Source organism: Mesoplodon mirus (assembly GCF_964341445.2).
Source record: "Mesoplodon mirus genome assembly, chromosome: 6".
Classification (NCBI taxonomy): domain Eukaryota; kingdom Metazoa; phylum Chordata; class Mammalia; order Artiodactyla; family Ziphiidae; genus Mesoplodon; species Mesoplodon mirus.
This window is the reverse complement of record NC_138982.1, coordinates 91,086,414-91,230,592: the sequence shown is the minus strand read 5'-3', so window position 1 is coordinate 91,230,592 and position 144,179 is coordinate 91,086,414. Positions and strand designations below refer to the sequence as shown.

General features: G+C 39.8%; 2 protein-coding genes, 1 long non-coding RNA gene and 1 pseudogene across 4 annotated transcripts; 1 reads left to right on the top strand and 3 right to left on the bottom strand.

Annotated features, from left to right (window-relative positions):
• Window positions 1–28,700: 28,700 nt before the first annotated feature.
• Window positions 28,701–87,132, bottom strand: LOC309806492. The gene is made up of 3 exons (XR_014294399.1): window positions 87,057–87,132; window positions 58,058–58,168; window positions 28,701–28,761 (listed from the first exon to the last, which is right to left on the bottom strand). It is a non-coding gene; the product is annotated as an uncharacterized lncRNA (long non-coding RNA).
• LOC309806489 (small nuclear ribonucleoprotein G-like) lies at window positions 84,785–85,045 on the top strand (annotated as a pseudogene). The gene has a single exon. The product of its transcript is annotated as a small nuclear ribonucleoprotein G-like (transcript).
• A 4,755-nt stretch (window positions 87,133–91,887) lies between the features above and the next one.
• DPPA2 (developmental pluripotency associated 2) lies at window positions 91,888–103,273 on the bottom strand (the record flags this gene model as incomplete). Its single annotated transcript, XM_082625094.1, has 7 exons — window positions 91,888–91,981; window positions 94,265–94,460; window positions 98,599–98,857; window positions 99,295–99,348; window positions 99,769–99,929; window positions 101,342–101,489; window positions 103,250–103,273. 7 exons carry the CDS (start codon window positions 103,271–103,273, stop codon window positions 91,888–91,890), a joined length of 936 nt encoding a protein of 311 aa, XP_082481220.1.
• Window positions 103,274–120,139: 16,866 nt separating this feature from the next.
• Window positions 120,140–126,857, bottom strand: DPPA4 (developmental pluripotency associated 4; the record flags this gene model as incomplete). The annotated part of the gene is made up of 7 exons (XM_082624362.1): window positions 120,140–120,170; window positions 121,463–121,658; window positions 123,135–123,414; window positions 123,754–123,804; window positions 123,892–124,055; window positions 124,955–125,114; window positions 126,834–126,857. 7 exons carry the CDS (start codon window positions 126,855–126,857, stop codon window positions 120,140–120,142), a joined length of 906 nt encoding a protein of 301 aa, XP_082480488.1.
• Window positions 126,858–144,179: the final 17,322 nt, after the last annotated feature.

Below are 144,179 nucleotides of genomic sequence, written 5' to 3'. Positions count from 1 at the left end.
GAGATAGGCAGCAAATATTTTAGGCTTTCTGTGTCACATGGATCTGTGTAGCAGATTCTCCTTTGTGTTTTGAGCTTAAAACCTTTTAAAAGTATTAAAATCATTCTTAGCTTACTGCTCAAACAAAATCAGGCCATGGGTTGACCCTTGCACTAGGACACTGGGCACTTGTGGAGCGTGTCGTGATAGTCTGGGGCTTGGTGAGCCTCCTTTCTACCTTACCTCCTCCCTTTTCCACAATTATGACTCTTGCTTGGTCAAATAGTCCAGGTGCCTTTCCCCAATCTTGGAGAATCGTATCTGAGACATTGAGTTGTGATTGAGACTAAATCAAGAGATAATTCTGCTTTACTGGAGACTTAGGAAGAAATGCCTGTCCTCTGAGGTCCAGAACACGGTGACGAGGTGCAGGGGATTCTATTTCAGGTAAATATGGAAATATGGACACCACACAGTGGCTCTTAACAATGAGCTGACCGGCATACAAGAAACCTGCAGAAGAAAGGAGGAGACACCTGAGGCTCTGCAGGTGTGCCAAGCATACAGATGTCCACCTGGCAAGCCCTGACTATGGATCTCATGCTAGAAATTAAAATAGAAAGGGAATGAAATGACAGGTGTCACGTGGGAGCTAGCAGAACTGTGTTTGTAATCACATGTAAGACACCACCTGGCGACATCTAGAAAAAAAGGCAGCAGGAACTTTTACAGGAGGGTGGGGTCAGAGCCAAAGAAACACCCTTTCCTATTGTTAGTGTTAGCCAATTTTATATTTTAATTGCCTGGAGAAACACAAGTTTGTCAGATTGGTTCTGGTGTAGTTTCCTCTCACAGAAATGGAAGCAATCGTTTTCAAATAAGAGACTAGTGTTGTGAGATCAGGAAACCAATGTGCTGGTCTAGTCATGCTACTCAATAGCTGCATAACTTTGGAAAAGTCCCTTGATTTCTCTTGGCCTTAGGTTTGTTCCTCCATATAGTAAGGGGTTAAAACAAAAATGTCTAAGGAATCTTCTCATTTTAAATGTGCTATGTAATAGCTTAATATTAAGCCATTAATTAACAGTTGTTTACTAAATCACCCATCATGTTCCAAACATGGTGCTAAGTAATGAGGCTACTGAGAGAGAGTCTTTCCCCTTAAGAATCTCTCTAAAAGTAAACTAATAATTACAACACAGGTTATTAAAAGTTAGGATAGAGATACACCCTCGTTGCCACCCTGGTTGTTAGAGGACAGAACCTTCCACAGAAATCAGAACCTAGGCCAGAGCTCCTGTGTTAGCATTTTGTTGAGGAGAAAGAAGGAGAGAAGAAGGGAAAACAAAGGTTTTAAGAAACACATCTAAAATTTTGGTCACACTAAACTTCTCCAGAAAGCTGTATGGACACCTCTGTGCTTTAGAATAGTCTGAATGGGTTTAGGGCACAGGGAGGAAGAGATAGGAATAAGCCTGTCTCTCATTGGTTGAAGTTCATACTGTAAAAGGAATCCCCTGCCTTGCATTTCTGGATTATATGACCTCACCCCAGGGCCGGAGCGTCAGAACCCAGGCCCCGCTGCAAGGTGCTTCATTTGACTCTGAAGTGGTTGGGGTAGCTGAAACTCAGGGGGCGCAGTGGGTCAGGCTCTGGAACCAGGGTCCTTGCAGTGCCATCACGGTGGGTGTGATGGAGCCATGCCAGAGCCAGTCCTCACCTGGGAAAGGCTGAGAAAGATGGCACGTTAGGAGTTGTGGTGATGGTAGAGGAGGGTTCTCCTCTAAGCAAGTGACCGAGGCCTGCAAGTAGGCCCAGTGAATCTGGAGAGGTGCAAAACTTGGGGCCAAAACAGACTAAGGCAGAGTTGAAAAGGCTGCCCAGAGGAGGTAGGTGATGCTTGAATTGCTGCTGGAAAGAAATAAGGAATTTCCTGGTAGACAAGCTAGAGGTGAGTGAGAGGTCGTGGGGGTCAAGGGGATTGGTAACAAGCAGTTTTCAGTGAGAGAATCGTATTTGCAAAGGCATGGGGTGTAAAAGGATATCAACAGTCTAATGAGCTGCAAGCATCACCTGGGTGGGAATGGTGGCGCATGAACAACCAGAAGCCTCTTCATTCTGAACAGCCATTCTACCATCACCAATTACCAACCAGAAACTGAACCTACATGGGGCAGGCAAAATAGGACAGATTTTATTACACACAAATGTCACGTTGGAAAAATGACTGCTTGTCATCATTTATTTATTCAAACAATTCACTGAACAAATATTTGTTTTATGCCTACTGTGTATAAACCATTTTATTGTACTCAAGATTTAGACCACAGAACGGAAGTCTGCATTCTACATAAGCTGCTTTCTTTAGATATTCTGACCCGAGGATATTTCCAGTGACTGCTCTTCAATCTTTTTAATTTCCTCTGTCCACAGTTTTAATGATCATGTGAGATACATATAGGTTTAATTCCCATGTTTTCCTGACAGGGATTCATTATTTCTTTATTCTATAGCTAACACTCTCATATCGTGCCATCTGTGAAATGAGAATGGCAATTTGTTAATTAAATATTGACTCTTGGAGTATTTTTAAACACTGACACATTCAGTCATGAACAGACTACTGCTCTTTTCTTGCCTCTGAGCAATGATAACACACATTCAATTGTTGTTCCCTCTAAGAAAATGTGTAAAGGGATTTTTATTGACAACTTCAAATATCATCATTTGAATTCACATGAAGAATATTTCAGTGAGCCTTGGGGTTTTGTGATTGTTTCTTTTTTGAGCTGTGTTGGGTCTTCGTTGCTGTGCACAGGCTTCCTCTAGTTGCAGCGAGTGGGGGCTACTCTTTGTTGCAGTGCACAGGCTTCTCATTGCAGTGGCTTCTCTTGTTGCGGAGCACGGTCTCTAGGCTCATGAGCTTCAGTAGTTGAGGCACGCGGGTTCAGTAGTTGTGGCTCGCAGGCTTAGCTGCTCTGTGACATGTGGGATCTTCCCAGATCAGGGCTGGAAACCGTTTCCCCTGCACTGGCAGGCAGATTCTTAACCACTGCGCCACCAGGGAAGCCCAAGCCTTGAGTTTTTACTAGGCCATTTGTGCTGCTGGATTTAGATGTCTAGGGATGAAGCAGAGTTGGTATGCCCACCATGACGCACTGTCCTTCCTCTGCTCAGGTCCTTCCTTCTTTACTGGGCTTAAAGGTCATGGCTCATTATTGCAACACTTTTTTGTATACACCCACAACCCCTTACATGTTTTCCCAGTCTATTCTTCTGAAAAAACATCTCCAATTCTGATTAATCCAACTTTGCTTACTCCACACCTGTACTTGTGCTGTTGGTGGGAATAAACACACACACAACTGTGCTGACATATCTCACTTTAAATTTCATGACCAGTAATCTCTAACATGGGCCTTTGGCACTGCCTAGAAGGTCAACTATACTTCCCTTATCCTTTCCTTCTCTCACTCTTCTAGACAGGTATTTAATACTCTCCCCTCTTACAAAGCTCAAGTATCTCCTCCTCCATCCTAACTCTTGGCTTTGGTTTCTATTTCTCTAAGACAGTAGAATCAGTAAGAAGGAAACTATACACTCCCAACTACATCTACCAGCCTACTTGCACCTGTGCTCCTATACATTCACACTCCTCCTGTTAAACAAGGTATAAATTGTCTGGACTCCTATATAAGGACAATCCTCTACTTGTCACTGAACCCCATCCTCTTCATCTGCATTCAAGGATATCATTACAACCATTCTCTTTCCTCTCCCCTGCATTATCAATTTTCACTCTCTCCATAGTTCCTTCCCATCAGCCTATAAATCTGCCTTATTTCTCCCACTTTAAAAGAAAAGATAAAACCTCTCTTGACCATATTCTCCTTCCTCTCCCTCTCGCATTTCTGTTCCTATTAACACCATTCCTCTCCTCCCACTCACCCATAAAACCACATGTGGGTTTTTGCTCCCCAAGACAGTCAAAATAATTCTTGTCATGATTACCAATTTGTAAGTCTGATGGCCAATTCTCAATTCTTATTTTACTGAACCCATCAGCAGGATTTAACTGAATTGATCACTTCTGCTTCATAAGGCATGTTCTTTACTCGCTTTTTCTGACATCTAATTCTCTCCCTACCTCACCAACTCCTCTTTTTCAGCCTCTTTGGCTGATTTTTCATATCTCTTTGACCTCTAAATGTTGGAGTACTCCTGCGTAAGTCTTTCTCTTTTCTATTTACATTCTCTTTCTAGGGGACTCCATCCTGTCTTGTGGCTTTAAATACCTTCTACATTCTGACAATGTCCAATTTCTACCTCCAAATTGAAATTTCCCCTGTAATTTCAGGTTCATATATCCAACCACATACTAAATATTTATATGTTGTTGTCTAAAGGGCATCTCAAACTTAATATATCTACAACTTCTGTTCTCTTCCTCCACTCCACAACTCCCTTGACTCCCTTGACCCCATCCTTCCTATGTTGGTAATTGCCAATGCAATCTTCCAGTTGCTCAAGACAAAGACAGTTCAGTAATCATTATTTTTTAATTGAGATATAACTCACCACCATAAAATTCACTCTTTTAAAGTATACAATTCAAAGGTTGTTAGTATATTCACAAGGTTGTGCAACCACCATCACTATCTAATTCCATTTCAATCATTCTTTTTTTGTTTTGTTTTGCTGTTGTTGTTGTAAGGGTATTTTTAGAGAAATGCAAATTAAAATCACAGTGATGTACCACTACCCACTTATCAGAAAGGCTAACATAAAAAATAGTGACAACACCCAATGTTGGCAAGGATGCAGAGAAACTGAATCGCTCATACGTTGCTGACACACATGCAAAATGATATAGTCACTTTGGAAAACAGTTCAGTAGTTTTTTGTTTGTTTGCTGTTTCAGTCATTCTTGACTCCAAGTTTTTACACACTATACATTCAATCATCAGCAATTTCGGTTAACTTTACACTCAAAATATATCCAGAATCTAAACATTTCTCATCATTTACAGTTATAAAATTGTGATATGTCATGAATATTATAGAAATAGTGTCCTACTAGGCTCCTTGCTTCTCACCCTTGTTCTCCTCTCAACAAAGCAGCCACAGGGAGCCTATTAAAAATCTAAGTCATTTTAACATATTAAATCTTCCTAACCATGAATATGGGATATCTTTCTGGTTTTGATATCTTTTTAACTTTCTTTCATCAATGTTTTGTAGTTTTCAGTGTATATCTCTTTTACCTCTTAACTGTATTCTTAAGAACTATTTTATTCTATTTGGTGCTATTATAAATGGGATTATTTTCTCAATTTTTTTTCAGATAGTTTGTTATTGGTGTATAGAAACAGCTGATTTTTGTATGTTGATTTTGTATGCTCTAACTTTACTGAATCTGTTTATTACTTCTGTTTTTTTGTGGAGTATTTAGGATTTTCTATATATAAGATCATGCTTCTGCAAACAGGGATAATTTTACTTACTTCTTTCTGATTTAGATGCCTTTTATTTCTTTGTCTTGCCTAATTATTAGCTAGGAATTCAAGTACTGTGATGAATAGAAGTTGTGAGAGTGAGCATGCTTACATTATTCCTGATCTTAGTGAAAAAGCTTTCAGTTTTTCACTGTTGAATATGATGTTAGCTTTGGGCTGTTCATAATGGCCTTTATTATACTTTCCTTCTGTTCCTAGTTTGTTGAGAATTATTTTTTAATTGAGGTATATTTGATTTACAATGTTGTAATGCTGTGTTAGTTTCAGGTGGACAGCAAAGTGATTCAGATATATATATATATATATATATATATATATATATATATATATATATATATTCCTTTTCAGATTTATTTCCATTATAGGTTATTACAAGATATTGAATATAGTTCCCTGTGCTATACAGTAGGTCCTTGTTGTTTATCTATTTTATATGTAGTAGGGTGTATCTGTTAATCCCAAACTTCTAATTTATCCCTCTCCCCCCACTTTCCCCTTTGGTAACCATAAGTTTGTTTTCTATGACTGTGAGTCTATTTCTCTTTTGTATAAGTTCATTAGTATCATTTTTTTAGATTCCACATATAAGTTATATCATATATTTATCTTTCTTTGTTTGCCTTACTTCGCTTAGTATGATAATCTCTAGGTCCATCCATGTTGCTGCAAATGACATTACTTCATTCTTTTTATGGCTGAGTAATATTCCATCATATATATATATACCACATCTTCTTTATCCATTCCTCTGTCAGTGGACACTTAGGTTGCTTTCATGTCTTTGCTATTGTAAATAGTGCTGTCATGTACATTGGGGTGCATCTATCTTTTTGACTTAAAATTTTAGAAAAAAATAGACAATTTTTTTAATCATGGAAAGGTGCTGAATTTTGTCAAATGCTTTTTCTTCATCTATTGAAACAATTTTGTAATTTTCATCCTTTATTCTGTTAACGTGGTGTACTACATTAATTGATTTGCATATGTTGAACCATCCTTGCATCCCAGGGGTAAATCCCAGTTGGTCATGGTGCATGATCCTTTTAATGTGATCTGGAATTTTTCAATGTGATGTTGGATTGGATGGGTTTGATAGTATTTTCTTGAGGATTTTTTGGTCTATATTCATCAGGGATATTGGCCTGTAGTTTTCTTTTCTCATGTATCTTTTTCTGGCTTTGGTATCAAGGTAATGCTGACTTCATAAAATGAGTTTCAGTGTTCTCTCCTCTTCAACTTTTTGGAAGAATTTGAGAAGGTTTGGCACTAATTGTTATTTAAATATTGGGCAGAATTCACCAGTGAAGCCACCTGGTCCTGGGCTTTCTTTGTTGGGATATTTCCAATTACTGACTTAATCTCCTTACTCATTACTGATCAGTTCAGATTTGCTATTACATCATAATTCAGTCTTAGTAAGTTGTATGTTTCTAGGAACTTATCTTGTTTCTGAAATCAATCTTGAGAAAGAACAAAGCTAAAGACATCATACTTCCCAATTAAAAAAAATATTACAAAGTTGCAGTAATTAAAACAGTATGGTACTGGTGTAAAGAAAGACATATTGACTAGACAGCCCAAAATCAACCCATGCATATATGGTTAATTTATCTTCTACAAGGTTTCCAATAATACACAGTGGAGAAAGGATAGTCTCTTCAACAACTGGTGTGGAGGGAAATTCCCTGGCAGTCCAGTGGTTAGCACGCCATACTTTCATTGCTGAAGGCCCAGGTTCAATTCCTGGTTGGGGAACTAAGATCCTGCAAGCTGTGTGGTATGGCCAAAAAAAGTTAATAAAAATTAAAAATTAAAAAATAAAAGCTAGGCTTCCCTCGTGGCGCAGTGGTTAATAATCTGCCTGCCAATGCAGGGGACATGGGTTCGAGCCCTGGTCTGGGAAGATCCCATATGCCGCAGAGCAACTAGGCCCGTGAGCCACAACTACTGAGCCTGCGCGTCTGGAGCCTGCGCTCCGCAACAAGAGAGGCTGTGACAGTGAGAGGTCTGTGCACTGCAATGAAGAGTGGCCCCCGCTCGCCGCAACTAGAGAAAGCCCTTGCACAGAAATGAAAACCCAACACAGCCATAAATAAATAAATAAATAAATATTTAAAAAAAAATAAATAAATAAATAAAAGGCAACTGTGCCAAAAAAACAAAAAAACAAAAAAACAAGAAAAACCTTGTGTGGAAAAATTGGATATCCACATGCAAAAAAATTAAAATGGACCTTTATCTTACACCGTACAAAAAAATCAACACAAAGTAGATTAAAGACTTAAATGTAATACCTGAAGTTGTAAAATTCAAGAAGAAAATATAGGGACAAATCTTCATGACATTGGTCTTGGCAATGATTTCATGACACCAAACACACGGATAATGAAAACAAAAATGGATACATCAAACTACAAAGCTTTGAAAATTATAGGGAATAATCAACAAAGTGAAAAGCAACCTACAGAATGGGAGAAAATATTTGCAAACCATATATCAGATATGGGGTTAGTTTCCAAAATATATAAGGAATTTCTAAAACAATAGCAAAAAATTAATAACAGAATTTTTAAATGGACTAAAGACTTCAAGAGACATTCATCAGAAGAAAACATACAAATAATTTATAGATATATGAAAAGATGCTCAACATCACTAGTCATCAGGGAAATGAAAATCAAAACTGGAATGAGATATCACCTCATACCTGTTAGGATGGCTATTATCAAAAAAAAACAAAAGACAACAAGTGTTAGTGAGAATGTGGAGAAATTGGTACCCTCATACACTGTTGGTGGGGATGTAAAATAGTGCAGTCACTATAGAAAACAGTATAGAGATTCCTCAAGAAAGTAAAAATAGAACTACTGTATGATTCAGCAATCCCTCTCTGGGTATTTATCCAAAAGAACTGAAATCAGGATCTTGAAGAGACATTAGCATTCCAATGTTCATTGCAGCACTATTCATCAAAGCCAAGATGTGGTAACAACCTAAATGTCCATTGATGGATGAATAGATAAGAGAATGTGGTATATACATTCAATAGCATATAATTCATACTTAAAAAAATAAGGAAATTGGGCAATATGTGACAACATGGACGAATTGGAGGATATTATGCTAAATAAATTAAGTCAGTCACAGAAGGACTAATACTGCATGATTCTACTTACATGAGGTATCTAAAATAGTGAAACTCATAGAATCAGAAGGTAGAATGGTGTTCACCAGGGGCTGGGAAGAAGGAGGAAATGGAGAGTTGCTGATCAGTGGGCATAAAATCTCAGTTATGCAAGATGAAGAAGTTCTAGAGATATGCTGTACGACATTGTCCCTATAGTAACTCTATTGTATGCATTTAAAAACTTAAGAGAGGACTTCCCTGGTGGCACAGTGGTTGAGAGTCCGCCTGCCGATGCAGGGGACACGGGTTCGTGCCCTGGTCTGGGAAGATCCCACTCCACATGCCGCTGAGCGGCTGGGCCCGTGAGCCATGGCCGCTGAGCCTGCGCCTCCGGAGCCTGTGCTCCACAACAGTGAGAGGCCCGTGTACCGCAAAAAAAAAAAAAAGAGAGAGAGAGTAGATCTCGTGTCAGGTGCTCTTACCACAAATTTTTTTAAAAAGTGAATGTAGGCTTGTAGAAGTGAGATCTCACACACAGAGCATAAAGTGATTACAATTTCTTCAGATTGAAAACAGACCAATAAGTAACCAAAGCTCCAAAAATTTTTCTTTTGAAGAGTTTTAGCATAGCATGATCTTTTTTAGAAAAATCTAAAGTCATAGGAATCTTTTAGAAATACACTATATATGAAAAGAATATATATTTTATAAATTACCTTTAATTTCATATTGGCACTTTATTAGTCTGCTCAACAAACATATCTTGAATACATAATATGTGCCAGGCTCTGTGCAAAGAAGTGAACAAAATAGACAAGGTTCCTGCCTTCATGAGACTTACAGTCTAGACTGGTGTTGATTAATAAATATGGTAGCTACTACACAAATGTGACTACTGAGCACCTACAATGTGGCTAATACAAATTGAAACATGATGTACCCAGGAGGCTCCTCAGGAGACTGGAATGGAAGACCCATCTGTCTCCTTCTCCAAATCCAAGAAAAAGAAATCTTTTTCCAAGGAGGAGCTGGTTAGTAGTGATCTTGAAGAGACAGCTGGCAGTGGAACTCTTCCCAAGAGGAAGAAATCTTTCCCCAAAGAAGGACCAGTTAGTGACCCTGAAGAGTCAGGAAACAAGAGTGTCTCCAAGAAAAAGAGGAAATTCTCTTTCAAGGTGGAGCCACTCAGCAGTGAACCTGAAGAGGTTGTTGCCAGCAAGAGCAGCTGCTCTAAGAAAAAGAAAAAGCTCTGAAAGCTATCCCAGGAAAATTAGAATGGACATTTCCCTAATGAGGCATAACTTGCAGAGATATTTCCCAACTCATCCCCTATAGCCCAATAAAAATAAAAACAAAACAAAGAAACAAAAAAAAATGCTATAAGTGTAAAATGCATTCTGAATTTCAAACACTTAATACCAAAAAAAGTTAAATATCTTATTAAATTTTTATATTGATTACCTGTTGAAATAATAATATTTTGGATATAATAGGTGAAGTAAAAATATTATTTTTCAAAGTCATTTGTGTTTACTCTTTTGTCATCTACCTGTCTTTGTCCTCTACCCATTTTTCTACTAGTTTCTGGTCACTGTTTTCTTACTTATTTGTAGATGCTCTTTAGGCAATGAAGCAAAGAATATTGGGGAAAAAATTAAGTCCAATTATCTCAATACTCTTCAAAATCTGCCTTTGGCTTTCCTTCCCCTCAGAGTAAATCTAAACTTTACAGTTTCTTCCAGATCCTGTGTGATCTGCTCCTCCGGTTCTCTGACCTCCTCTCCCACCACCCTCCTGCTGCCAATATGTCCCAGCCACATTAATCTCCTTGCTATTCTTCAAATATACTAGCTATCCTCCTAACTCAGCCTGCCTGAATCTCAGTTCCATCAGATAGCCATATGGCTGCCTCCCTCAGTTCCTCCAGGACTCTGCTCAAATGTCACCTTATGCATGAGTCCTTCCCAGACACTTTACATTAAATAACATTTACCAGAACTCCCAATACTCCTAGACTGCTTTATTTTTTTCCATAGTACTTCTTTCCGTTTGGCATAACACCTATGATCTTATTTATGTACTTATTGTCTAACTCTTCACACCTAGTAAGTAAACTCCATGATGGTAGGGACTTTGTCCTAAAATAGTGCATGGCACGTAATAAGCACACAATATTTATTTGTTGAATAAAAGAAAAAAGGAAGAGAAATATGAACCAGCGTGGGGGCGTGGGGGGGGGAAGATAGACTAAGCAAAGACACAGACACTACCTCTATACTAGGAGAACTGAATCTGGGGATGTTTGTGAGGAATTGTGATGGGACTGATGGAAAAAAAATAAGTTTAAGTAGTATAAGGAAATGAATATAACTGATTGCATACTGTGGTAAATAAATGCCAGAGAGAGAGAGAGAACTCATACCTGAAAATGTTTAGTGAATACCATAATTGGCATAATAATGGCTCTTCATCCAAGCCTATTCAGTCTTTATCCCACATGTCCTAGATGGCCAAGAGAAAGGTAACAGAGGCTGGATGAAGGAGGAACATATTCTGACTTTTGGATACTTATTTAATTGTGAGACAGCAGTTTTTTGATTGTGCTATCTATCCTGCCTCCAAATATACAATTCGGCACTCAGGGTTGTCTCTGGAAAGCCATCTCCTGAGTTGTTGGGTACTCAAGTGTAAAAAAGATAAACTAGCATTGAGAAAGGAGAAATTTCCTCTAGAGGTTCATGTCTTAATAAACGAGGGCTATAACACCAGGAAAAACCTATTTCAAAAGTTAAAATCAGAAGAAAGAAGAATTTTATGCTAAGAAGGAGGGGGGTCAGAAGGGAGACTGGCCAGCAACAAGATAAACTACAGAAAAACAATCACGATTGTGTGAATCATTTCCAGAAGCATGTGAGTCAAAAGTGATGTGCACGTCTGAAGAGCTAGGCACCTGCAGAGGAATCCTTCTAGAGCAAGGAAAAAACAATATTAATAAAAGTTTATATTTATTGAACATTTGCTATGTGCCAGGTCCCTCCATAAGCCTTTTATCCATGTTAATTCATTTAATTTTTACCATAGCCTTATCAAATAAATATCATTATCTCTGAGAGACAGGGAGATTAAGTAACCTGTCCAAGGTTACATAATTACGAAGTAGAACATCAAAAGAAGAAAAACACAAAGTTTCTGAATTGTAAGAGGCAATAGTAACCCAAAAATATTTCTTTAGATACAGTTGTGACATCAGACCTGCTGCATGAAATACTCTGTGCCAGGTGCCAGAGGGGCAATGATTAAGAAAGAATACGCAGGAGACTGGTCAAGATGCCAGAGTAGGAAGACCCCAAGCTCATTTCCCCTCATGAGCACACCAAAATCAAAACTATCTGCAGAAGACTATTAATGAACATGACAAGAATCAAACATAAAAGATCTTCCAAAACTAAAGACATAAAGAAGGAACCACAACAAGATGGGTAGGAGGGGCAAACCCTCGATATAATCAAGTCCCACATCCCCAGGGGGGGCAACTCACAAACTGGAGAAAAATTGTTTTGTAAAGGTTTTCCCACAGGAGTGAGAGTTCTCAGCCCCACATCAGGCCTCCCAGCCCAGGGGTCATGCACTGGGAAGACGAGCCACTGAAGCATTTGGCTTTGAAGGACAGCAAGCCTTAAATTTGGAAGTCCCAAAGGACTGGGGTAAATACAAATTTTACTCTTAAAAGATGCACATAAAATCTCACACATACTGGGACCCAGGGCAAAAGCAGTAATTTGATAGGAGCCTGGGCCAGATCTCCACGCTGCTCTTGGAAAGTTTCCTGGAGAGGCAAGAGTGGCTGTGGGTCATCTTGGGGACATAGACATGGGCGGTAGCCATATTTAGGAAGGTTATACCATGGGAATACTGATGTGGGTGGGTGCCATCAGGGTATCCTCCCTCTAGCTCATTAGTGATAAGGCCTGGCCCCACCCAATAGCCTGTAGGTGCCAGTGCTGGGATGCCTCAAGCCAAACAACTAACTGGGCAGGGACACAGCCCTACCCATAAGCAGACAGACCACCTAAGACTTCCTGAGCCCACAGCCACCTCTAGACATGCCTCTAGACTTGGCCCTGCCCACCAGAGGACTAACACCCAGCTCCACTCACCAGGGGGCAGGCACCAGCACTGCTCTCCAGGAAGTCTGCACTAGCCTCCAGACCAGCCTCACCCACCAGGGGGCAGACATCAGATGCAAGAAAACCACAATCCCACCACCTGCAGACACAGCCTGCCGCCAGCAGGCCAGACCCTACAGTGGGACCAGCTGGGCTCCTAGTTTGCCTACTAGGAAGCCAACACAAGTTTCTGGAAACCCCAGATCCCATACCCAACTGTGTCAGGAACAAGCCCCCCACCCTACCAGTGATCTGACACCAGTCCTGGGATCCATGGGCCCTGCAGCCAGATTCCAGGACCTGGCTCTGCCTTCAAGTCATCCAGCACTAACTCCAGAACCTGGTTTCAACCACTGGTGGGTGGAAAACAGCCCTGGAGTCATCTGGACCCTGGTTCCACCCACCAGTGAGCCAGCACTAGCTCTGGAGCTGCCTGGGAGTCTGCAGTCAGCCACCTTGTGACCTGGCCCCACCAACCAGCAGCCAACAGCATGTGCACAAGGCAGGGCCTGGCAACCAAAAGGGCTAGAGGACAACAAAGCCTACCAGACCACCCACACAGACAACTCACCACAACAGAAGGACCCACACAGCCCTCTTATGAGGAACTCACAGAGCATGTAGCTTGGGTGATGAGAGGGGAATGCGATGCTGGGATGCAAGAGACATCTACAGAAAGTCATTTCTCAAAGGTCAAGAAATGTAACTAACCTACAACATACATAAAGATACAAATAGCAAATCAGACAGCAGAGGAACATGTTTCAGATGAAGGAACAAGATAAAACACCAGAAAAGCTAAGTGAAGTGGAGAGAGGCAATCTATCCAAGAAAGAGTTCAGAGTAACGATCATGAAGATGATCAAAGAACTTGGGAGAAGAATGGATATACAGAGTGAGAAGTTAGAAAATTTTAAACAAAGAGTTAGGAAATATAAAGAACAACCAAACAGAGATGAAGATACAATAACTGAAGTGAAAAATACACTAAAAGGAATCAATAGTAGACTAAATGTTACAGAGGAATGGATCAGTGAGCTGGAAGACAGAGTAGTGGAAATCACTGCTGCTGAACAGAAAAAGAAAAAAGAATGAAAAGAAATGAGGACAGTTTAAGAGAGCTCTGGGACAACAATAAGCACACTAATAGTCTCATTATATAGGTTCCAGAAGGAAAAGAGAGAGAGAAAGGGGCTGAGAACATATTTGAAAACAGAATAGCTGAAAACTTCAGTAATCTGGGAAAGGAAACAGTCACCCAAGTTCAGAAAGCACAGAGAGTTCCATACAGGACTAACCCAAAGAAGAACACACCAAGACACATAGTAATTAAAATGACAAAAATTAAAGATAAAGAGAGAATATTAAAAGCAGCAAGGGAAAAGCAACAAATAACATACAAGGGAATTCCCATAAGGCTATCAGCTGATTTTTCAGCAGAAACTCCGCAGGCCAGATGGGAGTAGCACAATATGTTTAAAATTATGAAAAGGAAAAACCAACAACCAAGAATACTCTACCTAGCAAAGCTCTTGCTCAGATTACATGGAGAGATAAAACACTCTTCAGACAAGCAAAAGCTGAAAGAGTTTAGCACCACCAAACCAGCTTTACAACAAATGTTACAGGAGCTTCTATAGGCAAAAAAGAAAAGGCCACAACTAGAAACAAGAAAATTACAAAATGAAAAAGCTCACCAATAAAGGCAAACATACATTAAAGGCAGGAAGTCATCCACACACAAAGCTAGTATGGAGGATAAAAGACAAAAGTAGTAAAATCATCTATAGTCACGATAAGCAGCTAAGGGATACACAGAACAATTAGATGTAAAATACGGCATCAAAAACAGTACTCTTGAGGGAAGGAGAGTACAAATGCAGGATATCTAAAATGCATTTGAAATTAAAACACCTGGAAACTGCAAACCAAAAATCTATTAATAGATATACACACAAAAAAGAAAAAGGAATCCAAACATAACACTAAAGATAGTCATCAAGTCACAAGAGAAGAGAATAAAAGAAGAAGAAAGGGGAAAAAAATCTATAAAAACAAATCCAAAACAATTAAGAAAATGGCAATAAGAATATACACATTGATAATTACCTTACATGTAAATGGACTAAATGGTCCAACCAAAAGACATACAGTGGTTGAATGGATACAAAAACAAGACCCATATATATGCTGCCTACCAGAAACTCACTTCAGATCTAGAGACACATATAGATTAAAAGTGAGGGAATGGGCTTCCCTGGTGGCGCAGTGGTTGAGAGTCCGCCTGCCAATGCAGGGGACGCGGGTTCGTGCCCCGGTCCGGGAGGATCCCACATGCCGCGGAGCGGCTGGGCCCGTGAGCCATGGCCGCTGAGCCTGCACGTCCGGAGCCTGTGCTCTGCAACGGGAGAGGCCGCAACGGTGAGAGGCCCGCGTACCGCAAAAAAAAAAAAAGTGAGGGGATGAAAAAAGGTATTCCATGCAAATGGAACTCAAAAGAAAGCCAGAGTAGCAATATTCATATCAAACAAAATAGACTTTAAAATAAAGACTGTTACAAGAGACAAAGAAAGATACTACATAATGATCAAGGGATCAATCCAAGAAGAAGATATAACAAATGTAAATATTTATGCACCCACCATAGGAGCACCTCAATACATAAGGCAAATATTAATGAACATAAAAGGAGAAATTGACAATAGCATAATAATAAGGGATTTTAGCACCCCTCTTAAATCAATGGACAGATCATCTAGACAGAAAATCAATAAGGAAACACTGACCTTAATTACTTAATGACATTAGGTCAGATGTACTTACTTGAGTATTCCATCCAAAAGCAGCAGAATACACACATTCTTTTTAAGTGTACAGGAAACATTCTCCAGGATAAATCACATACTGGGCCAAAATCAACCCTCAGTGAATTTAAGAAAATTGAAATATCAAGCATCTTTTCCTACCACAATGCTACGAGACTAGAAATCAACTACAAAAAAAAAAACCTGCAAAAAACCCCATAAACACATGGAGGCTAAACAGTATGCTCCTAAACAACCAGTGGATCACTGAAAAAATTAGAGGACATAAAAACTAGCTAGAGGGCTTCCCTGGTGGCACAGTGGTTAAGAGTCCACCTGCCAATGCAGGGGACACGGGTTTGTGCCCCGGTCTGGGAAGATCCCACGTGCCGTGGAGTGGCTGGGCCTGTGAGCCATGGCCACTGAGCCTGCACGTCCGGAGCCTGTGCTCCGCAACGGGAGAGGCCACGGCGTTGGGAGGCCCGCATACCGCAAAAAAAAAAAAAAAAATAGCTAGAGACAAATGAAAACGAAAGTACAATGATACAAAACCTTTGGGATGCAGAGAAAGCAGTTCTAAGAGGGAAGTTTATAGCAATATAAGCTTACCTCAGGAAACAAGAAAAATCTCAAATAAGCAACCTACCTTACACATAAAGGAGCTAAAGACAAAAGAACAAACAAGCCCCAAAGTTTAGAAGGAAAGAAATCATAAAGATCAGAGCAGAAATAATTGAAATAAAGACTAAAAGAACAAAAGAAACGATCAGTGAAACTAAGAGCTGGTTATTTGAAAAGAAACAAAATTGATAAATCTTTAGCCAGCCTGATGAAGAAAAAAGGGAAGAGGGCCTAAATCATTAAAATCAGAAATGAAAAAGAAGTTACAACCAACACCACAGAAATACAGAGGATCATGAGACTACTGTGAACAACTATATGCCAATAAAATGGACAACCTAGAAGAAATGGAAAAAAATTCATATAAAGGTACAATCTCCCAAGGAACCAGGAAGAAATAGAAAATATGAACTGACCAATTACTAGCAATGAAATTGAATCAGTAATTTTAAAACTCCCAACAAACAAAAGTCCAGAACCAGAAGGCTTCACCGGTGATTTCTACCAAACATTTAGAGAAGAGTTAACACCTATCCTTCTGAAACTATTCCAAAAAATTACAGAGGAAGGAACACTTCCAAACTCATTCTATGAGACCAACATCACCCTGATACTGAAACAAGACAAAGATCTCACACAAAAAAAGAAAATTACAGGCCAATATCTCTGATGAACATAAATGAAAAAATCCTCAACATTCTCAAGGAAATATTGGCAAACTGAATCCCACAACACATAAAAAGGATCATACACCATGATCAGGTTGGATTCATCCATGGGTCACAAGGATGGTTCAACATACACAAATCAATCAATGTGATACACCACATCAACAAAAGAAAAGACAAAAACCACATGATCATCTCAATAAATACAGAAAAAGTTTTTGATAAAATTCAACATCCATTCATGATAAAAACTCTCACCAAGGAGGTATAGAGGGAACATATCTCAGCATAATGAAAGCTATTTATGACAAGCCCACAGCCAACAAAATACTCAATGGTAAAAAAGCTGAAAGCCTTCCCACTAAAATCTGAAACAAGACAAAGATATTCATTCTCACCACTTCTATTCAATAGTATTGAAAGTCCTAGGTACAGCATCAGATAAGAAAAAGAAATAAAAAGGGGTATCCAAATTGGAAGGGAATAAGTAAAACTGTCAGTATACACCAAGGACATGATACTATATATAGAAAACCCTAACAAGACTCACAACAGTGAGAGGCCTGCATACCGCCAAAAAAAACACCCCAAAAAACTACCATGAGATATCACCTCACACCTGTCAGAATGGCTATCATCTAAAAGAACACAAATAACCAATGTTGGTGAGGATGTGGAGAAAAGGGAACCCTTGTATACTATTGGTGGGAATGTAAATTGGTACAGCCACTGTGGAAATCAGAATGGAGGTTTCTCAAAAAGCTAAAAATAGAACTGCCACACTACTCAGCAATTCCACTCTGGGTATATATTTGAAAGAAATAAAAACATTAATTCAAAAAGGTACATGCACCTCAATGTTCACAGCAGCTTTATTTACAATTGCCAAGATATGGAAGCAACCTAAGTGTCCATCAACAGATGAGTGAATAAAGAAGATGTGATATATATCACACACACATATACATACAATGGAATACTACTCAGCCATAAAAATAGAATGAAATTTTGCCATTTGCAGCAACTTGGATGGACTTGGAGGGCATTATGATAAGTGAAATAAGTCAGACAGAGAAAGATAAATACTGTATGATATCACTTACATGTGGAATCTAAAAAAATAAAACAAACTAGAAAATACAACAAAAAAGAAGCAAACTCACAGATATAGAGGACAAACTAGTGGTTACCAGTGGGGAGAGGGAAGAGGGGAGGGGTAATATAGGGATAGGGAATTAAGAGGTACAAGCTATTATGTATAAAACAGGCTATAAGAATATATTATATGACATGGGGAATATAGACAGTATTTTACAATAACTGTAAGTGGAGTATAACTTTTAAAAATTGTGAATCACTATATTGTACACCTGCAACTTATATAATAATAGTACATCAAGTATAGTTCAATTTAAAAAAAGAACATGGATTCCTAAACAAGTTAAATGTTGAGTTACCCTATGACCCAGACATTCCATTTCTAGGCATAAACCCCCACAAAATGAAAATACATGTCCTCACAAAAACTTGTGCCTAAATGTTCACAGCAGTGTTACAATAGCCGAAAAGTACAAGTAACTCAATTGTTCTTCAACTGATACAATAAGGAGCCACACAGGTGTGAGGACTCCAAAGAAAAGGTAGAGCTAGGAGAGCAGAAGGTGCTGGAGATGAGAACAGAGGGACCAGATCACACAGAGCCTTACAGGCCAAGTTAAGATATTTATTTTTTAATATTATATAAAAGAGGAGGCAAAAGAATTGAAAACAGGGACTCAGTTATATGTGAATGGTCACTGCAACATTATTCACAGTAGTCAAAATGTGGAAACGAATAAAGCATTCTTCAAGAGATGAATGAATCAATAATTTGTGGTATATTCTTAAAATGGAATATTATTCAGTCATGAAAAGGAATGAAATTCTGATATATACCACATGGATAAATCTTGGAAATATTATGAAAAAAGCCAGATACAAAGGGACAAAAATTATATGATTCCATTTGTATGAAACATCTAGAATAGATAAATTTATAGAGAAAGAAGGTAGATTATATGTTAGTAGACACTGTGGTGAGGGGAAGTGAGAAGTTATTGCTTAATGGTTATAGAGTTTCTGTTTGTGAAGATGAAAAAGTTTTAGAAGCAGATAGTGGTGATGGCTGCACAGTATGAATGTACTTAATTTCACAGAATTGTACACTTAAAATGGTTAAAATGGCAAATTTTATGTTATATCTATTTTTGCCATAATAACACATTAAAAAAAGAAAAAAAGGGAAGCTATTGGACTTCCCTGGCAGTCCAGTGGTTAAGACTCTGTGCTTCCAATGCAGGGGGCATGGGTTCAATCCCTGGTCAGGGAACTAAGATCCCACGTGCCATGTGGTGCCGCTAGAAAAAAAAAAAAAAAAAAGGAAATCCATTAACAAGTTTACAATAGGCTGTGTAGGAGTGTGGGGCGTGACATGATCAAATTTAGGTTTTGCAAAGATCACTTTGGTTTTAGGGTTTTAGTATAGAGGAAGGATTGAATGAGTTCCAGGATATATGTGAGGAGACCAGTTAGATTTGCAGTGGGGGTGGACAGAAGTGGACAGATTTGAGATGTACAAATTTTATTTTTTATTTATATGAAGTTTGGCTTGGTGATTGGGTGAGAAGTAGGGAGGTAATAAAGATGTCAGGCTAGGGAATGCTGGAATAAGTCCAACTTTGAGTATGATGCATTGTGTGATGTCCATGGAGTGATATCAAGTAGAGAGTTTGCCATATGAGTCTGGAGCCCAATGGAAATGTATAGACTAGAGATATAAAACAAAGACTTGAATCTCTCTTCTAAAAAGTGTGATATTGTTGAGGCCACAAGACGAGACAATATGGACAAGTTAGGAAAAAATACAAAATTATAGTTGATTAAATACCAAAATGTTTGGTATCCAATAATAATTTTTTAAAACTATGGAAATATAGAAAAGGAAAAGACAAATGTAGTCCAGAATTAGTAGAATATATTACTAGAGGGATGGAATTAGCGGTCCCTGGGAAGATAGGCAAGATTTGGTTTATCTGAGAGAAGGCACAAATTTCAACAGGGCCAGTGGTGGAAAAGCTGTACTAATTAGTGAGAGACTTAAAAGGCTCAGCAAATATAGAACTAAAGAAACAACTGGGGCTATGATAGATGGCAAAACACAGTTATACATCACCACCCACTGGGCACTTCAGACCATGGACTTAAGTCCAGAGAAGGCCAGGTGTGCTGGCCTCTCACCCCAGTGCCTCTGAAGCAGCCTGGCTTCCTAGCAGGACTCCAGCTCTCCTGCTGAACCTCTGTTCTGAGAGCCAACCCTCACGCCCAACTTGGCGCTAAGAGCCTCACCACTCTGCAGAGCACTCTTGCTGCTCCCTGTAGGTGAGGCCACCTGGCCTTGGGAAAGAGCCACTAAAGACCCAGGGCTATCAATGACTGCCACAGAATCAGCTAATGGAGGTGAGCCAATGGGAAAGCAATGTTCAAAGAGGAGCATCACTCTGGGGCTCGGAGCACAGCGGATCCCTTTCAAGCACAGTGATTCATAATACATCCCTACTTCTGAATCAGTGTGCAGGTTATAATCCTAGATCCATTGCATGGAACTTGGCATAACGAAGGTCTGATGCAGTGTAAAAGGTTTAGTGCCTCTATCCATACCTACCTATTAAGACTTATGGTTTTGAGATGGGAAAATGCACCAAATCAGATGAAATTTCAAAAAGGAAGAAAATATCCATTGTTGAAGAAACTGTGAAACAAGCACCATATATATATATATATATTTTTTTTAAGCAATTTGGCAGTATAGTAAATTTTTCTTAAAATTGGCACATTCTATCTCAAGGAAATGATCCTTAAGAAATAATCTAAAACACAAAAATAAGTTTTATGCACAAAGATGTTCATTATAGAATTATTTAAAATAGTAAGAAGTTGGGAAAATCTTAATGTTCAGCAATTAGGGAGTGGTTAAGTGAATTAAGACATTACCATGCATTATAATACTAGTCACCAAAAATATTTTCATAAAGATTTATTATTTTTATTTGTTAAAAATGTTTATATTTAGCATTAAGGCACAAAACCAAAGCAGGAAAACTGTATATAGAATGTGAGTTTAAATATGTTAAGAAGAAAAAAAGACAATGGTTAAACAACAAAATAAATAGTAAGTTATCTCTGTGGTTCATGGAATTACAAGTGACTTTTTAAATCTCCAGCAGGACTTTACAGATTTTCTGCAATGAGCAGATATTTATTTTGTCATTGTAAATAAATAAACATCTAATTAGAAAAAGCAGAAAACAAAAATGGGAGGGTAAATTAGAAACTATGATTGAATTATCTTACTTATATGGGATTCAGAATTATGCTACAATTTGTCCTGTCTGTTGACCACAAACACTGCCTTTCTTCTACGCAAAGTCATCCCCTTTCATCCCATATCAAGTCAGTGGAATACCACTGTCAGAGAAAGTCCCAGGGCAGGCAATCGTTTTATGCTTGTCCTCAGGGAAGCTGGCTGGCCTGGGTTTGGGAGGAAGCCTTCCCGCCTCATGAGTGTCAAACTGATTTCAGCATGGTCCCTGTGCTATCACACCTAGTGTTGCAAGGTGCAAGGTCAGCGGGGGCAGCCTAGACTGACAGCTGGTGCGTTGGGCTTTACCAACCTTGCTGAGTGGCTAGCCAGCTTGAAAAGGCAACAGGAAGCAGATGGCCAGCAGTCCCTTCTTTTGCTGGCCTGTGAGAACCATCTGGAGAAAAGGAAATTGATCCGCCCCCTGGAGAGGAAGGTGCCAGTAATAAATAAGTCTGATCCTCACATTTTACAATGTACAGTGTCCAGGGAGGAACTCAGGAATACCTGCTTCAGGAGCTGATGGGAAAACAATCCCAAGCATCACAACTCATAGGATATATATGGCAACCTTACTGGAGGGAGCAGCTCTCTGTGGGCCAGGAGCCCACAAGCCTCCACAACCTCACTAAAACAATCAGTGACTCACGGTGGCATCGTGAATGCCAGTGAAGCAGACGCAGAGGATGCAGATAGTTCTTTCTTCTCCCAGGACCGCAGGCTGGACCATGACCACGCTATGTGGGATTCTCCATCCCCCTGCATTTGCCTCTCAGTCTCCAAGTTCTCCAGCTGCCCTCCATGCTGCTGACTTAAAGTAGGTTCAGCAAGGAACCATTTGCAGCCTCAGAACAGTCACTCCAAGTGGCTTCAGATGCTTTCCCTTTGATTTAAATTTCTGGCTCTCCACATGGAGGCTATAATCCCCAGTCCTTTAGTGGTGGGAGTACCTGTGTGCTGGAAGTTGAAATGTAAATAAAGGGGTGCTCAAGTGACGGCCAGAGGAACAGAGAGAAAGAGGTGAAATGAGATACTCAGTCTCCTGTTTCTGAGGGTCAATGTGATGTTCCTTCCTTGTGCTTTCCTGCAACTCTGTAGCCCACAGATGGCCAGGTAGACACCGCTCCCTGGTTAAGGGCCTCCCAAGCCTCTTAGCCACCACCATGCACAGCCCAGTGTAAGCCCATATAGTAACTCTGGGCAAACAGAAAAAATACTCCCTCCAGGCTGATGCAGCCCCTCTCCAGGGCACATGATATGGGGGGGAGGAAACAAGGCCTGAATTTCAGACCTCAGTCATCCCTCTGGTTGTGTTAACACAGTGACCAACCAGCACAACCATATGCAGAGACCCTGCCTGTGAGGTTTAGCCAGACTGTCTTCATCACCAACACAAAAATAGGGCCCAAATTTTATCATTGGCATAAACTGCTATTCACTCAAGGACCTCAAAAACCATGGTTTAATAATGCATGCATGCATGCATTCACTTATTCAAAAAATAATTATCAAGGACTTACTCTGTGCTAGATGTCAAGATAAAATGTTGAGTGAGCCATGATCTCTACCTATAAAGTCTTCCATATGGTAAGGGAAATAGAAGTAAAAAAAAAAAATTAAAATACACATGTATATGTATATATCATACATATATATATATATGTATCTCACATATTTGAGATACATAACAAGTGTTTGATAAGCATGGGAGGAAAAACTTCTGCAAGTTAGGGGAAAAGTAAAGGCATTTTAGTTGATTTTTAAAGCTATGGGTTAGACTTTGCCTTTCTATCAGAAACCTTACATTTATGGGGGGTTGGAAACAAACCCAGCTCAAAATCTACATTTTGCAGCTTCTCAAGTAACTCTGCATGGCCATGTGACAAAGTTCTATACAATGAGATGTAAGAATATGATGTGAGACTTCCAAGAAGTTTCCTTAAAGGGAAAGGAAGGAATATTTCTTCTTCTTGATGTCAGTTTGGAACTCAAATGTGATCATTAGAGCTCTGGAAGCCACCTTGGGTTCTGAGCATATTTAAGAAGTATGGAAGCAATTGCTGACAATGGTAAGACAGAAAGAGAGGAGTCTGGGGCTGAGATAATTGTGGGGCTGCCACACCATCCTCGGACTGCCTATCTCTCAACTTCTTTTATGTGAAAGGAATTCAAATTTATTTCTTGTGTGAGCCACTTATAACTTTTTTTTCCTGTCCCATAAGTCCAAATTTAATTCTAACGACATAGAGACTTAAAAGGGCATGTTGTGTTTTTTAAAATGACATAATGTTCATAATGGTTAGCAAGAGTGGATAAGGAGTATAGTAAAAAAAAATATAGATAGGTATTCTAGAAGTAGTTCAATTAGATTTGGGATGTCACTTGAAGGAATTTGGATGTCTTTGCATACAAAAGGGACATAAGCATAATTGTTTCTTTGGAAACTGTATAAAATGAAGGTGGATTAGAGAGGGGAGAAATCTGTGGCAAGGAAATCATTTAGAAAACTGTTGCTAGAGTTCAGGTGACAGATAAAAAAGGGTACGGGAAGGTAGAAGCAATAAGGATGGAAAGGATGTGACCAGTTCAGAAGATAGTTCTGAGGTAGAATTAAAACACTTGCCCTCCCGACGGATAAGGAGGATGGAGTTCATGATTCCATCTTGGCGGATGGTCATAGCATTAGCTAGAACAGGGACGCAGTAGGAGAAATAGATCAGGAGGCAGGTTCTAGTCAAGCTCCCCTATTAACTATTTGTCCTATGATGTTAGGCAAGTCACTTAACTACACTACCTCCAAGAGTTAAAGTCAAAGAAGTAACAAAATGGGCACTGTGATGAGGTAAAGACAGGAAGTGAAGCCTAAGGGTTTCCCTGGGCTTCTTAAGGTGACTGGTAAAGTGTCTTTTCTGATGGCTTGCTAGGTTACAAAAGCAGAGGATGAGGTATCATGGAAAGCTGCACAGACATCAGGGAGCTAAATTTTCTTTTGTGTTAAAGAAACATCCACTTTCTACCAGATCTTTTTGTTTCTACCCTGATTTGAAATTCAGCTTATGAGAACAGAACAAAAGAGAACTGACTTGAGGGATTGCTAGGAATTCAGTTCTGTTGAATGGTCTTCCTAAGAAAGATGTACTATTTTTCATTTTTATTTAGAATAAACCCAATACCCTTGTCCATAGATGAATTATGACCTCTAACAGTCACTTAGAGTGTGGTGCTGCAAGAGAAATACCCGTCTAGTGTTTCCCCAATTGGTTTCCGCCTTTTTTTTTTTTTTTTTTTTTTTAGTAAGCCCATTCCATCATCCCATTCAGCCTAATTCCTATTGCTGGCTGTGTTCTGCAATCAGTTCTCAACTCACAATGAAATTTTCATCAGCTGAGCCATTGCAGTTGAATGGAGGTAGTTGTGTCTCCAGGAAGTGGACAAGATGACCTAATCGGACTTTTTCATTTCTATTTCCAGGGATGCCATGAATACAACGCAGCCTGCAGCATGCTCAGCATTGTGAAAGAACTGAACTTTTATATCTTTAAAATAATCAGGACTCATTAGAAGCAGAATAGTGTAAATTAGTGACACTATCACTGGAAGTTAGAACATGAACGTTTTATTCCTAGCTTTATTACTGATTTACCACGAGACCTTGATTGACATGCTGCATTTTCCTCGGCCTTATTTTCTGTACCTGGAGAATCTGAGCCTACTTTCATTCTGTACCTTCTGATTATTGGCACTATCAGAGATGAATGGGAGTACAGATAATCAGAAGTCATTTTCGGGACTTCCCTGGTGGCGTAGTGGTTGAGAATCCACCTGCCAATGCAGAGGACACAGGTTTGAGCCCTCGCCCGGGAAGATCCCACATGCCCCGGGGCAACTAAGCCCATGCGCCACAACTACTGAGCCTGCGTGCCACAACTGCTGAAGCCCGCGTGCCTAGAGCTCGTGCTCTGCAACAAGAGAAGCCACCGCAATGAGAAGCCCCTGCACCGCAACGAAGAGTAGGCCCCACTCACCGCAACTAGAGAAAGCCCACGTGCAGCAACAAAGACCCAAAGCAGCCAAAAATAAATAATTAATAAATAAATAAATTTATTTTAAAAAATGTCATTTTCATTTGGCTTAAGAATTATTAATTTATGTCTGTGAAACTGACTTTTGGGGAAGTCACACTTCTTGAAATCAGAAAATAAAGCCACACTGTAAAAACCGATTTAGGAAAAATTAGAATATATATATATAGAGAGATATAGATATATCTCCATATATCTATATCTATCTATCTAGCTTTTGTATCTCATCTACCTCCCTCCCTCCCTCCCTTCCTCCCTTCCTTCCTTCCTTCCTTCCTTCCCTACCTGAAGTAAATTTGTCCTTCCTCTTTCTTTCCAAACAAGCATTCTAGATCTCACCTTGTCTAGAGGCTGGAAAAGAAATGAGTTAGCTTTTAAGAATGGAAGTTGAAACCTCCTGTACTTTAAACACTCATGTTTATAATATCTGTTGCCAAGTAAGATAGCCTGTAAAACAAACTGGATCAGATTACAAGCACCAAGTCCAGGGTCAGAAAAATCCATGCACACTGATTTCAGAGGCTTCCTGCTTTGAATAGTCTCCAGGTAAGTAGCCAGAATGGGTTTCCATGACTGACTGGTCACAGGCTTTCAACCAGTAATCCCCGAAAAGTTGGAGAAGAAACATGGCCATATAGCCACATGCTGTGGCCTTCCTTGAGGGGGTAATCTGTCAAACTGTTAATGGTTTAGCAATTAGGGAATACTCTTCAGTGTCCTCTAGTCATCACTAACCTCAAAGAAAGTTTTTAATTTGATGTTATTGGGACTATCAGATATATTTTTCAGGAACTGTGAACTTTATGCTGTGTCTTTACTTGCCCATCATAATTAATAAACGTTTGTCAGCATTAATACTTATCAGGGAACATCCAAAGCCTTGCCCTTCCTAACTTTAAGAAGTCTTTGCTCTAGTTTTTCCAGAATCCTGTAAAAAATGATTATGTCATCTAAATATATAAATGCCTCTAGGTAGTTTACCCCCCCAATTACCTTCTCCATTAAACTCTGAAAACTGGCAGAGGCCCTGGAAACACTTTTGGGCACCCTTTCAAATTGATACCCCACCCCATTTCATACACAGGTCAGATGAAGTAGATTTTTCTCTTGATCCTCCTTAGCCCTGGGTATTTGATCATTCTTACTCTTCAAGTCCAGCTATGACCTCCAATGTCTCCCTGGCAGACAGTACAAGGTGGCTCAAACTCCAGGGACAGAATACTAGTTTATTTTAGTGCATGATTACTTAGAATGCCATAGTCCATGGAATTATACTTGGTCAGGTTCCTTTCATACCACCATGCTAGACCATACCTAAAGCTCTGGGATTTGGATATAATGCTGTTGATGAATAACTCTTTAGTATGCTCACATATGTCTTCAACTTCAGAACTTGCAATCGATCTAGAATGCCTCTGGAAAGTGAGTGGATCATTTTTATCCTATTATTTGTTGTCTCTCTGAACATAACATATTTCTCATTCCTAGAAGAACAACTGCTGGTGTCTTAAAATTTTTTCTTCCTGGTCTCTTGTTCCCTTCATCAGGTACTGAGATGTCTGAAAAATCCAAACATTTTAACTTTCATTTGGGAAGCACTATGGATGCAACTCTAGTTAGAAAAGCAAGGGTTTTACGGTGTACATCTCTGTTTGGCCAATATGCCCACTCTCTCTTTTCTGAGGCAGCAGCAAATAAATATGAGGAGAAAAGCACATCTAAATATGAAGGTCAGCCTGTGCTGACACTGCTGGACCTGCCCGTAGAGAAAACTGGAATTTGTTCTCATAAGTAATGACACACTCCACAGGCCTCCCAGATTGGTGCATATAATGCTAGATTATCTACCTGCTAAATGACCCCATAGCCACTGAGAGAAATTCTAGTCTAAAATTAAAAATAAACAAAAGCTAAGAATAATTCTCCAAACTTAAGACAGGCAGGCTCAAAACCAACTACCTCTGCATTGTGGGATGGCATCAATATTCCCCCTTAGGGCTGGATTCAGGTTTTTAGTGGCTTCAAACTGATGCAATTTAGGATCTCTCTTTAAGAGAAAAAATACAAAATTACATATGCAATATTTCATACAAGGATGTTGGCCGGGGAGAACAAAGATGAATATTTTAAGATATTTTCTCCCTACTCTTAAGCATCAAACAGGAAATCCCTCATCTTCTCTCAAGAACTGTGCTCCTTAGTTATCCCTTCTCTCTTCTACAATCAACCAACCTTTCCTCCCTGCTGAATCATTCCTCTTATGCAAAGATGTGCTATTATCATTCATCCTTAAAAGCATCACCATAAGAGCCTATTAACAATTCTCAGGAAATAAAAATAGAATCTGGGTAATAAAATGAACTCTAACCTTTTTCTTTGTCTTAGTCTAGTTTCACTTGTTCATAGGGTACCACACGCAGAGGTCCTGCACCCGGCACCTCAGACCAGAGTTCCTGGTGCGAAATGGCTGCAACTGACGCTTCAGCTCTTCAGGCCGTTTGCAGAGATGCTGCATCTGGCACCTCAGTCTGGAGCACTGTGAGCAACAAAACTGCACCCCATCTATAAGAACTCTGCCTCCCTCCCTCCCCTCCCTGCAGACAAGAACTCTATAAAGCAGCCATGCTCCTCATGCCCTTTCAGGGAGAGCATGTACTCTAGAGTACGAGCTCACACCACTCGATTCTTTGATCAAAGAATGAAGGCTTCCTTTGCTTCTAAACTGAACTTGGTCTTGTTTTATTGGCTCAAATGACACCAGGCAGAAGTAGTCTTGTTGGGCACCTGTAGGAGGGTTGGTAACAAACTTTTGGCAACCACAAAGGGATAGATCATGGCCTTTTTGCCTACACCTATTCACTGGGCTCGCCAGCCTCCAGGGTTCAACAGTCGCATTCTCCATAGTCACTTTTGGTTTGGTAAAGCTAAGTGGCCAGACCTGTGAGCCAAGAGGCAAGACCAGGAAAAGGCCAGTTATTAAAGATCGCTAGGCAAAATGGAATAAGGATGCTCAATCTGAGTTCAAGGAAAGGCACTGAAGATGCCTGAGTGTAACAGGGTCCCAAGGTAGGTATGTGACAGTGGCTTGACCTCTTTCAGTCAGTGCCAGTTTTTCTGAAGTGGGCTGGGGAGCTCTGTGAGCCACTCACAAGACCAGGAACCCCATTATTAAGAAGCTGTGAGCTGCTGGCAAGAACAGGAAATAGCCACTGTGCAACCTCTCCTTCCCTTTCTGCTTGTGAGGTGAATCTTGGGTGATTCTTTATCAACTGAAGTTCCAAGGGCTCTCCTCCCAGTACCAGCAGAGAATTCCAGCTGCCCAGCAATATGGTGAGTATCCTGTTGGGAATCCCACGTGCTTTTAGCTCTCACCAAGCAGGAAGTCTGCAAACTCCTCCTTTTCTGCAGAAAGGACAAAAGAGAAGACCACCATCTCAGACAGCTGTGCCACTCCCTAATGCACCAAGTTGGTCAGGAACTAATGTGGCTAACCTGTTCTGGCCCAGAGGCAGTCCCATCTAAACTCTTGTGGGATATTCTGACTGAGGAAAGACTAAATACAAATTCAAGGGGGAGGAGTCTGACATAGCCTATTGCAGGGAGCTCCGTGACCTGGCGGTACCGAACCGCCCCCCTCGAACATGATCTAACTGATGTTTAAATTGATAGGCTCCTGGATCAGAACTGACCTTTAAATGGTAGCAATAAAAAAAGCTTTGTGAGGAGTTGACCCACACCCAATCCTAACTTGCAAAGGAAGGAAAGCTGAAATTGAAGGTCTGAGGCCATCAATCTTGTGGCATATCTTAGACAGAAAAAATCAGCACATTAGCCAAGAAAAGGATTACTGACCAAAAGTGAAGGAAAAGGGCTAACGGGACTTATGTGAGATTGATTCATTTCAAGGAATTGGCTGACTGGCTCATGCAACTACAGAGGCTAACAAATCCCAAGATCTGTAAGGAGAATGAAGACGATTAAGAAATGGTTTATAATCCACCTTCCATGGAGGAAAGACAATCTGGATACAGTTGTGGAGAGCAGGCATCTTCTTGGACACACTCAGATTGGTTCAAGGTGGCAGAGTAGAAGGATGTGCGCTCACTCCCTCTTGCGAGAGCACCAGAATCACAACTAACGGCTGAACAATCATGGACAGGAAGACACTGGAACTCACCAAAAAAGATACTCCACATCCAAAGACAAAGGAGAAGCCTCAATGAGATGGTAGGAGGGGCACAATCACAATAAAATCAAATCCCATAAACGCTGGGTGGGTGACTCACAAACTGGAGAACAATTATACCACAGAGGTCCACCCACTGGAGGGAAGGTTCTGAGCCCCACGTCAGGCTTCCCAACCTGGGGGTCTGGCAACGAGAGGAGAAATTCCCAGAGATTCAGTCTTTGAAGGCTAGTGGGATTTGATTGCAGGACTTTGACAGGACTGGGGAAAAAAGAGACTCCACTCTTGGAGGGCAAACACAAAGTAATGTGCACATCAGGACCTAGGGGGAAGGAGTAGTGACCCCACAGGAGACTGAACCAGACCTAAATGCTAGTGTTGGAGGGTCTCCTGCAGAGACGGGGGGTGGCTGTGGCTCACCACGGGGACAAGGACACTGGCAGCAGAAGTTCTGGGAAGTACTCCTTGGCATGAGCCCTCCCAGAGTCTGCCAAAGAGGCTGTAGGCTCCAGTGCTGGGTCACTTCAGGCCAAACAACCAACAAGGAGGGAACTCACTCCCAACCATCAGCAGAGAAGGAAATTAAAGTTTGACTGAGCTGTGCCCACCAGAGCAACACCAAGCTCTACCCACCACCAGTCCCTCCCATCAGGAAGCTTGCACAGACTCTTAGAGGGCCTCATCCACCAGAGAGAAGACAGCAGAAGCAAGAAGAACTACAATCCTACAGCCTGTGGAATGAAAACCACATTCATAGAAAGATGGACAAAATGAACAGGGAGAGGACTATGTACCAGATGAAGGAACAAGATAAAACCCCAGAAAAAAAACTAAATGAAGTGGAGATAGGCAACCTTCCAGAAAAAGAATGCAGAATAATTATAGTGAAGATGATCCAGGACCTTGGAAAAAGAATGGAGGCAAAGATCAAGAAGATGCAAGAAATGTTTAATAAAGACCTAGAAGATTTAAATAACAAACATCTAGAATAATTAAAGAACAAATAAACAGAGATGAACAATACAATAACTGAAATGAAAAATACACTAGAAGGAATCAATAGTAGAATAACTTAGGCAGAAGAACAGATAAGGGACCTGGAAGACAGAATGGTGGAATTCACTGCAGCAGAACAGAATAAAGAAAAAAGAATGAAAAGAAATGAAGACAGCCTAAGAGACTTCTGGGACAACATTAAACACAACAACATTTGCACTCTAGGGGTCCCAGAAGGAGAAGAGAGAGAGAAAGGAACCAAGAAATATTTGAAGAGTTTATAGTCAAAAACTTCCCTAACGAGGGAAAGGTAATAGCCACCCAAGTCCAGGAAGCGCAGAGAGTCCCAGGCAGGATAAACCCAAGGAGAAACATGCCAAGAAACAGAGTACGCAAACTGACAAAAATTAAAGACAAAGAAAAATTATTAAAAGCAACATGGGAAAATAACAAATAACATACAAGGGAACTCGCATAAGGTTAACAGCTGATTTCTCAGCAGGAATTCTACATGCCAGAAAGGAGTGACACAATATATTTAAAGTGATGAAAGGGAAGCAATTACAAACAAGATTACTTGACCCAGCAAGGATCTCATTCAGATTTGATGGAGAAATCAAAAGCTTTACAGACAAGTAAAAGCTAAGGGAATTCATCACCACCAAACCAGCTCTACAACAAATGATAAAGGAACTTTCTAAGTGGGAAACACAAGAGAAGAAAAGGACCTACAAAAACAAATCCAAAACAATTAAGAAAATGGTCATAGGAACATACATATCAATAATTACTTTAAATGTGAATGGATTAATGCTCCAAGCAAAAGACACAGGCTCTCTGAATGGATACAGAAACAAGTCCCATATATACATTGTCTACAAGAGACCCACTTCAGACCTAGGGACACATACAGACTGAAGGTAAGGGGATGGAAAAAGATATTCTATGCAAATGGAGATCCAAAGAAAGCTGGAGTAGCAATACTCATATCAGATAAAATAGACTTTAAAATAAAGAATGTTATAAGAGACAAGGAAGGACACTACATAATGATCAAGGGGTCAGTCTAAGAAGAAGATATAACAATTATAAATACATATGCACCCAACATAACAGCACTTCATACATAAGGCGAATGCTAACAGCTATAAAAGAGGAAATTGATAGTAACACAATAATAGTGGGGGACTTTAACACCTCACTTACACCAATGGACAGATCATCCTAACAGAAAATAAATGAGGAAACACAAGCTTTAAATGACACAATAGACCAGACAGACATAATTGATATTTATAGGACATTCCATCCAAAAGCAGCAGATTACACTTTCTACTCAAGTGCATAAGGAACATTTTCCAGGATAGATCACATCTTGGGTCACAAATCAAGTCTTGGTAAATTTAAGAAAACTGAAATCGTATCAAGCATCTATTCTGACCACACTGCTATGAGATTAGAAATCAATTACAGGGAAAAAAAACCGTAAAAAACACAAACACTTGGAGACTAACCAACACAGTACTAAATAACCAAGAGATCTCTGAAGAAATCAAAGACGAAATCAAAAAATACATAAGAGACAAATGAAAACAAAAACACGATTATCCAAAGCCTATGGGATGAAGCAAAAGCAGTTCTAAGAGGTAAGTTTATAGCAATACAATCCTACCTCAATAAACAAGGAACATCTCAAGTAAACAACCTAACCTTACACCTAAAGGAACTAGAGAAAGAACAAACAAAACCCAAAGTTTGTATAAGGAAAGAAATCATAAAGATCAGAGCAGAAATAAAAGAAATAGAAACAAAGAAAACAATAGCAGAGATCAACAAAACTAAAAGCTAGTTCTTTGAGAAGAGAAACAAAATTGATGAACCTTTAGCCAGACTCATCAAGAAGAAGAGGGAGAGGATTCAAATCAATAAAATTAGAATTGAAAAAGGGGAAGTTACAATGGATACCACAGAAATACAAAGCATCATAAGAGACTACTAGAAGCAACTCTATGCCAATAAAATGGACAACCCCAAAGAAACGGACCAATTCTTAGAAAGGTATAACCTTCCAAGACTGAACAAGGAAGAAACAGAAAATATGAACAGACCAATCACAAGCACTGAAATTGAAACTATGATTAAAAATCTTCCAACAAACAAAAGTCCAGGACCAGATGGCTTCACAGGTGAATTCTGTCAAACATTTAGAGAAGAGCTAACACCCATCCTTCACAAACTCTTCCAAAAAATTGCAGAGGAAGGAACACTCACAAACTCATTCTACGAAGCCACCATCAACCTGATACCAAAACCAGACAAAGACACCACAAAAAAAGAAAACTACAGACCAATATCACTGTGAATCTAGATGCAAAAATCCTCAACAAAATCCTAGCAAAGAGAATCCAACAACACATTAAAAGGAGCACACACCATGATCAAGTGGGATTTATCCCAGGGATGCAAGGATTCTTCAATACATGCAAATCAATCAATGTGATACACAATATTAACAAACTGAAGAATAAAAACCATAGGATCATCTCAGTAGATGCAGAAGAAGCTTTTGACAAAATTCAACACCAATTTATGAGAAAAACTCTCCAAAAGTGGGCATAGAGGGAAGCTAGTTCAACATAATAAAGGCCATACATGACAAACCCACAGCAAATATCATTCTCAATGGTGAAAAACTGAAATCATTTCCTCTAAGATCAGGAAAAAGACAAGGATGTCCACTCTCACCACTATTATTCAACATAGTTTTGGAAGTCCTGGTCACGGAAATCAGAGAAGAAAAAGAAATAAAACGAATACAAATTAGAAAAGAAAAAGTAAAACTGTCACTCTCTGTAGATGACATGATACTATACATAGAGAATCCTAAACATGCCACCAGAAAACTACTAGAGCTAATCAACGAATTTGGAATGAAGTTGCAGGATACAAAAATAATGCATTGAAATCTCTTGCATTCCTATACACTAACAATGAAAGATCAGAAAGATAAATTAAGGAAACAATCCCATTCACCACTGCAACTAAAAAAATAAAATACCTAGGAATAAACCTACCTAAGGAGGTAAAAACCTGTACTCAGAAAACTATAAGACACTGATGAAAGAAATCAAAGATGACACAAACAGATGGAGAGATATACCATGTTCTTAGATTGGAAGAATCAACATTGTGAAAATGACTATACTACCCAAAGCAATCTACAGATTCAAAGCAATCCCTATCAAACTACCAACGGCATTTTTCACAGAACTAGAACAAAAAATCTTAAAATTTTTATGGAGACACAAAAGACCCTGAATAGCCAAAGCAATCTTGAGGGAAAAAAAGGAGCTGGAGGAATCAGACTCCCTGACTTCAGACTATACTACAAAGCTATAGTAATCAAGACAATATGGTACTGGCACAAAAACAGAAATATAGATCAATGGAACAGGATAGAAAACCCAGAGAGAAACCCACACACCTATGGTCAACTAATCTATGACAAAGGAGGCAAGGATAGGCAATGCAGAAAAGACAGTCTCTTCAGTAAGTGGTGCTGGGAAAACTGGACAGCCACATGTAAAAGAATGAAAATAGAACATTCCCTAACACCATACACAAAAATAAACTCAAAATCGATTAAAGACCTAAATGTAAGACCAGACACAATAAAACTCTTAAAGGAAAACATAGGAAGAACACTCTTTGACATAAATCACAGCAAGATCTTTTTTGACCCACCTCCTAGAGGAGTGAAAATAAAAACAAAAATAAACAAATGGGACCTAATGAAACTTAAAGGCTTTTGCACTGCAAAGGAAACTATAAACAAGACGAAAAGACAACCCTCAGAATGGGAGAAAATATTTGCAAATGAATCAATGGACAAAGGATTAACCTCCAAAATACATAAACAGCTCATGCAGGTCAATATTAAAAAAACAAACAACCCAGTCAAAAAATGGGCAGAAGGGCTTCCCTGGTGGTGCAGTGGTTGAGAGTCCGCCTGCCGATGCAGGGGACACGGGTTCGTGCCCCAGTCCAGGAGGATCCCACATGCCGCGGAGCGGCTGGGCCCGTGAGCCATGGTCGCTGAGGTTGTGCGTCCGGAGCCTGTGCTCCACAATGGGAGACGCCACAACAGTGAGAGGCCCGCGTACCGCAAAAAAAAAAAAAAAAAAAAAAAAAAAAAAAAAAAAGGGCAGCGGACCTAAATAGACATTCTCCAAAGAAGATGTACAGATGGCCAAAAGGCACATGAAAAGCTGCTCAGCATCACTAATTATTAGAGAAATGCAAGTCAATATTACAATGAGGTATCATCTCACATCAGTTAGAATGGCCATCATCAGAAAATCCACGAACAACAAATGCTGGAGAGGATGTGGAGAAAAGGAAACCCTTTTGCACTGCTGGTGGGAATGTAAATTGATACAACCACTATGGAGAACAGTATGAAGGTTCCTTAAAAAACTAAAAATACAATTACCATGTGACCCAGCAATCCCACTACTGGGCATATACCCAGAGAAAACCATAATTCAAAAAGACACATGCACCCCAATGTTCATTGTAGCACTATTTACAATAGCCAGGTCATGGAAGCAACCTAAATGCCCATCAACAGACGAATGAATAAAGAAGATATGGTACATATATACAATGGAATATTACTCAGCCATAAAAAGGAATGACATTGGGTCATTTGTAGAGACGTGAATGGACCTAGAGACTGTCATACAGATGTGGAATCTAGACAAATGGTGCAGACGAACCAGTTTGCAAGGCAGAAATTCATACACAAATATAGAGAACAAACGTATGTACACCAAGGGGGGAAAGGGGGCAGGGGTGGTGGTGGTGGTGGGATGAATTGGGAGACTGAGATTGACATATATACACTAATATGTATAACATAGATAACTAATAAGAACCTGTTGTATAAAAAAATAAAATTCAAGGGCTTCCCTGGTGGCGCAGTGGTTGAGAGTCCGCCTGCCGATGCAGGGGACACAGGTTTGTGCCCCGGTCCAGGAAGATCCCACATGCCATGGAGCAGCTGGGCCCATGAGCCATGGCCACTGAGCCTGCACGTCTGGAGCCTGTGCTCCACAACGGGAGAGGCCACAACAGTGAGAGGCCCGCGTACCACAAAAAAAAAAAAAAAAATGGACCTTGCACTCAGCCCGGAGACCCTATTCACTGGGGAAAAGTAGAGAGGTCCAATAAGACCTTGAAAAGGGCCTTAGCCAAACTATGTCAGGAAACTCAAGAAAATCAGATTAAGTTACTTCTGATTGCCCTGCTCCACATGCAGTTAGCTCCAAGGAGTAAGTTGAAGTTAAGTGCATTTGAGCTCATGTATGGTAGACCCATTCCCAAACCCAAGAGAAGGGACACTTTAGCCCCCTTGAAATGGAACAACTCAAGTATGCCCTCCAGGTAGGAGAAACCATGATAGCCCCTATGGAATATGGTAACCAGGTGCTGCCTGCACCCACTGACCTGGCCCTGCACCCCTTCCAGCCAGGAGACTGGGTGAACCTAAAAACCTGGAAAACTGGCAGTCAACAAAACCAACTCACTCCTAAGTGGAATGACCTCACTTGGTGATCCTAACCACCCATTCTGCCCTGAAGTTGCAGGGATCATTCTGTGGGTATATCACACTCAAGTGAAGAGGGCTCCTGAGCCCCAACCTCTGAGAGACAACCTGGGGCGATGGAACCCCTTGACTACTTGTGTGAACCACTCTCTGTCCTGAAGCTTCTCTTCTGAAAAACAACAAAAGTGTGACCAGGGATATTTAGGCCAAGGCAGTGAGCCTCAACATCAGGGCACACTTCTGCCTATAAGCAAAAGACCTAGATACCTGCATTTTTAGGAAAAAATCTGTCATGTGACCATTATTCTCTTGTTAATATTTGAGCCATGTATCTTAAATTGTCTGGTGTCCTTTGCCTCCAAAAGGTTAGACAAATGGTGGGTGCTCAGGGGTATGAACAGCTGGTGTTAAGGCCTGGTGACAATCAAACGTATCTATAGGCAGCTGGGGAGAAGTTCTGCTCCGCTAACCAGGGTTATGGTGACTGACACCCAAAATCAGCAGGAAGAAGTTACAGAACATGGACCTTCGCCCCTCAGCGCCTCTCAAGAGTGAGGAGCAGGTCAAAAGACAGAGGAGGGATCTTTAACTGGCAATGCTCATTAACAACTCCCGGGAAATAAAAATAGAATCTGGGTAGTAAAATAAAGTCTAAGTTTTGTTTTTTCCTTTGCGCTTCGTCTAGTTTCACTTGCTCATAGGGGGCCGCTTGCAGAGACCTTGCACCCAGCACTTTGGACCACAGTTCCGCAGCAGCAGGTTGCGTGTGGAGATGCTGTGCCTGGCACTGCGATCTGGAGCATGAGCAGCACAGCTGTGCCAGCCCCGGGAGAACTCCGCCCTTTCCCTCCCTGCTGAGGGGATCCCTATAAAGCAGCCCCGCCCACGGCCTGTCGGGAAAAGTGCTAGTTCGCACCTCTTCATGCTCTGATCCAAGAATAAAGCTTTCCTTTGCTTCTGAACCGAACTTGGTCTCGTTCTATGGACTCAAACGACACTGCACAGAAGGACCCTTGTTGAGGACCGACTCGGGAAGGTTGGTAACAAAAGCAAAATGAAATAAAACATCTCCTGACCTTACAATTCCCTCCAGTTACTGTACCAACTCTCTTTTCTCCTTTACAGTAAAATATTACAAAAACTCTCTACACACATCATTTCTACTTCTTCAACTTCCATTACCTTCTCAATCTACTTCAGTCTCAACAATAACCTGAAAGTTCTTCACGCTAAGATTACCAAAAACATCCACTCCTCTGACATCATCTTACTTGACCATGTAGAAGCACTGACCCCACTGTATACTGTCTCATTCTTTTTTTTAAAATAAATTTATTTATTTTATTTTTTGGCTGTGTTGGGTCTTCGTTGCTGTGCATGGGCTTTCTCTAGTTGCAGCGAACAGGGGCTACTCTCCGCTGCAGTGAGTGGGCCTCTCACTGCGGTGGCTTCTCTTGCTGTGGAGCATGGGCTCTAGGCGTGCAGGCTTCAGTAGTTGTGTCACATGTGCTCAAGAGTTGTGGCTCGTGGGCTCTAGAGCACAGGCTCAGTAGCTGTGGCGCACAGGCTTATTTGCTCCACGGCATGCGGGATCTTCCCAGACCAGGGCTCGAACCCGTGTCCCCTGCATTGGCAGGCGGATTCTTAACCACTGTGCCACCAGGGAAGTCCTACTGTCTCAGTCTTGAATTGCTCTCCTCTTAGTTTCCCTGACATCATCTTCCAGTGTGGCCACTCTATTTCAGTCTCTTTTGCCTGCTCCTCATCTAAATGTTAGAAATTCACCTGGATCAGTTTTCGCCCCACATTTTCTTCAGGTGATCTCATCTAATTATGTAGCTTTTAAAACCATCTATGCTGACAACTCCCAAATTTATGTATCTGTTTCACACTCTGAGCCCCCACGGTTGTATATCCAACTACCTATTTGACATCTCTCAGCAATTTTACATGCATCTCAATATAGCAAAATAAAACTTGAAGATGGCATATTAAGGAGTGTAGGCAAGTTGACAAAATTCAATAAGACATTTAACAGCTTCTGATGCATTCTGACCCAGCGTTTCTCAGAATTAATATTCTAGCGTCCGTGGAATTTTGTATTAGGCTTTAGTAGATCTATTTGATTTGTTAGAATTCAATCAACACTAAACGCAGCATGGCATTTAGACTGTTAATTTCAGCCCCTCTTTAAATGGTGGATATTATTCCAAATGACCTATCATACTGAACAAAAATTGTCTTCTAAGACATTTTTTAAAGCTTCTCACTAGTGTCTAGTGAATTAGTGGTCAAATATTAAACCATAAAAACCATCCATTAGTAGCTAGGAACATACAATCCAAGATGGAATAAACTTGGTAATCTTTTTTTTTTTTTTTTTTTGCAGTATGCGGGCCTCTCACTGTTGTGGCCCCTCCCGCTGCGGAGCACAGGCTCCGGACGCGCAGGCTCAACGGCCATGGCTCACGGGCCCAGCCACTCCATGGCATGTGGGATCTTCCCGGACCGGGGCATGAACCCGTGTCCCCTGCATCAACAGGCGGACTCCCAACCACTGTGCCACCAGGGAAGCCCTTGGTAATCATTTTGACAAGGGCAAAACTGAAGTGAGAGACCTTACCTCATCCACAGAGCAAAGTGTGAGGAAGTGCGATAAAGACACTGCCCTTCAGCACTGTGCTCCACCAGACACTCGTGTCTGGGGTTGAAGAAGCGGAGCCACCAGAAGCAGCCTCACTCCATGTGGGTATCTGCAGTCGGCTGAGTTTTGAACAAGCTGGCACCCAGTCCCTACTTCAGCACGGGCACACAATCTAAAACCTGCTCTTCGGCACAGATGCACTGGCATAAAATCTGTCCTTAGGCCCAGAAACTGGGAATTTTGGCTATAGTTAGATAATGCGTCATTCCAACAAAGTGATTGAAACTGCATGGGGTGGGCAAATTTGATAAAATGCAGCAGGCAGAGCAGGAAGAATTCAGACATTTGTTGGCAACAGATCCAGAATTTTAAGGAGGAAAAAAATACTTTGTGTGGAAAATTTCTGGAAGAATGTATGCCAAACTGCTAAGAGTAGTTATCAGGAAAGGATTATTGGAAATTTTAAAAGTATATATTTCTATTATTTTGATTTTTAAAAAAAATAGATATAAGGAAAAAATACAAATAATTGGAAAGCAATTAAAAAATGCCACACCCATAACCTATTCACCAGCAATCAATTCCCAAATCTTTACTTTTAGATCTCTGGAAGGGAAATTTGGGATTTCTTCCTTGGGATAGTATATAATTTCCTTCACTGATGTAAAAAGATTCCTTTTTTCCTTTACAGAGCAAACTTCCCACAAAGTTTCAACGTGAGGCTGAATCATGCGTATAAAATAAAAGACTTTTCGTTCATCTTCAATAAAACAGAATATTCTTTAAACCAATTATTTTTACTAGGATGGAAAATGATTTCAGTAACTGAAATGTTTAGCCAAGATACTGGATAGTGCTTTTTACCTGCCATAGCAATTAAAATATCTCTAATAAAATATCACTGAGATAGAGTCCTTTATTCAGAGTCCATCAGAGAAGATCTAATTTATAGCATTGACTATAACATGTTAAAAAGTCTCTATTTGAAAACTAATTCCATGATAAATTTTAGTCATGTGGATAGAACTAGCTTCAAAGCTGTATTAATTATACATTTAAGCTCTACATACAAACTCATACATTACAGTACAGACAGAACATATAAAATATAGTCTGAACCAAATTAAAATATGCCAATTTCCTCAGCAGTTATTTGCTTTTGATATACTATAGTTATTTCAGCCCATTCTTTATAAACATTAAATTACTGCTGTGTTTTCTTAGCCATTTTGCTTCCTTAGAAAGAACTCCAGGCTCTGGTTAACTCCACGGCCTGATTTTCTACTTTCACAGAGTACAAAGCAGATATCCATCCAAGATAAATACCTTAATAAAAGGGGTGAAAATTGCTGGCAAGTTTCACCTCCTTATCCCAAAGTCTGTTCACCCCACCCACTGTAATTCCTAGTCTCACCCTCCTATTACTCTCTCTCTAGGTTTTCATCTCTGCCATCAAAGTCACAGGGCACGGGGCTTCCCTGGTGGCGTAGTGGTTGAGAGTCCGAAAGCCGATGCAGGGGACACGGGTTCGTGCCCTGGTCCGGGAAGATCCCACAAGCCGCGGAGCGGCTGGGCCCGTGAGCCATGGCCGCTGAGCCTGCGCGTCCAGAGCCTGTGCTCCGCAACGGGAGAGGGCACGGCAGTGAGAGGCCCGCATACCGCAAATAAAAAAACAAAAAACAAAAAACCTACTCTCCGTATGGGGACATGTGTATGCATATGGCTGATTTGCTTTGTTGTGCAACAGAAACTAACACAGTATTGTGAAGCAATTATACTCCAATAAAGATCTATTAAAAAAAAAAACTACTCTCAGAAATGATGTTAATTTGGGAATTCCCTGGCAGTCCAGTGGTTAGGACTCTGCTCTTCCACTGCAGGGAGTACGGGTTAGATCCTTGGTCGGGGAACTAGGATCCCACATGCCACATGGTGGGATCAAAAAAAGATGATGTTAATTTTTAATAAGTATTCATAGCCACCAAAAATATTTTTCATGAAGTTTAATCTTAGAACTTACGGGAAAAATCACAAAATCTACAATGTTTTTCAATAATTACACCTATGCTCTAATTGCAGTTTTGACTTTGCACTCAAAAAAATTTAAAAGAACATTTTTTAAATAAATTCATCTCTAATGGACAAACTAGCTGAAACGATCATTTTAAAATAAATACTATCCAAAAGCTACTCACTTTCCAACTCCTAAGTAACGTGCAATAGTTAAAAATATGAGAACCTAAGGCACAAATACCGTCATTATATTAAGATGGTCTTCTATGTAAACATGAATCAACACATGCCTGACAGACTATAATAGTCAATTTGGAAACATGGAAGTTCTTGTTTCAATGGATGAAATATGCACGCTTTTGAAAAATTCAAATGTGAGCTTTTTCTTTTTTTATCTAAGAGATTTCTTCTGATCTGAAAGGGTAGAAAAGATCAGGTTAAAAATCTGCATGAGGGCTTCCCTGGTGGCGCAGTGGTTGAGAGTCCGCCTGCTGATGCAGGGGACACGGGTTCATGCCCCGGTCCGGGAAGATCCCACATGCCACAGAGCAGCTGGGCCTGTGAGCCATGGCCGCTGAGCCTGCGCGTCCAGAGCCTGTGCTCCGCAACGGGAGAGGCCACAACAGTGAAAGGCCCGTGTATCGCAAAAAAAAAAAAAAAAAAAAAAAAATCTGCATGAAAACGTACACCAAATCTTTAAAAAGTAAAGATCACAGTTGATACAGGATGGTTTCTAGAGAGAAAGCATTTATTGTACAGCCTTGTAATTGTTTCCATTCACATGGAACAACTCCAGCTGCTTTCAAAAATCAACAAATGATAAGCAAGATGGGAAGAAACAACAGTACTTTTGTTATGTCCAACTGATAAACACTGGGCTGCAAATATATTATGCTAAGCATAATTAAGCATAGAATTAACATTATTTGTAATGCAGTGCAATAAGGCAGCTGAGACAAATGCAAAAAAAAAGGTCTCCAACACATTGCTTTGATGATCTATATTGACACTGCCAAGTTATGTATTTACAAAAAATATGGACAAAGGGTCAAATAAATAATTTTTTTCTAGATGTATGTGCATAGGCTATGACTAAAGGTCTGAAGCAATTTTCATCCTGTTATTCATCTAGTTTGATAGATCTTAACCTTCCATGAACCATGTCTCTCACAGTGTATCTAATTACCTAGAATGGATCCAAAAACAGTCCTAACCCTGCATTTTAGTAGTTAAAGCATCATAAACAAAAGATAAATCTTTTCCTTGATAAAACTTTGGAGATAAAAATTTACAAAAGAAGTCAAGAACAAATGATTGAATGTTTTTAATGTTTTAACTACCGGGCAAGCACTTGAAATATGTCATTAATTCACTCAACAAACATTTACTGAGTTCACACTCTTTGATGAGCAGGTACTCTATTTAAGTGTTGAAGACATAAAGGTTATAAGGATATCACAATCTAGTGGCAGTGACAAGTATATATAGATGCAATTTCGATACGATAAGAAATGCAGTGATAGCAGAAGGTCCTGGTGTAGAGTGGGAATAAGTGTAGGGGCGGGAGGAATGCCCAGAGACAAGGTATTTTACCTAATTTTGTGGGAGAAGAGAGTCAAGAATAGCTTCTCAGAAGAGATGATCACACTGGGCCACAAAAATGAATAACAGTTGATTTTCATCATAATCTCTATCAATCCCCGTAAGTAGGTAACATAATTATTCCCATTTTATAGATGAGGAAACAGATGCACTCTGACTTAGAGATAATAACTGGTATGACCAAGTCTACCTGATCCCAATATCATACCTTTTCTATTGTCTCTGAAGATCGAGGAATATACTCTGTATGTCTCTCCAAGTTACAGAAGTTTTTCACCATTACTTATTTCATTTAGCAATTCCAGCACACTGTTCCCTTCTTGCAATTCTCACCATGCTCAGCTAAAATAATATATAGTAATTGCTGGCTTGTATTTCTGCCATATACTCTTAGAAATTCTCATGAAAACCCAAGATATTACAGTTGTCACAGAGAAGAATAGATATGAAAATCTAAAACTGTCATTGGGAAGAATGGAAGCCCTATTAAGACTTTTATAATAAATGTCTGGAAACATTTCCTTTAATTGATCAAATAGTCTCAGATTTAATCAGAGGGAGAGGCAGTAGTCTAAAGATCATCTAGAAAAAGAGTTTATTTATTCCTCCTCAAGATGGGATACAGTAAGATTTTCTTGATCTTCTGCCTACCTCAACCCACTATAGTCTCCAATTGCAAGAGACTATGTCAGAGCTGTAGGAATTTAAGAGCCATTCTGAGTAGGAAAAACTCACACGGAACACTTCACTTCTGACACTTTCTGGTCACCAAATGTGTGGGAATTTTTCCCACACCAAGCAATTCTGTGACACCAGCTGGGCGTCCCACAATTTAACTCAACCCTGACACTATCAACCTGGAGATAGAGCCAGATCCATAGTTTACGGGCTCAGGCCCACAAGACTGCTCCCTACCCCAATTTCAACTAGCAAGTCCAGGTTGTCACCTGTGTTTCTGACCAATCAGCTATAAATCCCCAAAACCCTCACCTTGGGTTCAATTAATTTGCTAGAGTGGCTCACAGAATTAAGGAAAGCAGTATACTTGCTGTTTACTGGTTTATTATAAAAGGATATGCTAAAAGATACAGATGAACATCCAGATGAAAGAGATGTGTAGGGCAAGCTATGTGGGAAGGGGCACAGAGATTCCATGCTCTCTCCCAGAGCAATGCTCTCCTAGCACTTCCGAGTAGTCACCAACCCAGAAGATCTTCAAACCCATACTTTAGGGATTTTTATAGAGGCATTATCACCTAGGCATCATGGATCATTAACTTCATTTCTAGCCCCTCTCCTTTCTCTGGAGGAGGGCTGAAAATTCCAAGTTTCTAATCATGGCTTGATCTTTCTGGTGACCAGCTGCCATCCAGGAGCCCACCAAGAGTTACCTAATTAGAACAGAAGGCAGAGACCAATATATATATATATATTTTTCTTTTTTCCTGCTATCTCACACATCCTCATCACATACTGCCAGCAGTTCATGATACTTTATACTTAGCTATCTATGGAAGCACACTAAGATACGTCATCAACATCATCATCATCACTGAGCCATAAAATAGGAGATCTGGAGGGATCCACAGATGTGTCCATTTAACAGATATTTACTGATTATGTACTATGTGCAAGGCAACATGCTATCCACTAAGTAATTAAAGTTGAGCAAGCCATAGTGCCTGACATTAGGGGTTTGCCATCCATGGTGGGAGACAATCAGGCAGGAATATAAGTGCATGTGCTCCAGCCCGCTTATTTAACACATGTGGAAAAGAGGATAAGAAAATAAGTAGTTTATCAAACTCTGATTATGCATTGTTGGTGGGAGTGGAAGCTGATATAACCTTTTTTTGGAAGACAATTTGGAAATGCCTTTTAAATTTGCAAATGTTCTTATTCTTTAACATAGACATCCTAAACAGAAATTTATCCTTCAGATGTACTTGCAGAAATTCCAAAAATAAGTGTTTGAGAATATTAATGCAGTTTTGATTGTATTAGAGAAACACTGGGAACAATCTAAATGTCTATCAACTGATTGATTGAATGAACTATAGAATACTGTATAGCAATTTAAAAGATGAAATAGATTCAACATAATGTAAACACAAGAGGTTATTCAAGAGCTATTGGTATGTGAAAAAAACACATGGATGGTATAGTTCTATCTTTGTTTAAAAAGGAAAAAATCACCACAAGTAAATGTTTAGAAAAATAAATAGAGAAATGTATACTCAACTATAAACAGTGGTTAATACAATGGCTTCAGGTACTTTCTATCTTTTACGTTAATACTTTGTAATGCTGGATTTTTTTTCTAAATAAAAAGTGTGTTTGACTAAGCTGATGTGATTTATAAATGCTGTATCTTTCAAAAAATTTGACATTTCTAGGTTTTTACATTTATGAAAGTTATTTAAAAACTGTAAAGGCTTAAATAAATTATGGGATTATCTATTTATATTAATGCTAAATAATATTAGATATTATTTTGAGGTACTCTGAAAGAGAATATACTTATACAGAAAAAAGATTTTAAAACCATTAAAAATAACATTAAGAATTAGGATGACATAGTTTCCTAGTTTCTTTCAAGAATTCCTGAACTAAAGGTCTCTGGAGTCCTGGTCTAGTTCTGTTTCTATGCAGTTATCTCTTGCTTATGGGTAATCTCTTAAAACTCTTGCTCAAAGGCAAAGACTCTTCTAAGCAACACTAATTCTCATTACAGAAAATGCAAATACTGGAGTGTTTCTATGAACGGAAAAGAAAGCTGCTATTATTGCTAATAAGCACTTTTGATGATACACTGTGGAAACTGTAAACTTTGTAACACAAGAAAGTAAAGCCGAAACAACCAGTGACTTAGCCTGTCAACACGAAGGCCTCACAGTTATCTAGAACACATAGCTACCACAGCATTTGTCAGCTATTTTTGTACAAAGTAATCATAATCTTATACAAATAAAATGTTTATATTTGGCTGGAAGAAGATGTAACATGAGGGTCCCCTCTTGCCCAAACAGAAAACTATCAAACTGAGATCAGAAACTCTATGTGTAAGAATGAGAGGAATGACTGAACAATTGAAGTTCCCATGCTTCTGGGCAAACTGCAGCCAGGTTCTGAGCTCACTTACAGAAGAAAAGTTTGCTTGAATAGCAAAATCAAGTGTAAAACCATCTAACAGGGACTTTAATATATGCTGAATGTTCTCTTTGCAAATTCATAGAATTCACACCATAAATTGAAGAAGGTAAATTTTAAGGAATGTAAAATGTATCAGTCTTCAGATTTGGCTACTTCAGTGTATAGAAGTGAAAAGTGAAGATATAATTTTATTCAACTCAGGCTTTGAATTGCCCATTTGGGTGGCTGACTATATAAGGGGATGTTAAGATAAAAAATTTCTGCTGAGACTTTAAGACAAGAGACATGAGATAACAAAAACACTGTGGAACAGGCCAGCCACGGTGTGTTCTGATATTTACAACTGAAAACACTCCTAAATTATATAGGTGTCTAAATCTTATGTCTCCAGCTTTGAAGGCAAGAATCATGTGCTTGGACTCATTCAGTGTTGGACTTCGACTAAGTCATTGACATGACTCCTATTTCCCATTTTCCATGTACATTTCCCTAAATTTACCTTTAGAGAGCTGCATGGAAAACTCCATTCTAGTGAGCTCTCAGCATACCTTGAGGCAGAAATTGGCATCTTACTAGAGGGAGTATGGGAGATAGTTTTTGCTTCCCCACAATGGCTGAGACTTACAGGAGTCAAGGACATCTATAAAACAACCACATCCATTTCTCTACTTTCTGACAATAATGACCAAATTTATAAGGCTATATGACACTTTCAGTGTGCTATTTGTTCCAAGTTTTATTGTTATAACAACATAATGACATCAATACTTTTAGTTCCTCCATTTTACAATGATAAAACTGAGGCACAGAGAGGTTAAGAAACTTGCCTGAGGTCACACAGCCGATAAGTATTAGCAATGACATTCGAATCTAGGCACTTTGAAACTGGATGCTAAGTTCGGACAGTTACAGAAACACTTCTCATTTGCAGGCTCCAGTTTTTGGTAACAAGTTTAACCAATATTTCCTTTCACCCAAAAATACATATTGAACAGTATTTTATTAAGACAATCTACAGGGACTTCCCTGGTGATGCAGTGGTTAAGAATCCGCCTGCCAATGCAGGGGACACGGGTTCGATCCCTGGTCCAGGAAGATCCCACATGCCGCAGAGCAACTAAGCCCACGCGCCACAACTACTGAGCCTGTGCTCTAGAGCCCGCACACAACTACTCAGCCCATACGTCGCAACTACTGAGCCCGCGTGCCACAGCTACTGAAGCCCGTGAGCCTAGAGCCCGTGCTCCACAACAAGAGAAGTCACCGCAATGAGAAGCCCGCGCACTGCAATAAAGAGTAGCCCCCACTCGCCACAGCTAAAGAAAGCCTGTGCGCAGCAACGAAGACCCAATGCAGCCAAAAAATTTAAAAAAAGAAAAAAGAAAATCTACAGCACACATTCAAAAAAAAAGAATTAGGGAGCATTTGTACATGATATATTTGCTAAATATTGTGATCAGTGTTGTTCAAAACATAATTTGACATTACATTTTACAATTAGTTTGATGAGCTTTCATGATGTTATAGCATCATCTTAAGAAGTACATCACTTGCGAGAGAAATATAATAAAACCTGTTTTATCTTTATTCTGCCTATAACTAAATTTTTGCCTTAGGATAATTCAAAGGGTCATAAATATTGTCTAGAAACACAGAAAATACAATTATTAATGAATAATGGAATCTAAGGGCAAGTATCCACATATGTGAAGGGAAATACTAATTATCTGTGACATTTTTCAGGGTTCTATCATTATTTTCGTATTTTTTCCATAGTCTATTAAAATTGTTCAATACCACAAACAAAATCTTTACACTGAGAGTCTCAAATTTTCTGAATTTAGAAAAAGTACTAAACGTACACCAAGAAGCCAGAGAAACCAGCTTTACCCTAAACTAACCGTATCACATTTGGAAAATCAGCTGTTTTCTGATTCAATCTGGAAAGTTAGGATAATGACTCAGCTTCTTGAAAAATAGCAGAAGCCTAGTGGCTGTCAGAAAATGTCAGTGGTTACATATGATAGATGGGAGCAACTTAGTGTACATAGAATTATGTCCTTTCCTCCAGCTTTGGTCTGTATGCTGTTTTCCTGTTCAGGAGTGTGGGAGTTTAAAAGAAACCTCCTTAAAAGGAACACAAAGACTCTATTCCACTATGCATGATATTGAGAAAAAAAAAGTTCCGATAAGCCAAAGAGCTTTGGTTATGTGGAAGTGAGGCCAGTGGGTTCCAGAGTCATTGGTAAATGGCCTTCTGAACTAGGATGAGAAAGGAAAATAAATGCTGCCCCTGATTCTGGACCCTAGGAAATAAAAAAATCCTTCACTGCCTTCCATGCACATCGTAGCTGACTCTGTTCATATCGTGTTCATTTTCCACATAAAATATTCCAATAATAATTTTGAAAAGAGGGTCCCCCTCAGAATGGATATTCCTAGCCTCCCATGCAGCTAGAAGTGGCCACGTGTACAGTTTTGATCAACGATACATAGGTAGAAATCTGTTGGGTCTTTCTGGTAAAGTTTTATTTTCCTGGCATAGGCATGAGTCTTCCTTGCTGTTGTACCTTTTGCTTCTTTGTCCTGCCTAGAATGCAGGTATGAAGTTGGACTGCGACTATGAAGTAATACTGGGGTAACGCTGCTTACTAAGGAGGTTGGAATAAAAAGAGAAAGGCAGACTCGGATGTGGAGGACTCAGCCCTCAGCTGCCTATATCTAGATTCTCATTTAAGAGGGAAAAATATTCCTGTTTTATAAACCACTGTGGTTGGGCTTCTGTTACCTGCAGCTGAAGGGCATCCTTAATGATATATCCTTAAGTGGGATCAGTCTCCAGGGAAATTGTAAAAGAAGACAGTTTTCAATACTGACAATTATTTCCCTTCTCACCCTCTGTGCCTCTGTTCATGCCATTTCTTCCATCTGGGTATCTCTGTCCTCTGATCATCTCTGCTAGCATGCATTCATTTATTTATTAGTGTAGCAAGTGTGTGCCAGGATATGTGCTATTAAAAATAATCACATACTGGGCTTCCCTGGTGGCGCAGTGGTTGAGGGTCCGCCTGCCGATGCAGGGGACACGGATTCGTGCCCCGGTTAGGGAAGATCCCACATGCCGCGGAGCGGCTGGGCCCGTGAGCCATGGCCGCTGAGCCTGCGTGTCCGGAGCCTGTGCTCCGCAACGGGAGAGGCCACAACAGTGAGAGGCCCGCGTACCGCAAAAAAATAAATAAATAAAAATAAAAAATTAATCACATACATACACTCAAAGTTTGGACAAAGTCTAATGAGGGAAGTAAGATGTGCAAATAAATCCTCAAGATTAAAGGTGCTAATTGCTGAAATAGAGAAATCTCAAAGTCTCAGGTCAGAGAAGACTGGGCAGCCAGCAACAGGGGGTCAGAGACGGCTTCCCAGTGGAAATGGTGATTGACCTGGCTCTTAAAGAATCAGCTGAAAAAAAAAAAAATCTTTCACAAAGCAGCCCTGCAATGGCCTCCATCAGGAAAGATTTTTCCTATGGAACCTTATTTGTCTTTGATAACATCAATTCCTTTCTTCCCTGAAGGTTGTTTAAGATTGTGTCTTCCCTCCTGTAAAGGAGGGAAGAAGGCAGGGACTACATCTGACTCAACCTCTTAGTCTCCCATGGTGCCTGGTTCATCTTAGATCCATGGTAAATATTAGTTGAATGGCATTACTGATCTTCCCATGACTTTAGACACCCAGGGCCTTAGCTGCAGCTTCCCTGATATTAGGCTTTTTCCTCGGATGAAGCCATCTAACAGACATTTGTTAAGTTAATAAAATTTGTCAAACTAGGAGAAAAGTTTAAGAAAATACAAAGCATTTTTGTAGCACATAAATATTTAGAAAAGTGTTATCTGTTGGCTGACTATATATACTCTCTCCTGAAGAGAACTGGACAGGGGGCAGGGAGACAGCAGACCCAGCTGGGCGAGGGCTCTGCTGAAAACAGTCAGACTGGAACGGCTGTGTATCCTTTACCTGTAATCCTTTTCCTTTTCTTATGGTAATAAGAAATTCCCACAGACTGGGTGCCTTAAAACAATAGGAACTTTTTTTTTTTACAGTTCTGTAGAGCAGAAGTCTGAAATCTATGCCTCAGCAGGGTTTGTTCCTTCTGGAGGCACTTGGGAGAAACTGTCCTATGACTATCTTCTAGTTTCTGGTGGCTGCAGGCAATCCTTGGTATTTTTTGGCTTGTATGTGCATTGCTCCAGTCTCTGCCTCTATCGTCACATGACCTTCTCCCCTGTGTGTCTCCTCTCCTTCTCTTCTATTCTCTTCTAATGACACTTGTCATTGAAGTTAGGGCCCCCTAGAATCCAGGATGATCTCATCTCGAGATCCTTCACTTCGTTACAACTCCAAAGACCTTTTTTTACAAATAAGGTCACATTTACAGGCCCCAAGTGGAAATATCTTTCGGGGGGACACGATTCAACCCACTACAACTTCTGTTGCTGCCTTCCCTCCCCACAAGAAAGGATTAACAAGACTGGCTGGGAAGCAAGGTTTTTTCTTCAATAATCACGTTTTAAGGCTCTTAAGGGAAAAACTAGAAGGCTCCTAGGATGTAACAAAGAAATAGAACCATTTTGGAAATGGATGCCTAGCCCCTATTAGGTCTCATTTCTGTAGAAACTCAACCAGGCAAGATTCTTTATTCCAGAGAATAATTTTCTCTATCCAAATTTATTTCACCTCCACAACTAAGCCCCACAGACATAAATAGGCTATGGGAAAATTATCTCCTGCCCAAGTACAAACTGTCTGATGTCACTCTTTCATTTTTTAACAGAAGGAACTTTTTACACTAAAGTTCTCAGACCTGGGACTTCCCTGGTGGCGCAGTGGTTAAGAATCCTCCTGCCAATGCAGGGGACACGGGTTTGAGCCCTGGTCGGGGAAGATCCCACATGTTGTGGAGCAACTAAGCCTGTGCGCCACAACTACTGAAGCCCTCGTGCCCAGAGCCCGTGCTCTGCTACAAGAGAAGCCACTGCAATGAGAAGCCCGCGCACAACAACGAAGAGTAGCCCCCGCTCGCTGCAACTAGAGAAAGCCCGCTCGCAGCAACAAAGATCCAACGCAGCCAAAAATTTAAAAATTAATTAACTAATTAAAAAAAAATAAAGTTCTCAGACCTGAATCTGGGGGCAGTTGCTTAAATCTAAGTCTGTGGGCTTATACTCTTGGATCTGTGTTACTACCATCCTGTGACAACACTTCTATAATAGCACCAGACACAGTTTTCTAGGTATGTTATAACTTTATTTAATAGGTCACCTCTGCTGTAAGACTTTTCCTTATTAAAAATAAGTTCTGTAACATAAAAGCTATGAAATTACAGAGTTCTTCAGAGAAAGAATGATTCTCCTCAAAGGGCTTTTAGTAAAAGAGAACACATTTTCCTACAACAAGCTTGACTGTAACCCACAATATATGTTTATTATGAAGAAGATTATATTAAGAATTCAGTCTCTGGAGAATTCCCTGGTGGTCCAGTGGTTAGGACTGGGCACTTTCACTGCCGGGGCCGGGTTCAGTCCCTGGTCAGGGAACTAAGATCCCACAAACTGGGCAGGGCACTCAAAAATAAATACATAAATAAAGAATGTAGTCTCTGAGCGGTCTCTGACTTTACCACCAAGGCACAACTGCAAATAGCCCTGAAAGCTATATTATGATATTTTCCAGCTGAATTTTCTTACGGGCAGGTAACCTATTTTTCCAGTTAGGTCTGCCTATGGTCACATCATCACCCTCTGAGATTACATCAATTGACAGACACTTATTTTTATAAAGATTAAATACAAAACTCTCAAACTTTCCACCAATTCTTTTTGAAACTTTCCCACATCGAAGCAAGGGTTTTGGCATCAACACTGAGAACCCAGTGTTGAGGACTGAATTGTTTATGTTAATGTCATTGTTTAACCTCTCTTCTCCTAATTTTATTCTTTTTAACATACATTCTAATGCCAAATACTTCTATATGGCTTATTACGAAAATAAGTAATCACTTGACCCCTCCATTATCTTCCACAGAGGCTACCATTCCCAACTATTTTGGCTTTTTTCTTTTAGCATTTAACTCCTTATCTCTAAATAATATATTTATAATGCTACTTATTTTTTTTCAGTTTTAGTCATTTTTAATGAATTTCCTATGTATAATAGAACATGAGAATTTAGTTCCCTTTCATGCTTATCCCTTCCCAAAGCACAGACTTTTCCCTTTCTTTAATCCTTCCAGGAGAGTTAACCATAATTTTAATTAAATAAAACAGTATTTGCATTATTATGACTGTGTGAACACCATCTACACCTGCATCATGATGCTCTTTTTTCACTTCTTTTAATTTTACCTCTATTTAATAACTATCCCTTTTTAAATAACCTGGATTTCTGTGTACCTATCAGACTCATTTTCCTTGGTAGAAGTACATTCCACCAGATTCATCTTCTTGCAGCGCTCTGCCCTCCTGGTCCACTCTGGACTGCTCATCCCTGGGCCTGTTGCCCAGCCATCATCATAGCGTCTCCCTTATCCATCTTCCAGATGACTTCCTTTTCCTCTCACTTGTGTTGGATCTACTGGATCTCATGTTTTTCTCCTTCTTAGCTTATTTTCTCCTTCTGGAATAGAACATTCTCCCATAGCTTCCTAAGAAATGGTACACTATAGGTTAATTTTGTAGGAACACTCATTTCTGGAAATGAACACTTTATTTGTTCACTAGACAAGTCTTGACATATCTCTCAAGACAGGTCAATTTTTACCTTCTTCAGAAAACTTTTTCTAACCGTCTCAGGCAAAATTAAGCTCTTCTACCTATGCATATCCATAACACTTCATTTATTACTTTATTCATTTATCTATCCATTCACTTTTTCACTCATACATCCAGCAAATACTGATTGAGTACTGGGACAGGCACAGAGATGAAGAGAACAAACTTGATTTGAGTTTGTTCATGCAGGAGAGGCCAGGAAAAAAGACTGAGAAAGAGTGACCAGTGAGAAAGGAGGCCAATCAGGCAAGGATGATGTTACAAAGAAAGGAAGGAGTGTTTCATGAAGAAAATAATAATCAACTTCGTTAGATTATGTTGAGAGGTATAGTAAGATAAGAAGCAGAAATATCTATTGGAGATGACAACAAAGACATCACTGGTGGCTTTGGCAAAGGCAGTTTCTGTGGGAATACTGGGCAGGAAACCTGACTGGAGTGAGATGAGAGGAGAAATCAAGGAAGTAGAGATAGTAAGCATAGGCAGCTCTTTGGGGGATTTTTTGGTTTTTTTTCTGGCAAGTGAAGCAGAAAAATGGAGTGGAAATTTAGAGAGGACTGTGCAGTTTAGAGAGGGCTTTAAATCATGGAAGGAACTGTGGCATGCTGAATGCTCCTGAAACTGATCTGACAGTTTCTGAACTGACACAGCCAGAGAGGCTAACACGTAGCAAGACCAAGATGTAGCTCTTGGTCTCTGGCACTCTCTGTTTAACCTTATCTAACTTCCTTTGGTAATTTTTTCTTATTTTGTTCATTGTTCCAAATTAATGATAAGAGGAACATTTAATAGATTTCTCAGTATCTGGGAATTCCCTGGCAGTGCAGTGGTTGGGACTCTGCGCTCTCACTACGGAGGACCCAGGTTCAAACCCTGGTCAGGGAACTAAGATCTCACAAGCCTCGCTGTGCGGCCAAAAACCACCAACAACAACAATAGATTTCTACGTATCTAAATTAGGTTCATTTTTACTAATTCAACCTTCAGTTTTGTTTTGTTTTATTTTTCTTGTCTCTGTCATGGCTCATAACTGAAAAAAAAAAAAATCCCCAGGCTACTGAGAAGTTATCCTTAGGATAAAGTTCTGACACTACTTGAAAATTATTTTAATTTGGAAAAATTACACCAGTTGTTTTTGCTACAGTTTCATGAAAATCTGTTTAATAGTAATACCCAATCCACAAACTGTTTTCAGGATTAAATGAAACACTAGTGAAGCGTACAGAATAATGCCTGATACACATTAGAGACTTCGATAAACCTTAGCTGTTGTAACTATTGTTGTCACCGTCATTTTATTTTCATCATGGTGGGCATCACCATCATCATCATTTGATGCTGAGAGGGGAGGAGAAAGGATGGCTCCAGTGAAATGTAATTTTGCTTAAAACCTGGTCCCTTAGGTGGAGGTAAGGGTACACTGTCACTTTGACCTCCATGCAAACACAAGCCGACACACACATGCACATACACGCTCACACTCACAGTTATAGGATGCTCACGTGTGGCACAAACTCTGATGTCAGAATGTTAGATTTTTTTATTTATGTTGGGGTTTTTGTTTTAAAATATTAAGCCAAATATAATCTTCTATGAAAAATATGTATTAGCTATTTCTGAAGTCTCTATACAGTTTTCATATGTGGTAAAAAAATTAAATGTTGAGTTTATTACTTTCAATTATAGCTGAAGAAAATAACAAAATAGCAAAACCAGGCTAGTCTCACCTGCAGTTGTGGGTCCTTTGCTGACTTTGTGGAAAACCTACTTATTATATCTGTGCACTTTGCCTATACGGGTTTGTTTCAGGATGCCCTCTCAGGCTCCAACCCTCTTCGATGGTTCACTACAATTCTATCCCCTGCCAAAGCACTTCATTTTTTTCACAGTAAACAAAAAATATCAATCAAGAAATGCTAATTAACAGTCACAGACAAGTTAATGTTTGTAAATGTGAGAAAGGAAAAGTTTGAAACAAAACACAGGATGTGGAATATTTCAGACTGATACGACTTAAAGAAATTCAAAGAATGAAATTTTATAATGTTTCCATAAGCCAAAAACTACAACAACAACATGAGCTAAGGGATGAGCACCTGAACCCCAGTAAAACCAGTATCCTAATAGATTTGTTTCCCAAACGGTAAATGCCTCACATTAGCAGTACCAGCAAATTAAAGTTTAGTTTCCTTATTTGCAAACGGTAGTTTTAAATAATGTTTACTATCTCCATACTATTGCGGAGTGCTTAAACACCCTTTAAAGAAGTCAAGTACAAAAATGGTTGAGTTCTTCTATGCCAATGATAAAAATGACAAAGCCAGTTAGAGTATTAGAATATCAATGAAGAAACATGAAAGGAATTTTAGAAATAATCTCACTCTAATCTCTTAAATTACATAGAGGAAAATTGAGTGTCAAAAATTGTGAAGGGATTGAGATGTTGCCCTGCTTAGCCTGCTCGCAGTTTCATAGATGCTGGTAGAAGACAGGAGACATCCGGGTCAGAGACAAAGGACTTTAGTGCCCAGGGCACAGCAGGCAACATGAGCTTCATGTTCAAGTCGATACCCATTACTCCCCAAGTCCCATGGGGGTATGAGGATGTGAACTCAGGTGGATGTTGGACATGCAGATGATTTGTGTCACAGCCGAGGAATTCTGAGTTTAGAAAACCCTCAGTTTTATAAGGATGCTAGCAAACTTGCCTAATGTTTTACAAGAAGGAAAAACTATCTTTATCACCCTGGTCAGGAAACAAATCTGTCATCTGCCCTGGAGGGAGACAATAGCTATACAAACATCTGTGCAAACAGAACAAGGAAGTTAATGCCTCTTGCTCAGAAGATGTGCAGAAATGTGAGAGACATATAGAAAACTGTGTCCTAACACTGAGATTTAGTGAAAAGAAAGAGATTATTTAAGGTCACCAACTAAAGTGCTGAGTTGTTAATTAGTGCAATAAAATATGGTAGAAATATATTATTTAATATTTGATAGTTAGGTGGACACACCCTAAGGTGAGACCTAATGAGTTAATCTCCCTTCCTTAAATGCAGGAAGAACCTGTGACTTGCTTTTAACCAAAAGAATATGCCAAAGGTCATAGGATGTCATGGCCATGATTAGGTTACCCTTTCTATCTGCCTATCTATCTATCTATCTATCTATCTATCCATCTATATCTTAGGAGACTCATGGCTTATAGATTAGATAGACAGATAGATGAATATATCACCTAAGATCATATACATATGACTCTTAGCAGACCATGTCCAAGGCCTGCTGGTCCAGAAAAAGCAAACTGCCACAGTGTAACTGCTTGTGGAAAGGTTCATGTAGTAGGAAATTATGAGTGTCCTTTAGGACCAAAAGGCAGCCTCCAGGCAACATCCAATAAAAAGCTGCGGTCCTCAGTCCTATAGCCAAAGGATCAGAAATCTGCCAATAACCTAAATGAGTTTGGAAGCAGATTTTCCTCCACTCGGGCCTCCAGATGCAGCCTGGTCAACATCTTGACTGTGGCCTTTTGAACCCTAAGCAAAGAACCAAGTTGAGCTATGCCCATAGTTTCTCTTGACCCAGAGAAACTGTAAGTTAATAAATATGTGCTGTTTTAAGCTGCTACACTTTTGGTGATTTGTTATGCAGCAATAGAAAACTAATACAATAGCTTAGCACAGCCCAGAATTTAATCTGTTGAACACCTCTTCTCTTTTATCTCAATGAGATAAAAATCAGATCTTTTTGAAATTTATCTTGTATCTTTATTTGTCTACACCTGGAAGGCTTAAACTGACCCTACTTAGATCATTATAAGTCATTTCTACCAACAAATCTGGTTGTTTGGTTGTTTATTTATTTTGCTTTACAGTCATCCCACCCAGAATAGAACCAAGATTAATAAGCATACAGCTAATTCCCCATTTCCTTTGGTAAAACCTTATTAATTATTCCAATCCACAAAAAGTCTCTCTTTATTGAACCTACAGTTGTATATTACTACAAAATTTAGCATTTAATTGTTCTTAACAATTGTATTATTTCTCCAGCATGACTGTAGATCCTCTATTTGTCTTACAGATATTTTTATATTTCCCACAGTATTTGCAACAGTGTCAGGCAAAAGGAAATGCTCATTAAATTCTGTTGATTGATAAACATGACCTGATTTTTCAGAAGTTCCTGCTAACAATCAATCTTCCTGGATACTGCAGAATTTACTCAGTATGAAATTGCTCCCTCACCCCTCCCACTGTGAGTTGTTTTGACTCATCCCCAAAGTCTGGGACTGAAATAACCTCTGTTAAAAAATGAGGTCTTATGTCAAAATCACTTTCTGGGTTAATTCTATTTTCAGTCACTATGTGGCATAATTTATCCCCACGTCAGAGGACATATCCATCTGATTACTCAGGATCAGTCTTTATATATAAATTAAATTAGAATTTCAACATATTTACTCTAAAAATAACAATGGAATGGTGGGGACTTCTCTGGTGGTCCAGTGGGTAAGATTCTGCACTCCCAATGCAGGGAGCCCAGGTCCAATCCCCGGTTGCGGAATCAGACCCTGCATGCATGCTGCAACTAACAGTCCGCATGCCGCAACTAAAAGATCCCACATGCCACAACGAAGATCCCACTTGCTGCAACTAAGACCCGGCGCAGCCACAAATAAATAAATAAATAAATATTTTTAAATAATAATAATGGAATGAACAATTGGATAAATCATAAAAGTGAGGAGGAAAGAAATTTCAAAGATACTTCTAAAAATACAGACTCTGCTGTAAATAAATGAACATGTACCTATGATTATTGGATGCTGATAAATCTAGGTTATAATTTCATTGGCCAGTTACTTCTCAGCCCTAATACTTTCTGTAATGGCAAGAAGCCAACATTCTTGGGATGATGTATTATAATAATTTTGCATCATAAATCTTTGCATTTCACCTCATACTGGAATATATCTGACAAGATAAAATAACAAATAGTGCCAGGTTTAGCTTTATGCCTAAGAAAGAACTAATTAGGCCAAAAAGATTGATAGTAATTGCTATGATTCTTATATGCTTGTTCATTTTCTACAGTGACTAGGAAGGGACAAAAGCCATACATTTGAAAAAAACATTTATTAAAAACAACAATACAACTTTCTTAACCTAGAAATAAGGTACCATAGGGACATTTTTTGACCCACTTATATTTGAGAAGTCTCTCTCTCTTCTCTCTCTCTCTCTCTCTCTCTCACACACACACACACACACACACACACACACACACACACAAACACATACACATAATTTGAAATTTCTGCTTATCTCTTATTTACATAAACCTGTTTGAGAAATTTTAAAATTGTGAAAACACTGAACCAATCACCTGCCACTCTGGCCTTAAGCCAGTAGCTATTTACTGCTTCCTTTTGTAAATAGCTTTGTTAAAACAACTGTTATCTGGGAATTCCCTGGTGGTCCAGTGGTTAGGACTCCACACATTTACTGCCAAGGGCACAGGTTCAATCCCTGGTCAGGGAACTAAGATCCCACAAGCTGTGTGCCACGTTCCCTCGCCCCCCCAAAAAAACTGTTATAATTCTAAATCATAAAGTGTTAAGAAAGTGATAATGTTAATAACTTAAATAGGATTTTTTTGTTACTTACATTTCTTTGAATGAATCACCATTCTTTTCCATGAAATTACTTGAATTTCAGTTTCTTAGTGGCTTTTAGTTTTAGTTGATCCTGACTTGCTGTTGCTACCTATCTTTCAGTCTAGAATAAAAGCAAAGTATTTCAACATGGAAATTGAAAACAGTATCAAAACAAATGACTTTCCTTATGAAGAATACATTAGACAATTACTTAGTGTCTTGCTCATATTTTGTGCTCAGTATACTTTTGGAGAATTAACAATAGCAAAAAAACAAAACAAAACAAAACAAAACCTAGGAGAGCTCATTACAAGCAGAACTGTCCTACAATAAATACTGAAGAAAAGTTTTCAGACTAAAGGGCAATGACACCAGATAGAAACTTAGCTCAGTAGGAGGAAAAATGAAGAGCACTGGAAATGCTAATTTTAAAAAGACAATAGACTGTTTAATACAAATATTATAATACTGTATTCTGAGGATTATAACATATGTAGGTTTAAAATATGTGACAATAACACTACAAAGAATGAGTGGGGTAAGTAGAAATATAGGGTTACATGATTCTGACTACACATAATTTAGTATAAGTTATGTATTAATTCAAGGTAGACTGGGACAAATTATAGATGCATAATGTAAACCCTAAACAACCACTAAAATATAAAATATAAATAAGTATTTAAAAACCAATAGTGAAAACAGGATGATGTTAGCAAGACAGCAGTACAGGAATTTCTAGCACTTGTACCCTCCCAGAAACTATATTGAACAACTATATGGTAAGATACATACTAATCTTATACACTGTTCCTGAAAAATAAAGGAAGATGGAATGTGTCCCAACTCATTTTATAAGGCCAGTATAATGCTCTCACAAACATACACACAAACATCCTTAATAAAAGAAAGGTAAATTAAAATTAGCAATATATAAAAAGGATTATATATCATGACAATTGGAGTTATCCTAAGAATGCAAGGAAGGCTTAACACTTGAAAATCAAAAAAAAAAATCATCTCAATAGATATAGAAAAAACAGTTGACAAAATTCAACAAGTTATGACTAAAAAGCAAAAAAAAACTTCAAGCAAAGTGGTGATAGAAGGAAACACTCTAAATTTGGTATCAGGGTTATGTCAGCCTTAAAACAAGACAAATTTATTATCTTACAGTTCTGAAAGTCAGAAGTCCAAAATGGGTCTCACTGGGCTAAAATCATGGTGTTGACCAGACTGAGTTCCTTCCTCAAGGCACTATAGGAGAATCCATTTACTCGCCTATTCCAGATTCTAGAGGCTGCTCACCTTCCTTGGTTTATGGCTCTCTTCCATCTTCAAGTTAGCAACACCCAGTCAAGTAAGTCTTTCTCACAGTGTATCACTCTGACTCTGACTCTGACTCTCTCTTCCAAATACAAGGACCCTTGTGATTACATTGATCCCAAATGGTTAATCCAGAATAATCTTATTTTAAAGTCAACTGATTAGCAATCTTAATTCCAACTGCTACCTTAATTCCTGGGGATTAGGACACAGACATTTTGGTGAAGCCACTATTCTGCCTACCACAATCTATACCTCCACATAATATCCACTCACCCTCTGGATTATTTCAGAGAAAATCCCAGACGTCACATCATCTCATTCATAACTACTTCAGTATGGATTTTTAAAAGATAAAAATTATTTTGAAAAGAAAACAATCACACCTAAAACATAATAACAATAATTTCTTAGGATCATCAACCATCCAGTAATTATTTAAATTTCCCGGGACTTCCCTGGTGGTCCAGTGGGTAAGACTCCACACTCCCAATGCAGGGGGCCTGAGTTTGATCCCTGGTCCGGGAACTAGATCCCGTATGTATGCCGCAACTAAGAGTTTGCATGCCACAGCGAAGATGCCGCATGCTGCAGCTAAGACCACGTGCAGCCAAAATAAATAAATTAATTAATTAATTTCCCTTATTTTTTTTTTAGCTGGGGTATAGTCCCTTATGATTTTTTTTTAATTTATTTTATTTTTTTGCTTTATAACAAATTTAATCAGTTATACATATACATATGTTTCCATATCCCCTCCCTTTTGCGTCTCCCTCCCACCCTCCCTATCCCACCCCTCCAGGCGGTCACAAAGTACCGAGCTGATCTCCCTGCCTTATGATTTTTAAGATACTTTACAGTTTGTTTGTAAGAGAATTCAAATAAGATCCATACACGGCATTGAATAATATTCAATAGCATTGAATAATATGAATTATTCTTTTAATAATATTAAAAGAATAATATTGGGACTTCCCTGGTGGGCCAGTGTTTCCGTGCTTCCACTGCAGGGGGCCTGGATTCGATCCCTGGTTGGGGAAGTAAGATCCTGCATGCCGCACAGTGCAGCTGATAAATAAATAAATAGATAGATAGATAGATAATAAATAAAAGAATACTATTTCTGAGGATCCCTAACATTACTTTAAATCATTTTAATTATATTAAATTAAAATTTCAACTGTTAAATACAGTTAATACAATTAAATACATACAAACATGAAACTGGATATAAATTCCTCATGTGTATGTCTCATACATCTACAAAATAAAAAATATTCTTGAAGAAACCTGTGGGCCCAGTTTGGGAAATATTGTTCCTATATCATTGTACACAAAGTTCATTTTAAAATTAGTTGTATCATGTCCTGTGAGAGTACTTCATTGTTGCCTAAAACTGTTGCTTAATTTCATCATTTAATTACCATTCTTCAGTAACATTTTTGTCACCTACTATCTACCATTCACTTTTCCTGGGTAGGGAAACACAAAGGTGAAAAGAACTTGGTCAGTTGCTCATAGTGGATTTTTCAAAAGGTTATGTATTATCCAAACAACTAGAATGTAAGCTATGTGAAGGTGAGAACCAGGTCTTACAAATCTTCATGTCCCCCAGGGGCCTAACAAAGTGCTTTTATAAAGTTGGTACTCAATCAGTGTTCAATAATTGATTAGACTTGAAAGCCTATATTTTAATTGCTCAGTTAAATTTAGCAGGCATACCTAGAGAGAACAAACCATGCCACCATATTTCTCTTTTTTGCTTTAGGATGAAGAAGCAGTGAGTGTGCGTGTTTGTGGGTTGGCAATTATGATGAAGAGAAGGATGCTTGGTGATAGTGACGGTGCAACAGCCACTGTGGTAAGTTGGAGCTAAGCAAGTCATAAAGCTGACCTTGGCGGGTGCAGAGCCTCACCAGTCAGTGTTATAGATGGATAGCTATTATGGGTCAACAGTGATAGATGGAATTTGCTCAGAATAGTACAACACATTCAGCTCTTTGGAGACAATGAACATTTATCACTGATGATTAATCCTTTCATGAGTCCATTTCGAGGTTTAACAGCACTCTTTTCTTGCATTTTTGTTCCTTGTATATCAGTCCCATGGTCCCGCTCATTCAGGAAATGTTTACTTTCTGGGACTATGCTATGTATATAGCTCCTGAGTATTTAATCATAGAACTGCATGGCAGATTTCTCCCAGCTTCTAGGACTCTCTCACAATCTACCTTCCAGCATGTGCACAGCCCTTATAATTTCTCCTACCATCAAAATTTTGGGCTTATGTCGTCAGACAACCTGGTACAAATTTCAATCTAATATCTGAAAGGGATTAAACATTAATATACATTAACATATTTTAAAATAATGATTAATATGTTAATTCTCAAAGAGGAAAAATCTCAGGGAGGGTAATATTAAGGGAATGCAGGTGAGTTTTGAAACACATGGCACATGCTGCTAACTGTCCAAGTGGGTAGGTAAAATCTGGTGACCTTGAGGAGAATAGGACTATAAAGACACTAAAAAAGGGGAGCTATTTCACAATTACATAAATCTGGGGTATTCTATTCATGCCCATGCTCATCCCTGATGACATTATAAATCCTTTAAAGGTGGAGGCCTGATTATGCACATCTTTGCATTCCAACAGTAGAACCCAGTGTCCTTCATAGACCAACATCATTGCCATCACCTAGGAGCTTATTAGAAATACAGAACCACAGGCCTAATCCCAGACATACTGAATCAGAATCTGCACTAAAAGAAGTCTCCAGGTGATTTCAATGTACATTAAAGTTTAAGAAACACTACAGGGACTTCCTTGGTGGTGGCAGTGGTTAAGAATCCGCCTGCCAATGCAGGGGACATGGGTTTAAGCCCTGGTCAGGGAAGATCCCACATGCCGCAGAGCAACTAAGCCCATGCGCCACAACTACAGAGCCTGTGCTCTAGAGCCCAAGAGCCACAACTACTGAGCCCACGTGCCACAACTACTGAAGCCTCTGCACGTAGAGCCCATGCTCCGCAACAAGAAAAGCCACCACAGTGAGAAGCCCGGGCACCACAACAAGGGGTAGCTCCCACTCGCCGCAACTTGAGAAAGCCCACAGGCAGCAACAAAGCCCTAACGCAGCCAAAAATTAATTAATTAATTAATTAATTTTTAAAAAAAGAAACACTACGGTACTAGTATAGTGCCTTATACACCTTAAGATTGAACACGTGTTAATTACCCTCAAAACACAAAGGCTTCATAGCTTATAAAAATACCAGGTGTGAAGGTCTGAGAGACAAAACGTGGTAACAGTTTAAGAGAGAAAGATAAAAAGCAGGCACTATATTAACATGCACATACCAGGAATATTATCCTTTTCAGGGAACCTGCCATAATTATATGCCAAAAGAATAGGATATTCTGGAGGACGTGTCTTCAAAGTGAGGTGTTTGCCCCTGGATGTGTGCAAAACAATCCAATGGAGTATAAGCATAAAATATTAGAATTTTTATTTTTAAAAGGAGCTATACTAATATTTAATATTCAGGTTGACAATGTTACCTATGCTCAGTACGCCAGATAGTTCATGAGATTAGTAGCAGCGCTCTCAGTTTATTGAAATTTTCTGCACTTTATGTGTGCCTTGTTAAGTGACTGTAACTAAATGAACAAATGACTTCAAAATGTTCCTTCAAGGGATATGTAGATTGAAGATAATACATAAGGAAAGCAATGGCAAAGAAAAAAAAAAAGCAGAATAGGCATTTATATCCTTATGCAGGCTCTTTGTCAGTCACATTCAAGACAAAAGCAGTGGCAATAAAATCATGTGTGACCTGAAGTCAGCCCAAAATTCCTACATTTTTTTAAAGCTTCATTGAGGTATTATTGATAGACAAATAACTGCACATATTTAGTGTGTACAATTTGTTTGTAAGGTTTGTTTGTTTGCAAGGTTTGTTTCAAACAATTTGTTTGAAAGGTTTATCCTTTTTTTTTACTAAATATATTAAACATTTTGAAAAATTATTTAAAAGTACCATATAACCCCACTATCACTCATGATGGAGCTTGTCCTAAGAGTACATTGTCATCTCTGTTTACTATGCTTTGTGAGACAGGCTTTCCAGTAAGGACAGCTGATATGCTGAGATCTGAGGATATACTTAGTGAAAAAAAGCAAGGAGCAGAATGGTGCAGAAAGTGACAAATTTCTTTTAAAATTTAATTACACATCACTGTGAAATTGTAGAAAACTGAAGTCAAAGAGAAAGACCTACAGTATTCTAGAAAAGGGGGGGAAAGTCATATTTAAGAATAGGAATCAGAATAGCTTTAGACTTCTAAATGGCAATACTGGAAATGAGAAGACAATGAAAAAAATGCCTTCATAATTCTGAAGACAAATTACTTTTCTTTTAGAATTATATATCCAATGAAACTATTAATTAGCGTAAGGATAGAATACAGACATTTTCTGACATGCAATTTCCTTAAAAAAAAATTACTTCCCAGAAAACTCTTTCTCAGGAAGCTATAAGATATTCTTCATTAAAATAGTCATAGGCCAACAAAGAGGAAAATATGGAGTCCAGAAGAGAAGGGATCAAAACCAAAAACAAGGGAAGATGAAGGTAAAAGATGTTGACAAAAAATTAATCAGCTAATTTAAGAAAGAAATGGAAATTTTATTCTATCCAAACTGAGGATTATAACCTGGGAACAGTCTCTCACAAAGCTCTGAGAACTGCTCTGCCCATTAGAGGTCAAAGCACAGTTACATAAGTTTTTGAGACAGAGGACTGTACATTAAACACGGTTTACACAATCCAGATCTACAGGTATAAAGGGAGTAGTGGGTCGTGGGTCATTCATGGCCCCGTACAAGATTAAGAAGAAAGGTTTATCTCCTGAGGAGTTGTGACCCTTGATGAGATTAAGAAAAATGGTTAGGAAAGTTACTTCCTAAGGAGGTCTGGTTAATGTGGATGCACAATGCACACTAAAAGGGAGGGAGGAGGCCCAAATGAGCGAAGAAATTTTATGTTAAATTATTCTTGTCTTGCAATAAAATGTGAATTTTATTTCACCAATGGAAATCCTGAATAAGAGTTTGCACTGTCCGTCCTAGGTTGGGTGAACACTACTGCGTGAGGGCAGGTTGGAAGAATCTGGGAGACACTTCCCCAAAGATGAAATTGACAGACTCACTGTGGTGAGTGAACATATTAAGAGACTCAGACAAACTGACAGAGTGTTGGGGTTGAATTAGTGACTAATAATATAGGTAACATTTATGGAATGCTTCCTATGTGGGCAAACACTCTTCTAAGCACACTGCATCTAAACCTTAGGCAATGGATGTATGTATTGCCCCTATTTTACAGATAAGAAAAAGAAGGCAAAGCCAATTAACTAGCTAGCTCAAGGTCACACAGCTAGTAAGAAGGAGCACTGGGACTGAGACACAGGTAACCTGACTCCAGAGACTTTCTTGTAATCCTTATTCCACCCTAGTTTTCCAAGGGTACAGAAATGCCACCAGTTAAGAAAAAAACAAGAAGAATCAACTTCAGGAAAAACAGAAAATGGCATAAGGAAAAGCAATGATAGTTTTCTATATGGTTGTGATGTGAATGGCATTTTCACAGTCATAATAATGTGAATATTAAATACTGATATTATGATACAGTGTTATTTAAAGCACTGAGGCATTTGGAAGGTGCTTATGCACAGTGGACACAGGAAGGAAGAGGAGAGCTAGATCCTTCTCTTTCATAGTAGAGAGCCAATAAAGTCTAAAATAAAAAGTCAACAAGCAGCAGTACAAGCCTGTTAATCAGCAATATAGAGGCTAAAATCAAACAAAATCAACTTAAAGTATTAAAAGTATTTTCTTCTGGGGAAAGAAAAATGGAGTAAAAGAACTAGAGACTTCTGTTGATCTTAGCAAGTCTTTTGGAACTGATTGATTCTTAATGTCTATACGTTTAAACTATGTGTGTGCATTTAAACTACACAGATGCATAATTAAGTAAACAGTATAAAAGAGAAAAAGATGAAGTAACAAATTTTAAGATAAAGGAGGAATTGTCTACATTTTCTTCCAGTCCTGTCCTTGTCCCTGAAGGAGTTCAGGACGTGCACCCCAAAATATGTCACTTTGACATATTAATTATTCTGAGTTCAAAGCATTTGAGAAACAGTAGATGCAGGAAGGGCTCTCTGACCTACCCTTTTCTACCTAAAAACAGGCCATAAAATTTCCCATGAGGGTACAGGTGCCCTCCCAGCACCAGGAAGAGAAGAACATCCTTATCCACAGAGACTGGGAATCGATGCTGAAATGCATCTGTACAAACTTGCAAAATGTATAAACCCTAGTTTTCCACCCCAATATATCTCCTAGTCACTTCCCCACAATTTACTGGCCCTGCCCCAAACTCCTTTGTTTTGCCATTTCCTCACACATTTATCATTTCTTTGTCTAAAAGTTATAAAACCTTTCTGCTCTGGCCACTTCCTCAGGTCTTCATTCTCTAATAAAGGTCCCCATGTACATGTAAAAACAATAAAACTTGTATGCTTTTCTCCCATTAATCTTTCCTCTTATGTCAGTTTAAATCTTAGGTGCAGCCAGAGATCCTAAAAGGGTAGAAGAGAATTTTTCCTCCTCTACATCCTTTTGAATGTATGTACTGGTTCAGGTTTTTGGGAAGCAGGAACTGAGAATTAATTAGGAATGCAAATGGTTATTGGGAAGGAAAACCTGTGAAAGAGTGCAGGACACAGGATTGGTCAGAGGGTAGACTGTCATGCAGACCTGACAATGCCATGCAGAATAGCCCAGTCGGAATTCTGGAGCAAAGGTTAGAGGAGACTGACATTGGGAGGAAGTGGCCTGGCCCTTGTTCCACCACCTCACTCAGTCATTAACAGGGCACGTGAAAAAGAGAATGAGCTCAGCTTGAATACTTGGAGGCTGTCAGCTAACTTCTCTACTTATAGATGGGAAGTGAGATTTTTCTTGAAGGAATATTTGAGCTGTGCCTTTTAGTGTTGGCCATAATATATTTCTTAAAAAGCAACAATTTGCAGCCATAGTGAACATGTGCTGCTTGCTGTTTTTCTACATACCTATGTTCTATTTCTACTTTCATATTCTTTTAATGTTAATGAAGTTTTCATTACATTAAAATTAAAATTAAATACAATGCAATGTGTATGTTAATTTCAAACCAATAAAAACGGATTCAGTGAAAACTAAATCTCTAGGTCAGACTCTAGTTGCTCCAGACACCCTTTCCAGAGGAACCATGATGACCAGTTTCTTGCATATCCTTTCAGAGATAGCCTGTAGATTAAAAGACTTAATACACGTGAACAGCTTAGAACATTACCTAACTCAAACCAACTGCCATGCAAATTTTGCTACTAATAACAATAAGAGTGGAGGTGGAGGTGGTAGTACTGGTGGTAGTGGTGGTGGTAGGTAGGGTGAATATCTGTCTACCTCAATCTTTTTTAGTGGCTGCATGGTATTATAAGATAACACCACCCTGGTGGTGCAGTGGTTAAGAATCTGCCTGCCAATGCAGGGGACATGGGTTCAAGCCCTGGTCCAGGAAGATCCCACACGCTGTGGAGCAACTAAGCCCATGTGCCACAACTACTGAGCCCACACTCTAGAGCCTGTGAGCCACAACTACTGAGCCCGTGTGCCACAACTACTGAAGCCTGTGCGCCTAGAGCCCATGCACCTCAACAAGAGAAACCACCACAACTAGAGAAAGCCCATATGCAGCAACAAAGACCCAATGCAGCCAAAAATAAAAAAATTAAAAAGTAGGGGCCTCCCTGGTGGCGCAGTGGTTGAGAGTCCGCCTGCCGATGCAGGGGATACGGGTTCGTGCCCCGGTCTGGGAGGATCCCATATGCCGCGGAGCGGCTGGGCCCGTGAGCCATGGCCGCTGGGCCTGCGCATCCGGAGCCTGTGCTCCGCAACGGGAGAGGCCACAACAGTGAGAGGCCCGCATACCGCAAAAAGAAAAAAAAAAAAAAAAAATTAAAAAGTAAAAGCCTTAAGAAAAAAGATAACAGGGTAATACAATTTTTTAAACATTTTCTTTACACAAGAGACACTGAATGACAAAATTTTACTATAGTTACCATAATCACCTAAAATAATGTAATAAACAAATACAGAAATTAGATGTGTCAAAAAACAAATTATCCATATAAAACTCTGCATGCCCTAAGATCTGAATTAAAGCATTAGAGTGGGAACTGGGAAGACCTGTGCTAATGTGATGCTGAGTGTGGAAGAGAAACGGGAGTCAAAGAATTGTTCAACCTCACCTCTAGTTAAGTGTATGTACTAGAAACTGAACACCTAGCAAAAGTGCTTATTTACAGAGATTTTATAAGCAGGGCCATGAACAAAAGAGATTTTTAATTAAATCAATTCCATTAGAGGGATAACTACTTAAGGTCTCTGCTCAAAAGATAAGGTGACACCAGCAGCCTCCATGTTACCTTGGCATAATACACTCTAAACTACAGGGGTATCTTAATTTCAGTAACTTATTTCACAAACAGATATGCTCTCTTCCAGAATAGTTTTTAAGAGAAATAACTGGGTTCACAGTGCCTTGGGGTTTGAATTGTGGCTCTACCATTTATAGTTGGGTGACTTAGGGTAAATTACTTTTCTTTTCAAGATTTTTTTTTTGATGTGGACAGTTTTCAGATTCTTTATTGAATTTGTTACAATACTGCTTCTATTTTATGTTTTGGTTTTTCAGCCGTGAGGCATGTGAGATCTTAGCTCCCTGACCAGGTATCAAACCCACACCCCCTGCACTGGAAGACGAAGTCTTAACCACTGGACCACCAGGGAAGTCCCAATTACTTAATTTTTCTCAGCTTCAGTTTTTTCTCAGTAAAATGGGGAGGGGGGGTTATGTGAAGGACCATATCAGTATTTGCGGCTATTAGCAATGGTGTATGATTTAATCCAATTTTCCAATTCAATCCAGTTCTAGTCACTGAATATTTATATGCTCAGTTAGGATTAAAATAATTTCATTTAAAAGAGAACCATATCCAGATATGGGTCTTAAGTAATTTATGAAGCCATGAAACTATACCTAAAACCCAAAGTCATGATCCCACCAACAGGAAAGTTTTAGCTTTGACACATATGACAACAGAGCTGAAGGATATGGCTCTATCCTTGTAGTAGACCTGAGACACACTCAAAAGCAGTGCACAGCATTTCCCAGAGGAAATCAGACCCTGGTACTTTAAAAATGATTAATAATGTTAATGACTATTTAGCACTCTTGGAAGGATAGCTTAATTGACTACATAGTCCTAGGGAGCTAAAAGTGCAATGTAAGAATAGAAACCTGGGGCTTCCCTGGTGGCGCAGTGGTTGAGAGTCTGCCTGCCAATGCAGGGGACACAGGTTCGAGCCCTGGTCTGGGAGGATCCCACATGCCACAGAGCAACTAGGCCCGTGAGCCACAACTACTGAGCCTGCGCGTCTGGAGCTTGTGCTCCGCAACAAGAAAGGCCACGATAGTGAGAGGCCTGCACACCGCGATGAAGAGTGGTCCCCACTTGCCACGATTAGGGGAAGCCCTCGCACAGAAACGAAGACCCAACACAGCAAAAATAAATAAAAAATTAATTAATAAACTCTTACCCCCAACATCTTCTTAAAAGAAAAAAAAAAAAAAAAGAATAGAAACCTGGATTTACCTGAGTCAACTTTTAAAGCCAAGAAAATTAAACAATAGGAATCCATGTGCTTCACATATGTAATTTGAATAGTGTTCCCCTTAAAAAGTCATCAAAACACCAGAGGGCAGATAGCAGAAACAAGAAGAACTACAATTCTGCAGCCTGTGGAAAGAAAACCACATTCACAGAAACACAGACAAAATGAAAAGGCAGAGGACTATGTACCAGATGAAGGAACAAGATAGAATCCCAGAAAAACAACTAAGTGAAGTGGAGATAGGCAACCTTCCAGAAGAAGAATTCAGAATGTTACTGAAGATGATCCAGGACCTCAGGAAAAAAATGGAGGCAAAGACTGAGAAGATGCAAGACATGTTTAATAAAGACCTAAAAGATTTAAAGAACAAACATCTAGAAGAACTAAAGAACAAAGAAACAGAGATGAACAATACAATAACCGAAATGAAAAATACACTAGAAGGAATCAATAGCAGAATAAATGAGGCAGAAGAATGGATAAGTGACCTGGAAGACAGAATGGTGGACTTCACTGCTGTGGAACAGAATAAAGAAAAAAGAATGAAAAGAAATGAAGACAGCCTAAGAGACCTCTGGGACAACATTAAATGCAACAACTATCGCATTATAAGGGTCCCAGAAGGAGAAGAGAGAGAGAAAGGACCCAAGAAAATATTTGAAGAGATTATAGTCGAAAACTTCCCTAACATGGGAAAGGAAATAGCCACCAAAGTCCAGGAAGCGCAGAGAGTCCCAAGCAGGATAAACCCAAGGAGAAACACTCTGAGACACATAGTAATCAAATTGATAAAAACTAAAGACAAAGAAAAATTATTAAAAGCAACAAGGGAAAACGACAAATAACACAGAAGGGAATTCCCATAAGGTTAACAGCTGATTTCTCAGCAGAAATTCTACAAGCCAGAAGGGACAGGCAGGACATATATTAAGTGATGAAAGGGAAGAATCTACAACCAAGATTACTCTACCTGGCAAGGATCTCATTCAGATTTGACGGAGAAATCAAAAGGTTTAGAGACAAGCAAAAGCTAAGAGAATTCAGCACCACAAAACCAGCTTTACAACAAATGCTAAGGAAACTTCTCGAAGTGGGAAACACAAGGACCTACAAAAACAAACCCAAAACAATCAAGAATATGGTCATAAGAACATATATATTGATAATTATTGATAATATTGATAATTACCTTAAATGTGAATGGATTAAATGCTCCAACCAAAAGACACAGGGTCACTGAATGGATACAAAAACAAAACCCATATATATGCTGTCTACAAGAAACCCACTTCAGACCTAGGGACACATACAGTCTGAAAGTGAGGGGATAGAAAAAGATATTCCATGCAAATGGAAATTAAAAAAAAGCTGGAGTAGCTATACTCAGATAAAATAGACTTTAAAATAAAGAATGTTACAAGAGACAAGGAAGGACACTACATAATGATCAAGGGATCAATCCAAGAAGAAGATATAGCAATTATAAATACATATGCACCTAACATAGGAGCACCTCAGTACATAAGACAAATGCTAACAGCTATAAAAGAGGAAATCGACAGTAACACAATAATAGTGGGGGACTCTAACACCTCACTTACCCCAATGGACAGATCATCCAGACAGAAAATTAATAAGGAAACACAAGCTTTCAGTGACACAATAGGCCAGACAGACTTAATTGATATTTTTAGGACATTCCATCCAAAAACAGCAGATTACACTTTCTTCTCAAGTGTACACGGTACATTCTCTAGGATAGATCACATCTTGTGTCACAGATCAAGCCTTGGTAAATTTAAGAAAACTGAAATCATATCAAGCATCTATTCTGACCACAACGTTAAGAGATTAGAAATCAATTACAGGGAAAAAAACGTAAAAAACACAAACACATGGAGGCTAAACAATTTGGTACTAAATAACCAAGAGATCACTGAAGAAATCAAAGAGGAAATCAGAAAATACCTAAAGACAAATGACAATGAAAACACGATGATCCAAAACCTATGGGATGCAGCAAAAGCAGTTCTAAGAGGGAAGTTTAAAGCTATACAAGCCTACCTAAAGAAACAAGAAAAATCTCAACTAAACAATCTAAACTTACACCTAAAGGAACTAGAGAAACAAGAACAAACAAAACCCAAACTTAGCAGAAGGAAAGAAATCATAAACATCAGAGCAGAAATAAATGAAATAGAAACAAGAGCAAAGATCAATAAAACTAAAAGCTGGTTCTTTGAGAAGATAAACAAAATTGAAAAACCATTAGCCAGACTCATCAAGAAAAAGAGGGAGAGAACTCAAATCAATAAAATTAGAATTGAAAAAGGAGAAGTTACAACAGACACCACAGAAATAAAAAGCATCCCAACAGACTACTACAAGCAACTCTATGCCAATAAAATGGACAACCTGGAAGAAAGGGACAAATTCTTAGAAAGGTATAACCTTCCAAGACTGCACCAGGAAGAAATAGAAAATATGAACAGACGAATCACAAGTAATGAAATTGAAACTGTGACTAAAAATCTTCCAACAAACAAAAGTCCAGGACCAGATGGCTTCACACATGAATTCTACCAAACATTTAGAGAAGAGCTAACACCTATCCTTCTCAAACTCTTCCAAAAAATTGCAGAGGAAGAAACACTCCCAAACTCTTTCTATGAGGCCACCATCACCTTGATACCAAAACCAGACAAAGATACTACAAAAAAAGAAAATTACAGACCAATATCACTGATGAATATAAATGCAAAAATCCTCAACAAAATACTAGCAAACAGAATCCAGCAACACATTAAAAGGATCATACACCATGATCAAGTGGGGTTTATCCCAGGAATGCAAGGATTCTTCAATACACACAAATCAATGTGATACACCATATTAACAAATTGAAGGAGAAAAACCATATGATCATCTCAATAGATGCAGAAAAAGCTTTTGACAAAATTCAACACCCATTTATGATAAAAACCCTCCAGAGGGGCTTCCCCGGTGGCACAGTGGTTACGAATCCGCCTGCCAATGAAGGGGATATGGGTTCGAGCCCCAGTCCGGGAAGATCCCACATGCGCGGAGCAACTAAGCTTGTGCACCACAACTACTCAGCCTGTGCTCTAGAGCTGCATGCCACAACTACTGAGCCTGCGTGCCTCAAGTACTGAAGCCTGTGCACCTATAGCCTGTGCTCCACAACAAGAGAAGGCACTGCAATAAGAAGCCTGTGCACCGCAACGAAGAGTAGCCCCCGCTCACCACAAATAAAAGAAAGCCCGCAAGCAGCAATGAGGACCCAATGAAGCCAAAAATTAAATAAATAAATAAATAAGCAAGTAAGTAAGTAAGTAAGTAAATTTTAAAAATCTTCCAGAAAGTAGGCATAGAGGGAACTTACGTCAACATAATAAAGGCCATATATGACAAACCCACAGCAAAAAACATTCTCAATGGTGAAAAACTGAAACCATTTCCTCTAAGATCAGGAACAAGACAAGGATGTCCACTCTTGCCACTATTATTCAACACAGTTTTGGAAGTGCTAGCCATGGCAATCAGAGAAGGAAAAGAAATAAAAGGAATAAAAACTGGAAAAGAAGAAGTAAAAGTGTCACTGTTTGCAGATGACATGATACTATACATAGAGAATCCTAAAGATGCCACCAGAAAACTACTAAAGCTAATCAATTAATTTGGTAAGGTTGCAGGATACAAAAAAAAAAAGTCATCAAGAGCCTTCGGGGCATAGTGGGATTAGGAGGAAAAAAAACACTACTAATTTACACTGGGGTTGCATCATTGCTTTAAGCATCCTGTTTTTGCTTGTAGACTGAAACTTTGGTACAGAGAAATGAGGCTATCCTTAAATTAACAGATGTGCTCTAACAGCCACTTGCCCAATAGGGGGCGCTCCTGAAATAGACTGATTTACAGTAGAATACTTGGAGAAAATAGTTCTTTTAGGCAGAAATAGCTGAGGGAACCTCAGACCCATGTGGTTTTTCATTTTAAAAGTCCTAATTCCTTAGATGCATTATCAAAATTATCAGAAAAGGGGTAATTGGACCTGCAGACTTCTTTGTAGAATTCTCTAAGAAACATAAATTACAGATATTAGCATCCTGGTTGGACAATAAGAAATATAACAGAACAGTCACCACCTTGAGGAAACACTCATATTGAAAAGACAAGTGATACTCCTAATGCAAAGTTAAATTACAAAAAAAAAAGTCAGAAAACATGAAAATCAGCTCTCAACTCTTATGTGGGAGGGCATTGCTGTTCGGTCTTTTTACTGGGGATGGGGACTGGGAAAGGTGAGTGCAGATGACAGGGCAAGGTGGGAAGACAGTTGGAACTGAAGCCTAGAAGTGGACAAGGAAAAGAGCATCTCCAGTGCCAGGCAGCAGGAGTAGAGGTTTTGCCCTGGGAAATTTGAAAAAAATAAAATAACAGATTATGAACAGACATGAACCTCCTATTAAGACACTGGCAGAGGGAGATAAAGAGATTTCAAGCAGGAGAGTTAAATGAGAGTAAAAGCTTAAGATTATTTATTTGATGGTCAGGATATTTTGGAGAAAACTGCTACCGGAGGTAACAAAGTGCTATCTCAGTTCCTGCTATAAACTCTTCATAATTTTCCAAGGTTCCTGCTTAATATTGGTGTAGGCTCTCCATTTTCCACACTTTCTCTCCTGTCTGCTAAGAATAACAATAATAGCTACCATTTACTGTTACGGATCTGTTTTCTGCATGGAGTTTTACAGACATTCTCTCACAAAGCAAGAGCCAGCCTGGTAAGAAACATCACTGTCCTTTTGCTGATGAGGAAGGGTAAGGAGCACTCTACCTTCTCACAGCTGTTAAGTGGTGAAACCAGAAGTTGACCACTTCTCTGTTTAACTTCAACATCAATATTCTTTTTACTATGCCTTTAAAATTCAGGGACGCTGAAGAAGACTACGGATAAGTGCGGTCTTTCTGAAATTTAGCTACCTGTGGGAATTTTTTTAATGACTACATTTCATGGTTAAACATCTTCATGATACTCCTTCTTTTGCTGTTAGTCGTATCTAGTGGGAAAAAAGTGAAGACTGAGAAATCTAGCCCCCTTAAGTATCACTTGATTTTTTATGTATAAGCTATTCCTTCACATGTTAAAGACATAGTTATTTAATATCTACCATCTACTAGGCATGGGGGGATCATAATCCAACAGCGAAGGTGGAAAATATTCTTGAGCTGTCTCAATAACACACATTTACATGCAACAAATAGGCAACTGTGCATTTCATTACCTCATATACCACTGTCTAACTTGAAGGGCAAGTTCAATTTTTAAAATAGGAATAAACTTTATGGAACATTTACTGCTTATATTTAGAGTTTCAGAAAGTATATTTTGCTAACAGGAAAGTGTGGTCTTTTTAGAAAGCCTCCTTCTCTTTTTTTTACAATCTAAGATCACTTTAATGTTAGGTAATTTATAATTTTGATCATATATCCACTAATTTACCTTCATGCAGTAGATGATAAATAGCAGAAGGTCAGCTGTGTTTGCACTAAGTTGTTAATCTCCTTCCCTGGCTAGTGAACGCTTAGTATTATAGATTAATAACATGGCAACTCTGATGCCACACTCATTTTCAATTACTTTTTAATTCACTTGTAACATTTTTTCAAAAGACAGACCACATGGTATTTTGCCTTCTTTCCCCTGACTTCCTGAGAGCCCGACTGGGAACTAGACTAAGGTTCTAAATTATATTTGAAAGGGAATGCATATAAATGTTCCCATGCATATTCACAAGCATCTCTAGAAGACCATTTAAGTAACTCCAACATTGATTCCCTCTGGGGAGAGAACCAAGTTGATAGAGGACTGAGGATTTTCACTCTGGTATCTTAAATTTTGAACTGTGTGAATGAACTCTCTATTCAAAAAATTAAAATGAAGGTTAATGAACTACATTTGTTGTACGTAGTCTCACTTCCAGATTGGACTTCTGCTAAAATAGATTTTGACTTTGGACCACAGTGGCTCTAAGTTTAGAGAGTCTCTTTGCCTAGATTCAAAGTCTTATTTTAATTATACAAAAGAACTGTAGTTCACAAAAAATGCAGTTTCTCAAAAGAAATTTTTTTCTCAAACTTTAATCAATGGAAACAAAAAATGGGGTATTTTCAAATTTGTATTAATGCACGTGAGTTCTTTGTGGTAGGATTATAGTGATAATGGCCCTAATTAGTTCACATCTCTCTACACCCCTCCCTTGGGACGTCCCCTCCCTCTCTGATGTTGTGCTTGGCTGTGTGACTAGTTTTGGCCAGCTGTAAAATGGAAAATGTGACTTAGGCAAAGGGTTAAAAAGAGCTTGTGCATTAAGACTTGCCTCCTCTTGCTGCAGGGAACCCTCTGGCCATTGCAGGAAGGAGCTTGGGCCAGTCTGCGAGATGGTGAAACTTATGTGGTCATTGCCCAGCTGACATGGAGCCGACTTCCACATTTATGAGTGGGAGTCCCCCTAGACCAAGTAGTGTGTACTCTCCAGAGTGTAAGTGAGGTGTCCTGAACCTAAACACCCCCACCAAGAGAACTGCCCAGGGACTGTTTTCAGTGTCTATGTTTTGGGGGATGGTTTATTAAGCAGCAAACACTAACTGATAAAGTCTACAACATATTGATGCATTAAGATTCAATTTCAATTAGAAAATATAGTTAAGTAAATCTTGGAACTATTTTAGAAGTTTCTCTTTCACTTAATATGTGTCAGATAGCTTTCATAACAGTAAAACTATCTCATTCTCTTTCATAGCCCCATTATATTCCATGGTAACATGATTTAACATTCACTACTCGGTATATATTGTATAAAATTCACCTTAAATGACAACAATCCAAATTAAATTCTTTCCAGGATAATAATGGGGCACTAACAATCATTAGCTCACTGCCAATTCTCCAGCAGCATCAAGTGTGTCTAAATTTTTGGATCACATTCACCAGCAACATATTCCCTACATCTCTCAGCAAAGCCTCTTTCTCTTAAGTTTATGTATTAAGATTTGTTTCCCTACATCTCTCAGCAAAGCCTCTTTCTCTTAAGTTTATGTATTAAGATTTGTTTCCCTACATCTCTCAGCAAAGCCTCTTTCTCTTAAGTTTATGTATTAAGATTTGTTTCCTCTTAGATCTCTACATTATACTTTTCATTATACATTTCACCCCAAAGTTTCTCTCCATCTTTCCTGAAACAGACATACATTCAAGATTGAAATTCAACTTGAAAGCTCAGAATTCCATCAAATAGCCAAGTTCTAGCCAATGTGCCTTATAATAGCTATAGTACTTAAAACAGGTATTTTCCCATGAGAAATTCACACACACCAATGTTATCAATTTGTTTCTCTGTTTGTTAAGCAAGAAGGACAAGATCTGATGATTCATCTACATGTCACTATTTCTTCAGCTAAGGATATGCAGTTTATTAATTTTGATCACCTGTGTTGAACAGAAATTTTATTTTTTAAATCCCATTCTTGCTTTAGATTAAAAAGATATATATTATATTTATTTGTATGAAATTGAAATACCATGCCTTGAACAAAATTAGGTGTTTCACTCCTACACTTTATATTTAATTAAAATAAAGCCAGGGACTTCCCCAGTGGTCCAGTGGATAAGACACCACCTTCCAATGCAGGTTTGATCCCTGGTCAGGGAACTAAGGTCCTGCATGCCATGGGGTGCAGCCAAAAATTTTAAAAATAAATAAAATAAAGACAAATATTTGCAAATGCATTTTATTTTATTTTATTTAAGTTAGATTTTTTTCAAACTGGCAAGTAGCAGAGATTCTCTTCAGAGTCATACATGAAATCCATCTAAATAAAGTATAGCTGCCTGATTTTAAAAGGCCCATTTCAGGCAGCAGACCTGAATAGACATTCTTCCAAGAAGGTATACAGATGGCCAACAGACACATGAAAAAATGCTCGGGGCTTCCATGGTGGCGCAGTGGTTGAGAGTCCGCCTGCCGATGCAGGGGACATGGGTTGGTGCCCTGGTCTGGGAAGACCCCACATGCCACAGAGCAGCTAGGCCCGTGAGCCATGGCCACTGAGCCTGCGCGTCCAGAGCCTGTGCTCTGCAACGGAAGAGGCCACAACAGTGAGAGGCCCGTGTACCGCAAAAAAAAAATGCTCAACATTACTAATCATCAGAGAAATGCAAATCAAAACCACAATGACAGGGGCTTCCCTGGTGGCGCAGCGGTTAAGAATCCACCTGACAATGCAGAGAACATGGGTTTGAGCCCTGGTCCAGGAAGATCCCACATGCTGCAGAGCAACAAAGCCTGTGCGCCACAACTACTGAGCCTGTGCTCTAGAGCCTACAAGCCACAACTACTGAGCCCATGTGTCACAACTACTGAAGCTCACACACCTAGAGCCCACGCTATGCAACAAGAGAAGCCACTGCAATGAGAAGCCCGCACACCACAACGAAGAGTAGCCCCAGCTCACTGCAACTAGAGAAAGCCTGCATGCAGCAACGAAGACCCAATGCAGCCAAAGATAAATAAATACATAAATAAATAAATATTTTTTTAATTTATTAAAAAAACACAATGACATATCACCTCACACCTGTCAAAATGGCTATCACCAAAAAGTCTACAGATAACAAATGTTGGCAAGGATGTGGAGAAAAGAGAACATTTATACACCGTGGTGGGAATGTAAGTTGGTGCAGCCACTGTAGAAAACAGTACAGGGGTTCCTCAAAAAACTAAAAATAGAACTACCATATGATCTAGCAATTCCACCATTGGGTATATATCTGAAGAAAACGAAAACACTATTTTGAAAAGATACACGTACCCCAATGTTCATTTACAACTGCCAAGCTATGGAAGCAATCTAAGTGTCCTTCGACAAATAAATAAATAAATAAGATGTTATATCTATATGTTGTATATTTACATATACATACACACAAAATACTATTCAGCCATAAAAAAGAATGAAGTTCTGCCATTTGCAACAATGTAGATGGACTGAGAGTATTATGCTTAGTGAAATAAGTCAGAGAATACTCTGTTATCACTTATATGTGGAATCAAAAAATAAAACAAACAAATGTATATAACAAAACAGAAACAGACTCATAGATATAGAGAATAAAACAGTGGTTACCAGTTGGGAGAGGGAAATGGGGAGGGGCAAGGTAGGGGTATGGGATTTAGAGACACAAACTGCTATGTATAAAATAAATATGGGGCTTCCCTGGTGGCTCAGTGGTTGAGAGTCCACCTGCCAATGCAGGGGACGCAGGTTTGTGGCCCAGTCCGGGAGGATCCCATGTGCCGTGGAGCGGCTGGGCCTGTGGGCCATGGCCGCTAAGCCTGTGTGTCCGGAGCCTGTGCTCCATGCAACGGGAGAGGCCACAGCGGTGAGAGGCCCCCATACAGTAAATAAATAAATAAATAAATAAATATGCAATAAAGATATATTGCATAGTACAGGGAAATATAGCCATTATTTTATAATAACTTTAACTGGAGTGTAATCTATAAAAATATTGAATCACTATATTGTACACCTGAAACTAATAAAATATTATAAATCAACTATACCACAAGAAAAAATCAAAAAACAAAAAAAATAGAATGCCTAAGACTCTATTGAATCCTGGATTTTTCAAAGAAAACTACAAAACATATTTTGGGGACAATTAAGCATATTTGAATATGAACTAGACATTAAATGCTATTATGGAACGGCTGTATATTTCTTAGGTTTTTTTTTTTGCGGTACGCAGGGCTCTCACTGTTGTGGCCTCTTCCGTTGCGGAGCACAGGCTCCGGACACACAGGCTCAGTGGCCATGGCTCACGGGCCTAGCCACTCCACGGCATGTGGGATCTTCCCGGACTGGGGCATGAACCTGTGTCCCCTGCATTGGCAGGTGAACTCTCAACCACTGTGCCACCAGGGAAGCCCTATTTCTTAGGTTTTATAATGATATTGTGATTACATAGAAGAATGTCCTTATTCTTAGAAGATGCATGCTGAGGTATTTAGGGACCAAGAATGTGTCTGCTTACTCCTGTGTCTGCTTATCTGGCAGGGTAACCAATCAACAACAAATAGAAAAAGAGGTTTATCAAATATGGCCAAAATGTTAACAAATGGTAAATTATTTCTATTCTTTCAACTTTTCTTTGGTACAAAATTTTTCAAATAAAACATAAAATATAATCATAAAGTGAATCATAAGTTAGCAGTATAAAAAACACAAGTGTGTTTCTACATTTGAAACTGATCAGTTTTATTTTACCACACTAATTAACTAAGGGGGAAAAGTAATTTCTTTCAGCAATGTTTCATAGTTTTCTGTGTACAAGTCTTGTACCTTCTTAGTTAAGGTTATTCTTTAGTATTTTATGCTATTTTTGATGCTATTGTAAATGGAATCATTTTCTTATTTTCCTTTTCAGATCATCACTGCTAGTATAAAGAAATACAACTGAGTTTTGTGTTGATTTTTATATTCTGCAAATATAATTAGCTCTAATAGTTTTGTGGGGGGGGTGGTTTTGGGTTTTTTGGCCACACCACATGGCCTGTGGGATCTTAATTCCCCAACCAGGGATCGAACCTGTGCCCCTACCATGGAAGTGCGGAGTCTTAACCACTGGACCACCAGGGAAGTCCTATAATTAGCTCTAATAGTTTTTTGATGGATGATTTAGAGTTTTCTATATGTAACATCATGTCGTGTGTATAGACATAACTTTATTTCTGCCTTTTGAAGTAAGGTTATGTTTATTTCTTTTTTTCTTGCCTAACTTCTCTGGCTAGAACCTCTAGCACCATGTTGAAAAGAAGTGGTAAAAATGGGCATTCTTGCCTTGTTCCTGACTTTAGGGGAAAAACTCAGCTTTTCACCACTGAGAATGATGTTAGTTGTGGGCTTTGCATATATGACCTTTATCATGTTGAGGAAGTTCCCTTCTACTCCTCGATTATTCAATGTTTTCATCATGAAATGGTGTTAGATTTTCTTAAATGTTTCTTCTGAAACAGTTATGTGTTTTTTTCCTTCTTTCTATTAATGGATATATTGCACTGATTTTCATGTTGAACCACCCTTGTGTCACAGGGATAAATCCCACTTGGTAATTGTGTATAATTCTTTTAATATGTCATTGAATTCATCTTCTTTTTAGTATTTTTGTTCAGGATTTTGCTATCTATATTCACAAGGTACATTGGTCTATCATTTTCTTATAGTGTCTTTGGTTCTGGTATGAGAGTAATGCTGGCCTCCTAGAACAAGTTAGAAAGACTTTGAGAAAGACTGGTATTAATTCTTCTTTAAATGTTGGATAGAATTCAGCAGTGAAGCCATCTGGTCCTGAGCTTTTCTTTGTTGGGAGGTTTTGATTACTGATTCAGTCTCCTTGTTATTGACTTATTATGTTTTTCTTGAGTCGGTTTTGGTAGTTTATGGGTTTCTATGAATTTTTCCATTTCATCCAACTTATACGATTTCTTGGTATACAGCTATTCACAATATTTTCTTAATTATCCTTTTTATTTATGTAAAATTGACAATGCCCGCCTTTCATTTCCAATTTTAGTATTTGAGGTTTTTTTGTTTTGTTTTTTAATCTAGCTAAAGGTTTCTCAATTTTCTTGATATTTTCAAAGAACTTCTGGTTTCATTAATTCCATTGTTTTCCTATTATTGATTTCATTTATATCTGCTCTAATACTTATCATTTCCTCCATCTCCTAACTTTAGGTTTAGTTCTTTTTCTGGTTTGTTAAGGTATACAGCTAGGTTATTGATTTGAGATCTTTCTTCTTTTTAAATGTAGACACTTACTGTAAAAATTTACCCATGGGGCTTCCCTGGTGGCACAGTGGTTGAGAGTCCGCCTGCCAACGCAGGGAACACGGGTTCGTGCCCTGGTCCGGGAGGATCCCACATGCCGCGGAGCGGCTAGGCCCGTGAGCCATGGCCGCTGAGCCTGTGCGTCCAGAGCCTGTGCTCCACAACAGGAGGGGCCACAACAGTGAGAGGCCCGCATACCGCAAAAAAAAAAAAAAAAAAATTTACCCATGAGCACTGCTTTCACTACATCCATGAGTTTTGGTATGTTGCATTTTCATTCTCATTAATCTCTAAGTATTTTCTAATTTCCCTTGTGATTTATTCTTTGATCCATTGGTTATTTCATGTTATTTTTTTAAAGATTTATTTATTATTTATTTATTTTTTGGCTGCATTGGGTCTTAGTTGTGGCATGCAGGATCTTCGTTGAGGCTTGCGGGATCTTTAATTGAGGCATGTGGGCTTCTCTCTCATTGCGCGGGTGTCTCTCTAGCTCTGGTGTGCGGGTTTTCTCTCTCTAGTTGTGGAATGCAGGTTCCAGGGCATGTGGGCTCTGTAGCTGTGGCACATGGGTTCCAGAGCGTGTGGGCTCTGTAGTTTGTGCCATGCAGGCTCTCTAGTTGAGGCACATGAGCTCAGTAGTTGGGGCACGTGGGCTTAGTTTCCCTGTGGCTTGTGGGATCTTAGTTCCCTGACCAGGGATTGAACATGCATCCCCTGCATTGTAAGGCAGATGCTTTACTGCTGGACGACCAGGGAAGTCCCTCGACTGGTTATTTTAAATTGTGTTGTTTAATTTCCACATAGATGTGAGTTTTCTAGCTTTCCTTCAGTTATTTCTTCTTATATTATTGATTTCATTTATAACTGCTCTATTTCCTTCTATTATTGATTCTATTGATTTCTTCATTCTATTTTGGTCAGAAAAAATACGCTGCATGATTCCAATTTTTTAAAACTTACTGAGACTTGTTTTGTAGCCTAATATATTGTCTATCCTGGAAAATGTTTTAGGTATACTAGAGAAGAATGTGTATTCTGTTGTTTTGGGGTATTCTACAGATATCTGTTAGGTCTAGTTGGTTTATGGTATTATTTAAGTTTCCTATTTCCTTACTGAACTTCTGTTATCTATATATTATGGAAAGTGGGGTATTGAAATTTCCAAATATTGTGGAACTGTCTATTTATTCTTTCAATTCTATTTGAGTCATACATTTCTGGGCTCGTGTTTGGTACAGATATAATTGTTATATCTTCTTGATGAACTGACCCTTCCATTAATATATGATTACTTATTGTCTCTTGGAAGTTCAGATATACAGTTTTTACTTTCTATGTTTCTTTTTTGAATATAATGAGCATGTCATCATTTTATAATAGAAAAAAAAAGAGTAAGGTAAAGGGAGTAATATCTTCTCACTCAGAATGTAGGACCCATAGTGGGAAAATACCTCAACATAATAAAGGCCAAATATGACAAACCCACAGCTAACATCATACTCAACAGTGAAAACCTGAAAGCATTTCCTTTAAGATCAGGAACAAGACAAGAATGTCCACTCTCACCACTTTTATTCAACATAGTTTTGGAAGTCCTCGCCATGGCAATCAGAGAAGAAAAAGAAATAAAAGAAATTCAAACTGGAAAAGAAGAAGTAAAACTGTCACTCTTTGCAGATGACATGATGCTATACATAGAAAATCCTAAAGACACTACCAGAAAACTACTAGAGCTCATCAATGAATTCGTAAAGTTTCAGGATACAAAATTAATATACAGAAATCTATTGCATTTCTATACACTAACAATGAACTATCAGAAAGAGAAATTAAGGAAACAATCCCACTTACCATCACATCAAAAAGAATAAAAATACCTAGGAATAAACATACCTAAGGAGGTAAAAGACCTGTACCCCAAAAACTATAAGACACTGATGAAAGAAATTGAAGACAACACAAACAGATGGAAAGATATACCATGTTCTTGGATTGAAAGAATCAATATCATTAAAATGACCATACTACCCAAGGCAATCTACAGATTCAATGCATTCCCTATCAAATTACCAATGGCATTTTTCATAGAACTAGAACAAAAAATTTTGAAATTTGTATGGAAACACAAAAGAACCTGAACAGACAAAACAACCTGAGAAAGAAGAACATGGCTGGAGGAATCCCTGACTTCAGACTACAATGCTATAGTAATCAAAACAGTATGATACTGGCACAAAAGCAGACACATAGATCAATGGAACAGGACAGGAAGCCCAGAAATAAACCCACACACTTATAGTCAATTAATCTATGACAAAGGAGGCAAAAATATACAATGGAGAAAAGACAGCCTCCTCAACAAGTGGTGCTGGAAAAGCTGGACAGCTACATGTAAACAAATGAAATTAAAACATCTTCTAACACCATATAGAAAAATAAACTCAAAATGGATTAAAGATCTAAATGTGAGAACAGATACTATAAAACTCTTAGAAGAAAACATAGGTAGAACACTCTTTGACATAAATCACAGCAATATTTCATTGGACCCATCTCTTAGAGTAATGGAAACAAAAGCAAAAAAGAAAGGGGGTGAACCTAATTAAACTTAAAAGCTTTTGCACAACAAAGGAAACCATAAACAAAACTAAAGGACAAGCTACAGAATGGGAGAAAATATTTGCAAAGGATAGGAGTGGCAAGAGATTAATTTCCAAAATATACAAACAGTTCATAAACCTCAATATCAAAAAACAAACAACTCAATCAAAAAAATGAGCAGAAGACCTAAGCAGACACTTCTCCAAAGAAGACACACAGATGGCCAAAAGGCACATGAAAAGATGCTCAACATCACTAATTATTAGAGAGATACAAATTAAAACTACAGTGAGGTACCAACTTACAGTGGTCAGAATGACCATCAGCAAAAAGTATACAAATATGGAATTCCCTGGTGATCCAGTGGTTAGGACTCAGCAATTTCATTACCGGGGCCAGGGTTCAATCCCTGCTCAGGGAACTTCAGGGAACTTCAGGGAACTAAGATCCCACAAGCTGCATAGCATGGAAAAAAAAAAGTTTACAAATAATAAATGCTGGAGAGGGTATGGAGAAAAGGGAACCCTCCTACACTGTTGCTGGGAATGTAAATGTTGCTCCACTATGGAGAACAGTATGGAGGTTCCTTACAGAACTAAAAATAGAGTTGCCATATCATCCAACAAACCTACTCCCGGGCATATATCCGGAAAAGACAAAAGCTCTATTTGGAAAAGATACCCACACCCCAGTGTTCATAGCAGCACTATTTACAATAGCCAAGATGTGGAAACAACCTAAATGTCCACCGACAGATTAATAGATAAAGAAAATGTGGCATATATATAATATATATATATTATATATATATATATATAATACACACACACACACACACACACACAATGGAATATTACTCAACCATAAAAAAGAAAGAAATAATGCTATTTGCAGGAACATGGATGGACCTAGAGATTATCATACTAAATGAAGTATATTAGACAAAGACAAATATCATATCACTTATATCTAAAAAATGATACAAATGAACTTATTTACAAAACAGAAATAGACTCACAGACATAGAAAACAAACATTGCTACTGCTGGAGCATGAGGGATGACTCGAATTCTGTTTGGAGGCATCTTTGAGCCTGCTGAGTAGACATCATGAGCAAAGCTCACCCTCCCGAGTTGAAGAAATTTATGGACAAGAAGTTATCATAAAAATTAAATGGTGGCAGACACGTCCAAGGAATACTGTAGGGATTAGATCCCTTTATGAATCTTGTGATAGATGAATGTGTGGAGATGGCAACTAGTGAGCAACAGAACAATACTGGAATGGTGGTAATACGAGGAAATAGTATCATCATGTTAGAAGCCTTGGAAAAAGTATGAACAATGGCTGTGTTCACCAGAGAAATCAACTGCTTCTACGTGTCCCCTCTCCACATTTTACTATGATAAAATCTGAGTCATGTACATTTTCTTACTGAACTTTTTTGCTAAATAAACTTTTGTAATAGTCCAAAACAAACAAACAAACAAAAAGAAAACAAACTTATGGTTGCCAAAGGGGGGGAGGGATAAATTGGGAATTTGGGATTAACAATTACACACTACTATATATAAAATATATAAAATACATAAACAACAAGGACCTACTGTATAGAACAGGGAACTATATTTAATATCTTATAAAAATGTACAGTGGAAAAGAATCTGAAAAAGTATATGTATGTATATGTATACCTATAACTGAATCACTTTGCTGTATACCTGAAATACTATAAATCAACTTTACTTTAAAAAAAAAAAGGAGGGGGCTTCCCTGGTGGCACAGTGGTTAAGAATCCACCTGCCAGTGCAGGGGACATGGGTCCAAGCCCTGGTCCGGGAAGATCCCACATGCCGTGGAGCAACTAAGCCCATGCACCACAACTACTGAGCCTGCGCTCTAGAGCCCGTGAGCCACAACTACTGAGCCCGTGCACCACAATTACTGAAGCCCACGTGCCCTAGAGCCCATGCTCCGCAACAAGAGAAGCCACCACGATGAGAAGCCCTCGCACCACAACGAAGAGTAGCCCCTGCTCCCCACAAGTAGAGAAAGCCTGCGTGCACCAACAAAGATCCAATGTAGCCAAAAATAAATTAATTAAAAAAAAGTAGGACCTTCTGCAAAACAACTGGCTTAGACTCTTCAAAAAAAAAATTGTAATTGGGAATTCCCTGGTGGTCCAGTGGTTAGGTTTCCCTTCTTTCACTGCCCAGGGCACAGTTTCAATCCCTGATAGGGGAACTAAGATCCCACAAGCCACAAGGCAGGGCCAAAAAAAAAAAAAAAGTAATGAAGAAAGTAATGGGGGAATTGATCCTGAAAAAGTTTTAATAACCAAATATAATGTGTAAACATTGACTGGATTTTGTTTAGAAACATTTTGAACAAATGTGAAAATTTGAAAAACTCTGGTTTTGATCTCTACAACTTTTAAATAATTTAGTAAAAAAATTATATATGATATAATATGTCAACTTTAGAAAAATATTAACGCACTAAATTTAGGTAGAGGGAATACAGGTATTCATTGTATTGTTTTCTTCAGTTCTTCAGTGTGTTTTTTTTTTTTATAAATTTATTTATTTATTTTTGGCTGCGTTGGGTCTTTGTTGCTGCGCGGTCTTTCTCTAGTTGCGGAGAGCAGGGGCTCCTCTTCTTTGTGGTGCGCGGGCTTCTCATTGTGGTGGCTTCTCTTTGTTTCAGAGAATGGGCTCTAGAGCGAAGGCTCAGTAGTTGTGGTGCACGGGCTTAGTTGCTCCACAGCATGTGGGATCTTCCCCGACCAGGGCTCAAACCCGTGTCCCGTGCTTTGGCAGGCAGATTCTTTATTTATTTATCTATTTATTTTTGCGGTACACGGGCCTCTCACTGCTGTGGCCTCTCCCGTTGCGGAGCACAGGCTCCGGACGCGCAGGCTCAGCGGCCATGGCTCACGGGCCCAGCCGCCCCACGGCATGTAGGATCCTCCCGGACCGGGGCACGAACCCGTGTTCCCTGCATCGGCAGGCGGACTCTCAACTACCGCACAACCAGGGAAGCCCCTTCAGTGTGCTTTAATGTTTTCCTAATGAAGGTCTGGAGGAGAAAAGGGAAATTTATGGCTTCTCTTCGGGAAACATGCAAGCAAGAAAAGAGTGAAGCGATATTTAAAGTATCTAAGGGGAAAAAAAACTTAGAATGTTATGTTTGGCAAAATTATCCTTCAAAAGTGAAGAAATACTTTCTCAGACAAAAACTGAGAGCATTGGTCACCAGTAGATCTGTCTCGCAAGAAATGTTAGAAAGTTTTCAGAGGAGGGTGAGGAAAGTGATTGGAAGGGCTGGAGAAGTTTCCCGAGGGGCGGCGGCAAGAGGCTGCTGTCACTGGATCTTACCCACTTCTTATGTCACCGCGGGACTGTCGCGAAGTCCATACGCTTCCGCATGACCCGAGCACTCTCACTACCTGCGCAGCCAAGTCGGCGTGCGCCGCCCAGTAATTCCGTCCGGAACCGCAACGGGAGCCGTGCAGGTTCCGGAGAGGTGGTGCGCCCCACTCCGGACGTAAAGGGGAGAGGACCACGGCTCACTCTCGCCTGGGGCTCCGCCCACAGACATATCTCAGGTGCAAACCCCGCCCAGCCAGGGATCTTTTGAAGGATCGTTTGCACAGAAAGCTGACTCTGCTGGGATGCTTGGACTTGGGAGAGGCTGTAAAGGTCCCTAATCCGGTTGGGGTTTCAGGGAGGATCGGGAGCTGAGTACTTCAAGAGTTATCTAGGCAAAAGGGGACGGGAAGAGCCTTCTGGGCAGAAATTGTACGGAGAAAGTTCTTGAGGTAGAGAAAAAGGAGGCTAGACTTGAAGGCAGAGGAAGATTTATAGTGAAGCTAATGAAGTTAAGTTTCAGAACCTGTCATTTGCACTACCCCTTTCAAGGCTCGGTACCTAAATTTTTTTTTTTTTTTTTTTTTTTTTTTGCGGTACACGGGCCTCTCACTGTTGTGGCCTCTCCCGTTGCGGAGCACAGGCTCCGGACGCGCAGGCTCAACGGCCATGGCTCACGGGCCCAGCCGCTCCGCGGTATGTGGGATCCTCCCGGACCAGGGCACGAACCCGCGTCCCCTGCATCGGCAGGCGGACGCTCAACCACTGCGCCACCAGGGAAGCCCCCGGTACCTAATTTTTGCATTATTTTTCTCAAAGAGGGCCTCCCGAATTGTGTAAGGTTTAGACCCCACAAAACTTGACTCCACATAGGGAGCCAGTGGAAAAGAGGGACATGATCAGATAATTGTTTATAAAAATGATCATCTGATAGCTGATGATCGGAGTAGGTAGGAGTAAGGCGAGGAGATCAGATGAGAGAAGGTAATGGTCTGGATTAGTGTGGTGGCAGTGAAGATGGAGAGGAGAGAATGGATTCCACTTACAGTTAAGAGAGAGTAGTGCAGGACTTGACTGGCCCTATCTAAAACAGTACCATACTACACCACCAGTTAATAGCTGTCCTTTTGCCCTGTTTTATTCTTTTGACTTATTACCACCTGATATGTATTTTATTTTCTTTTAGTCTGCTAAATAATTTTCAAAAGGTTGAAAACATATTTCATAAAAATAAATAATGAACACATGACAAAGATTTTATTCATCATAATAAACTACTCATCCATTATTATCTTAAATGATGAGGGAACCAGTAAGATGGTAGGTAAGATTTGTTCAAATGAGAATTTGAGTTTCAGAGATTTAGATTATCAGCCAAAGGAATACTGAAATGAATTTGCTAATAGTTACAACAATACTAATATCCTATGAAGCAAAAAACTGTAATTCTGGGAGTTATTTCTTCTACCAGATGGAAATGAATTCCATCTTTACTAGACAAAATCCATTTGCATTACTAGGAATAGGAAGTATTTGCATTGTTCTCAGACAAGAATTATTTGCATTGCTATCAGTTTTCTACCAGTTAGCCTCTACCCCTACAAACTTGTAAGATAGCTTAATCAATATAAAGTCAATCAAAGATATACCCCAGCACTACAATGAAAGATCACCCAGTAATCCTCTTCTGCCCATTTACAAGTTCTGGACAATTTTTCTGGACATGTCTACCCTCACTAGAATGTAAGATTTAAAAGAACAAGGATTTTGTTTAATTCATTGTTGCGTTATGAGCACCTAAAACTGTATATGGTAGGTACATAGCTATCAATAAATACATATTGAATGAGTGAGTGAAAGATGAGAAAGTAGGGATATGAGTGTTAACAATTTCTTCAAGAAGTTTGTTACAATGACTTAGCAATTGTAAGGTGGAAGGAGGTATACGTATAGAGAAAGGCCTTTTTTAAAAATGTTCAAAGACATTTAAATCCAGATAAGGATCCAATGAAGAGAGAGTGAATACACCGGAGAGGAGGTATCTTTTTCAAAGGCTTTCACCAAATATGGAGTGTCAGGACCACAGCCACAATCTCCCTGAGAAGGGCCCCTTCCCACTCCAAGCCTCTAAAAATTGGGGGAACAAGAGAGAGAGGGTTGGACTAGATCAACTATTCTCAACCGTTTTGGTCTTGGAACTCCTTCACACTCTTAAAAATTATTGAGAATTATTGAGATTTTGTTTGTCTTTCAATATTTGCCAGATTAGACATTAAAACTGAGTAACTTTTTAAAATATTTTTTCACTAAAAATAATAAACCCATTACATGTTAACATAAATATCTTTATGGAAAATAATATATTTTCATAAAAGAAATTTAGTCAGAAGGGTAACATTGTTTTACAAATCTCTTGCAAATTAATGTCTGGCTTAATAAACCTGGATTCTTTTTCAAAAAATCTTCAGAAAGACTATGATATAGGTCAGAAACTCAGCTCTAAAGAAGAGTTCTAGAGAAGAAGTAAAAGGAGATAAAATCTTTTATTTTTCTTATTCCTAATTGATCTAACATATGTTTGTTCAAAATAAATAAATGGATAAATAAAATGAATGACAGCAATGTTATAAGGGAGAAGTAGGAGTTGGAAATACTATATTACAAGGCACTTGCAATACTCGTGAATCGCTATACTGTTATTTGAAAAAGAGCCTGGGGACTTCCCTGGTGGCACAGTGGTTAAGAATCTGCCTGCCAATGCAGGGGACACGGGTTTGAGCCCTGGTCCAGGAAGATCCCACATGCCATGGATCAACTAAGCCCACGTGCCACAACTACTGAGCCTGAGCTCTAGAGCCCGCAAGCTACAACTACTGAGCCTGTGTGCCACAACTACTGAAGCCCGTGTGCCTAGAGCCCATGCTCTGCAGCAAGAGAAGCCACCGCAATAAGAAACCTGCACACTGCAACAAAGAGTAGCCCCTGCTCGCCGCAACTAGAGAAAGCCCACACACAGCAGCAAAGACCCAACGTAGCCAAAAAGAAATAATAAATAAATTCCATTTTTAAAAAATGACTTATATTTAAAAAAGAAAAAAAAAGAAAAAGAACTTGATTGCTAGTAACCATAGCAAACTCAAGGGCAAGCACACACAAAGAAAAAACAGTAGTGAAAGTGTAATTGATATACAGGAGAGGGGAAAAAAATGGAGTCATATAAAATGTTCAACTAAAATGAGAAAGAGGGGAAGACAAAAAATTCAAAAAGAGGGTGATGAAAACAAATACAGATCTTAATCCATCTATATCAATCATGTTGAATATCAATTTTCTAAATATACTAATTAATCTAAAAAAATTAACAAAAAGAAGCCACCGCAATGAGAAGCCCGCGCACTGCAACAAGGAGTAGCCCCCACTTGCCGCAATTAAAGAAAGCCTGCATGCATCAATGAAGACCCAACGCAGCCAAAAATAAATAAATAAAATAAATAAATTTATTTTAAAAATAAGATAGAATGGCCCAAATCCAAAGCACTGACAACCCTAAATGCTAGTAAGGATGTGGAGCAGAAGGAACTCTCATTCATTGCTGGTGGGAATGCAAAATGGTACAGCCATTTTGGAAGATAGTTTGGCAGTTTCTTATAAAACTAAACATACTCTTATGATTCAGAAATCATGTTCCTTGATATTTATCCAAATGAGTTGAAAATGTATGTTCACAAAAAAACCTGCACACAAATGTTTATAGCAGCTTTATTCATAATTGCCAAAACTTGGAAGCAACCAAGGTGGCCTTCAATATGTGAATGGATAAATTATGGTACATCCAAACAATGGAGTATTCAACATTAAAAAGTGGGCAATCCAGCCATGAAAAAACATGAAAGAATGTTAAATACATTTTCTGTTGTGAAAGAAGTCAATCTGAAAAGGCTACTGTATGATTCCAACTGTATGACATTCTGTAAAGAGGCAAAGCTATGGTGACAGGAAGAAGATCAGTGGTCTGGAGTTGGGGGGAGAAAGCATTAAATAGGTGGAGCACAGAACATTTTTATAGCACAGTGAAACTATTTTGTATGACACTAAAATGATGAGTATGTCATTATACATTGGTCAAAACCCATAGAGTGTACAACACAAAGAATGAACCCTTATATAAACTATGGGCTTTGGGTGACAATGATGGGTCAATGTAGGTTCAACAACTGTGCCACTCGGGTGCAGGATGTTGATAGTAGAGGAAATGGGGTGGGGAGGAGGGGTGGTATTTGAGAATTCTGTATTTTCTGCTCAATGTTTCTGAAAGCTTAAAACTGCTAAAAAGACAAAAATCTATTAACTAAAATAAAAACAAATTACATCCTATATAGCTAGTACCTGAAGCAGCAGTAACAGTCACTTTTTGGTAAACCTAAGTACAGAATCCAGACATTCCCATCGGTACTTAAGGCATCAGGCAACATTGAGGATGGTGAGGACAGAGCATAGCAATCACTGGGATGCAAGTCACTTTAACTGTGGGCTCTCCATCATTTATCTTTTTTTTTTCATGATTACTAGTAAGGAGATTGAATCATAATCAAAGACTTCCCAACAAACAAAAGTCCAGGACTAGCTGGCTTCACTGGTGTATTCTAACAAACATTTTTTTATATTGAGGTAAAATTGGTATATAATGTTATGTTACAGGTGTACAACATAGTAATTTGATATTTGTGTACACTACAAAACTGATATAAGTTTAATTACCATCATTACCATACAATTATCCCCCTTCACACATTTCACCCACACCCCACCCCTTCCCCTCCGCTAACCATTTATTTTGTATTAAGTCATGGCCCATCTAAAAGCAATGATGTTGGTATGTCCAAACCAGGTTTCTTCCTCTTCCCCATTGCAATTAATCTTTTCATAATTTTCTTGTTCCTATAAAGCAAGTCAGAAAAACATTTTGGAAAATGGTTAGAATAAGATAGACCATTACATACCAACCCCTTGAAAATGACCAATAAAATGAGGAATACCCTTCTGGAGTTTGTGAGTAGTTTGTCCCACAACCCAAGGATGGTGGGTAAAAAGATTTTATGCAGTAAGCAAAGGAACAACATTGTCCACTTAATATCAGGGCTCCTATTCTCTAAACTACAATTGGTTCTACTTCCTTTATCTTTATACTTTCCCTTTCCTCCTCAAACCTTCTCCCCACATCCCCTCTCTGTTCACACATGCTCTTGGTTTTCCCATTAAAAATTAAAAAGAAGAAACAGAGGAGGGAAGGAAAGAAGGAAGGAAGGGAAGACACAAACAAGCTCCTTTGATATTACTGCCTCAACTAACTACTATCTCCTCTAGCTCAGGTAGTAGAGATCATCAATATGACCTGTTCCTAGTTCTTCACATGCTCTGTTCCAACTATCACCTGACCCTCTCAACAGACTCTCAAAAAGGCTGCCAATGGTGTACCAAATTGACGTTCCCAGCAACACTACATTAACCATAATCTTACACTCACTACCATCTATTTCCTTCTGAAACTCTCAACCCATTGCTTTTTTTCTCATTTATCTTCCAACCTCTAACTGCACCTTTTCAGTCTTCATTGCTCACCTGCCATCGATAAGCTGATTCTCTTTTAAGGTTCTTCTGCAGTCCCTTCTAATTCTTACATATTCTTGTGTTCAATTTGCATGTTAATGACTCCCAAAGATGTTTCTCTCTAACCCATACTTCTCTGAACACTAGACCCATGTGAAGCATGTCCCATGTATCATTCTTTGCCCTTGAACTGAACTTCTGCCTTTCGTCTAATAAGGTGGCATCCTGTTCTCTATACTCCTGCAACTCTTACATTTGTCCCATTCCACTTCAAATTCTTTGCCAAGGTCATAAATTACATCTTTCCAGAATTATTATAGTAATTTCTTACCCTCCAATCTAGTCTCTGTCATAAGATTTCAGTCTACTTTCTTAAAAAACAAAAAAACCTCAGGACTTCCCTGGTGGTCCAGTGGTTAAGAATCTGCCTTCCAATGTAGGGGATGCGGGATCGATCCCTGGTCTGGGAACTAAGATCCCACATGCCACGGGACAACGAACCCCACATGCTCTAGAGCCCGCGTGCCACAACTACTGAGTCCGCATGCTCTGGGACCCTGTGCTACAACTACTAAGTCCTCACGCCACAGCTAGAAAGAAGCCCATGAGCCGCAACAAAGAGCCCGCACACCGCAATGAAAGATCCCACATGCCACAATGAAGAGCCTGTGTGCTGCAGCTAAGACTTGACACGGCTAAATAAATAAATAAATAAATATTTTAAAAAACCTAACTATAAAAAAATAAAAATAAAAACCTAATTTTCCTTCACACCCATCTTGCATCACCTCCATCCAATTCTATCACCAAAAGCTGAATTTTGTGCTCATGAGTTCCACGTCCATATAAAACCTAAAGCACTGCTTATGTGTATGCACAATGTGTATTTTCTTGAGTGGAGAAGATGTTGTTATCATTATTTTCTCAAAGAAATCTATGTCCCAAAAGTGACTGAGAAACTATGACCCCCAGGATAATATGAGACCTTTAATATAGATATAAAACGTTCAGTAGTCTGCTCCTTCCCTTCCCAGACTTATTTGTCAATATAAGCTTCAATCATATAGGCCTATTTGCAATCTCTAAGCAGGTCATATTCTTCCATGTATTGGTAGGGGCTGTTTTGACTACCAAAATGCCCAAATTTTTACTTTCTAACTGGTAAACTCTTCCTCAGTACATGTAATCCCTTCTGAAGTTTCCCTAAGTCACTTCAATATAGGTACTTTCCAGAGAGTTTCATAGCATCTCTTACTCATTTTCGTCTCAGCATGCTACATGGGTTTTGTCTTACTAATTTTTGTATCCCCAGCTAAGTATCTGACATATGGTAAGAACCTAATTTTTTCTTTCTTAAAACAGATTTCTCTAAAGTTGAGGCAGTTAAGGTCTTAACTTGTCAGCTACCTTGTTAAGGTTGCTAAGAAGAAGCTACGTTTATCTGGGTTCTAATCCACTGCTAAATTATTTTTGCTTCCCATTTTTGCCTGATCTATATGGCAAATTAAGGAAACAGCATGTTTGCCCTCTGCCTTCTCCTACTAAATTTTTCAGAAACCCATCTAGACATCTATTGTTCTCTGTGTCATATTTAGAAAGATACTTAAGGGTTACCTCTTAGCACATTCAGGACATAACATATTATCTTCTAGGTCTGGGGATGGGAAAGTGCAGGCAGGTAACATGAAGAGAGAGATCATCCTCCTGGGAGTGTTAGGCACCCAGGTCTGACCTGCATGGAACTGCAGGCGAACCCAACCTTCTATGTCTGCCAAGAGTGGTCTGCCATGGACCACACACCACCGGACACCTAGGCAAGGAAAAAGAAGCAAATATAAACTGCTACGATCAGGTAACAGTACCCCAATCCAATCTCTCAGTGAGTCATTCTTGAATCAACTGAATGAGAAGCATGAAAAATGTAGACCAAAAGACACCGTAATCTAACTTCACAAACTACATAGCACAGAGGACAATAACAATTAACTTTTGGAAACCTTGCTTTGTGTCCGGGATTTTGCTAAGTGACTTACATGTATTAATACATTTATTCTTAAGAACATTATTAATATTTACCTTTTATTTACTTTTCTTATTTACAGGTGAAGTAAGTGAAGCTTACAGTGTTAAAATATCATAATTTTCCCAGAACCAAAACAAGGATCTAGGTATTCTGATTCACAGCCAATTTGCCTAACCATTACATTGTACTGCCTCAACTATAGAAAACAGGCAAAAGGATCTTTTTTAAAAGTCTAAGGAACAATCTAATTGGGGAGATGGGATATTTGAGAGACAACAGAGTAGTTAAGTCCTATAGATATCAAGTGTCTGAAATTGAGAGAAAGGAGCAATCACTGTAGGCTTAAATATCTATAAAATCTCCCCAGTCAGACTGTAAAATAAGAGTAGAGATTACCACGCTCTTGGATTGGAAGAATTAATATTATTTAAATGGCCATACTACACAAAGCAATCTACAGATTTAAGGTGATCCCTATCAAATAACCCATGATTTTTCACAGAACTAAAAAAATAATCCTACAGTTTATACTGAACCATAAAAGACCCAGAATTGCCAAAGCAATCCTGAGGAAAAAGAACAAAGTAGGAGGCATAACTCTCCCAGACTTCAGATGACACTACAAATCTGCAGTAATCAAAACAGCATGATATTGGCACAAAAACAGACATATGGATCAATGGAACAGAATAGAGAGCCCAGAAATAAACACACACACTATGCTCAATTAATCTTTGACAAAGAAGGCAAGAATATACAATAGAGAAAAGACATCCTCTTCGGCAAATGGTGTTGGAAAAGTTGCACAGCTGCATGTAAATCAATGAAGTTAGAACACATACTCACACCATACACAAAAATAAACTCAAAATGGTTTTAAGACTTAAATATAAGACATGATACCATAAGAGAACATAGGCAAAACATTCTCTGACATAAATTGTAGCAGTGTTTTCTTAGGTCAGTCTCCCAAGGCAAAAGAAATAAAAGCAAAAATAAATAAATGGGACCTAATCAAACTTACAAGCTTTTGTACAGCAAAGAAAACCATAAACAAACAAACAAACAAAAAACTTATGAACTGGGAGAAAAAATTTGCAAATGACAAGACCGCCAAAGGCTTAATTTTCAAAATATACAAACAGTTCATAACAAAAAACAAACAACCCAGTCAAATAATGGGCAGAATACCTAAATAGACATTTCTCCAAAGAAGACGTACAGGTGGCCAATGGGCACATGAAAAGATGCTCAATACCACTAATTATTAGAGAAATGCACATCAAAACTACACTGAGGTACCACCTCACACCATACAGAATGGCCATCATTAAAAAGTCTACAGGGCTTCCCTGGTGGCGCAGTGGTTGGGAGTCCGCCTGCCAATGCAGGGGACGCAGGTTTGTGCCCCGATCCGGGAGGATCCTGCACGTCGCGAGCGGCTGGGCCCGTGGGCCATGGCCGTTGGGGCTGCGTGTCCGGAGCCTGTGCTCCGCAACGGGAGAGGCCACGGCAGTGAAAGGCCCAAGTACCGCAAAAAAAAAAAAAAAAAGTCTACAAAATAACAAATGCTGGAGAGGATGTGGAGAAAAGGGGGAACCCTCCTACACTGTTGGTGGGAATGTAAATTGGTATAGCTACTATGGAGAACAGTACAGAGATCCTTAAAAAACTAAAAACAGAGCTACCATGTGATCCAGCAATCCCACTCCTGAGCATATATCTGAAGAAAACATGGTTCGAAAGAACACGTGCACCCCAGTGTTCATTGCAGAGCTGTTTACAAATAGTCAAGACATGGAAACAACCTAAATGTCCATTGACAGATAAAAAAGATGTGGCACATATACACAATGGAGTATGAGCCATAAAAAAGAATGAAACAATGCCATTTGCAGCAACATGGATATACCTAGAGATTATCATACTAAGTAAGTCATAAAGAGAAAGATAAATACCATATGATATCACTTATATGTGGAATCTAAAATATGACACAAATGAACTTATCTACAAAACAGAAACAGACACACAGACATAGAGAACTTGGGAGTTTGGGATTAGCAGTTGCAAACTATTATACACAGAATGGATAAACAACAGGGCCTTACTGTATAGCACATGGAACTATATTCAATATCCTGTGATAAACCATAATGGAATAGAATATGAAAAAGAATGTATACATATATGTATAACTGAATCACTTTGCTGTACAGTAGGAATTAACACAACACTGTAAATCAACTATGCTTCAATAAAATAAATTTTAAAAAATAAAATTTAAAGAATAATTTAAAGAGTGTGGCTAGGCACACTCCTGGATCCCAGTAGGTGCTTGATAACTGCTGAATGAAGAGGAATTAAAAGGATGAGTAGGGCTTCCCTGGTGGCGCAGTGGTTAAGAATCCACCTGCCAGGGCTTCCCTGGTGGTGCAGTAGTTGAGAGTCCACCTGCCGATGCAGGGGACACGGGTTCGTGCCCCTGTACGGGAACATCCCACATGCCGCGGAGCGGCTAGGCCTGTGAGCCGTGGCCGCTAAGCCTGCGTGTCCAGAGCCTGTGCTCCACAACGGGAGAGGCCACAACAGTGAGAGGCCCGCATACCGCAAAAAAAAAAAAAAAAAAAAAAAAAAGAATCTGCATGCCAATGCCGGGGACACTCGTTTGATCCCTGGTCCAGGAAGGTCTCACGTGCCTTGGAGCAGCTAAACCTGTGCACCACAACTACTGAAGCCCGTGCACCACAACTACTGAAGCCTGCACACCTAGAGCCCCTCTGCAGCAGGAGAAGCCACCGCAAGGAGAAGCCTGCACACTGTCACAAAGAGTAGCCCCGGATTGCAGCAACTAGAGAGCGCCTGCCCGCAGCAACGAAGACCCAATGTAGCCAAAAATAAATAAATTAATTAATAATAAAAAAAAAGAGGGGGCTTCCCTGGTGGTGCAGTGGTTGGGAATCTGCCTGCCAATGCAGGGGACACGGGTTCGAGCCCTGGTCTGGGAAGATCCCACATGCCGCGGAGCAACTAAGCCCGTGTGCCACAACTACTGAGCCTGCACATCTGGAGCCTGTGCTCCGCAACAGGAGAGGCCGCGACAGTGAGAGGCCCACGCACCGCGATGAAGAGTGGCCCCCGCTCGCCGTAACTAGAGAAAGCCCTTGCACAGAAACGAAGACCCAACACAGCCATAAATAAATAAATAAATAAATTTAAGAAAAAAAAAAGAGGATCCAGAACACCTCTGGAAATGGGATGGAGAGAGGAAAAGAATTCAAGCCAATAAAGAGAATGACTTTGTGCTGGCCTGAGGTAGGGTCTGATGGAAATGAAACAGAAGTATCAAAGAGTGGAGCAGGAATTGGAGAAAGATGGGGCTAAGTTATTCTCGAGATTTCTCAAGAGGACAGGGGCCCCAAATATTTTAATTATCATTGCCTACTTTTAGGATACCAAGTTGTATTTCATAAGGCTCACAATCATTCTATCAAGTAGAATAGTTGAAATCTTCATTTTATAAATCAGGATACCAGGGTTTATGCTGAGTAACTTGCCAATGTCACATACCTAGGAAGTGGTAAGACAAGGGTTTGAACCATGGTCATTTAAATTAATTCTTCCAATCCAATAGAAAGGGGAAGACCTCAGGCTGTGGCTGACCACATTACCAGATTATGCTTTCTTCCCACCTTGGATCTGTGCTCAGCGATGAGAAAGTGTCCCCACTTAGCCACCTGGCTCAGAGAGCCATTCAAGCAAAACTTGGCTATCTATCAATCACAAGATAAGCCCTCTATGAACCTAACTTCCCATCTGCAGATATTTTAACTAACGCTTTCCCTTTAACTACCATCAGTATTGGACTAATAAAAGTGTGTCTTCTTTCTCTGGCATGGTAACCATTCTTTAAGGTTGATCTTACCAGAAGCTTGCGGCAGAAAGGACTCAACAGAGGTAGGCAGGGGACGTGAATTTATAGCCTTAGGTTGAACAGCTCTTGCAGCGATTCTTGACCATGCTGCCAACATGGCTGCCTGAGCTGAAGTTATCACTTCAACCACGTTAGTCCTTTCCTCATTCTCACTCATCTTCCTTTTCTGCACACTTGCTCTCTTGGTCACCGTCTTGTGTTTCCCTGGACATGACTGCAATCTGGCCTCCCGTGATGATTCAGGAATATACTGCAAATGGAATTCACGATGAGTATGCAGTGAAGCGTCACCGCCCCAAGGACATTTGGGTTGATTTTATCATTCTTCATACATGTATGAAGATGTACCTGTGTTCATACATGTATGAACATGTACCTGTGTATGTCAGTGTGGGAAGGGTTTAGGAATGTTAGTTCCCTCAGAGCAGTGGTTCTCAACTGGGAGAAATTTTGATTGTCAAAACTGTGTATAGGGGGAGGGAGATCACTAACACATTGTGGGTAGAATCCATGGATATTTAGGCTACTAAACATCCTAAAATGCACAGGACAAGCCCCAGGACAAAAAGAAATTAATTGGCCCGAAATGTCAATTGTCTTGGTTGAGAAACCTTGCCACCATATAGAGATGGTGGAGAGGAGGAAAAATTCACAGTCAGAACTTAAATCATGACACTCCTCACTCACCTGATCTTTTTCAGGATAAGCATGTTTCTGGAGTCTCAGATAAACATCTATTTTCTAAAGAAATTAAGAAGGGAAATAAACATTAAAACCTGCAGACTTCCCTGGTGGCACAGTGGTTAAGAATCTGCCTGCCAGTGCAGGGCACATGGGTTCGATCCCTGGTCCGGGAAGGTCCCACATGCCGTGGAGCAACTAAGCCTCTGCACCACAACTATTGAGCCTGCGCTCTAGAGCCCCAGGCCCACAACTACTGAAACCCACATGCCACAACTACTGAAGCCTGCACACCTAGAGCCCATGCTCCACAACAAGAGAAGCCACCGTAATGAGAAGTTCATGCACCACAATGAAAACCCCCAAAATAATTAATTTAAAATTAATTAATTGATTGATTAAAATTTAATTAAAAAATTAAAAGCTGGCAGAGCTCCCATACTTGTTGCAAGCACCAGAGATTCCTACCAGTGCACTCACCTGACCATCGGTACTCAAATTAAGTTGTTGGCACCATTTCCGCAAAGTGTCCCGACTCACGTTGTTAATTGGAGGCAGTATGGCTGGCAAGGGAGAAATTGGTTTACTACGACTAGATTTTGGGCAAGCTTTGACCTGTGCATCTGTCTGAGGAGGATGAACTGAGAAAAGAAGAGAAACAAAGTAGTAATAATGTAATATTTGTAAATTCTTTAAGATTTTACAAAGTTCTCACTTATTTCTCATAACCCAATTTGTACATATACATATCAACTATTATTCATCTTACAAATAAGGTAATAGATTCAGGAGTTAAAGGACTTGCCCAAGATCACACCACCATTAAAATGGCAGACCTGGGACTCAAATACACATTTTGAAATTCTAAATTCCACTTTTTTTACACTACCTATAGCAACCTGCTTTTTGCAGCCATAAACAACCACCTGGATAGAACATTATATTGGATTGCTCCCCCAAAATGTGTAGATGTTGGACCACAAAATATCTGTCCCTAGAGATAATTAAAACCACCCCATCCAACAATGGTCCTCCATTCTGTCAACCTGCCTCATTTTTCTCTACAGAGAAAACGTACCTTGTCTCACATCACTTTGCTTAACTTAACTTATCACTGTCTACTTTATCTGGAAGTCCTCATCATTTGCCCCCAAAATAAAATCATTCTGAAAATACTTATTCAATGCCTTCATATGAAGCCCTGATACAAAGGGTCATGATATTAAGAGCCGCTAGATATTTGATCAGTAATTGCTCACCAAGCAAAAGACTAGATGCTTTTCAAGATGATTTAGTCTCCCAAATACCATCTGATCTTATATGTGGAATCTAAAAAGGCTGAACTCAGGAATGGAGAGTAGATTGGTTGTTGACAGGAATTGGGAGTAGGGGAAATGGGAAGATGTTGATCAAAGGGTACAAATTTTCAGTTATGAGTAAGTTCTAGGGATCTAATGTATAGCGTGGTGACTACAGTTAATACTATAATGTATGCTTAAAAATTAAAAAGACAGTAAATCTTAAAATGTTCTCACCACAGTGGGGGAAAAGTTAACTGTGTGAGGTGACGGATGTGTTAATTAACCTTAATTTGGTAATCATTTTGCAATATATATGTACATCAATCATCACCCTGTACACCTTAAAATTACACCATGTTTTATGTGTCAGTTATATCTCAAAAAAGCTCGAAATAAAAGAAAAAGAAAAAAGCTCGGAATGATTTGGTTTTCATAAGAACTATGTAAAAATGGAAAGACGATTGAGCTTCATGGGTTGGGAATTTGAGCTCACATCTAGCTGCCCCATGAGGTCATGCTCTGTCCAAAGCACTCCACATGCCTAGTTTTTGTGTCTTTTTAAAAGTAAGACAGTAATGGTGCTTAGCAAATGAGCAGTATGAGAGTTTGAGAAATCTCCTACCACAGATAATCAAGGTGAGATTTAAGCTGGGTGTTGCATAGTTAAAGGACAGGGGAAGAAGAATCTTACTTTTCCTGGGCTTCCAGAGCTGGAGGAGCAGCAAACTGAGCTCACCCTGTTGTTCTCATACCTTGATCATTTGGACTCAGTGACTCCACTTTGACTTCTGAAGTTGAAGAAACACTTGGTTCGGTTTGATGGTCTTCAACAATTTCCTCATTAACTGGAAGCAATGTAAGAACCATATTTTCTTCGCCTAAGGCCTCTTCAAAGAAATTCTGGAAAAGCAAGGCTCAATCACTGATTCTCATTTAATGCTGTACAACTAAAATATTTATTTTCATGGCACAACTAATGAATAAAAGAAGCCAATAGCTGGATGGAAAGACTGAGATTCCCTGAATTTGATATTGATTCATTGGCCCTTTATTAGATGAGAAAAACAATGAAGAAATGGGCAAAAGCAGATTTACATGTGGATGATAAGAGGAAATTAAAGCATAGATCTTGAGTTTGGGGAAACCATTTTCTTCATGGCCTTCCTCTCCATCAGTTAGAACACCAAATGCTTTTATCTCCTAAATCTGTGTAGAAGGTGTTTCTGCCTTTTCATCTTCTGTTGTGTGATTCACGTTATCATCACTGGCAGAATCAGTAATCTCCTGTGATCCCAATCCATTCTGGCTCCTTTCTGCAGACTGCTCTCCTGCTTGTTTAAAATACTTCAGTTAAAAGACAAAACTCCCTGGTGTAGCCTATAAATTGTTGAACAGCCAGGCCCCTGCCTGCCTTTCCAGCTTAAGAGCCCTGAGGTTTCTGAGCTTCAGCCATACCAACCTTGTTTCAGCCCCACGACCTGAGGGGAGCAAATGTATCTGTCTTACTCTCCACTGCTATCGCAGGGCTTACACAGTGCCAAGCACAGAGTGGACACTCAGTGTTCTTTTAACAATTTCATGAATGAAAGATAAAGTGGATAGGTAGGAAGGAACTGATATTTACTGGTTTTGTACAGTCCACATGCACTGTGCTAGGACCTTTTTGTATTTCTCATTTAAACCTATAACATACTTGTAGTAATTTATTAGTTTTCATATTTTAGAAATTAGGCAACTGAGGCTTAGAAATTAAATGACAATAACATAGAGTCACATATGCTTAAGTTTCTAGTTTTCCTCTCCAATCCAAGGGTGAATAAACTCCATTCCAGCTCAATTGTAATATTCTCTTCTCTGAACAGCTAAGTGAATCCAATGCGGCCAGGCCCGTCCCCATCCGCCTGCCCGCCCGCCCGCCCGCCTGCCCCTCCGCACCCAGTTTAAATCTCTTCAAAGACTTCCCCTTGCTCTGCACTTCAGCTAGCAAAAGGGGTTTTGCATTTGTACACCACTTTTTCAAAGCACTCCAGGAAACATTTCACTGGTCAGCTTAAAAAAAAAAAAAGGACATTATTGAGAGAGTATCACTCCACTCAAGAGGTAAGCAGCTATATGACTTGCCCATAATCATATACTTCATATTGGCCAATTCAGTTCTCTAGCCCGGTGCAGTGGCCCCTGCAAATACCTATGAAACCTACTCAACTTATGTTCTCCTCTAGTCCAGGACTACCCAAGCCTAGTCAGGAAACCCTTTGGTACCAAGGCCATTGGGAGTAGGTTTGCTTCTTACTCCTGGGGGAAATAAACCTACTAGTCACGTCACTTTCTGACCTTATCCACATTACCCTTTTCACTTTCTTTTTATGGCAGCTCTCCATTTCTTTACCGTTTTATCTTGCCCAGCTACAACATGTCTTTCTACAAAATAAATATCTTACTTTGAACTAGGAACAGAAATATTTAGTTTCTCCTTTTTTACTTTCACCCAAGTTGTATACCGCAATCACATGAAAGAAAAGTAATAATTCGCTTGCAAAAGAGGGAGATTCTCAGATAGAGATTTCTTACATCCAGAAAGAGGGAAATATAAGTGAGCTCTAGAAAGGCTTTAAAAAGTGAATCTGTGGGAAAGTAAATGAAATTCAAACCAAACTTACCTTCTCATAATTCAGGTGTGCCATTCCAAGAAACTCTCAGAGAAAGGCAGAGCCAGGCAATGTTAAGGACATCTGCAATTTAATCCTCTTAACCTGAGGTTTCTAGTCCAATTTCTCCTTTTATAAGCAAATGTCTCCTACTTCCTGTTTTCCAGAAGAGCTGTTTTCCTTCCTCCTCTTTTTCCCCCTCCCTTGTTATCTGACAGTGTGATAATTTCATCAGTTTTATACCCAGGCTTTTCTATTAGGCGAGAGTTAAGTTATTGGGTAATTAATATCACTCCTGATTTTTTAAAACATTTTTGGTTTTTATTCCTTTAAGGTGAGACTTAGGTGAAACTTGAAAATGACAAACACTTGTTGACAAGTTACAAACAAATACACAATCTTTGTAAACAATATTGGTGATAGATTGAATGATGCTTTGTGGAGGGAATAGAAGTTCAAAGGTATTTTATAACTGCTTTATGCCCATGGGTGTGTCACTCACTGGGAGATTGGATTTAGATTGTAGGGACTGGATAACATGATCTCTCCTGGATCTAGCTCTAAACACAGAGTTTATGCCTGCAATAATGGCGGGCTGAGTAGAAGGGAAAGGTTTGGCTATTCAGAATAAGAACAGCAGAAGCCAAAACGCTAAGGCAAGTGATGTACTAATGAATGCAGGAGAAGGAGCTGCAAAAAGTTGGGAATTGCTGGAGGATAATGTTGGGGGCAGGATGTGATGAGACATGAGGCTGGAAAAGTCACAGATGTTTTCATAGGTCACTCTAAGGAGCCAGAGTTTCTACAGGAAAATATTCACAAACAGTATGGCAACTCTGACATTTGTTAGTCTCACAAAGGGCTTTCTCTTCCCCTAGGTAAATGGTCTGGTCCATCAGTCTCAGGACCCAGGGAGCCAGGGTCAGTTTAACTTAAATATTATATTATATTCAAAGTGCAAGGGCTCTGCCTCAGTTTGCTGAAGAGCTGGTTGGAAAATTAAACTATGAGACTCCACCCCAGACCTTCAGAATCAGATCCTTAAGGGCAGGACCCAGAAATCTGTGCTTCAACCAGCCCTCAGGGTTGTTCTTATGCACCTAAAAGTCTGTACACATTGGCTAGATCAGGGTGTGACCAAATGGTTTTGGATTAGGCAGATAATGCTTGGAATCCTGGCTCCTCCCTTCCAAGATGGAAACTGAATTGGCCTATAGAGATTCAGCCAAGAAAACACTCCATCTCCCCACTTGGGTGTGGCCCCAACTTACAGGTTTTTTCTGGATGATTTAGAAGGGAGTTGACCTGGTAACCTGAACAGATTGATTCCTGTGCCTTAGGTTAGGATGGGACTTCAAGTGGGAAGACTATTCATTACCATATTTCTTTTCTTAGCGTTTATTACAATATAATTATCTTATTTATTTTCTTGGGTTTTCCCCTCTGCTTTTTGAAAATATTATATTATGGGAAAGTTCAAACATATAAAAGCAGACAGTTCACAGTGTCTACCTATATCAAATCATCACAATGTACACCTTAAACATCTTAGAATTTTATTTGTCAATTATACCTCAATAAAGCTGAAAAAAAAGAAAAATAATAATAAAAGAAGACAGTAATATCACCAGCCCTCATGGATCCATCATCCAGCTTTGAACAACTATTGACTCCCAGCCAATCTGTTTTCATCTAAACCACCACCTATTCCCCCTCTCTTGGGTTATTTTAAAAGAAATACCAGACTTCATAGCTTTCATTCATAAATTCGGGGAAAAAAAAGACTTTTTCTAACTATAGTTACAATATCTTTCTCATATCTAAAAATAATTTAAAATAATTTTTAATATTATCACACTATTCAGTCTGTTTAAACATCCAGCAGTATTTAAATATGCAATTATCTCATACTCACATTTTCTTGTTTTAACAATCTGTTGGAATCAGGATCCAGATAAGGGCTACACACTGTGATTACATATGTGCCTTAATATAAAATAGATAAGGACCTACCGTATAGCACAGGGCACACTTCTCAAAACTCTAAAATGACCTATATGGGAAAAGAATCTAAAAAACAGTGGATATAGGAATTCCCTGGCAGTCCTGTGGTTAGGACTCTGCACTTCCACTGCAGGGGACACAAGTTCAATTCCTGGTAGTGGAACTAAGATCCTGAAAGCTGCGCAGCGTGGCCAAAAAAAAACAAACAAAAAAGAGTGGATATATATATGTATAACTAATTCACTTTGCTGTACAACAGAAACTAACACAACATTTTAAATCAACTATACTCCAATAAAAGATTTTTTAAAAAAGGATATGTGCCTTAAATTTTCTTTTCTTTTCTTTTTTTTTTTTGGTCATGCTGCACGTGGGATATTAGTTCCCTGACCAGACCAGGGATCCAACCCTGGGCCCTAGTCTGGAAGAGCACGGAGTCCTAATCACTGGACCGCCAGGGAATTCCCACCTTAAATTTTCTTTAATCTGTAAATTCCCCCTCCATCTTTTATTTTCCTCACAAGTTTTGTTTTTGTTCTTATTATTGCTTAAAGAATTGTGTGAATTTCCTGTAGTTTTATATCTAGGTTTTGCTAATTTCATTTGTACTTCCACTTTAAGCTAGTCTTCTATCCTCTGCATTTATTGTAAATTGGCTTGATCAGATTCAGTAGGAACTTCTTTTTTCTTTTCTTTTTTTTTAAAGAACACTCTTTCCCTTTCTCTTCACTCATTTGACTCCGCATTCTTTAAACTTATTTTTAATTCAAATATATCTGACATATAACATTGTGTAAATTTAAGGTGTACATGTTAATTTGATACATCTGTATATTGTAATACTGTTGCCATTGTAGCTATAATTAGCATTCTATCCTGTTCTTTAAGTGTAAATGCCAATTTCTTGTAGTGACCCTAAAAGAGTTTACTCCTGTTATTCTCTTACTCCTTTTCTGCATAGAATTTCTTTAAATCTGTATATATTTGAAATTTTGATTGTTTAACTTCATCTCCCCAGTTAGACAGCGGGCTCCAGAGAGCAATGGTCTAACCTAGAGCATTGCACTGTATCTGGTTCAGAACAGAGGCTCAATCAATGCTGGTTATTCATCCTGCATCAGCCTCTATTCCCTGCCCCCCACACCATGCCACCAATTCCCTTTTGAGTAGATGGTCCTCTCTGTGCTGCTGCTCTAATGGATATGCTGCAAATGCTGATAACAGACTGACCTGACTCTCTCTTGTCAGACTGTGACATTGTGAAGTTCTCAGACTCACCTTTATTCTCTCCATGCTCAGCTCAGTGCCTGGTTTAGAGAAGGCTCTTAATTAGGCACAACAAAGGACTCAAATCACATGATGCCAATTTCAGTTTAGGGCTCAGTATATACCTCAAAGCTGAAAAGCAGCCACTAAATGGATGTTAAGCTATAAAAAATAACCTAGACTCTAGGGTAGAGATTTTAAAAAGAAAAAAAAATTGTTTATGGATACTTGGATTCTAATATTTATTCCAATAATAGAGAATAGTTCTGAAATAAAAATGCATTACCTATTTCAAATATATTTTATTTACCATATTGTAAGTTAAATATTTAAATACATTGTATTTTTTTGTTTAGATAAATGTTTTTCAAAAGTTTTTCTTTTCTTTTTTTTTTTAAATCAAAGGAACATGTTCTGTGATAGTAAATGTTTATGGAGCACCAATATGTAACAGATAAAAGTGGAGCAACTCTGGTTGAAAAATAAAACACCATAAGACACCCCCACAGAATCCTCAGGTGCTGAGAAACAGTTTGGAAACTATGGTTCGGTATCATTCTCATGTGGAAGGGACAGCTACTGAGTTCAGTTTTCTGAGGAGGAAGATAAAAGATACACTCTGAAAGATGTTCCCAACTTTGCTACATCCTTCATTTCAAGAAATTCCCACTTGCAAGGACTACTGAAAATTCATTTCTACTTTAGAGCAGTAGTTACAGATCTTTGTCTTCTGATTGAGAATAAATAAACATTTTTTTTTCTGAAAAAAATATCTCTTCTCTATCATGAAGGAACAGTCACAATTAGGAGAATCTTAAGTTCAGAATCCAGACAAGTAAGGTCTATCCTCTGTTCTGTATGACTCAGAAGATGTGGTTAGGACAGAGCATGGCAGTCAGGGGAGATGAGGTGGGAAGGACGATTTTTGATGAATGGACAGGGAGTTGATTTGGCTGTAGATTCTCCAATAATAGTTGCAAATTTAGTTCCCCCCAGCAAGTGACCTTGACCAGTCAAACCGAGTCTTTTCTCATCCTCCTCTTTCCATATTGAATGCATATTACATTTTCATCAAGATCTGTTTCCTATGAGACAGATAAAATGTATGTGAAACATGCTGGAGTTGGAAAGCTTAATTCATGTTGTCCTCTTGAAGTGGCTGAAGACTGGTGCCAAGGACTTTTGGACCCCGAGCAATTGCCACTATATAAGGATTGTGGGTGAGAAAGGATGGGGACTCAGGCCAAGAAAAGTAAACTGAGGTTACTCCCTCCTACGTGCCTATCATTTGTTCCTTCCTGAGTTTTCCACCTCTCACTCTTCACAAGTCTTACCCTACTAGCACACAAACATTTTTAACCTCATCCTACTTAAAACACACAGCTCTTTTGACACTATCATTTTATTTAACTGCTATTCTCTCTTCCTTCTTTCACAGTTCAACTTTTTGAACATAACTTTTTATCCTGTCTAGTTCCTTTCCATTCCGGTCTAATGGTTTTTCTGTCTCCTTTTCCCCACCTAACTCCTAAAACACTGATGTCCCATGAGGTTGCATTTCTCTACTCGTAATCATGCCTCATGCTTTTCTAGAGCAGCTTCATCCATTTTTCCAATTTCAACCTCCACCTACATGCTGATGACTCCCATATGTGTATTTCTAGCCCAATCTTTTTGCCTGCCTTACTGACCCAAGTTTTGGCATATCGGGCTATGCACTTCAAACATAGTAAGAAGTAAACTCAGTGACATCCTTACCAACTTTCACCTCCTTTGGTATTTCTTCTTGAGTTGTGTTATCATCCACCCAGTCATCTAAAGGCAGAAACGTAACAACTACTTAAAACACCCCTTCTCCTTAAACTCCAATAGGTCAAAGTCCTGTGGAGTCAAACATGTACACATCTTGCTTGATTTTGCCTCTCCTATAATTCTACTGCCATTGCCTTATTTCTTGTCTAAAGCATCTCTAATCCGTTATTGAAATCTCTCACTGACCACATTACCTCCCAGCCCACCTATGCTGTTTTTTTTTAATTGAAGTATAGTTGATTTACAATGTTGTGTTAGTTTCAGGTGTACAGCAAAATGATTCAGTTTTACACACACACACACACACACACACACACACACACATTCTTTTTCAGATTCAACCCATTCTGTGTGTTTGTTTTGTTTTTTTTTTGTCTGCATCAGGTCTTAGTTGCAGCCCGCGGGCTCTTCCTTGCAGCGGCGTGAGGGTTCCAGAGTGCGCAGGCTTAGTTGCCCCGTGACATGTGGGATCTTAGTTTCGCAACTGAGGATCTAACTTGTCCCCTGTATTGGAGGGCAGATCAGGGAAATCCCCAACCCATTATTTTTTCTTATTTATTTATTTATTTTTAATTTTATTTATTTATTTATTTTGGCTGTGTTGGGTCTTTGTTGCTGCACGTGGGCTTTCTCTAGTTGCAGAGAGCGGGGGCTACTCTTTGTTGCAGTGCACGGGCTTCTCATTGCAGTGGCTTTTCTTGTTGTGGAGCACAGGTTTTAGGCGAGGGGGCTTCAGTAGTTGTGGCGCATGGGCTTAGTTGCTTTGCAGCATGTGGGATCTTCTTGGACCAGGGATTGAACCCGTGTCCCCTGCATTGGTAGGTGGATTCTTAACCACTGCGCCACGAAGGAAGTCTCCCAACCCATTCTTGATGATGCTTGATGTATGTTACCTCAAGTTGAGTTTCATAACTAGGGAATTTAGTGTCTGTGCTGTGCACACCAGGGTGAGATAGGAAGCAGTTTTATTTATTTATTTTTAATGAAATTACTCTGTTTATTTATTTATTTATTGGCCGCACTGCGTGGCATGCAGGATCTTATTTCTCCGACCAGGGATCGAACCTGCTCCCCTTGCAGTGGAAGTGCAGAGTCTTAACCACTGGACCACCAGGGAAGTCACAGGAAGCAGTTTTAGAGGTTTAGAATTGGCGTCCCCACTGTGATAGCTCTTATCCCACAGGCCAAGGACCCAATGTGGTGGTTACATCATCTGTGAAGTATATCAGTTCCAATTATACATTCAGAGACTGAGAAAATGATCTCTGGATGTCTTCATAAAAACAGTGGGCCTTCTGGAGCTAGACTTTAGCCAGGACTCAGCTATTACGGGGCTCCTTTAAGCCCCCAACCTAACAAAGAGGGGGTCATGATGATAATTTGGGTATCAAAGTCAATTCAGATCCTGTGTCCAATAGTCTTTAAAATGTCTCATTTCTCTTTTCCAGTGTACAGTCACATTGTTAAATGCCTATATATCCCTTTGGAGAAAGACAGGGGGAATAATAATAAGAAATACGTGTTATGGTGGTTACAGGGTCCTTCTTCACAGGAAGCTGGCCATCTCAGCTCTTAGTGGGTTCTGGATCTGAAAATCAGCTCAGGTCTGGGAGCTAAGCAAGAGATGGTGACTTTTTACTAGAATGACTGCCCTTAGCCTCCTGCTCCTCTATCCTTGACTTTGACTGTAGCTGTTAAGAAGCATCCTTTTTCATAATAGATACATGTATTAACTCATTATGTTGTACACCTCAAACTTGTACAATGTTATATGTCAATTATATCTCAATAAAACTGGAAAAATTTTAAATACAAGTAATTGTTTACTTCCACATTTAAAAAAAAAGAAGCATCCTTGTTGGCTTCCCATCTACTTTGCCCCTAGCTGTCATGAGCTACTAACCATCTCCACAGCCTCCTATGAATCAAGCCCCCTTGGCTGCCCTCCAACCCTCCTGGTAATTGCAGCCTCCTGGTTTCTGCTGGTTAAGAGCCACCATATGACTCATTTACTTCACGGACCATAATCCCCAGAATGACATTAACAACCCCAACTCTGTGACTGCCTCACCTACCATCAGCCTTGTCTCAGCAATACTGGTGCTCCCTTCTCCAGCATGTTCCCGTGGCCTTGGTAAATGCTGGGCCCTCCTGAGGAACATTCTCTGGTAGGTGTCTGGCCTCATATAACTTGTCCATCCCTGCAGATTCACTTTCCTCCGCTTCTTTATTCCCTCCTCTACCCTCTGCCAGGGCAGCTTGGGCATTTATACTTTGCTCAGTGTTGGCTGTCACTTGCCCTGGGCCTCTAAGAATCATCTTAGCAGTGAATTTGTCCCACCTCCTGGGATCCTTGCTAGGATATTGAATCCCGTTCAAAGAGAAAATATCCCTCCAAGACAATAAATTCTTTCTTATCTAATGTTGTATTCCAGTCCTTTTGGTCAGTTGCTTTTAAAACCTAACACAAGAATTGCTTCCCTAGCTCCTGCCGAAACATGCTGGCTAATGTCTCCGGATCCTTTGGTGGATATTGTCTGTCCTCCCTTGCCAGGCCCATCACTTCCTCAGCTGGGTTATGCTGGAATATAATTCTCAGTTATTGGCCTAGTAGCTGGGAGAGGAGTTTGGAGGAACTTTTTAGGGGAGTACCTGTCACTGTTACCTTTCGGGGGAGGGGCCTGTGCAGCATCCTCCAGCGTACAGGTAGTGTTATTTCTTACTAGGGAACCACGGACCAGCTCTGTAAAGTCTGAGAATTCACAGGGCTCTACAGAGCCGACACTCTCAGGGGCACCCACTCCCATACCCCCACCGGATGTTTCAGGGTCCAAGATTTTCCCAATCAGGTTGCTGACTTTAGCATAGTAGACCTGCCTTGGCTAAAATTTTAAGTCTCTGTAGCTCTGAGACTTTATCTATTAGAGCTTCTATTTGCTGTGTCCATTTATCTAACAGCAGGAGATGTGGGTCTCTGTAAATTACTAGGGGCTGTTTGGCTCTCACATCTTATACTTCATCTTCCAATGCTTGTTAATGGCCTTCAGTTTCTCATTATCCCATTGATGGACATTAATATGACTTACAAGTAACCAGCCAACTCCACTAACTTTGTAGTTGCTTTTACAGCTATATTTTCCAAATGCCTGAATTACTGCATTTGTGAGGGCATTCCCTTTTACAAGGACATTTTCCCAGATCACCTCCAGTAAAATCTTCAGCAGTTGGACCACCATTGTGGGCCAGGGATTATCCATCCCCCATATAGCACTCAGAATGTTCTCCTTTTGTGTTCACCAGCAGGTCAGTGAGCCAGTTCCAGAATCTCATCTTATTACCTGGTTTTTCCTGACTGCTCCTGGCACAATAGGTATTTGTTCATATGTTCCAAGAAGCAGATGGCAAGAAGGGACTAGGTATGCAAAAGATTCGGTATAGAAAATAACTGCGAATGAAAGTAAGAAGGGAGCTGGAAGGCTGGGAGAGTTGTCAGACCATGATGTAGGTCTGACCTCTCTGAAGGAGAAGGAAGGGAGTATGGGTAGGAAGAGTCTTGAACTGCAGTGCAGTTCTAAGAAAGTTTCAGCAAGGCTGATGAAGAGTCCTTGAGTCTAAGCCATAAGAATGCCCCTGCTTTAGAATCCCTGCTACACTTAGTGGCTGGGAGGAGCAGATGGGAGTTATAGCATAGGTGTGAACTTCACAGCAGTGGTGTTAAAGAGGGGGCCAGTGACCTGCAGTACAGAGTTGAAAGGCACATTTGCATGATCACCACACCATAATGCTATACTCCCTTTGCTTGAATGCCTTGAAGAAAGGGAAGAGAAATAGAGTATACTTAAGTTGGGGCATTCCTCTTCTGAGCACATCAACATTTTATTCTTCCCTCTGAAATTATAATTACACTCAATGATGGGAAAAGAGCAGGGGCCAAATCACTTGGCTTAGAAATCAATTCAGGAAAAACGTTGACATCTGCCCGTAGTAAGTGAGCTGCCGCAAATGGAGAGAAGCTTTATGGAAAAATATTTCCCAACCTATAGACTGTTAAATAGTAAGTGGCTTGTTCCATCACTTTATTTCCATCTGAAGCTATTTTAAATTGAGCTTCTTTCCTCTTCCTGACCAGCACTATTATCAGTCTTACCAGAGACTTTCTGGGTCCAGGACTCAGAAGTGGCAGTAAAAATAGGTAGGGCAACTACAATAGGGTTGTCTGATCTTGAACCTTTTCTTGAATGTAATAGTTGTACAGTCCCTTTGTCTGAGTTATTTATCACAAATCTTTTAGCCATGTCGAGGGTAGTGACCACTGCAATCTTCTTCCCTCTTTTAGGTCTGCGCTGAGGCTTTGCTGGAGTAGCTAATATCAGGTCTCTCTCTCTCTTGCTCTCTCTCTTTTTTTTGGGGGGGAGGGGTTGTTTTAGTTGAGTTATATATATATCTTTTTTTTCTTTTTTTTTCTTCCAGTTGTATCTGGATAATATCTGGTCTCCTCTCAAATGTGACAATTTCTGGACCATTTCTGCTGAGGTGAGCATATTCTGCAAACAGGTCTCATGATCAGTGTTCAAAAGTAAGGTATTACTACCATTTTTTAAAAGATGAACATTATTTATCTTAATAGTTCAAAATAGAGTATGGAGAGAGTAATGTATGGTAGTAGACACTAAGAATAATAGCCTCCCCTTCTCTATCTGTCTGCTTTCTCTGGCCTTGCTTTATACCAAAATTAGGCAAAATGATTCAACGTAAGAATTATGATTTTGTAGCATTAATATCTTCCCAACAAGTGACTTTTAAAAAAATGCACGTTTATACAATCTCTCATAAATTGTTTTTTTCTGGAGAGAATAAGAGGGAAATAAAAGTTAATAAAATGATTCACATTCCTGTCTTTGTTCTGAGCAGCACAAATTCCCAGTTTACTAACCTTGCTATCACTACTCAAATTATGTTGTTGGCACCAATTACCCAAAGTGTTCAAGATAGCCCATCCATAGGAGGCAGACTGCTTGGCTAGGGAAGTATTCTGTTCGGGGCAACTTAACACTGAAGAACAGAAGTTAAGAAAGAGTTTAATAAAATAGTCATAAAGAGCATTTGCATAGACTGTCAATTTATGAAGTATATTATATATATATTATCTCATTAATTCTTATAATCCTGTGAGATAAATATTATGATCACTGCTATTTATTTAGGTAACAGATACTCAATATCAACCATCTACTAAAATAGCACATCTGGTCTCAAAACTAGGTCTTAGACTTGTTACTTTCTTAATCTTTGAGGGTCATTAACACTTTGCCCAACATACATGTGTGTCATTGTTTTGTTTCTATAGTCCCCACTCGCAGGTCAGATCATAGCATTAGATTGTAGTTGAGTTATATTAACCATCTAGGGCAATGAAGTCTTAGAATTTAACACAGTTGACTGTTATCTTCATTTCCTAATACCTTCCACACTACATACAACCCACCTGCATTCCATTAGTGCCTTCTGCTACTTTGCAGAACTCCTTACACACTGCATTCTACTTAAGGCTAGATATTTTCTTACGGAGGAACATACTTAAATGCATTCTTCTTGCAACAAACATAACTATCCCTAATACATTACAACACAATACCATATATCATTTTTCTAGAGTTAGTCTCTCCTGTTGGACCTGCAACAAGCTGCTTTTCCCATGACTCATTGACCCAGAAAACTCATCAAAATCCCTAAAGGATTTTTGCTGCAGAAGGTGACATGCTGATTCTAAATTTATATATAAAGAACTCCTCAAGCTCAATAATAAGAAAACAATCCCCCCCCCAACCCCGCTGCCAAAAAAAAAGAGCAAAATACTTTAACAGCCACTCCATCAAGAAGCCATATGGAGGGTAAATTAATACCACAATTAAGATACCACTATACACCTATTAGAATAGCTAAAATTAAAGTCTGATCATATCAAGTGTCAATGAGGATATCATACGTTTCTGGTGAGAATGCAATATGTCACCACCATTTTGGAAAACTGTGTGAGAGTTTCTTGTAAAGCTAAACATACTTAATGTATGACTCAGCAATCTCCCTCCTTAGATATTTACCCCCAAATGAGTGAAACTTGAATGTTCACACAAAAAACTGTATATGATGGTTTATAGAAGGCTTATTTATAATCACCAAAACCTAGAAATAACCAAATATCCTTCAACTGGTGAATGGTGTAGGAGCAGAAAACTCTTCTAGGTAGTTTGGCTGGTCTAATAATTAAATTGACATGAGACAAATTAACAGGAGAAAATAAAATTTTGTATGTGTGGGAGCCCCATAAAAATATGTGGACTCCCTGGCAGTCAGGTAACTGAGGCATATATACCATCCCAAGCTAAAGAGAAGGGGTAGGGGTCTGGAGCTTCAAAGCGGAGGAAGACAATTCTCAGGAAGACGAGAAGAGCAAATGTTTGGTAAACAAATGTTTGCTCTGCCATGTAGATAAGTCTTTTATTTTTTGACCATGTCATGCGTCATGTGGGATCTTAGTTCCCTGACCAGGGATGAAACTTGTGCCCCCTGTATTGAGAGCATGGAGTCTTAATCACTGGACTGCTGGGGAAGTCCTGTTAATAAGTCTTTCTTATATAAAATATTATCTCTAGTAATAGCTTTCTTCCTAGTATAGGTCCTCTATCTAAATTCTTTGAGACAGCTAAGGGGAAGGTAAAAAGCTCTTTCTGAATCTGCTGGTCCCTGCTTGTCTTCAGCTCAAAATAATCCATATGCCAAAGCCACATTCTGGAGTGGCATATTCTGCTCCCCCTCAATGGATAAACAAGCATGGTATATCCACACAATGGAATACTACTATTCATCAATATAAAGGAACAAATTGGTGATACATTCAAAAATATGAGTCAACCTCAAATGCCTTATACTAAATTAAAGAACCCAGTCTCGGGCTTCCCTGGTGACGCAGTGGTTGAGAGTCTGCCTGCCAATACAGGGGACGCGGGTTCGTGCCCCGGTCCGGGAAGATCTCACATGCCGCAGAGCGGCTGGGCCCCGTGAACCAAAGAAGAAACTATAGGAACAGAAAATAGACCTTTGGTTTTCAGGAGTTGAGGAGGGGAAAGGAGTTAACTACAGAGGCAAGAAGGAATTTTCTGGAACAATGGAAGTTCTAGCTCTTGTGATGGTAGTTACATGGCTGCATGCATTTATCAAAACTCAAAGGATTATACATTAAAATGGGTGAATTTCACTCTATGTAAATAAACCTGACTAAGGCTAGAGAGATTAATTAAATTCCTAAAGCCACACAGCTTTGAAATGGTTAATAAGTGCTTGGTAATTACATATCAGCTCAGTGCAGAAAAGAAAGAGACAAAATATAGTAGAAATTACAGCAGTTACTCTTGGCTGAGTGCCTATCACTTTCCTAACATAATTGTTTTACATACATTATTTTTTTCAATCTAGCAACTTCGCAAGTGTGAGCTGTTACCTTCATTTTAAAAATCAAGTGAACTGAGCTTTCAGGATAGAAACTTGTAAACATATCTAGCTGCCCCCAAAGCTTGGGCTCTTGTGTTTCTTAACAGTAAGAAATAAGTGGTGACTTCCAATCCAGTATGGATAAAAAAGGTAGCAGTTTTAGTAGTTTTAAGAATTGAAATATAGAGACTTCCCTGGTGGTCCAGTAGTTAAGACTCTGTGCTTCTGGGATTCCCTGGTGGCGCAGTGGTTGAGAGTCCGCCTGCTGATGCAGGGGACACGGGTTCGTGCCCCGGTCCGGGAAGATCCCACATGCCGTGGAGCGGCTGGGCCCATGAGCCATGGCCATTGAGCCGGCGAGTCCAGAGCCTGTGCTCCACAACGGGAGAGGCCACAACAGTGAGAGGCCCACATACCGCAAAAAAAAAAAAAAAAAAAAAAAGACTCTGCTTCCACTGCAGGGGGCATGGGTTTAATTGCTGGTCTGGGAACTAAGATTCCCCCATGCTGCTCTGCGCGGCCAAAAAAAAAAAAAAGGAATACATCAAATAAAGTTATCAGAGAAGATTTAATCAGGGCTTTTGAGGAAGAGCAGAACGAATCAAGTTCTGACCTTCGTTTTCCAGTGTTAGAGCTACAGCAGTTCTGAGTTACTCAGGAAATCTTGTCCAGTCTCTGTGACCTTCTATAACCCTTCTCAGTGTTATAAATCTCCCTAATGTATGGGGGCACTCCTCTTTGTCATCCGTCATGGGAAAAAACAGGACCTCCTCAAACTCTACTCTGAGGCCTCTGTATACAAATCCTAGGAGTAGAGTCATGTGACAGATACAATTTCCTCTTTGATCTCCAAACGAAACCTTTTTGTTTTCCCTTTGAGGTAAAATTTACAGTAAAATACACAGATTTTTTTTTGATGTGGACCATTTTTTAAAGTCTTTATTGAATTTGTTACAATACTGCTTCTGTTTTATGTTTTGATTTTTGGCCATGAGGCATGTGGAATCTTAGCTCCCCGACCAGGGATCAAACCCACACCCCCTGCATTGGAAGGCAAAGTCTTAACCACTGGATCTGCCAGGGAAGTCCCAAAATACACAGATCTTAAGTGTACAGTTTGAAAAGTTTTGAAAAATGGTAGGCAACTCCCTAGTCGAGACAGAAAATATTTCCATCACCACAGAATTTTCTCTTTGCCCCTTCCAGGAGATTCTGGCCACTCCCACCCCATGGGTTAGTTGGATAAAGAAGTGGCATCTTATTTACTTTAGGTAGGTGGACTGTCCCTCTTCTTACTCATCTTGATTACCAAATGGTTTTTTTTTTTTTTTTTTTTTTTTTGCGGTACCTCTCCCATTGCGGAGCACAGGCTCTGGACGCGCAGGCTCAGCAGCCATGGCTCACGGGCCCAGCCGCTCCGTGGCATGTGGGATCTTCCCGGACCGGGGCACAAACCCGTGTCCCCTGCATCAGCAGGCGGACTCTCAACCACTGCGCCACCAGGGAAGCCCTACCAAATGGTTTTTAATATAAAATATGATGAAGAAAACACAACATTGTTAATCAACTATACTCCAATAGAAAATAAATTTTTTAAAAAAATGATGAAGAGACTAAAAAATTGAACAATGGAAGTGGTAATTTGTTGATAGACATCAGTTTTAGAATCACTTTTTCCTTACTTTCTATTATCCTCCCTCCAAAATCCCGTCCCATTACAGCTTACCTCCATCTGCACGTCTAAGCTGCCAACATCTCTTGCTAGAAATAAATAACTCCTAACTGGTCTCCTCTAATTCACACCCTCTTCCTCTGGTCCTTCCTCCACACTAGAGGCAAATCATCTTTGCAAAATGCAAATCTAACATTTCAGCCCAGCCCCTTGAACTCCCAGTGCCTCCCTCTATTTTTTAAGATAAAGGCAAAACAAAGGATTTCTCTTGTCTGGGCTTCCATTCCTTTCCAGCCTCATCCAATATCTATGTTCCCTGGTTCTGAACTCCCAACACACTGGCCTTTCAGTTTTCTTGATTCCCACCTCAGGAGCCTCACAACCCGTTCTCCTGGCTGGAATGTCCTTCTCCTTTTTAAATTCTTATTTGCCATTCAATCTGATGTCAGCTCAAAACTCTTTCTCAGAGAAATCTGTCCCTTTAAGTAGTGGACTCAGAAATGAAAAGTAACATCTTTTGGAGCGATTTACCTCCTTCAGGCCATTCCAATCTAGGTTTTCCTGGCCAGGAACAAAAGATGACTCAAGTTAATTCTTCTAAAGAGAAGTGTCTTCTGGACCCATTTACTTCATCTTTTGTCATCTGATGTCTACCCCTTAGTAATAGAAGATCTTTTTCCTCTTCTTATCTTTCAAAAAATACAATTTCAGCTATGTCCTTCAGGTAAGGCTGATTGAAATACTGGGTGATTACTGCCATTCTTAACACTTCGGTCCTTCATATTCTAAAACAGGAGGGTGGCTCATGGGGGAAAACACAAATCCTGCTAAACAGTTTTAAAAGAATTTACTAGAGACCTTCCAAAATTGTATTTTGGAGGAAATTAAACTATGAGATTTATGGCGGAAATAGAAAACAGAATAATGCGTGTTACAACAGAGAAGTTTTTTTCTTTCCAAAAGGTAACTCAAAGCAATTTATTTTCCCAGAGAATATAGATAGACAGGACAGAGGTCTATTTTTTTAATATTGGTTTCCAAGAAACTTGTAATGTGTCAGGCTGTTCTACGAGGTTGTGATAACTAAGTGCACAAAACCGACAGAAATCCTTTTTTTAAAAAAATTAATTTATTTTTATTTTTGGCTGTGCTGGGTCTTCGTTGCTGCGCGCAGGCTTTTTCTAGTTGTGGCGAGCAGGGGCTACTCTTCGTTGCAGTGCGCGGGCTTCTCATTGTGGTGGCTTCTCTTGTTGCAGAGCACGGGCTCTAGGCACGCAGGCTTCAGTAGTTGTGGCACGTGGGCTCAATAGTTGTGGCTCACGGGTTCTAGAGCACAGGCTCAGTAGTTGTGGCTCACAGGCTTAGTTGCTCCGAGGCATGTGGGATCTTCCCTAACCAGGGCTTGAACCTGTGTCCCCAGCACTGGCAGGCAGGTTCTTATCCACTGCACCACCAGGGAAGTCCCCCAGAAATCCTTTTGTATTGTTAGGGGAAGACAAACAATAAATTACAAATTAACATGTTAGAGGAGACAAATGTTATGGAAAAAGAAATAGGGACCCAAGGTGCTTATAGGGCTGGAGAAACAGCTTGTGATTTTAAATAGGGGGTCAGAGTATGCCTTTTTGACAAAGTGGCATTCGAAGAAAGAATTAAAAGAAAGTTTACCATATTGACATGTGGGGAAAAGAGCATTCCAGCCAGTGACAAGGCCCTGAGGTAAGAGCATGTGAGGCATGGTCGAAGAACAGCAAAGGCAGGGTGTTGAAGATGAGGCAGGAGATGAAGGGGCACGGGGTAGAATGCACTTTAGTTAAGGTCTTGGAGGTCATTACAATGACTTTGGTTTTCCCTCTGAATGGGATCCATGGGAGGGTTTTGAGCAGTGTCGTGATCTGACATATTTCAAAAGGGTCATTTCACATACACAATTGAGAATTTTGTTTTAAAATAAAAGCTTTAATTTCAAAATTTTCTAGTTGCCTTTTTACTAGAGGCACTATAATTTATCATTCAATGTAGGACACTTAAAAAAATTATATATAATTTACATATAAGTAAAATACAGACATCTTAAGTGCATAGCTCTGTGAGTATTTACATATGGGTGCATCTAAGTAACTGCCACCCAGAACAAGGTAAGCTCACTTAATTATGCGGAGACAAGAGGCATAATCAGGCCTGATTGCTTCCTTGTGAATAGATTCTTTGGGGCAAGAATATTATCAGTGATATATTGTATCACATCAGGAAACACATCGCTACTCTTACCATTCCTGGTGATGATAAGTTTGAATACTTGGTTAAGGTGTACATAACCAAATTTGAACTTTTGCCTATAAGCCCCATCTTTGCCAATGTAGAAATTTACTTGCGGCACTTTCAAGTAAATTAATTCCATTCATCGAATTAGCATTTTTAAAATGTCCCCATCTCCTTTCTCATCTGCTCCCTTAGGGCTGGGAATCTTTGGAGAGTTAGCCACTTCCACTTTTGGCCGTTCACAGGCTTTTTTTCACGCAACCCTGTAAGCAGGAAGCATGGAGAGTGCAGAGTGGCCCAGAGTTCAGCTGTCAAATAGCACCGTGGAGTTGATTTGTAGTCACTTCTCTATCATTAATTATAATCATAGCTGTACCCTTTTTACTGGTATTGTGATCTCACTGCAGGCTTTTCATTAATACTTTATTCCTAAAAAGCAAAGGAAATGTTTTAGAATCAAGACGAAATATCAAGTTGCATTCTTGAAAATAACCAAGAAACCCACTCCTGGAATGCCAATAAAATTGCCCTTGGGACTTCCCTGGTGGTCTAGTGGTTAGGACTCAGTTCTTTCACTGCCATAGCCCCAGGTTCAATCCCTGGTCAGGGAACTAAGATCCTGCAGCTTGAGCTCCCCGCCCACCCCGCCCCACTTGAGGCTTCTATCCTCTGCCAGCTGCCCTAGATCTCTGGTGTTCAGTCATCATGACGCCAAAAGTGGGTCCCCAGCGAGCCAACAGAGAGCACGGGATGAAGCCCAGGATGATTCCTGGACAATTACAGGCTGAGGAGATGGATCCCTGGGAGCCACGTCTGGGCTGCTCCAAGCCCCTCTATTCAGAGGGATGGGCTTCTTTCCATCCTCCTCCTCTGCAGGCCCCTCTCCCAAGCTAAACCCGGAAACACAAGTGGCCCAATTTAACAGAAAACACATGGCAATCCCCTCCAAGCATCCTACTGCTCCCCTCCTCCATTTGTATCTTTCAGAAAATACCTCCAATTGTAGCCTCTATTTCTCTCCTCCCCTTATTCAACCACCCCCAAATTATCTATATTCTTTATTGCTTTGAATCCCTTATCTTTTCCAAGCAAGTATGTTACCTCTACCTTCTTTATAAGACAATTTCTCCATGCAAATTCTCCCCACTGACTTCATATTTCAGGTTTTCTCCTTGTTTCTTTTGTCCTTTAACATGCCCCTAAAACACTGCTGTTCCTTGAAGCTCTGTCCTCAACCCAATGCAACTCTTCTCCTTATCAGTTACCAAAAAACCATCTAGAAGCCAGGTTTTTCTTACTTCCTCCTTTCCATCTAGACAATTCTTCCCTTAAATTAAGAAACCTCTTCTTTGATACCAGTCATCACATGGTGATACAGTTGTTTACGTACCAGTCATCCCCCTTAGACTGTAGGCCACCTAAAATAAGGGTTTTTTTGCCAGTCATTATTTCTGTGTAGTGCGTATACCGGGAATATAGTAATTATACAATTGGTTACTGCTCCAAAAGTATGGGTCTCCAGGTAGAAGCATTATGCCTTGACATAAAAATGCCCTTTCTCCTACGAATACACTTACTCCAGTAAAACTTGTTGTGAAAATCTTTATTGACAACTTGTGCTTGAAATACAGGGCTAAATAAGATGAATATGTATCTCCTCTTTCCCCCAACTAAAACCCAGATGCCCACTTTTAGTGTGTAGAAGGGTACCAGGTGGTTACCTGTGCACGCACTCAGGGCACAGCATGTTGTCCTCCAGGTGTGGGGGAGGAAGATTGCCCGCAGGCGGCAAGAAGAGCGCAGACACCCTCCTTCGTTTTTCAGGCACCCAAGCCTGTCCGGCATGAAATTGTAAGTGAACCCAGCCCTCTGTGTTAGCAGGGAGACCTCTCCCGTGAACCACACACCACCAGACCCCTGGGGAAGGAAAGAGAGGTTCAGTACTAGCATAGCAAGACCAAAGTCTAAACTTTGAGTTTGCATCATGGCCTTTGATGCTACTGTCTTCCTCAAGTGTCAGCTCCCAGATATGAACCCTGAAACCTAACTTTCTCTACCCTGTTCCCCTTTAGAAAATAATGCAAAAACAGTTCCTGTTAAATATTTTTAAAGAAACAAAAAATATATCTGGATGTGTAGAGGCAAGTGGGTAGATGACACTGTGGCTGGGAGGGTGGCAAAGCTTTTCCTCTGCCCATCTTAGCTTTTCACCTGGGACTCTAACAAAAAGACTAACAAGGGGAAAACAGTGGATGAGTTCATGCAGTGCACATAGTGCAGGAAAAACGCAAAAACTAGCTCAAAATGGCAGCTTAGAATTCCATCTTATGTAACATCTTTGACAAAGAACAATACATTTGCAAAGAAATGACAGGACAAAGGGAAGCAGTTTTAGGCTCCCAAGGGTGGCAAACAGTGAGAAGGTAAATATATGGGAGTAAACTAATGGATGAGTTTTCTTTGCTGGTTGCTCTGGTGCCCACTCTCAGTGGATAAGTCTGTCTCCAACAAAAGGAGAATAGATAATCCTGCCTTAGGCTGAAAAGGAAGAGCTTTTTTGGGTTTGCTGCTTTTTGATTGCCTTCAGCTCAAGATTTTTATGGCAAAGAGGCAGATTTTGGGGTGATGTTCTGGTTTCCTTCAATAGAAGACTAAACCAGAGTGGTCTGGGAAGGCCCTCATAAAATAAGTTCAGAGGTCTCAACTCTTTTTTTTTTTTTTAGCGACATCAGTGGTTTAATGGATGGGGGATCTTACATGTCTGAAGCAAGATCCTGGAGCAACACCCCACTATGTGCAACAGACAGTGGGCAGGGCCTGGCCCCAGGCTTTGCTCCCAAGGGGAGGGGGAGGTTACCAGTTATAGGGGGACAGGGGTCTCAACAGGCATTGTAATGTGCTAACCAGTGCATGGTCTTCATTTTATCTCCTGTAACTCTCACAATAACATCATGAGGTAGGTATTATTATTAACCTACATTACCACGAGCAAACTGAGAACTAGATTAAATAACAGTTAATGCCACTTGACAGATGCTAGAAGATCCAAGGCTTTAGCTCAGGCAGTTGACTTTAGAGACTGCTTTTACTTTTAATTCTTTAAAGGAGGCGAAAAGAAATGAAGCCATATTTCTATCCCCTTCTGATGACCTCATTAATTTAGATCACTGGTTCTCAAAGTGTGGTCCCCAGATTAGCCATGCCTGGGAGATTGTTAGAAATGTAAATTCCTAGGGCCTACCCAGACCTGAACCAGAAAAATGTGTGGATGGGGCCCAGGAATCACCAGGTCTTCAGATGATTTTGATAATACCCTGAAGTTAATCAGCAATTAATATCAATTAAACTTATTTTCCCACCTGAACCAGAAGCAGTTCTTAGTAATGAGCTTACCACAGGTCTCTTGTGATTGCGCTGACTCCATCTTCATGGCCCTGGCTGTCATTTTGCTCCAAGAGGCAAACACAGCTCCTGTGTCAGAGGCAGAAGTTGATACAACTTCCTGAAGAGTAGGAGCTCCTTCAAGGGCAGGTGCTTCCTCCTCAGGAGGAGGAGCCACTTCAGAAGACATCTTTTCATCAGAACATTCCAGAGGTAGTTCCCCCTTGTCCATCTTTGATTTTCTTCTCGATAGTGATAGGATCCTGGCCTCCTGGGCTGTGGCAGGAATGTTCTACATAGAGGGTTTAAAAGATTAAAGACAATTCTTCTACTCACCTTTTTTTTTTTTTTTGCGGTACGCAGGCCTCTCACTGTTGTGGCCTCTCCCGTTGCAGAGCACAGGCTCCGGACACGCAGGCTCAGCAGCCATGGCTCACGGGCCTAGCCGCTCTGCGGCATGTGGGATCTTCCCGGACCGGGGCACAAACCCGTGTCCCCTGAATCGGCAGGCGGACTCTCAACCACTGCACCACCAGGGAAGCCCCCTACTCACCTTTTGACGCTAAAATAGGTGATTAGGATGAGAATAACTAAACCTTCGACTTGGCCAAATTCTCTACAAATTACTCACTTTTTGATGAGGGTAGGCATGTTCACAGAGTCGTTTATATCCGTCTAGTTTCTAAGACAAGAGAAAAATGAGTTAATAATCAAACTGAGACTCGTAGTCTTCCTCCCAAGAGCATCACCTCCTACCCTGGACACTCACCGGGCCTTTGGTGCTCAGTTTTAACTGCTGGCACCAAGCGCGCACAACATCCCTGTGAATCAGATTGACAGGCGGCAGTGTAGAAGGTAAAGGAGGAATCGGCATTGCCTTCTTCTGAGGTTTCACACTGTCACAACATTGTGGCATTTTTCGTGGACAGCAAGCTGAAGGAGAATGAGATAAAATTAGCAACAGTTAACTTTTGTGTAGCCTTTTAAAATGTCAAAAGTACAATCACTTTTAGTTCTGATCCCCACTGTAAAATTAAATGACTTGCCAAAGACCTCGTAACCTTCAAGGGATAGAACCTCAAAACTAAAACTGACAATATTTCTGAATCCCTCAGTATTTTTACTTCCTAAAACTCCCCACTACTCACGCACACTTGCTCTTTTGTGAGAGCTCTAAACCACAGACCCTGAGGAGGTTGACCTAGAGATTGCATTTCCGATGCAGGGAATGATAGAAGTTTTAGACCTGTGGTCATAACTACTAGGCCATGCCTTGCCCTCTCACCACAAAACAAAATAAGCCACCCAGAAATGCTACACAATGACTAATACCCATAATTCTGGCAGCCCATCTCACTAGGGCAGCACTCTGGTCTCCTGCTTCACCTCACACGCTCTCACCATTCAGGAAAGACTGATGCTAATGGTCACTAGGTTTGACTGAGCGCCCATTACAGTCAGATGAAGTGTAGGCTGTTTACCTAATTCTTCTGTGTAAATTACAACTGACCCTCCACCCTGACCTCAATCCAACTCAGCAAGGTAGCTACTTTCCTCATATTTTTAAGACAGGAAGTAGAGTTTCAAGGATGGGATTTTGAATGTATAGGTCTCTGTCCACAGATCATTGCACATTAAGATCCTTAACTCCCAGAATCTAGAGTAGGCAAAATAGTGATTAGAACCAGGAGGTGAGATTTAAACTAGGCTTCGAAGGAAGTGTAGGATTTGCAGAATACAGGACTGAAATTTCTTCCCTACTTTTTCAGAAAAAATCCCTCAGTCTTCTCAAACCCAGGGAAATAGGATTTAAGGAACTGTAGATCTCTTACCTCTGTTATTTTTTATAGATCTTTTTCTTTTGGTCCCCTTTGCTGAGGTTTCTAGTATATCTGGTTTACCAGAAGCCCCCTGTCCCTCTTCGGCATCTACTGATGTACCTTTGAATTTGCAACTCATATATTCTTCCTCTGTCTTCTTTGTGGAGTTGCACTGGGGATAGAGGAACCAGAAAGTCACTCCTCTGGGCATCCAACCCACCACATACACTACCTGACTTATGACACCTCACATCCAAGGTACCAAGATAATCATTGAGCTCCACTGGCAACATGGATTCTCTTCTGAGTATCATCTTAATACTCAGGTTTATTTATAAGAAAGGGAAGCAGTGATAGAGAAGTGGAAGGCCAATCTGAAAGTATGAGAAAAGGGGAATTCCCTGGTGGTCCAGTGGTTAGGACTCAGCACTTTCACTGCAAGAGCCAGGGTTCAATCCCTGGTTGGGGAATTAAGATCCCACAAGCCTCGGCGGCAAGGTCCAAAAAAAGAAAAAAAACATATATATATATATATAAATAAACAAAAGTCATAGAAGAAACTAGCCTCTGCTTTGGAGAAAGCCCTTACATCACCCACAATATCCATTATCCCTCACCTGGAAGGTTTTTTTTCCCCCCTTTCCCCATCCCCCCCCATTTACCTCTTCCAGATAAACCGTTCCCATACTATTGCCCCAAGCTACAAAACTACTTTCCTTTCCAACCTAGTTACTTTGCCTGAAATCACTCAGCTCCACACACACCACCTTCCCTTATATTCATATCGTTAAACCCTTAATCCTCTTTCAGAATCTCACTTCAAGTGTTAGTTCAGCTGGTAACCTTTTCTCCACTTTATAGACCAATACAAATCTACTGCACATTGCCACATTCCTACCACTTGTCAGTTGCAGTTTTACATTTGCTTGTGTGATTTGATCCATGTCTGGTACTCCATTTGATTATAAACTCCCCAAGGGTAGAATTCCTTTCCCTCTGGTTGTAGGCACTCAATAAATATTGGTTAATTCAAAAGAAACAAGAGAACAGTGAGAATAAAGCTGTTTGATACAAATAAACAACATTTTTTGAGCCTATAGTTTCCATCAGGCATTGTTCCACACCACAGACTCCTTCCTTCTTTTAATCCCCACAGCAATCCAGCAACAATCTATTATTTTGTTTTTCAGATGCAGAAGCTGAGGCTCAGAGGTTACATAACTAAGGGCACACAGGTAGGCACTTTCGATAGAAATTAAACCCCAAGTCAATATTAAATCCCAGATTTGCTCCCCTATCTAATCCTATCACCTCCAAGAAGGGAGTACAAATTATATTTTTGCATCTCTATAGCAGGTTTACATTCATATTCAAATCTCACATTGGCATAACACTTACACAAAGTGCTCACTTTGTACCTCACTCACTTTGGGGCCTCCCAAAAGTCTTAGTTAAAATTGGGAGGGCAAAAAATGGCCTAGCTCTAGGAAAGAGACCCGGAAAGAGGTCAGGCTGCACTGGCAGAGGGGTTCAATTTTTCTCAACAAAGCCCCACAGCCTGTCTGACTTCAGCTGCTGTCCTCGGTGCTCCTCAATACGTCTGGTTTCCCATTGTTCCTTGGCCCTAACGACCCTCAGAAAAGATGAATCCAGATGCAGCAATTTTGGTCTCGAACCTGTGTCTGTAGAAGCGAAATGAAAGGATCTGGTCCAGTATACCAGGGAGCAATTATACCCAGGAAATTGATTTTTTTTTTCAACAAGTGAAAGGAAGGAAATTCTAAGGGACCTTCTTTTCTCCTCAAAAGAGGGAGTAAGTGTGCCCAAGAGAAAGAGAAACACGAAGATTGACAAAGACAGACAAAAGCAAACCCGTGCAGATTGTACTTACCTCCTGGTTCTTTGCACTCTCCATGCTCAGAAATCTCAAGCTTGATAAAACAAAGACTCTCCTTTCTTCTGAAATGGCCCCTGGTCCAAGATTGCTCTTTTAAAGGCTCCTCCTCCTTCCGGCGCCCGTAAGCACTTTTCCTTTTCTCCTCCCCTCTGCTCCTTCCCCTACACCCTGTGAAAGCTAAACTTGCACACTTTCTTATTCATGAATGACTATTGTATGAATGAATACATAATAACATTCCGGGCCCTTTCCTGTGAGTTTTTTAACATTATTACGGAGGGTGTGGTTCCGGAGACACTGGGAAGTTGAAAATTCCTTCAGAAAAATTCCAAGGGGAAAAGAAAAGTTGCTAGAGACTTCTGAAGGGGACGTGTGACAGGACTGAATGCTGAAACTTGTGGAAACAACAGAATTCTGGGCCGAACCAGTGGCTTGAAGAAAGCAAAACTGTTTTCTTGTACCATATACGTTTCATTTCTTAAGCAAGTTACTCAACTTATTAAAACTTCAGTTTTCCATCAGTACTACTAATAACTAGAACCGTCCCATCTGCCAGCAACTAACAATAATAGTTTTAAAAGTCCATTGAGGGGGCTTCCCTGGTGGCGTAGTGGTTGAGAATCTGCCTGCTAATGCAACTACTGACCCCGCGCACCACAACTACTGAAGCCCACGTGCCTAGAGCCCTAGCTCCACAGCAAGGGAAGCTACCACAATGGGAAGGCTGAGCACTGCAACGAAGCTCCCGCCCACTGCAACTAGAGAAAGCCTGTGCACAGCAATGAAGACCCAATGCAGCCAAAAATAAAATAAAAAATTTTTTAAAAGTCCATTGAGTATTTGTTTTATACTAATTCTGGGTTTAAAGGTTCACAGCTATTATTATTATTATTTTCATTATTAATTTTTTTTCTTGGCTATGCTACATGGCTTGCGAGATCTTAGTTCCCCAACCAGGGATCAAACCCATGCCCCCTGCAGTGGAAGCATGGAGTCTTAACCACTGGACCACCAGGGAAGTCCCACACAGCCATTATTTTATTGTTCTCCATTTCATAGATGACAAAAGTGTGTATAAGATTGTGTTGGTAACTTGCTTGGCACAGTAAGTGAAAGAACTGAAATCAAGTTTAGGTTTGCCTGATTCAAGTATTTCATTGAATCATCTTCCTTTTCCCAATGTAATTGAAGGTAACATTACGGAGTTCTAAATTAAGAGATACTAGGGCTTCCCTGGTGGCGCAGTGGCTGAGAATCTGCCTACCAATGCAGGCAACACGGGTTCGAGCCCTGGTCTGGGAAGATCCCACATGCCGCGGAGCAACTGAGCCTGCGCGTCTGGAGCCTGTGCTCTGCAACAAGAGAGGCCACGATAGTGAGAGGCCTGTGCACTGCGATGAAGAGTGGCCCCCGCTTGCTACAACTAGAGAAAGCCCTCGCACAGAAACGAAGACACAACACAGCCATAAATTAATTAATTAATTAATTAAAAAGTTCACGACATATGTTAATATTTAGCTAGTGTTGATGAATTTATTTAAAAAAAAGAGATACCTAATCCTGGGCAAGATATAATCCGTGATTTGTGTGTTAATAGATGGGAGTCTGTGTTGAGATTATAATTTAGAAATTCTTAGGCCAACTGCTATTTGGGGAAACACAATTCTAAAAGAATTGCACCTGGAATTCCCCAGTGGTCCAGTAATTAAGACGCAGGCTTTCACTGCCGTGTTCCCTGGTTCGATACCCAGTCAGGGAACTAAGATCCCACAAGCTGCACGGCATGGCCAAAAAATAAAAATAAAGACAAAAAAAAAGAATTGCACCAACCATTCAAAAAAAAAAAGGGTTAAATAATGTCCTATATATTCAATATAAAGAGGATTAGTACAATTTAAAATATTTGAGCATAATTAATACTACTGAATTATTGAATGAAGTAAAAATCCAAATATCTTTTTATCTTATATATACATAGGTATTATCCAAACAAATGTAAACTATTCAATTATGACCCTTGAAAAGGAGGAAAATTTCCTACATTTGGCAGCTTGCAACAGGGGTTTAGACTTCATGGAGGAAGTCAAGAAAGTAGCAGATCTGAAGGACCAGGTGAGCTACCTAATTGAATAGAGGAAGGTGGGGAGGGATCAGCCCATGTCTGTTCTGATGGGGAGGAGGAGAGTGTAAACTGAGTCTGGATAGTTTGGCCTTTTGATCTGTAGGCTAAGAGCAATGGAAAGCTATTGAAAAGTTCAAGATAGCTGTGGGGATGGGATGGGGGTGAGTGAACTCCGATGAGCATATTTTCAAGGTCTCTCAACTACAATGTGGAGAAAGTGGAGATGAATCAGCACAGACCCTGGAAGATGAGTTAGGAGGTCACTGAGGCATTTTTAGGCCTGTGAAAACTTGTGACTGGGTGGCGATGTAGAGTTGTGGTTAAGAAAACAGACTCCAGGGACTTCCCTGGCAGTCCAGTGGTTAAGACTCTGTGCTCCCAATGCAGGGGGCACGGGTTCGATTCCTGGTCGGGGAACTAAAAAAGAGCAGACTCCAAAGCCAGACTGCATTTGAACCTCGACCTCTCCTCTTCTAGCTGTGTGACCTTGGCCAAGTTGTCTAACACCTCTGGGTCTTTCCCTTTCTTCACTTGTAAAATGGGGGTGATGAAAATGATACCTCTTGCTCAAAGGGTTATGGGAGAGTGGAGTGGGCTCTCACATGTTCCAATATATGGTGTCTGGCACAGCACGTGTTGGATCAATGTTAAATGTTTCTATTATTAGCATGTTGGAAAGGAAGACAGATTTGAGAGATATGGGGGTATTTCTGCCAGGTTTTCTTTTGTCTTTATGTGTATTTTCTCTTCCCTAAAAATTTTGATTGAATAAAATGAGCTGAGTTAATGAGGCCTATAGTTGTTTACCTGGAGGCAATGATGCTTAGAAAGCCATTAATCTGCATTTACACTAGATGAAACAGGATTTTATCATACATAGCCACCATTTCATATTTGATGGGATAAAGAGATTTTGTGGGAGGTGTGACTGTGGAGGCTGGCTGGAGAATTTGCCTGAATCTCTCTACACTGTGTATTCCTAGAAGTGCTGTGTCCAAAGTTAGGCTTATTTAAAATTTACGCATAACTCAATTCATATCCAGAGAGATTTTACCAATTTAAAAGTGTATGAGAACACCTCTTTCTCCATATCCAAGAGACTGGTACTTTAACAAGTACACTGGAACTTGACACACCTAATTTATGACAATGTACCTTTTAAATAGTATCTCTTATAGTGGGAAATTATTGCTCTTTATTAGGTTATTTTATTTTAAGAAACAGGACAGTCATTTAGAAGTAAATCTAAACAGTAAAATAGGCCATCAGCTTTGTTAATAACTTTGGTTTAAAAAGGGAAAAGTTGGAGGTAGCTGGTAGAGCTGATAATGAAATAAAAAAATAAAAATAAACCTGTCTCTTTATAAACTATCTCTCTCCCAACTTCTCTCCTTCATTTCTGCCTTCCTTTCTTTGTGTATTAGGCACTGGTAACAAAATGGTGGTTTTGGTCCTTAATTTCTTCACAGTAGAAGAAGTTCCCAAAATGTGAGCAAACCTAGTGGTGTGAATTATACACCTAGTTTTCTTTGGCATCTACTTTAAAGAACAGGATGCTTTGTGCTAATCAGGGCAGATTTACCATGAAGCTACTAAAGCTTAAGCTTTGAGTACTTGACTTGCACTGGCCCATCCCAAGTTCCTGTGAGGGCTCTAGCAATTGTGCATTCATAATTTTATATTCTTTTTCTTAAAAAGGGAACTCCAAAATTGTATAAGCTTCAGACCTTATAGATCTGACCCAGTGATTATACATAAATACTGAAATGTTTGCGTAAAACAATAACATTCCTTGACAATCTCGCCTAATATGTTCTCCTTTTGCTTCCCCTTCCCAGCTTCCCCTCTCTCCTCCCAATTAACTACTCCAGGAGAATCATTACTCAATTATTAGGCTTCTAGCTTCTGATCTTCCTGTATGTGCTAAGTGCCAAAGTAATTGTGTGTCCTAGGGCCATTATCAGCCCTTATGAAATTTAGTATACATCTGAAACCCATGACACTTGGAGCTGACAAATTGCAAAAAAGCATCCACTCAACGGGACCAGTTAGAAAAAAGTTGCCACTTTCTCCAGGCTAATGCAGCTCTGAGTGAGGCCACAGGGATTGACAAGAGGCTCCTGAGCTTTATTCCAGCTTCAATTCACATCCTTTCTCTGGAGCTTCCCTATGGAGACCACTACTTGTACTATTACCATGGCAGTTCTGTATGCCTGGTTTATTTCAAATATGTTATTGAGGACATCTTCAAAAGCTTTTTGAAGCCAAAATAAATTATATCTATCAACACTCCAGGAGATTCATCACTGCCTTGGAGGATATTGATGTTTCCCAAAGCTTGTTCTTCACCAAGCCAACTGATAGTGTCTGTAGAGAGGTGAACGTTGATTTCCCAAGTCTTTGTATGTTACTGGGGAAGAGAGGCAACTGTGAGCCTGTAGGCCTTAATGAACCTATTTGAACTGAAAACAGAGAAATACCTGGCTCTGTACTAGTCTTTGTGATCACATAAACTCGCCTGGATAGAGTGACCTACTTCAAAGTAAAGGAAAGAGAATACAATAGGGAAGAACATTTTGTATTCTAGTACAAATTAATCACTAAAGGGATGTTGCCCATAAGCTTAGACTATACATAATCCCCATCTCTGGGAACCCTGTCTCCCAGGTAATGACCATTAAGCTAAAATACCTTTGTTTAGCTCACAGGAAACACCTTGAACAGGTCCACCTGTGAATGACTACAGGGAGGAAGAAATTAACACATCTCCTCCAGAGGCTGACAAGGAAATGTTTACTCCCTCTCCCTGTAGCATAAAAGAAGCCAGAATTCATTTTTTTTTCTTTTGACCATGTCATGTGGCATGCGGGGTATTAGCTCCCCCCAGGGATCGAACTCGTGCTCGTACAGTGGAAGCACGGAGTCTTAACCACTGGATCATCAGAGAAGTCCCAGAAGCCTGAATTCTAACTCAGACAAGATGGTTCTTTGGGGCAGGAGTCCACCATCTTCTCAGTCTGCTGGCTTTTTAAATAAAGTCACTATTCCTTGCCCCCAACAACTCGTCTCTCAATTCATTGGCATATTGTGCAGTGAGCAGTATTAGCTTGGACTCAGTAACAAGACCATTCCTCCATTTCCCAGTGTGAGGGATGAATCCCTCCTTCCTCATCCTCATTCCCCACCAAGTCCTATTGGGTCCACCTCCTCAATGTTTCACAACACTGCCATTCCTCATCTTCATCCCCGCAGCTACAATTGTACTCAGGATTTCATTTCTTCTCACCTGCACCACTGTAATAGCCTCCTTATTGCTGTTCTACCTTCATTCAGCCTGCCCCTTCCAAACCATCCTCCACGTGAGGCTTACTATAGAAGGCTGTGCTCTCCACCTCCAGGGGACACGAGTATGACGTGAATGGTGTCCCCTACAGTCCTTTCAGCTCTAGTGTCCCAGTGATGTAGGGAATAGAAAACATGAGTACGTGAGGCTTTTTTACCTAGATGACCATCTCAAGGAATTTAGGAGTGAGACTTTGTATAAAAGCAGGCTTAATTTAATTCTGTGGCATGTATGCATTTTTGCTCAGAAGCCTTAACTGCTGTTAAATATAATTCACTTTCTTTGACTTTCAATGTTACCCAGCTCTGAAATAGGGTGGCTTTTATAAGAATTGCTTTCCTCCTGAGCTAAAAGCATAACCATGCAGAGAACACTAAGAGTAACTTAAGTGAGAATGATCACTAAATAACTGCAACCTCAAAGAGAAGATAGGTAATATATTGCATTCAGACAAGCCTGCCTTTCATCTGAGTATCTCAAAGGAAGGCAAAATGTAGCTGATTCTGTGTTATGGTTGAAGATTACAACTGTGCAATTTCCTTATTCCTGAGTGTTTCCTTTCTCAAATATGATAATGAGTTAAAGCAGCTCTAGAATTCAGTGTATATTGATTTTGAACACAGGTTTGTCTCTTTTCCTCCCCTCTAACGTCAACCTCAAGGTGCAAAGGCATCGATGGACTACCTGCCTTTGTGGCACTGAGGCATTTGCTGTCATGGGAGAAAAACATAATGATAAGTGATGAATGGACATCTTTCTGAGCTGTTCTAAAGTTGCAGTGGAAAAATACAGAGATGAAGAAGGAGATAAAACATCTTTTGCTCCCCAGAATCAATTCAATCATGGTGCTAACAAACACGTCAAGAATGCGTCTGAGAACTGGCCTCTTCACTCTGCTGAAGCAAGATTTACAGGATGTGCTCAGTGGTATAAATGGAAATTTTGCCTATTAGAGCCCTGAACTGCACTACTAAAGTGTTAAGTGTTCTGCATATTGATAGTAGGTCTAGAAATTTCCAGAAATACATTGCGACTGATCCTCTTCACACACTTTCCCTTGTGAGGTTGTAACCTTGTATTTTTTCGGTGACTTTAAAATGTTCATATTGTACCTGTCTATAGGTACATGCATTTTTTTAAAAAATTTATTTATTTTTGGCTGCGTTGGGTCTTCGTTGCTGCAAACAGGCTTTCTCTAGTTGCAGTGAGCGGGGGCTACTCTTTGTTGCAGTGTGCGGGCTTCTCATTGCAGTGCTTCTCTTGTGGCAGAGAACGGGCTCTTGGCTCACGGACTCAGTAGTTGTGACTTGCAGGTTCTAGAGCGCAGGCTCAATAGTTGTGGCGCATGGGTTTAGTTGCTCTGCGGCATGTGGGATCTTCCCAGACCAGGGCTCGAACCCGTGTCCCCTTCATTGGCAGGCGGATTCTTAACCACTGCACCACCAGGGAAGCCCGGTGCATGCATTTTTGATTCCTGACGTAACAGAAGTTAAACAGTGAGACTCTAAATCTCTAAATAGATTGGAGGAAAAAAAAAAAGACCTTTTTTGAAGGTTAATCAGTCACAGAAAAATTAAGATAAGCAAAGAGTAAACAATATATTTTTTCCCAAGGTAATTAAAATTTAAACGTAAAATTTTTCTCTGTCCCTTTGGGCCTCCTCCCTCCCCTTTAGTGTATATTGTGCATCCACATTAACCAAACCTCCTTAGGAGATAACATTCCTTCTTAATCTCACCAAGGGTCGCAAATCCTTAGGAGATAACCTTCTTGACCTACTACTCACTTTGTATGTGTAGATATGGATTGTGCAAACTGTCAATAATACATCATTTAATGTATAGCTGTCTGTCTCAAAAACTTATATAACTGTGCTTTGACCTCTAGAGTGGAACAGTTCCTGGAGATTTCTGAGAAGCTCTTCCTCGGTTATAATCCTCAGTTTGGCTCCCATAAAATTTTCCACCTCTTTCTTAGATTGACTGATTTTTTTGTCAATGCCATAAAGGAAACCAAGAGATCCAAGCTTCGCATTTTCAAAGAGCCTCACGTTTAGACAGTTGAAAGATCTCCAAAAGAGATTATCCCTATAGCCAGAGATGTACCATCAGGATTAAAAGAAAATATATATCAATTGTTCAATTTAACTGTTAGAAGTAAATACTTTCTACAATTGTACAACATTTTCTGTAAATTTACATTGTCATATCTTCATTTTTCTATATACATGGAATTTCAAAAAATGGTATTGTCTTCGACCTTTCTCATTGTGATATTGTGATTTATAATAAGAAATAAGAATTTTGTCTTCATTCCCCTTTTCTGGGGCAGAGCTTCTAAAACCCTTGGAATTTCCCAATTGACAGAGCAGTAAAGGCATCTTTTGTTTTGTTAATGAGGTGACCTTTGGAAAGCTCTCAAGGGATGGGGGCTGGTTGCCAGGATAACCAACTACAGGATTAGAGGATTGGAATTTCCAGTCCCTCCCTCACCGCCAACTGACTTCTGGGAAGGAGAAAGGGAATGGAGATGGAATCATTCACCAGTGGCCAATGATTTAATCCAGTGTACCTAATGAAGCATCCATAAAACCCCCGAAAGGGTGGGGATTGGTGAACTTGGGAAGTGCTGGGAGAGTGACACTTGTGCCTCTTCCCCATGCCTTGCTCTATGCATCTCTTCCATCTGGCTGTTCCTGGGAAGTGCTGGGAGAGTGACACTTGTGCCTCTTCCCCATGGCTTGCTCTATGCATCTCTTCCATCTGGCTGTTCCTGAGCGATATCCTTTTATAATAAGCCAGTGATCTAGTAAGTACAATGTTTCTCTGAGTCCTGTGAGCTGCTCTAGTAAATTAATAGAACCCAAGGCGGGGATTGTTGGAACCTCCAATCCCTAGCTGTTTGTTCAGAAGTACAGGTGATTGCCTGGACTTGCGACTGGCGTCTGAAGTGGGGCTAGGGGCAGTCTGTGGGACTGTGGGGTCTGAAGAGATCTCTGTGAACATAGTGTCAGAACTGAGTTAAATTGTAGGACACCCAGCCGGTGTGGCGAGCGGGTGCAACTCTTCGTGCGCGGGCTTCTCATTGCAGTGGCTTCTTTTGCTGCAGAGCACAGGCTCTAGGAGCACGGGCTCAGAAGTTGTGGCGCACGGGCTTAGTAGCCCAAAAGCTACCTGTTTTTTGACTAATTTCCTCTAGTTGTGAGTCAGTTAGGCAATAGGATTCAGTTTTGTCTAGGAATCAGTTAGGTACTAGGAAAACTAGGTAGACATAAATAATTATAACAATGAACATTTATTGAGTGTATATGTGATAAGTATTATATTTACATTATTGCATTATTGTTCCTATTTTACAGATAAGAAAACTAGTGCCCAGAAGTTTACTCAGTGTCATACACTTAATGAGAGGTGGAGTTAAGATTCAAACTCAGATGTTTCTGTCTCAGTAATCTGAGATGTTAGCTCCTAAACCAGTGCTTATCAAAATGTAGACCCTGGGCTTCCCTGGTGGCGCAGTGGTTGAGAGTCCGCCTGCCGATGCAGGGGACACGGGTTCGTGCCCCGGTCCGGGAGGATCCCACATGCCGCGGAGCGGCTGGGCCCGTGAGTTATGGCCGCTGAGCCTGCGCGTCCGGAGCCTGTGCTCCACAACAGGAGAGGCCACAACAGTGAGAGGCCCGCGTACCGGGAAAAAAAAAAAAAAAAAAAAAAATGTAGACCCTGACCAGAGGCATCAGCATCACCTGGGAACTTACTAGAAATGCAAATTCTCTGTCTCTACCTCAGATCTAATGGATAAAAAACTTTGGGACCCATCTATTTTTCAAGCTTTTTTTTTTTTTTTTTTTTTTTTTTGTCCTGCAGGTGATTTTAAAGCACATTAATGTCCTAAATTATAGAGCAGAGTTGTCCAATTGAACTTTTTGGGATGATGGAAATGTTTTATACAATATGCCGTCCAATAAGGTAGCTACTAGCCACATGTGGCTATTGAGCATTTGAAATGCAGCCGGTGTAACTGAGAAACCCCCTCTTTTTTTCTGTCTCTGCTATGTGGCTTGGGGGATCTCAGTTCCCCGACCAGGGATTGAACCCAGACCACGGCAGTGAAAGCACCAAATCCTAACCACTAGACCACCAGGGAACTCCTGAGAAACCACATTATACATTTTATTTAATTTTAATTAAAATTTAAATAGCCACATATGGTAGTGGCACTAGGTTGGGTGGCACAGCTATTGCCTCCTTATATCCTGGCCTATGGTTCTTTTTTAGATCATCCCTCAGCTCTAAGGAGGACTACTAATGCAGTCAGTCAGCAACAAGCATAGCAGAATGGTGATAAGAGTACATTGGAATAAGTGCAGCCTTGTGTGGGATACATTATCCACGAAGTTTCCCATATTGCCTATGTGTAGAATTAGTTTTAAAAAGAACAGGTGAGAGCATTCAAACCACATGACCCTTATATTAGTCCACACAATACCAAATGTGGTGATTAGCTTGTTTACACAGATTGGTGATCCTATACAGACAGTGAATAACAGTTCTGATGCATGAGTAAGATGAATCCCATAAATATTGACCTAGATATGACTTTGGTAGAGGGTCATAAAAATCCTTACGGAATATATCCTTTTCTTTCTTTTTTTTTTTAAAGCATGCAAGGGACTTCCCTGGTGGTGCAGTGGTTAAGAATCCACCTGCCAATGCAGGGGACATGGGTTCGATCCCTGGTCTGGGAAGATCCCACATGCCCTGGAGCAACTAAACCCATGCGCCACAACTACTGAGCCTGCGCTCTAGAGCCCATGAGCCACAACTAAACTGAGCACGTGAGCCACAACTACTGAAGCCCATGCACTCTAGGGCCCACGTGCTGCAACTGCTAAAGCCTGAGCACCTAGATCCTGTACTCTGCAACAAGAGAAGACACCACAATGAGAAGCCCGCGCACCGCGATGAAGAGTTGCCCCTGCTCACCACAACTAGAGAAAGCCCACGCACAGCAAGGAAGACCCAATGCAGCCAAAAATAAATAAATAAATGTAAACAAATAAATAAATAAATAAAAGTCACAACCACGATACCCAAAAAATAAAATAAAGCATGCAAGTATATACAGGTATGATAACTCATCTGATGTGCTTCAAAGGCAATTTTCTGACAAGAAGGCCCTTTATACCCCTAGGAAGTAGTCAATCTGAAATACAATAAATGTTAAAAAGTCTGTAAACTTCAAAATGGTAACCCAGTTTGAAAGTGGTGGAAATGCAGAGAGGCAGTGTGATCATGCGCTGTTATAAACCAAAGAGTAGGGTAGAAAAAGAGAACATGTCAGTACTTGAATTTATTTACAATTGTCCAAAGGAGAGAGAAACTCCAGCTACTGGACATAAACATTCTTGATACTATAGAGAAGCAGATCCTGTGAATATTAAATCCCCTCTGCTTACCTTGGGAAGTTCGTTAGCAGGAGCCAGGGGTCAATTCCAACAAACATTTGTTGACTGCTTATGGGTCAGCACTGATGAGAATTTAATGATGAGCACAGCTGTGTTTCTTAGAGAGGCATGATGGGAATTGGGCTTTAGGAAAATTACTCTTGTAAGGAGCGATTGTGGGATTCCCTTCAAGGGACCATGAAGACCAGCATGAAGTGGTTTTTGGTGGAACTGGAAAGGCAAGGAAGATTATGTGAAGCATGATGAGGTAGAATCCCATGGGAACTTATTAGGTATCGGGGGATTGAAATTTGTTATAAAAGTGAGGTTTAAATATGGGTACCAGGAAAACGGTGGTATTATTAACACCATGTTTGAACCAAAGAGAATGTGGAAGGGAGATGTGTCATGGACTTAAGAGATCGCAGCACTTAGTAACTGTTGATAGGTGTTATTTCCTGCAATGATCCACCTAGCATAAAATAAATCCACAGTTATGTAATCAAGTATCTCCCAGGCTTTAGCTAAGATTCTGAAGACAGCGTAGAGGATAGAACTATAATATATCTTTCTTTGTTAAAGAACCTGGAATTGCAAATTCTGGAGTCCATTTAGTATAACCAGCTTGATAAAATGTCCTTGTTAGTTATCTGACAAATTGCTTCACCCCATTTAATTCTTCCCTTCTTGACTTTTGCAGATCTTGCACGACTTTTATTCTATAGTATAATGATTTGCTAGATTAGGATTTCCTGGATTAAAAGGACTCTGTCTTATTTAACTTTGTATTGCCAGCCCTTGTCTAAGAGCCTAGCACACAAATAAATATTGGCTAAGTAATGAGTAGATGACTGAATGGATGAGCAAATAAATTTTCCAGTGCTTGGTTTAGCTCTTCTCATTGATGCTGGGACTAAGTTTGGGTGTGTGGTCACAGGAATCCTGACATTGGCTCAGATTGTTCCTCTAGTTGGTGTATATTGATGTTGGGTATGTGTGACTAGTTAGGGCTTTAGTTGACAAGCGGTGGTGGTGATGGTGGTGTGGTGGTTTGTGGTATGAGCTCAGGGGAGGGTATTGTGGTGATGGGTGTAAAGAAAACAGAATAGAAGACATCTAAGTAGGTACATTTATTTTTAGTGCCCTCTACTTCCCTTTCTACTACTCTGATCAAATTTTGATTTTCCTTTTCCTAATTCTTATATCCCTAAACCTAAGAGGTAATAGGTACCAGGAACTGTTTTAAGCACTGGGATACGAAATAAAAAGAGCAAGTCCTGGAGTGCAAGGTATTCCATCCATGCGGCCTGCACTGTTCTTTTATGGCTCATGTTGGCATGCCCAGTTAATCTTATTAACCTTTTATTCTTTTTGGCCGTGCCATGCGGCATGCGGGATCTTAGTTCCCCAATCAGGGATCGAACCCGTGCCCCCCTACATTGGGAGCACAGAGTCTTAACCATTGGACCTCCAGGGAAGTCCAAGCCCAGTTACTCTTTATTAGCCTTCTTGCTTTACAGTGCAATATGATATCCCATGTTCATCTTATATTGCATCATTTCTTTTTGAAAGATTTTCTCTTACTTCAAAGAAATGCATAATAAAATCCATCTTACTGGGCTTCCCTGGTGGCGCAGTGGTTGGGAATCTGCCTGCCGATACTCTGCCTGCCGATGCGGGGGACGCAGGTTCATGCCCCGGTCTGGGAGGATCCCACATGCCACGGAGCGGCTGGACCCGTGAGCCATGGCTGCTGAGCCTGCGTGTCCGGAGGCTGTGCTCCGCAACGGGAGAGGCCACAACACTGAGAGGCCCGCGTACAGCAAAAACAAACAAACAAACAAGCAAAAAAATCCATTTTACCTAAAAATCTTCTCAACGATCTTCTATCTCATGGGAAGAATGTTTTAACCTTAATAAAAACTAACATTGGGGTTTTACTGTATATGTTACTGTTGTAAGATATGCATTTACTTTCCTTTTCAATTTAATGGCATCTTTATAATTGTCCATGAGATTCAGCAAAGTTCCAATAGTAATATTTAATATTTTAAAGCAAGCCTCTTTCTCAGTGATTCTCATATAGGTCCAATATCTGCTTTGGATTTATGATGCTCTCAAGTAATATATTGGTTAAAAAACAGATTTAAATGTACTTTTTTTTTAAAAGCACTGACCTTGCTTTGGGAAGCAATTTTTTTTTTCGCCCACTGTAAACAAAGCAGCAGTTACAAATGAGCTCTATCATCCTTGTCCCTTATCATTTTGTAACTGTTTGTTTGAGAAATAAATACATCACATTTTCTTACATGAAAATTGGATACTTATTTTTATGACTCGTATGAATATTTTACTGTTTCTACTTTAAAATTATACAAGAAAAATGAAAGAACTTAAACTGTCTGCCAAACCCTGAGATGAGCACATTGAAACTATAGACAGTAACAAAACAACAAAGCTGAAAAAAAAACTTACATAAAAAGAAAAACAAAAAACCAAAAAAACAACAAAAAAACCTTACATATTTATGGCCTCACTGGAAAAGGATATAAAACAAGCTTGTCATTCTAAAGTAAAGCAGGTTATAATAATAACAATAAATGAGTGGTTAATTCAGGTATGATTTAGCCCACCAATCCTCATACTTTGGTGGGTATCAGAACCACCCTGAGGGCTTGTTAAAACATATCTTTCTGGGGCTTCCCTGGTGGTGCAGTGGTTGAGAGTCCGCCTGCCTATGCAGGGGACACGGGTTTGTGCCCCGGTCTGGGAGGATCCCACATGCCACGGAGCAGCTAGGCCCGTGAGCCATGGCCGCTGAGCCTGCGTGTCCAGAGCCTGTGCTCCGTAACGGGAGAGACCACAACAGTGAGAGGCCCGCGTACCGCAAAAACAACAACCAAAAACATATCTTTCTGGATTTCATCCACAGAGTTTCTGATTCAGTAGTTCGGGAGTGAAGCTGGAGTATTTGCATTTCTAGTAAGTTCCCAGGTAATGCTGATGATGCTGGTCCAGGGAACACATTTTGAGAACCATTAATCTAGCCAAACAGTAGAACACTAGACACCATTGAAATCAATGATATTGATGTATATTTAATAGAGAATGATAAATTCATAATGGAACTAATAGGGAAAGAAGGAGAGAGAGCCTCTTTCTCGGTCCCCACCAACTTCATCCCCTCCAACTTATTGGACAGCATTGGTACCTGCTAAGACATCAACTTTTTATCCTACATTTTACAATTAAATGAAGAGAATTAAGGTTTCCTCGTACAATGTGTCAACTTAAGCAATAGTCCCAGTAAGTGTCACTTCTCCTCTACAGAAATTACAGATAGAGAATATGGAAGGAATGATAGTCACTATTTTGCAAGTCCTAATGTAATAATTCAGGCAACAATCAACAATGGATGAAACCAGTAGGTGACAGGCTGATGGTGATCTTTACAAGGGAAGGATTCAGCAGTTACTGCACAAATACACTGATCAGTCTACGTAAATATAGAGAAGCCATCAGACATGGTGGTGCTTGATGTGAAGCAATATCACAAACACCACACACTATGTATTATTGCCCAAAGTAATGAACTTGAATCTAATCAAGATTCTGGGGCACACTTCCATTTACAAAAACTATGGGAGAAAGGAACAAATTAAGTGATTGCACAGAGAATGAAACAGACACACCCAGAATATGGCATATTCTATAGCAGGGGTCCTCAACCCCGCTGGGCCGCACAGCAGGAGGTGAGCGGCGGGCTTCATCTGCCACTCCCCTCACCATCACTCCCCCCGCCCCCCGCGTCGCTTGCATTACCATCTGAACCGTCTCTTCTCCCCCTCCAACGCCCCCCTTCCCCCGCCCCCATAGAAAAATTGGCTTTCACGAAACCGGTCCCTGGTACCAAAAACGTTGGGGACCACTGTTCTACAGGACAAATCAATGACACAGGGGGAAAAGTTTGAGCAGTCTACTTTATTTTTATTTATTTATTTATTTTTGGCCACGCCACACTGCACGCGGGATGCGACGCAGGGGATCTTAGTTCCCCGACTAGGGATTGGACCTGCGCCGCCTGCAGTGGAAAGATGGAGTCTTAACCACTGGACCGTCAGGGAAGTCCCTTGAGAGTAGTCTACTTTAGATATTTTAAGACAGGGAAATGCATGGCCTGGGTATCAGCCAACATCAAATATTATTCTTAATTTTGTTTGGTTGATTTTGACTTTCCAGTCAGTAGGAAAATGGCCACATTTTAAAGAGACGCATGCTAAAATATGTAGATACGAAATAATATGATATCTAGGATCTGTTTTAAAATAGGGTTGCAAAGGGAAAAAAAGAATAGGTGAAGGAAAGTGACAAGTTTGGTGAGATATATGTGGGTAATTGGTTTAAGAATGCATTTTAGTGTTCTCTCTACTTTGCGTGTGTTTAAAAGTTATCATAATAAAAATAGAAAGAGAAACCCAGCCTCCATAGCTTTTCCTCTCTTAATCCTGATTTATGAAAATTTAAAAATTCAAGGTAAATTTCTTTTTTTGTTGTTGTTGTTGTACGCGGGCCTCTCACTGTTGTGGCCTCTCCCGTTGCAGAGCACAGGCTCCGGACGCGCAGGATCAGCGGCCATGGCTCGCGGGCCCAGCCGCTCCGCGGCATGTGGAATCTTCGCGGACCAGGGCACGAACCCGTGTCCCCTGCATCGGCAGGCAGATTCTCAACCACTGCGCCACCAGGGAAGCCCCTCAAGGTAAATTTCTATTGTCCTGATATTCTATTTAGAATCTTACCTGCATTACGAATCTACCATGTGACCTTGGGCAAAGTAATTATCAGGTTACTTTTTGGTCAAATGGCAGTAATAATACTATCAACCTCAGGGTCCTTACGAGGATTAAAAAGATAATGGATGTAGGGAATTCCCTGGCAGTCCAGTCCAGTGGTTAGGTCTGTGAACTCTCACTGCCAGGTTCAATCTCTGGTTGGGTAACTAAAATCCCACGAGCTGCGAGGGGTGGCCAAACAAACAAACAAACAAAAGATAATGGAGGTAATATCTCTTTACACAGGGTCTGATACATAGTATCATACCATTCAATTAACATTAGTTATTATTATTATATAAATGTTTTTCTTTCCTATTCTTCTAGTGAATTGGGAGTGACTCTTCTCAGTTTGAGCATTTGTAGAGGAGATTAACTAATAGTAAAGATGTTGTCTAGGGCCTCCCTGGTGGCGCAGTGGTTGAGAGTCCGCCTGCCGATGCAGGGGACACGGGTTTGTGCCCCGGTCCGGGAAGATCCCACATGCCACGGAGCGGCTGGGCCCGTGAGCCATGGCCGCTGGGCCTGCGCATCCGGAGCCTGTGCTCCGCAACGGGAGAGGCCACAACAGTGAGAGGCCCGCATACCGCAAAAAGAAAAAAAAAAAAAAAAAAGATGTTGTCTAAATAATGAATTTTAATGTGATGAGCTCTACTGGCATAGTTGATTTATAAGCTTAGAAGATTATTTAAATATATAACATTTGTTAATGATATTAAAATATTTCAGTGGGTTTGGGGGCTTGGGAAAATGATTTGAAACATACTTTCATGATTCACTGATGCTAGTACAGCATGACTTGCTCTTAGTTTGCACAAATAATCTATGTGCATTCTTCAGGAAAGGTAAACATCTTTGCTAAAGCTCTTTATGAAGCCTAGCTGAATTTAGAAGTAAGCTATAATCCCAGTTGATTTAGTCAGCTTCAGAATTGTCTTACCCTTACAGATGGGATGACAGTACTGCAACCGTGATGCTTTTAGTACAATGGGAGGAGATCCAGAGGGTCTCGGGAGGTGAATGCAGATGACTCCCAAGTTCTGTGTGGACAAGGAAGTAAAAGCTAAGAAAAAGTGGCATGTTTCTTGGGAAACATTTCAATATTGTTATTTATACAAGGAAGCAGAGAGCAATACAGCTGGAGAATTAAGGGGAGAGATGAGCACACAGATGGGTAAGAAAGCACTGTTTTGCCAACTGCTTAACATCTGGTACATTATAGTCAAGTTAAATACCTAACAAGCTAAACAAAAGTCCAAGTAGCAGATGATTTCTTTATCTTTCTCGGGAATATAACAGCCCAAAGTAAGTCATGTTATATGTGAAAACCAGAGTTACACTTAAAGAAAAAATTCTCCTTTAAACATATATGGAATACACAGCTGGAGTTAAGACAGTATGGAATATGAGAAGAAGGCAGTTTATAGAAAACCTAAATGGTGTATTGACTCTGGTAGTGGGTTACAGTATAAATACAGCAAATTTCTCCTCCTCCTAAAATTGCTATGGTTTATCAGAATATCAGCAGTGCTTACAAGGCAAAGCTTATATAAATATTTTTTTCAGAAACAAAACATATTGGTAACCAATTACAGACCCA